Source organism: Leptodactylus fuscus, chromosome 5 (genome assembly GCF_031893055.1).
Source record: "Leptodactylus fuscus isolate aLepFus1 chromosome 5, aLepFus1.hap2, whole genome shotgun sequence".
Lineage (NCBI taxonomy): Eukaryota > Metazoa > Chordata > Amphibia > Anura > Leptodactylidae > Leptodactylus > Leptodactylus fuscus.
The window spans coordinates 139,825,221-139,969,399 of NC_134269.1; the positions used below are offsets into that span (position 1 = coordinate 139,825,221).

Below are 144,179 nucleotides of genomic sequence, written 5' to 3' on the forward strand. Positions count from 1 at the left end.
CACTGTATAAAAGCCTCTTATCTTGATCTATTGGCTCATTTATCTGATGAAATCTTTTAAATGAACCTAGTATGACCTCCATTTCCATTTGACTGTGTGACTCATGTGAAAAAATCCATTTCCATAAACAAGAATCTAAATGACATAATCCTCCAAACTGTATCGAAACTACTCAGAGGCAATACAATGAATCTATGTTGGAAAGGTCATAGAATAAATAATAATGCTTAGACTACAATGTTAGGCTGGGTTCACACCAGCGATTGAACTCCGTTCTGGATATCCATCCCCAAACGCACTTAAAGCAGTGCTTTTCTCTCCGGATTTTTCATCCTTTTTGAGCGGAAACCGAGCAGAAACCTGGTGGACTCCAGTACAGTCTATGGGGTCTGCGGTTAACCACTTTTCTAAGTGGATTAGGTGTCCGTTTGGGGAAACCTGAACGCAGGTGTGAACTTAGCGTCACACAATTAGAATTTGTAACACACATTTTTACTTATTTAGTTGTAAAATTAGTTCATATTTTATTTGTGAATTTGTGAATCCATCAAGCAAGCCCAAACACATGAGATGTAGCGAACATACTGAAATTAGCAGCAAGCTGCATTAGCAAAATGTAGTCAAATACACAGTACACCTTCAGGCTCTGGGCCACACCACTGGAACATCATCAGCACAACAACATGCAGTACTGCACCATGTGAACATAACACCTGGGCCATATGAGAGGAGTGGCTTAGCAGTTATGTCTGTATTTTTCTAATTGGCCCATTCTTTTGATATTTGTCATGTGCCTTTCTGTTTACAATGCTATGTGAAAGAATTGCATGTTAGGGTGCATTCACACTGAGTAAACGCTAGCTTATTCTGAACGTAAAACACGTTCAGAATAAGCGGTGTCTAAAGCAGCTCCATTCATTTCTATGGGAGCCGGCATACGAGCGCTCCCCATAGAAATGAATGGGATGCTTCTTTCACTCCGAGCTGTCCCATTGAAGTTAATGGGGAGTGCCGGCGTGTACGCTCCGGCATGAGCAGAGCTTGCCGTATACGCCGGCACTTCCCATTCACTTCAATGGGACTGCACGGAGTGAAAGAAGCAGCCCATTCATTTCTATGGGGAGCGCTCGTATCCCCGCTCCCATAGAAATGAATGGAGCTGCTTTAGACGCCGCTTATTCTGAACGTGTTTTACGTTCAGAATAAGCTAGCGTTTACTCAGTGTGAATTCACCCTTAATGGAAATAATACTGTCCCCTCCAATCAAACAGCTAAAAAAGAGACAGACAGTAATTCAAATGTTGGTTAATAAACTTATTGATCAAACATAAAGGCGAAAGAACACACTGAAAAAGTAATTCATTGGATTGCCATATTTATACACAAAAAGTTTGGTATTATAATAGACTATTCATTTTATCTTTATTTCACATACTTTTCGCAATTGATGTATCATGTATAAGAAGTAATGTCATTCTAATTACCACCTTGACAGTATGCCAGAGGAACAGACTGTTATCTCCATGTTATAAACTCTGCACCTAACATTTCATCCAAGCATCTGTCACAAATGATTCATGTTTTCCAGAATTTGCTTAAAAAAATCTGCAGAGTTTATGTAACGGACTAACTGTCAAGTTCATCTCTAGGATACAGTTGTCGAAAATTATGAATTCTTTAATCATATAAAGAGAATAATATTCACTTGTAACATATAACAGCAGTATAAACGCTAACTATTCTACATTTGGGAAAACACACAAATAACATAAAAGTACAGTTTGAACCCGTTAGGTTTTATTGAAAGCATTACAACAGCATGTGAATATTTGTGCAAAAAAATGTGTAGAAATAAACCACAGTAAGATATAGATGAAATATCAGGATACCAGATGCCCAATGATGACACCAGTTATTTAGCCAACCATGACTGCTGACTATCTGCCAGAATCACTGTAATAAAAGGTCCTTTGATTTAGTGGCAAGTTGCCCATAGTGGCTGACCTTACATGCCCTGACTCTGATATCATCTTCTACATAGAGGGTTCATAGTATTACTGATGTCATGATGACTACTGTATAGATCAAAGTTGACTGAGTAAAATATTGGGGTACCCTCTGCTCCAGTGGTATATCCACAAGTGGCATGCTTGTTGCAGGCATTTCTGCGACTAAAAATCAATTTAATCCATTTTAATTGTTTTTCTTAGGCTGTTAGAACTTTGATCTCTTGCAAGCTCAATTGTAATACATGGATCAGTTGCAGACACGCTCAGACTGGCCTACAGGTTAACAGGTGATTTCCCCTAAGGGACGCTGAACCAGCTCAACCTGGTATGGCGCAGAGCACACACTGTACATCATATAGCATCTCAATAGGTTATTTGTCAGTATAATATACTAGGTAGACTATTTAAAAATCTACCCAGTTTGTTTTTATGTACTGTCTACACTACACATTGGGTGGCCGAGCTAATATTTAAGTGCAGAGTCAAACCAGCCAGTATTCTTCCTCCCCCGAGTTCCAAATTCTCAATAACACTTGTAAGTCGATGGGTGGTAAGGTAATGGAGGGGGTGTACATCTCACCCAGACTACTAAGGTGGGTGAGATGAGAAAACTCCAGAAAGAATGTTTCTCAGCAGATAACTATTGTCTGCTGAGGGTTATTTCAGAGTTCCAGTTACTGGGCTGGATTTTTAGGAATGGCAGGTAGGTTGGCAGTGGGACCTGTCATTCCACCCCCCTCCAGTCCACACTTTGGGGATGTTCCGGCAGCGACTCAGCTGCAGAGAGTCTGCTCAACAACGGAGCTTAAGAGGTTGCTCCAGCAGCAGTCTTTGCACAGAGCTTGGCTGGAGAGCCAACAGAGAGGTCATATTTTTGGAGCTGTGTCCTGAATGATTCTACTGGCTTTTGATTTCTGTTATTTTAGGTGAGGTAACCTATTCTATGTTTAGTTGGAGTCTAGCCGGGTAGGTATTTATTTTGTATTGTTTCCTTTTGTTGCTGCACTGTATTTTTAAGTGAAAATAAACTCTACCTTTGTTTTGGACCAAAGAAACTGGACTTGTGTGTCTATGCCACCCCACCTAGCAACCCCAGACCCTGACACACTACAGGGGCCCCAATCACCAATCATCTCTCTGCTGCCCCATGAGCACATATCCCTGGCTCGAAAGTTAAGGAGGCTCTAGTCAAGGCAAGAGTCAGGCTCCTCATGAAAAATAAAATTTATGCTGGCGACATTTTAGGAATTTATGACTGGTAATATTTGCATGTAGCTGTATATATATATATATATATTTATTTATTTTATGACACCAGAATTAATTTTATATGTGGACCTGTGGGCCCACGGCATCCCACTCTAACAACAGTTGAAGACATTTCTGCAATAATTCTGCTGCATGTGAATTCACCCTAATAGTATCATAAATTAGAAGCAGGAACCAGAAAGAAGGGAAATGCTGCGGTGAATGCTGTGTTTGCATTTCATCCCATGACTGGTGCAGCAAATAGTAAAAATAACTCACACAAGACCATGATAAGTCAGACTGGTTAAGCTCTTATCTATTTATATTTCACAATGTCAATGAGTCAGACCAATTGTCCCTGAAATGTCAGATTTTCAATATTAAGTATGCATCATCAAACAATACATTGGCATTTTATGACAAACATACAATAGATGACATACAGTGGAAAGCATGTAAAACAAAAAAAAATCACCCTGTATGTACCTTTGTTAGAAAATTAAGCAATTAACAATGAAATACAGTTTTAGTTTGTACATATCAAAGATATTTATACATGTTTTTTGTGATTATCCACTATTCCTTCACATGACATTATATATCCATCCCAAGAACAAGCAATGCAAACTCTTTTGGCTTAGTGTTTGCATTCATTTCGATGGAGAAAAAAAGTCAGGAATATAACAGAAATACAATGTATTGCTGCATTAATATACTTATTCTCATTAATCCATCTTCACAGATAGTTAGGCTGAGTTCATTCGTGGTTTTACAGTCTGGAATTTGAGGCAGAGGCCGCCTCAGATTCCGGACCAAAAAACGGGTAACCGCGACTGGATGCCGATGCACTGCACTCCGGATTAGGCCCAAATAAATGGGCCTAGTCGGGAGGGAGTGTCTTCAGGCAGACGTCCGGCTGCAGAAACCGCCTGAAGAAAGAGCATGTCACTTCTTTTTCCAGGAGCGGCAACAAATCGCTTGCGGAGAAAGAAAACCATTGATTTCAATGGCAGGCGTTCTTTGGTCAGGATTTCGAGGTGGATTCCACCTCAAAATCCTGACCAAAAAACCCCATCTGAACTCATCCTTACTCTTACTGCCAGCTGACATATATCCAGCAAGGTATATAATTACACAATGAGTAAGTAGCAATGTGTCAATGTGGCTGTAAAATACAATTTGTAGCTGGTGGGGGTGAGGTGGGCAATCTGTTTCATAATGATAAGGTCTATCACACCATTCTGGCTACTAAACCCTACATTTTTTTGTCAAGCACATAGTGCAGGAACTAAGTGGACCCCGGTGCCCAGTGGAGACTGGCAAAAGCCTAATTTAATGTACCACTGTATAGTCATTGGATTTCGTATTGTAACCTTAGATTGACACCCATATTGCATACTACACATAGTTCCTCGACTCTAATCATTGTTTGCCTAGAGACACATTTGTTGGGCCTCATTTATCTACAAGGCATACTTTCATCTGTCATCACCTGTTCCTTTCCTAAAATGCTGAGCCTCTACAGTGCCAGAAACACTGAATATAATATATGTTGGGGCTTTCTACTACTCAACTAATTCTCATATTCATTTGCTAAATGAAAAGAACTTATCATAACCGCTGCAGGGAACAAACACATATTTCTGTTGGGAAAATAGAACAGTTATGGAACCATTTGTGCACTTTATTTGTAGGGTTTCAAAACATTATTTACTAGGTACTATTTCAAGGGACTGTGCAGAGTCGAAAAAAACATAGCATAGCATAGCAGCCATATTTTACAGATTCTGGACAATCCCTTTAAAATATAGGACAAATTTAAAGATCTGAATTTATAGATAGAGTATAAGAAAGTAGTTCAGCCTCCAACCACTGAGGGGTTCTGTTAGAGATGTCAAGGAAATCGCTCTAGTGCAGGGGTCTCAAACTCAATTTACGCGGGAGCTGCTGAAGGTAGAGTCTGGGTGAGGCTGGGCAGCATCAGGTTTTCCACAAGCTATGCTCGCCGCAGCAAATTTAGCTCTGCCCAATTTTATGATGTCTCCGCTCATTCTTATTCATTTTCCATGTGCCCCCACACAGTATAATCCTCCTACAGTCACCCATACATTATATGTCCCCACATTATAATGTTCCCTTCCAACTGCCCCACAGTATTAAGTCCCTCTCCTGGTGCCCCAGTTTAAACTGGGGGAAACTAGAGGGGACATGAAACTTGGGCATCTGGAAGGGGACATTAAACAGTGGGTGTAGTTGGAGGGGGGCAATAAATTAATGGCAGCTGAAGTGGGACATTAAACTGGGGGCAACTAGAGGGGGACATTAAACTCGGGAGGCTAGAAGAAGATTAAACCGTAGGGATAGCTGGACGTTGACAATAAACTGGGGACAACTAGAGGAAGACAGGTCCCCTCCAGCTACTCCCACGGTTGATTGCCCCCTCCAGTTATCCCCAGTTTAAGTGACCCCCTTCATCTACCCCCAGTTTCATCTTCCCCCACCATTTCTCCCCCAGTTTGATATCCCCCTTCATTTGCCCCATTTTATGTCCCCCCTCCCCAGTTTCATGTCGTCCCTCCATCTGCCCCAGTTTCATCTGCCCCCTCCATCTTCCCCCAGTTTCATGTTCCCTTCCATCTGCCCCAATTTCATATCCCCCCTTCATCTGCCCCCATTTTCATGTCCCCCCTCTGCCCCATTTTCATGCTCCCCCTCATCTCTGCCCCCAGTTTCATGTTCCCCTTCCATCTGTGGCCCCAGTTTCATGTCCCCCTTCCATCTCTGCCCCTAGGTTACTGACACACACACTCCATCTCACATTCCTCTCAGTACTACATCTCTTCATCTTCCAGCCAACACACTAAGACACGCCTCCCTAGTCACGTGACGTCTGACGTCACACACAGGTCCTTGAGTTTTAAACTTCAGTAGTACTAGCTTTCCACCGATCACCCATCACTTTCTATTGCTGTTATAAGAGCGGGGGAGTGATCGGAGCAAAGTTTAAGTAAAACACTAAAGGACATAGTGGGACATACAGGGAGCTGCCCGGGGGCCGCAAACTATCGTCCCGAGGGCCGCAGTTGGCCCGCGGGACGCAAGTTTGAGACCCCTGCTCTAGTGGAAAAAATTTAATGGTTCAAGCACTGGAAACCAATTTTCATGCAATTCACATGTATATTCATATGGAAATGAGGGGAGAAGTGCTTTGTCCTGAAATCTGGAGCTGAGACCAAAGCCCAGGTAAGCTAATACAAGCCCCAAATCACATTTTAATATGAATAAAATGGTGATTACCAAGAAAATGGGACTCCAAAGTTGACAACAGAAGTATACACTCACCGGCCACTTTATTAGGTACACCTGTCCAACTGCTCGTTAACACTTAATTTCTAATCAGCCAATCACATGGCGGCAACTCAGTGCATTTAGGCATGTAGACATGGTCAAGACAATCTCCTGCAGTTCAAACCGAGCATCAGTATGGGGAAGAAAGGTGCTTTGAGTGCCTTTGAACGTGGCATGGTTGTTGGTGCCAGAAGGGCTGGTCTGAGTATTTCAGAAACTGCTGATCTACTGGGATTTTCACGCACAACCATCTCTAGGGTTTACAGAGAATGGTCCGAAAAAGAAAAAACATCCAGTGAGCGGCAGTTCTGTGGGCGGAAATGCGTTGTTGATGCCAGAGGTCAGAGGAGAATGGCCAGACTGGTTCGAGCTGATAGAAAGGCAACAGTGACTCAAATAGCCACCCGTAACAACCAAGGTAGCCAGAAGAGCATCTCCGAATGCACAGTACGTCGAACTTTGAGGCAGATGGGCTACAGCAGCAGAAGACCACACCGGGTGCCACTCCTTTCAGCTAAGAACAGGAAACTGAGGCTACAATTTGCACAAGCTCATCGAAATTGGACAATTGAAGATTGGAAAAACGTTGCCTGGTCTGATGAGTCTCGATTTCTGCTGCGACATTCGGATGGTAGGGTCAGAATTTGGCGTCAACAACATGAAAGCATGGATCCATCCTGCCTTGTATCAACGGTTCAGGCTGGTGGTGGTGGTGTCATGGTGTGGGGAATATTTTCTTGGCACTCTTTGGGCCCCTTGGTACCAATTGAGCATCGTTGCAACGCCAAAGCCTACCTGAGTATTGTTGCTGACCATGTCCATCCCTTTATGACCACAATGTACCCAACATCTGATGGCTACTTTCAGCAGGATAATGCGCCATGTCATAAAGCTGGAATCATCTCAGACTGGTTTCTTGAACATGACAATGAGTTCACTGTACTCCAATGGCCTCCACAGTCACCAGATCTCAATCCAATAGAGCATCTTTGGGATGTGGTGGAACGGGAGATTCGCATCATGGATGTGCAGCCGACAAATCTGCGGCAACTGTGTGATGCCATCATGTCAATATGGACCAAAATCTCTGAGGAATGCTTCCAGCACCTTGTTTAATCTATGCCATGAAGAATTGAGGCAGTTCTGAAGGCAAAAGGGGGTCCAACCCGTTACTAGCATGGTGTACCTAATAAAGTGGCCGGTGAGTGTATTTGGAGACTGTAGGATCACCTCTAGAAGGATAGCTGTGGATAGGTTTACTTCTGACAGACTCCCTTTAAGAGATCCCTTGACGAAAAAGCAGAAAGGCATTTCTTTGCACGTAGAAGACAGGTAGTGACAATTCTGTGGCAAGGTATAGGAGAGAACGTGCATACAACACAAGTGCAAATGCTAAGGTCTGCTGCGTTGTATTAGTACAACACAGTATGGACTAGATGGTGTGCCTTATCCAGGTATGTTCACACAGAGTTTTTTGCAGGCGGATTTTGACGTGGAGTCCACCTCAAAATCCTCCTACAAAAATGCCTCCCATTCATTTCAATGGGAGTCTTTTTTTTTTTTTTTTTCCTGCTAGCAATTGTTTTTCAGCTAGTGGGAAAAGAAGCAGCATGCCCTATCTTTCCGTGGATTCCGCAGCTGAGTCAGCCACGATGTCCACGGCTTGAGACTCACCCTTGATTAGGCCCATTCATTCGAGCCTAATCAGGAGTTGGATGCCGTTGCACTGCATCAGCATCCCATTGCGGCTACCCACGTGGAACAATCCCACGGCAGAAACCTTTACCACCATGTGAACTTAGCTTTCCACTTCTCTCAGTTCACTTATGCACCTCTTCCATGTCAAGTCTTTCAACTGGGCAAAATGTCTTTGAATGCGTTATACAGGCATGTCTAGCAGTCAATGATATATCACCAAGAGTTACCTTTGAAAGCCTTTTTATAAGGCAGCAGGGGAAGTGTTATTACCCACTCTTATGCAAAGCCTGGTGCCTAATAAGACCACGCCTTGAATCATATACAGATCCCCTGAGATATAAATGCCGTATTTTGCAGTAAGTGTATATATGTATAGTCTCATTCTCATACCTATATAGTACTAGCTGGTACTAGCTAGGTTTTCGTACTGTGTATAAGGTATGTGATATGAAATGTAACTTTGTATCTTGTTTTTGCTGTAATCCAGAGAATACGTGAGACTTTTGTGTTGAAGCAAATTTGTATTTCAGCTACTATACGGTGTTGTGAGAAACTGTACATAGTGTCTTTGGGACAGAGGTATTTGAAGTTAATATACTTCGATATACGACATTCTATGATTTGGTATTTTCTGCCAGTAGTGTGTTGACATTTTTTTGTTTGTAAAAGTTGCCATATTCTGACAGCAGTCACTTTTTTACTTGTCTGTGTCAGGGGATGTGTTTCTTTGCAGGGCCGGGTGTAGTTTGTAGTTGTTGCATTTTCGGGAAATGCTATTGGTTTGATCACTTTTGATTGATATTTGTATGATAATGAAAATAGTGAAAAAACAGCGGTTTTGGACTTTTCAGTATGTTTGCCGCTACGGCGTTAAGCATCCAGGCAAAATATTTGTATAGCTTTGTAGAGCGGGCGATTTCGGACACAGGGATACCTAACATGTATGTGTTTCACCGTATTTAACTACTTTTATATGTGTTCTAGGGAAAGGGGGGTGATTTGAATTTGTAATACTTTTTATTTTTCATTTTATTTTTTTTCCCCTTTTTTTTGTTTTTGTTTTTGCATTTATTAGACTGCCTAGGGTTATTGACATGGGTGGGCGGTGTCGTGGATTGTCAGAGCGTGGGGGTCGGCAAACATGGCTGCTCCGGAGCGTTAAAGAGAGCCTCCTGGAGTATCGTTAAGGTGAGTGGCAAAGTATATGTATATGTGATTGTGTGGGGTTAGGGGTTAGGGGCTAAGCTGTAGAGGGCAATATGAATTTTGGGACTTGGTATGGTCCAAAGTGTGTGAGATTGCAGAGATGGTGGTGTGAGTTTGGGTTTTGTGGGGGTCCTGGCACAAACGTATGTGTGCTATTGTGACGAAAAGTAGCCTATTGCGCAATCGGGTGTATTAACTATGTTTGTGGAAACTTTCAGCCAAATCGGTCGAGCGGGTTTTGCGTGATTGATGAACAAACATACAAACATCCAAACACACAGAACCAAAAACTCACAAACTTTTTTATAATATTAATAGGATAGGATATATCTTTGAGAATGTCTCACCACGTCCTATATCTAAGGCCTGGTTCACATCTGTGCACGGGTTTCCATTCAGGGAGTCCGCTTGGGGAGCCCCTGACTGGAAACCTAATCCACATAAAAAGGCGGTTACCTTAAGAAATCTATGGACCCAATTTACTATAATGGGATCCTTATGGTTTCTGCACGAAAAATGCTTTTCTCTCTGCATTTTTTATGCCGGGAGGGAAATGGAATGACCCAAACGCAGTTGTGAACTGGGCCTAAACTAGACGTATAAATATAAAGTGTCTTCCAAATAAATAAATGTTTTCCAAAATTTCTACCTAGACCTCAGCATTAAAATGAGTCACATCTTAATATATTGTTTCTAAAGTCTTAGGGTGTATTTAATTTACAATGACTTGAATACAGTAATAAGAGGGATTATTATGTCATGAAATTGTAATTTTCCAGTACATCCACTACACTGCTTCGTAGCTAAGCAACATTTTCCTGTCTTTTTTTTTTTTTTTTTTCCAAATCTTTACGATATAATTTATTCTCGGTTTTTCAAACTGTATATCTGTCACTGAACAGCTACTTAGCAGCTTGAGACAAGAGTGGGTGTAAAGCAATGTAGACCCTTACATTCCCTGGAGAGAAGTAACTACTTGTAACCACATCATTCTTTAAGAATCTGTCCCAAACATCTCTCTTGAACAGTACCATCACTATAATCAGACCTTTTAATCATAAAGACCGAGTCATATATGGCTCTGTTCAGTATGTGTCTCCTACAGTGCCTGCGCCATTTCTACAAATACAAGATTTTTAAGAGGTTACTGAGTATTGATCTAGCAGTGAACTAATCTGTCCTCTTGCATGACATAGAACAATTGTTATGGAAATGTTCAAGTCCTGCTGCATTGCTGCTGTAGCATTGGCATTTTGAGATATTCTCAATGTTATAGGACAGCCCATCCTTTAACATTATCTATTTCTCCTTTAACATTATCTATTTCACATCTCCTACCAACCACTTTGTTAGTCTTCTAAATAATGTTGACTAAAAAGCAATGCGATGCAAATATTGTCCTAATAAATGACACATGAAACAGCTATTACGCTAGGTTCACACTAGCGCCCGGAGTCTGTTCTCAGCTTTCCGTCTTCTGCATGCAGAAGACGGAAAGCTGTCAGACCGGGTCCGGCTGTGAGCGCCAGTGAGCATTTTATACTCTCCACTGCGAAACCATTTTTTAAAAATTGGACACAGAGTATTGCATGTCCGACTCTGTGTCCGATTTAAAAAAAACGGTTTCACGGCGGAGATCATAAAACGCTCACCGGCGCTCACGGCCAGACATCTTTCAAACCCATTCAAATGAATGGGATTGAAAGAGTCCTGCAGGTTTCCGTCTCCTGCTCAGTTTTGTGCCGGAAACAGAAACCTGTATGAATGGAGACTGGGCGCAGATGTGAACGAGCCCTTAGGCTGAGGCCCCACATTGTAAAAACGCTGCTTTTTCTGTTGCAGATTTTGTTGCATTTTTTGAGCCAAAGTCAAAAATTGCTACAAAAGGAAAGGGAGATATATAGTAAGTTCTTATACTTCTCCTTTCTACTCAATCCACTCCTGGCTTTGGCTCAAAAATTTGCAGCAAAATCTGCAACAAAAAAAGCAGTGTTTCCGCAATGTGGGACCTCTGCCTTAAAGTGCAATCTCCTTTTCACTATGTTCTCTGATGTTAAAGCCTCTTATTTTCTATCACCATCAGTTAATACAGCTTATACATGAAAACAGATATAGTAGTTCAATATCCCACTGAATTCTGAAAAATTATGACTGTGGTTCTGAAAATGAGGATAGGAATATTTAAGAAACAACTCATTACTTGGTGGCCTACAGCATATATTTCCCCAGAAATTTTCCTTCTTTTGCATTTTGGCTTGGGGGAGCATTGCAGTAGTGTATGTTTGAGAATATAATTATAGCCACAAATTTAAAAAAAAAAACTTATTAAAATCATATCTGCTGGCTGCCATGAATGACTACATAACAGATACCTTTAGGCCAGGTACACATGGAGTTTCCTACTGCTGATCTACTGCTGCAGTTCATTTCACCACGTCAAACACAGTCTGATGTAAATGATAATTGTGGTGGGTCTGCTACTACTTTGAGACTTGATAAATGTGAGAGTTGTAGTGAAAACCTGCAATATTAAGCTACGCTGACATGGCTGTTGGGCGAGACAGCCATGACAAGGCTTTTATGAAAAAAAATGAGAATTACATCACTGAAAGTTTGTGTGAACAGAGCTTAAGGCTCCATTGAAACGACCAAGGTGCAAAACAGCCATGAAAAATGGATGTCTTGTACCCGAAGGGCAGTCATTTTCACAGATCACCCATACATTACATGGTACATTGAATTAAGGCTACATTCACTTGATAGTGATTAATGGCCAATGGACGTCATAAGGCAATGGTTGTAATGGACCATCTCCAATGCACTCCTATTATTGTCTGTTTTCATGGATGCCTCCACACTAGGGTTGAGCCGATCTTGAGATTTCAGGATCGATTTTAAAATCCAATTTCCGATCATTTTCCATCCGATCCCAATCATGAAATTTACTTGATCGCTGATCGGAATCCAATATTTTCTGATCCTGATCACTCAACCCTAGTTTTTTTTATGTTTATCGAGCTGATCTTGAGATTTCAGGATCGATTTTAAAATCCGATTTCCGATCATTTTCCATCCGATCCCCATCACGATCATCAAATTTACTCGATCGATGATCGGAATCAGATCTTTTCCGATCCTGATCACTCAAGCCTACTCCATACACCTCAGTCGTCTGAATGTAGCCTTAGAAATAGCTTCTTTCTTCCTTAGGCAAAGGAGTTTTCTTGCAGCACTGGGGGAGTCCAGTGCTTTTGGAGTCCCCACTGCTGCTTGAAAACTGTCCAGCGACAGCCTCTGTCTTCTTCTCCGCCTTCCTCCTCTTTTCTCACGCTCCTCTTCTCTTCTTCAAAAAGCACCGACTACGCATGTCCATCGGCCTTTTTCCCTAATAAAAAGCATGTCAGCTTTTCTAAATGCCATGGGCAACGGTCAGTAAAAGAAACAGACACATTCAAATCAATGTGTTATTATAATGGCCATATGACAGACAATGCAAAAAGGGCATCAGGTGCTTTCACTGTTACATAAATAAGGACTTTAGTTAAGAGTGTATTGGAGGCATGTTCTGGGGTGGACATCACCACAAGATCTTTCTCTTGACAGGGGAAAACTCCAACTATGTCAGTGTTGCTGGGAGGGGTATTGAGCAAGAGCAATATCTTGCCATCATGCTCAGCTGCCCCAGTATGTACCCCCAATGCACTTTTAACTCATCTGTAAACTGTACAAATAATTAAAATCAAAGAAATTATCCCAACATGTTAACTGGGTTAGAATGTATAAAGTGCTTTTCATAAAAATCACATACAGGATACAAGACCAGCAGCCTACAGCCTCATTCTGCAGGTGGGTGAAGTCCGTGACAATCATGGACAGCACCCCATCCTTCCAAATGGTGGGTGGTATGCTGTCTGTGGTTGATCTACTTTTCATGTTTGTTGGATCTCATCATTTCATAGACTTTCACTGGTTTGTTGCATCCCTGATAAGTAGAGGAAAAAAGGATATGCTTCTGTACTGGGCTTTTTTTGTTGTTTCTTTTGGTGGACAGCGTAAAAGAAATAAAGACGTCTGAGTGAACACAGTGATATTAATATGCACATATGCTGTCCTCAATAAATTTGACTGGCACATATACATGATCTACAGATATGTAAATAAGGCCTAACCTAAGGTTTCACCAGTTTGGGCTTCTTCTGGAATGCAGTTTGGACATCACTTCTTAGTTCAAGTAACCTGCAGTGACAAGTTTCAGCTGTATCTAGTTACACACTTTCAATGTATCACACCCTATAAAAGTCCTATAAGAGCAATAGTTCAATTGACTCCAAAATTTAAAGGGAACAAACAATATATAATAAACATTCAGAAAATATAAATAAATACATAAAATACAAATGCTGCAGTCCCATAGTTGGTTGTTTTAATTGTGAGCTCACTGTCAGTCTGTCTCCTCGAGGCTCCGCTTAGGGTGGCTGAAGTATGGACCACTACCCTTTTAGTGTCTCTGTATGAACAGGCAGTAAATAGTTGTCACTTTTGAAGAACAGAGAAGGAATAAAAACATAACTCTGAAAATCAATTAGAAGAAAAAAGAGCATTTCATAGAGTCATTTTTAGATTAAAAAAAATAAATAAAAATGTCTTCTCCCAAATAAAAAGGTTTTTTTTTTTTTTTTTTGCTATTTGGAGCAACCATTCATTTGCAACAAAGTTCCAAGCAATTTCTTGTGCTCCTGAAGGCTATGCTGCTGCACACTCAGCCTATGACTTCTTGCAAGGCTGCTCATTGAAATTACAAAAGAAGTATGACTCAGACTAAACCTGATGATAATGTTCGGATGACAACATATTGTACAATTAAAGACCTGCTGGTAAATGTTATTAGCTCAGCGGAGAGTCGGCATTCATGTCTGAGATGACATTCCAATCAAAATAATCTTTTATTTTAATCTGCCTGAAAAATAAGAGAAACATACTCATGGCGAATGCTTGTTCTCTGCCTGAAATGAATCATGGTTGCCATGGAAATGCTTTGATTTATAGCAAAATCATTTCTGCATGACTGAAAATTAACTGTTTTTCTGTCAAAGCCATGAAGACTAACATTAAAGATGACTAGAAAAACACAAGGTACTGAAAATGTTAATCTCTTTATACAGTTATGTGGGAGGCTTCTACAGCTTTAAAATTCACTCCGGCTCAATAGCAAAATTCATGTCCCTTATCTGATGCCAAGTCTTTTTTTTACCCAGGGAGGTCCTTTCTCTTGTTTTTCCTTATCTTTTCTTTATGAGTAATGCAATTGGCATTGGCCTGTTATTGGGGAACAAGATTGGATGTGGCAAATATCCTTATTTCTGGTTTAGAAAGGAAAAAAATCAGATAAACTATATATCCATGCGTTAGCATCTCATCTTCTATCCTATAATATTCTCAGACAAGATAGAATAGGAGACCTGACAGATTCATGTTAAATTCATGTAAAGTCAATACAGCTATCAAAGAGATGACGCAATTCAGAAAAAACATAAAAAGCCACAGTCACTGGCTAACGTTTTCAGAGTTTATTATCAAGCTGCTTATCATGGTATAATAGAACACAACCAGTTATAAAGCCTCTGACTTCATGGATCTAGATAGACTACAGGAGTTTGGTTAGGAGCTACATTTTTCTCTTGTACTCTTGATATAAGAAACTCTTGTAGGCTAAGGCCCCACAGGACGTCCAGCAGCAATAAAGCGCTACAGAAAAAAACGCAGCGGCAAAGCATCAAAGTTCTTCCCACAATGCTTTAGACAGAAAGCTCATGGAGTTTTCCTCTGTGGACTTTCTGTTACAATTATATATATGGGGAAACCGTAGGGGTTTCCGTAGGTATAATTGACATACTGTGATTTCCAAAACCGCACCAGTATTGGAAATCGTGGAGTGTCTGCACTGCGGTTTTTACTGCAAAGTAAGCATAAGATTCACTAGAATCCCATCCACTTTGTCATTAATGTAAAATGCTGCGATTTTTCCTACAGCATTTCTGCCCCATGAGGCCCCGGCCTTAAAGGGATTGACCACTTTCAGACCAATATTGACAAACAAATGTACAATATAAAGATATACAATTTCCCAATATACTTTCTGTATCAATTCAATGTTGAATGTGATGACAACAAAATCACACAAAAATCATCAATGGAAATCAAATTTATTAACCAATGGAGGCCTGGATTTGGAGTCACCCCCAAAATTAAAGTGGAAAAACACACTACAGGCTGATCCAACTTTGATGTTATGTCCTTAAAACATGTCAAAATGAGGCTCAGTAGTGTGCGTGGCTTCCACGTGCCTGTATGACCTCCCTACAATGCCTGAGCATGCTCCTGATGAGGTTGCGGATGGTCTCCTGAGGGATCTCCTCCCAAACCTGGACTAAAGCATCTGCCAACTTTGTACAAAACAAAGTATTCATTGATAATATTTCATTCATTCATTCATTCATTCATTCAGATCTAGGATGTGTTATTTGAGTTTTCCCTTTATTTTTTTGAGCAGTGTATATTAGATTACAGATGGATGACAGTGACAGTTGTGTAACAATTTGTTGTGAAATCAACATTTGACTATGGTTTTCTCATACTCCTGAGTTATGACAAATGATGTGATAAAGTGTATCGATCATCTCAGAAACATCTAAGAAGTCATAGTGCAGTGTTAGAAAAATTTTGATTTCGGGGTGGGAGTTGGGACAGGTGCTGAGACCCCACACATCTGCTTAAAATAAACACACACAATGCTCGCCTGTGCCTGGCTCTTGAGCGGGTATGGCCACATAGAAGGTATGTACACCCCTAACCTTGTCTATCTAAGGAGAGCCAAGGCCAGTCATAGCCAAAATGACAGCTTCATACACACAGAAAATGTGCTTAATGTTCAATTTTGAAAGCACTTATTCATTCATGAGCACAGATCACACTAATTCAAGAGTACACGTTTATTACAATATACATTTTCTGAGTCAGAGAGCTGCATTTTCATTTCATTTCATTTTCATTTCAGTGCCAGAAGATGACATAAGGAGTGAGAAGCAAAAGAAAAGAATATGGTACAAAGAGTGGCTGTTGCAGCAGGATACACAGTTGCACAATTTGCTATTGAAAGAGCTATGTCATGCAGAACACAGACTGCTGGAAAGAGTCAACAACTTTTCACAATCAATGACCGAAAAAAATCCAACAAGTCAGATCAAGTCCAAGACAGATTTTAAGGGTTGGAGGCTGTTATTGAACACAATCATTTGCTGAACAAAAAAAGGTCCAATCGACTAGCAAAAACTTCCAAAACCTACTGTTAAGGGGTTGAGAATCACTAGTGTATGGTCTGGTCACTAATAGATTAATACTAGAGATGAGCGAACACCGTTCGATCGAATATCAGGCTGTTTGAAGTATTCGTTCCCAATCGAATACCACGCGGCATACGCAGTAAAAAATTGTATCCCCTCCCAAGGGGTTCTTGTTAAGGTTTCATTAGAGTAAAATTTGGGTTTCTGTCCATCCAACTGGGGAGTAAAGAAGGTTTCCAGGTATTTTCCCACTTTGATAGAGGTTTTTTTGAGTGTAGAAAGTGTGTAGTTGATAGGCTGTGATGGTGGGGTAAAACTGTGACTTGGGCTTGTTAGATGCCCCCAGGCATGCTTCCCCTGCTTTCCCAGTTTCATTTTAGAGGTGTTGTCATCATTTCCTGGGGTGTCATAGTGGACTTGGTGACCCTCCTATAGTCTCCCATAGACTATAATAGGGTTCGATATTCGTTCGTATAGTCGAATATTGAGCGGCTATTCGAAACGAATATCGAATATTTTACTGTTCGCTCATCTCTAATTAATACATTTAAAGCTGGGCTTTGAAATATGACGAAAGTGTATTCGTGTATTCGTCACCAACCAATTTAAAGGGTTTTCCAGGATTTTGTGATACTGATCACCTTGGGATAGGTCATCATTGTTAGATTAGTTGGAGTCCAACATCAGGCACCTCTACTTTCAGCTGATGTGGCAGTTCCAGCGCCAGCAAAAATACTTTTTATAAAGCCTGAAGTAGACAGCTATGTACACTGTGCAGTGGTGAGACAGGTTAGTGGCAGCTGAGCTCAGCTCAGCCACTACAGACAGTGAAACTGCGTCTATCAGGTGATCAGTGTTGGTGCCATGTGTTGGACCCCACCGGTCTGATGTTGATAGGTCATCAATATTACAATTCTTTAAGGGTCATCAATATCAGATTCGTGGCTCACATTATTCTCAGAACCTGTTACACAAAGAATGTAGCAGGAAGCCGACAGTTGTGTTCTCTGCTTAGTGGCTAAATTGAAAAAATATTTTTGTACTGTGTTAGCCAGTGGATATGAAATATAAAAACTTGAGAGTCTTCAGTAGTTGATACCTTTTTCAATGGCTAACTAATAATGATGATGACAGATTACAAGCTTTCGGGATATCTCATATCCCTCCTCAGGTATAGTACCTGAGGAAGGGATCTGAGATATCCCGAAAACATGTAATTGGTCATCATTATTAGTTAGCCATTGAAAAGGGTATCAACTACTGAAGGCTCTCAAGTTTTTATATGGCTAAATTGTGTCATTGCAGTTTAGCTTCCATTCAAGCAAATGGACACTGATTTGCAGTTACCTGGTCTGGCCACTACACAGACAACTGAGCTGATTGCTTCCTACCCTCTGGTAAGCTGAAGTTAGAAGATTTATGATACACAGCCTTCCCCTGTCAGAAAGAGAAAATTAACCATTTTATGACAAAAACAGCATCTGGTTAGCAGCATATAGACAAGTACAGATTCTTTGGGGTAAATTTGAGCACAACAAAATGAGGGCATTATTACTATAGGTGGGGTACTGACAAGATGGGAATGATGGGAAGCTTGTGTACAAACATATTGTGAACAAGTTGTCATGGCAGAATGGGCCCATATAGAGGAGGAAAGGGGAACCTACATGCTGCTTAAAAAAAGGATGGGACGCAGTGGACGGTTATGAGCAGAGGTTGCGCAGGGATGCCCAAGCTGAGCTTTTGCACCAGGGCCGTGTTCCTTTAGTTATGGCCTTGGATATATGAAAAGTTGTTTTCTCATTGTGGGAGCCAGGTAACTAATTCTTTCTCTCCTCTCTTTTGTATCTCTGGGTCAGAGATCAATGCACAGAAGTCTCACAAGCTCCTATACACAAGCCCCCCTAGGGTCATTTATTGACCAAGAGGAGATGCAAAGGAAAGATGGCTATGAAAAGAGGTACTAATTCATCTACTTTCATAGCATATGAGTGTTTTGGGTTTTTTTTTAAAGAAAATGAAAATACTTTTTTAGTATTACTTTAGATCTTACATAAGGTTTTGTAAGTGTAAGCCGATGGCTGGTCAGATAATGGAGGGGGTGTACATCTCACCCAGACTACTCAGGTGGGTGAGATGAGAAAACTCCAAAAAGAATGTTTCTCAGCAGATAACTATTGTCTGCTGAGGAATATTTCAACGTTCCAGTTACTGGACTGGATTTTTAGGAATGGCAGGTAGGTTGGTAGTGGGACCTGTCATTCCACCCCCCTCCAGTCCACACTTTGGGGATGTTCCGGCAGCAACTCAGCTGCAGAGAGTCTGCTCATCAAGGGAGCTTAAGAAGTCAGCTCCAGTAGCAGACTTTAGGCAGAACTTGGCTGGAGAGCCAACAAAGAGGTCATATTTTTGGAGCTGTGTCCTGAATGATTCTACTGGCTATTGATTTCTGTTATTCTAGGTGAGGTAACCTATTCTTATGTTTAGTTAGAGCCTAGCCAGGCAGGTATTTATTTTTGTATTGTTTCCTTTTGTTGCTGCACTGTATTTTTGAGTGAAAATAAAACTCTACCTTTTTTTGGACTAAAGAAACTGGACTTGTGTGTCTATGCCACCCCACCTAGCAACCCCAGACCCTGATATAAAGTACACAGTCCCTGTATTTAAATACCTTTCAGTATTTGGGGATTTTTTTTTTTTTTTTTTATAGAAAAAACCCCCAACAAAGCAGTAGTGAATTTCACATTCCAGCAGTATCCAGTGCTGTAGGCACAATATCTAAGTATATATTGTAAGTCTTTGATCTTCTATATAAATTATACATAGCAAACTAAGAGACACAAATGAAAAATGGACAGGAAAAAAGTTACAGTAAGGAAGATAATTGATTATTGTGCAGATAAGTAGACATGCAAACAGTGAGACAAATGACAAAAATGATATTCTGGTGATGTGGCTTGCTTTGCTTACATGCAGAACAAGACTAGCATTCCAAACATTTAAACCATGCTACGATAGAAGATCTTCCCTGAGGGTAACCCGTGAGATCCTCAAATTACTTCCTGAATCTGCTCTATGACTAATGAAGTTCAGTTTCCAGGTAGCCAAGAGGTTGTTTGATTTATAAAGTCCATTTTGAAATATCCTATAGTGTCATTCTGAATTAAGTAGGCATTTCCATCTCAGTATTTGTGACTACTGTAAAATCTTAGGATATGCTATAAATGCCTTATGGATACAGGTTGCACCTCTGGGACCCAGATGTATCTTAAGAATGGGATCTGATCTATAATTGGAGAGTGGCCACACCAGTGCACTTGTTTCTATTCACTAGTAGAAGAATTATGGAAATAGCCAAAGTTGCCAGATCAGCTATTTTTATAACTTCTACATAAGTGCAACCCCTTCTCTTTAATAAATGTCTGTTATCTATTATCTGGAGAGGGTACAGAGAGCATCCATTGCTCTGGAGCAGTGGTCCCCAACCTTTTTTCCACCAGGGACCAGTTTCAGCAAGACAATTTTTCTATGGTCTGGTGGGGGCGGGATGGGGTGTGGTTGGGGCGGGGTTAAGCATGGGCGTGTATATTAGAATCATGTAATCATGTAAGTGTTCGTGTTGGATGTGTCTATGTTGGATTAAAAGTTAATTTTTAACTTACCTGGTCGAGCGGATCCACCTATCTTTTCTATATGCTTCTCTCATCAAGTGCCAGGATCGTGCACCCAGGAAATCTTAAATGGACTTTACAAGCTAATTGGAGGTGGTGAGCTATATGCTTATTTTTTTTTTTTCTTATTTATATATTAGAATCATGTACATATGAAAATACAAGAGAAAGTGCAAACTGACGGACACTGCAGGTTATGAAGATGGCTACTGTTGACAGACACTGTTATGAAGATGGATACTGATGATGGATATCACTCCTAATGCTGCTATTAACTTCACGACAGCTACATTACATGTCACAGGGACAAGTGACGTGTAATGTAGTTGCCCAAAGTTTGATAGGCGAGTGCGGGGTGGAGCCAAGACCAGCTGCATGTCCTGCATAGTACTAGAATCCCGGACATACAGCAGGTCCTGGCTCAACCCTGCACTTTGCTCACCTTATCCCTATGAGCAACAACCAAGTGTCAGTGTTGTGTAGCTGCTGACTCCTCGCCGCTGGCACGCGGATCGATGCAACATGCCCTGCGGCCCGTAACTGGTCTGCAGAATGGTGGTTGGGGACCCCTGCTCTGGAGGACCAAGCACAGTCATGTATTAGAGACTGACACTGTAATGCTTCATTTCTCCTGTGGTGGTGCTGTGGAGGAACTTGAAGACAGCAGTTCTTCTTAAAGGGATTCAGTCAGCAGGAAAAAAAAAATATCAAACTAATACCAGTACATTGTAGGATTGCTTCTACACTTTCCAAAGATGCCTTTCTTATTCTGCCATGCAGCTTTTCTTTTCATGAAAATCAGGATTTTATTCTTATGCTAAAAAGGGCTAATTTTTAACATAAAAACTGGACAAAATAGGTCTTTCAGGAGAGCTAAGGAGCCATATTTAAATTGGAATAGACAGAATGATAGAGAAGAAAATAGGATCTAGTTTTCATGGATCTTAAAGTATTTCTAAAAATAAGTACTTACAGGACAAATGAAAAAATGACCATATGAACAGAATGAGAGATGCTTATGGGACAAGCTATTCCATTTGGGCTTAGAGCTTCTATGTTTACTTTCAGAGCACAAATCTTTAAAGAGAAGCATGTATTCTACAGACATATAAATAAAGCCTAGGTTGTGAAATATACTGTATACTACAGGGACTGTCTAGTTTAGAAGGCTCATTTTCATATACCATCTTAGAGTATTCTGTACTACAGTAAGTACCCTATTATACGCACAGATACTCAGTGCTATCAACAGCAACTGGTTGTCCTAAGAACATACGTATCCAATAATAGCCATATCCAATAGTTATGCTGATCACTCAATGAAAACGTTTGCTCACTCACCGAGTGCTTGCATGCTTTTGGCATTGGAAAAAAACAAACCTTTTTTGCACCACATTGCTCTGTGTAATAAGAGCTGTGCTGCCACCAAACAGGAAAGTGTATGCTGAGTGGACATTTTTGCATTGGCTTCTGTAATAGGATGATGCAGAATGAGCATTGATTGGCTTATCAGCATTTATTAAAAGTAAACAAAAAAATCTGCATAACAATAGGATCCATAATAGGAGGTTTTTCTGTTCAAAACCTTATCTTTTCGGTGTAGTGGAGAGTATTTACAAAGAGCATGTCTCACTGTGAATGACATGCTCTGTCCTACAATACACAAAAATCCCATTGTGTAATTCTTAGTTTTACCAGTGGTGGCACTGCTAAAAATCAGACATTTACTACCAGGCTTTCTCAGAGATTATAATTGATTATTCAAGGTTTCAGTAGGGAGACCCTTAATGTTGAGGGACTCTTCTCACTAATAGGAATTATCTAAACCATACAATCCATTTAAAGGCCTGTTACCCCTCCCCTCAGGTGACTCCTTAGGTCTCTCTTTTCTTTGCCCAAGTGCGCTATAGCGCTACATTTCCTACTTTCTCCCCTGACCGAGGTTGATTTTTATATTTTTACCCCTTCCTTGTCCCCCCTATATTATATATGTGCTAGTTTTGGATATGTGTTGTTTTTGACATTCACTGACATCCTTTTATCAACTTATACCTGTATTTTGTTTGTTATGCTGTTCACAATGTTTTCTGTTGTTACTATGATTTAATAAATATCTTTGAAACTAAAGGGAGCCTGTTAGAACCCACCATATCATGTTAAGGTCCTCTGAATCAAACTATGTTGTCTCCTTGTACATCGGTGCCTCTGTTGCTCAGATATTGCTGTTTTTGTCAATATAAAAATTAGCTCTTTATTCTTTACACTTTATTAGGTGTTTCAATAAAAGTTAGCCACTTCCGGACCACCCATAGACTATATACATCTGGAAGGTTTTTGTCTACTTCTACAAGGATGTACCAGTAAGTCCAAGCGGAACTCAGCAGCTGCACGATTTTGTGTAACTTCAGCCGAAGCTCCCAGAGAGAAGGCAGGGATGAGCGCTATGGGCACTGCCATGTTTCGCTTCCCTCTGACCTGCGGTCCACCGGGATCAGCGTCCTAAGCTAACACGCAGGAGGCTGAATTCCTCCTGCAACTGGGGCTAAATGTACCAGCCCCTGTCACAGGGGAAATCAGCCTCCCCACAAAAAAAACCCCAAAAAACTGTGATAAGATGTCCCCAAAGGTCTATTGTGACCTTATGGGAACACAAGGTAAAAAAAAAAAAAAAAAAAAAAAAGAGAAAAGTAAAAAAAAAAAAGTAAATAAAATAATTAAAAATTAAATAATACGCCAATAAAACACCGTTGATAAAGGTTATAGCTGCACTCCCGATGACACCATACATAATAAAAATTACTGTAATGGAGAGAAAAAACTATTTTAGAACGTTTTTAGTAGCACTTTGTGTTATTAAAAAAAAATTAAAAGTGAAAAACACACGATTTCTCTCCTATTTTGTTTAGATTTTCCCAGATATATAAAAAAATTAAACACATGCAAAAGTAAAAACAACATAAAAATAATTCCCTATGTGTCACCGAAAAAAGACGCAGAAATTAGTTGAGTAACACATGCATACAAAAAACCTAAACTGTGTCTGGTCCTGGACCAGAAATTGGCCCAGTACTTAAGTGGTTAAAGGGTATCTGAGTTTGCATCAAAAGTTAAGTATGTGTTGGATATGTGTTGGACAGTATGTTCTCTAGGTGTAGAATCCTTCATACATGGGGGCCTATCAGTTTTTTCTGTTTTAATAACCCCATTATGGCTGCAGCACATTTTGTGTTTCTAAGGCAAGGGATGTGTACAATACAATACAGAGCAGCCTGCACCCTTCTCTTATCCATTAAAATTACTACTGGTAGTAATTGGTTTCTTCATATGTAATTCAGACCAACATAGCTGAGAAAAGTCCAACATAATATAGGAGATGCAGGGAGACTGGATTGCAAACAAGGGGATGATGCAGCTAAAAAGATTCCTGACGCAGAAAAAGAAATAGGACCACAGTAAAGAGAGGTGCTTGCAGTCTATGACTAACATCCCATTAGCAATAACACCAGCATCTATTCAGAAATCCAACAAACACGTAGATATAGGTGGCACTACTCAAATAGAGATATACATCTGTACGGGAGACAAAAAAACGCTAAATGTGGTGGTGCTCTAAGTCCAGAACAAAGTACAATATGAAAAAACAAAAAGGAAATGCTTGGCACTCACCAAAAGTTGCGTAAAAAGTTGTAAACTTTATTGAAGAACGTCCATACAAAGTTAAAAGCGGGAGGAGGCACGCTTGAAAAAGTATATTTTGTATACGAAACAGCTGTCGCTTGGTTCTTCAGCGTGCCTCCTCCCGCTTTTAACTTTGTATGGACGTTCTTCAATAAAGTTTACAACTTTTTACGCAACTTTTGGTGAGTGCCAAGCATTTCCTTTTTGTTTTTTGTATTCAGAAATAAATATACTCAGTATGACCTTGGAGAAATGTCTGTGCAGTGTAGAAGCTGATAAAGCTGTGTGAAGAAAGTCCTTCCCCTCCCTCCTGCACTCTTTATGAAAGAGGACCTTTCACCACTTCCAAACCCAACTCTTAACATCAATTAATAGGTACAACTATACCGATTCTGATACAGTTGGATTTTTGTCTCTAGTCCATACTGTTCCAAAACAATCAATGCTGATGTGCTATTTAGTCCTTGTAGTGTCAGAAGGGCAGTGTCAGGTGGGAGCAGGTAAGGGATGTGATTCTGAGCTCTGACACTAGCTGATTCTGATTGCAGCTCAGCAACATGACATCATAGGCCTGTACAGGAGAATTGGCAATTGGCTGCTTCATATAGCTAATCGCTGTGGATGCAGGATCCCCACTGATCTAATATTGATGACCTATTCTAAAGATAAGTCATCAATACTATGCCTCCGGAAAACCCATTTGCAAAGGTATATGTTCTTTACAGAGGTGTAACTTGAAGCTTCTGAGCCCCTGTGCAAAATCTGTAATGGGGCCCCATTCATACATTATATCATTTATAGTAGGATAGTGGTATATTTTATGTGGTGGTTCATAAAGCTATACCTTGCTCTTTCATTTCATTGTAAATATCATACCTGCATGCCTGAAATTTCTTCCTAGTGGCGATCTCCCTGTTTAGTGACTAAGCACCAAGAAAAGCAGTGGAATTGTTTGTCAGCATCATTTAAGCTCTTGGCATTCAAACCTCGTACTTGTTTACACATCATAGTAACTTGAGGCAGATGTGAACACTTTTGTCTTTTCCATCTATTCAGTGTGAGCTTTCTCAAACTGTCTTTTTGAATCAACTGAATATTCAACCTGGTCTGTAAAGTTTCATACACATAGACTTCTAACCTGCTCAGGTATGGCACTGTGGAGTTATTTGGTCCGTATTTTGACGTGAAATCTGCGTCAAAATCCGGGTTTAAAACAACGCCTCAAATTGTATTCAAAGGGAGTCGGTAATTTCCTTTTTCCATGAGCGGTATTTTACCACTCGCGGAAAAAAGGAGCAACCTGACCTATCTTAACGTGGAAACCGCTGCAGCGTCCGCGTCAAGACAATCCCTCTGAATACTTACCTGGCAGGGGAGATACCATGATCACTAAGGTGGTTCTCCCAGGGTGAGGCTCATCCATTGCACTCCGGGTGTGTGACCTCTGCGATTTCCCCAAATGCGGGAAACTCGACTGCATAATTTGTGATAGTGGGGGACTGCATTCGCGCTTTAAAAAAAAAAAAAAAAAAGACAATCCCTCTGGACTAGACCTATTCATTTGGGCCTAGTCCGAAGCGGAAAGGCGCGACTGTCGGAAGCCGCGACAGTCGCAGCTAACCGTGGCAGGTGCATTTTGGTCCGGATTCTGACGGGGCTTCCCGCATTAAAATCCGGACCAAATAACTACGTGTGAACTAGCCCTAAAGCAGCACTGCTTTTCTTGCTCAAGTAGAATGGGTGATGTCATAGCAATCAGAGGATCAACACTCACTATATGGGATTGGGGTGGGGGGGGGCGTATGGAGATAGCAGGGGTCTGAGTGGCAAAAGCAGTGATTCCAGAAAATTGAGGACCCACCACCAGTGCCACAATTGACTCATTGGCACATTAATTAAAATCTAATCAATATTTGATCTGTTAGGGTCTCACACACTGGATCTCTGCAGATTAGCTGCGGGACAACACAATTTCTGGTAATGACTACATCCCACGCCACTACAGTTTGTATGGCGAATCAGTAGCAAGGCTCACTCACCTAGGATAGGCCACCAATATTAGAAAGTGGATAACCCCCATTATTATGGGCAGCAGGCCCCAGCGCTGAAAATGCAATGGGGGCATCCCCACTGCTGCTCGAGAACACGAACTTGCGACGCCTCTATCTTTGTCTGGATCGTCCCCTTCTCTGTCGTCTTCCTCCTGCGTCACCTCCGACGCCTGGGCAGTTGGTTCTGCCAGTGAGACACTAGTAGAGCCGACTGCACATGCCGGCCGGCGGCCATTTTTGGGAGGCCGCTCTTGTAGTTCAATGCAGGAGCGGCCTCCCAAAAATGGCTGCCGGCAGGCATTCGCACTCGGCTCTGCTGGTGTCTCACTGGCAGAGCCAACTGCACAGGTGTCGGAGGTGACGCAGGAGGAAGACGACAGAGAAGGGGAGGATCCAGCTTTGCTGGTGACACGGTTTTGGATGTATTCTAAATTGAAGGCATACTGAACCAGCATGGCTACCACAGCATCTTGCAGCGGCATGCGATTCCATCCAGTTTGCGTTTAGTTGGACCATCATTTATTTTTCAACAGGACAATGACCCCAAACATACCTCCAGGCTGTGTAAGGGCTATTTGACCAAGAAGGAGAGTGATGGGGTGCTAAGCCAAATGACCTGGTCTCCACAGTCACCAAACCTGAACCCAATCGAGATGGTTTGGGGTGAGCTGGACCGCAGAGTGAAGGTAAAAGGGCCAACAAGTGCTAAGCATCTCTGGGAGCTCCTTCAAGACTGTTGAAAGACCATTTCAGGTGACTACCTCTTGAAGCTCATCAAGAGAATACCAAGAGTGTGCAAAGCAGGAATCAAAGCAAAAGGTGGCTACTTTGAAGAACCTAGAATATAAGACATATTTTCAGTTGTCTCACACTTTTTTGTTAAGTATATAATTCCACATGTGCTAATTCATAGTTTTGATGCCTTCAGTGTGAATCTACAATTTTCATAGTCATGAAAATACAGAAAACTCTTTGAATGAGGTGTGTCCAAAGTTTTGGTCTGTACTGTATATATAAAAAAAGCAAAGGTGACATTGACCAGCAAAGCAGCTGTAAAATAACATGGAGGAACAAAAAAAAAGGCAGAAAAACTTTACAATATGTATTCCACTTCTGATACTTTGGAGCTTAAAATAATATGGGATGGCAACCAACCAGGTGTTAACAGACTCCAAAGATGTGACAAACTTTTTCTTGGTATCAATGGTTTTTAGAATGATAGGGCCCTGACTCATTCCATATAACCCCTCTATGTTTCTTTATTGGGGCACTCCCATCCCTTTATGAGGTGGAGGTTGAAATGTTCTTTCTTTGCCAGGGAACGAAAGATTGTGAATGACAATCTGTTTTCCCTTAGCCCAAACAGCAGCACAACTGGGGTATTCCTGCCCCTATAAGCTGTTAGGACAGGTGGAATATTTAATTACCTAACAGCTTTGACCCCTATAAGAGGCCGGAAGACCAACTCCCCTTTGTGTTAGTAACAAGTAAAGTTTGACGTATATTTACAGAAGTAATATGACATAGTACATGTAATAGTACAAATACAGCATAGGGAGGGAGCCTTGTGCTGCTGTTTGGGCTAAGGGAAAACAGATTGTCATTCACAATCTTTCGTTCTCCCTACGCCCAACAGCAGCATAACTGGGGATTTAGCAAGTATCGCTTTACCATAGGGCGGGTGATCCTGGCAAGCTGACGCCAGTACCGAGTGTCCAAATGCTATGGACTCCCTTGTTCGCCACTCAAGTCTATAATGTTTGGCGAAAGTTAGCTGAGAACTCCAAGAAGCTGCTGCACATATCTGCTCCAAAGAAAGAGAACGTCTCTCGGCCCACGATGTTGCTACCGCTCGGGTAGCATGGGGACGGATAAGGTCTGGCACTGGGAGATCCTGAGCACGTAAGGAGCAGATAATGGCTTCTCTAATCCATCTTGATAGAATCCACAAGAAGAAAAAAAGTTACCTGGCGCCCGTATATAAAAAAACCCAGAAGGGGGCTGAAGATAAACAGTTGCAGCTCTTACCCGGACACCAACCAGTGAGGTGGTGGAGGTTAATGAACAAGAAAATGAAAAATAAAAACCCGGGATATCTATAGAGCGCTACTGTGTGACAGTAAAACAGAAGCCAATTGCATGCAAAAATAAAACCAAATAATTGAGTCTTTATTGATTCCAATTGACAGTAGAAAAATAGGCAAAATGTAGGCTACGCGTTTCGACGCCGAACGGGCATCTTCCTCAGGCCACTAAAACAATAGTAGTAGAAAATACACAGATCAGCAGATTGCCAAAACTTAAAAATATTACAAATATAGAAACAGTCTATGGCATGTTCAAAGCAGGAAACAAGTTGTAATGTCACAAACATGTTATATACAAAGTTAAAAACTGAGACAGTAGTCTTATCTTATATTTAGTCAATCAAAGGTTCACATGTAGGGTAAATCTATAATAAGTTATATCAGAGGATGTTACTCACAGATGTCCTGAACTGTCAGAGCACAGGAATCAGCTAACCTGCTGATTCCTATGCTCTGACAGTTCAGGACATCTGTGAGTAACATCCTCTGATATAACTTATTACAGATTTACCCTACATGTGAACCTTTGATTGACTAAATATAAGATAAGACTACTGTCTCAGTTTTTAACTTTGTATATAACATGTTTGTGACATTACAACTTGTTTCCTGCTTTGAACATGCCATAGACTGTTTCTATATTTGTAATATTTTTAAGTTTTGGCAATCTGCTGATCTGTGTTTTTTTTACTACTATTGTTTTAGTGGCCTGAGGAAGACGCCCGTTCGGCGTCGAAACGCGTAGCCTACATTTTGCCTGTTTTTCTACTGTCAATTGGAATCAATAAAGACTCAATTATTTGGTTTTATTTTTGCATGCAATTGGCTTCTGTTTTACTGTCACACAGTAGCGCTCTATAGATATCCCGGGTTTTTATTTTTCATTTTCTTGTCCATCTTGATAGAGTTGGTTTGGATGCTTTGGTACCTTTAGTGTGGCCAAACACGTTGATCAGCAAATTCTCCGATTTCCGAAAGGACGCAGTATGCTCTAGATCAGGGGTCGGCAACCCCTGGCACGCGTGCCAAGACTGGCACGCGAGGCATATTTTGCTGGCATGGCAGCCAGCCTGCAACTTTCATAGAAATTGAGAGAGAGAGCGCGTCCCTTCAGTGCTCTGCTATAGAGCTGAGGACACGCCCCCTTCTCTCCCTGCCCACCAATCAGAGGTGAGCCTCTCACTGCACAGGATAAGGGCTCCCTGGACCTGCTGCTACATGTGAGGAGGAGCTCCTGCCATCTGCAGCCCTGAGGAGAGAGAGGAAGCTCCGGGAGCAAAGTGAAAGTAAAAACACCAGGTACGTGTGTTACTAACTATTCTCATTAATGTCAGGCATTTGGGGTTATTACTTTAGTGTTAGTAACTCCATGTGCCTCACATTAATAGCAGTTAACCCCATCATGTCCCTCACATTAACCCTGTGTGGCTCACATAAGGGTTACTGATGTGTGAGACATATGGAGGTACTAATAAAGGACCTATATAATGAAGATATTCACTTATTACCTCCATATGTCTCACATATCAGTGTCCCTTATGTAAAGCACACAGGGGGTTAATGTGAAGGACATGATGGGGTTAACTGCTATTAATATGAGGCACATTGAGTTAACCTGTAATGCACATGACCAGACTCTATCTACAACTGTGGATAAAAGTACAGACCTATATATTTCAATTGACCCATATATACAGCCATTATTTTTGTGGCTGTGTATCTGGGCCAAATTGAAGAGCTGAAAACTATTGAGCAGGTCCTATATGTGTCCTATACATCCCCTATATCTGTCCTATACATCCCCTATATGTGTCCTATACATCCCCTATATCTGTCCTATACGTCCCCTATATCTGCCCTATACATCCCCTATATCTGCCCTATACATCCCCTATATCTGTCCTATACATCCCCTATATGTGTCCTATACATCCCCTATATCTGCCCTATACATCCCCTATATCTGTCCTATACATCCCCTATATCTGCCCTATACATCCCCTATATCTGTCCTATACGTACCCTATATCTGTCCTATACATCACCTATATCTGTCTGAATTTGCAGCCCTGTCAATTCATTTTTAACATATAGGTCAGTGAAAACCACATCCATGCCATTTGTATGCAGGAGGCGTAAGGCTGAGGCCCCACATTGCAGAAATGCAGCATTTTTGTTGCAGATTTTCATGCGGTTTATTTCAACCAAAGCTAAAAATGGCTACAGAAGGAATGGGAAATATATAGGAAGCTTCTTATACGTTTCCCTTCTGCTTAATCTACTCCTGGCTCAGGCTCAGAAAAACACAGCAAAATATCTAACAAATAAAGCTGTGTTCCAACAACGCGGGGGCCTTAGGCTAAAGCCCCACGTTGCAGAAACAGCTTTTTTTCGTTGCAGATTTTGCAGGTTTTTTTTTTTAGCCGAAGCCAGGAGTAGATTGAGCAGGAGGGAGACATATAAGAAGCTTCCTATATATTTCCCATTCGTTTTCTAGCCATTCTTGGCTTTGACGTAAAAAAAAAAAACGCAGCTAAATCTGCAATAAAAAAGCTGCATTTTTGTAATGTGGGGCCTCAGCCTTAGTGTGATTCTATTGGGTGGTGACACTGTAACTAGATGCAATTAAAGCCAAATCCAGTTCCTGAGCACCAGTGCGGCCACTTTGTTGAAAGTGTGACACCCATTAATTCCTGGCTGGGGTTTTGCTGTTACTGCACCGCCAGGAACTAAAAGTGACAAATTAATCTGCGTTTCACTTAGGGAGCGTTCACACTACCGTCTGTGTCCGTCAGACAATGTCCGCTGCTAATGTCTGTTCAAAATCTTGTGTGGACATTAGCAGCGGACACTAGCTGTGTCTGTGACATTTTGCATTGATTTAAATGGACATTGGGTGCGTTCGTTTACTGTTCGTGGGTGTCCTTAAGTGTCCGTTCCCAAAGATGTCCGACTTTTCAAGCGGACAGAAAAACCTACATGTCGGGTTTTGCTGTCCGCTTGAAAAGTCGGACATCTTTGAGAACGGACACTTAAGGACACCCACAGACAGTAAAAGAACGCACCCGATGTCCATTTAAATCAATGCAAAATGTCACAGACACAGCTAGTGTCCGATGCTAATGTCCGTGCAAGATTTTGAACGGACATTAGCAGCGGACACCGACGGTAGTGTGAACGCTCCCTTACAGAAAACTGAAGTTACTAACGGCCAAGGACTGGATGGAGCATACAGGTACATTGTGTGTCAGAGCTTTACAGGTATGACCTTACACTGCTCCCAGTCACATACATTACCACTAATTGTGGGTTACACATGTACTTACATTGCTTCTAAAGGAAAAGCACATGTGTACCCAGGCAAATAGTGGTAAGCGCATGTGGCTGGGAGCGCAGTATGACAGCACCCCTATGTTGTGGTTTGTGCTATATGACTTTAGTGTAGGTGTCGTCAGCTTTACAATTATTGCTCGGCACTCCGAGGACCTCATCTTTGATTTTTTAATTTAAATCGGCACGCCGAACAAAAAAGGTTGCCTACCCCTGCTCTAGATAAATCTGTAAAGCTCTCACCAGGTCCAACTTGTGCATCCTCTCCTCCCACTCCGAGGTGGGAGAGGGAAAAAAGGCTGGTAAGACAATTGCCTGGTTGATATTTTGAGGAGTGGGTACCTTTGGCAAGAATCCTGGGACGAACCTCAGTTGTACTCTGTCTGGAAAGAAGGTTATGAATGGATCAGAGGCCGCTAAGGCCTGAAGTTCACCGACTCTCTTGGCGGAGGTTATTGCCAACAGGAAAGTTATCTTGTATGCTATGTACTTCAAGTCCACCTCAGATAGGGGCTCGAAGGGGGGCGCACAGAGCCCATGTAAAACTGCGGCCAGGTCCCAACTAGGGACAGGCGGCTGCACTTGAGGACGAAGTCTAGTAGCCACTCTTAAAAATTGCTTAATCAGAGGATCTAGTGCTAACCTGGTCTCCAGGAGAGCGGACAGAGCTGAGACTTGGACTTTCAAGGTAGCAGGTGCTAGCCCCTTCTCCAGGCCATCTTGTAGGAACTCCAAGACTGCATTCCTATTAGGGTCGCGCTGGTTACTTGAACACCAGTTCTGGAAAATTCGGGCGACCCTCTGGTAGCTCTGGTTAGTTGACGCCGCTCTTGAGTGCCCCAAAGTTCTTAGCACTCCCTGGGATAATCCTCTTTCTCCAGCTAAAGGCTGGCTGACCTCCAGGCAGTGAGGTTGAATCTGTTCAGGCCTTGATAGGGCCGACTGTTCCGGATTACCAGATTTTGCACTGGTGGAAGCCTCCAGGTGTTCCTCCGCCCCATGGGAGTGAAGACAGTGAACCATGCCCTTTTTGACCAGAATGGCGTGCTCCTTGCCAAGCTCTGGTCCTGCCTGAGTTTCGTCAATACCTTCTGAATCCTCCATAGAGGAGGGTAAATGCTCTTCCGTTTGAACCTCCCAGGTATTGACAGGGCATACAGCGCCAGACGATTGTCTTCCCGGACTGGGGAGCAGCGTTCCTCTATTGCGGCGCTGTTTGAGGTGGCCATCAGATCCACCTCGGGGAGACCTCATCTTTTGGTAAGATAGTGGAAAGCACCCTGGTTTGGGATGACCTGGTTGAGGTCACCCGTACTCTGGTGAGTTAGTCCCACAGACTGTCTAAGTAACCTGGAATTTGAACCGCCAGCAGCTGGGAGAGTTATGGATCCGAGTAGATGAGGATCCTGGTGGCGCCCCGTAAGGTGGGGAAGGCTCTGATCTTCCTTCCGTGAAGTCTGTAGTAGGCTGTGATCAGGTTGTCCATCCCGATCCTGTTACTCCGCTCCTCCGCCCCCGAAATAGAAGCATCGCTCCTGCCGCTACTGGCTTCATGCAGGGCAGAAGCATAGCAATGTTGCTGGCATCTGTGCTGGCGTCTAACCCTCCCCGGCATCCGCCTCTCTATTACAGCGGATGCCGGGTCTGTATTGGCGGCCCCTTTTCCCCAAAGGGTAAACTACCCCCCCCTCCAGGCTCGCTCCTGTGCACATAGCCCCTCCTCCCTCAGAGCAGCAGATACATCACTTGACTTATGACCAGATAAGTCAAGGGATGTGTCCCAAAAAAATGAATAAAGTAAGATAGTGGACAAACAAAGCAGTTTTGCTGAAGCAATGTATTTAGGAAAAGTCTTACATTCACATTAGCAAACAGTATAGATAGGATCCTTGTGATGGGACAACCCCTTTAAGCCTTACATTTTGGCACACCTTAGAAGTTGCATTCAGTGAAGTTGTCCTGTGTTAGGAGTTGACCTAGTAAAATAATCACCTTATATGGTATCTCTTTTGATAGCGGACCTGTCTTCATGCAATCATTGTGGGTCACTTTTTTTTCCTGGAGACCCCTGGGCTTAGACAGATGGGCCTTGTTATGCCACAATTATCTTTCTACATCTACGGAATACGGGGTCTCCTGCACTCTCAGACTTGGGTGCCCTGTTACACTTACTCCTAATGCCTGGTGTCATTTAGACCGAAAGCACAGCCTAATAAACTGACTGACGGAAAATGACAGGCAGGTGTTTTTTGATTTTTCACCTTCCATGGCCTCCAGGAAATAACGCTGTATTTACTGGACAAGCTCTTTATCTCACTGGATCCATTCTAACCGCCATTTTGTGAATGAGCTGTGTTACGGCCTGGTTCACATCTGCATTTGGTATTCCGTTTGGGGGGTTCTCCTTGCAGGACTTTTTTCTCCACCGATTTTAAGCGGGACTTGGGACGGAGTCTGGTACAGAGACTGAACCGCTAGTGTGAGCCTAGCATCAGACACAGTGGTGTGAATATACCCTTACATTGCACTCCCCTAGGTTCAGTCATGATATCTATTGTTTTGGAAGAATAGAGCTGCAAGCTGCAATATACTTCCTGTTAAATAGGAACTGAATCTGTCTCTGTGCACACAGTCGTATACAGCAGCACCTTTACTAAACTGTACTGACTACGACATAGACAACCATATGTGTAATGTGGCGCTCTCTAACTGCCCGTGCACCCTAGAAGTAGACATTGTATCACACTAGTAGGACCAGCCCACCAAGCGCTAGCAGCTTGTATGTGACAAGGCAGTGACGAGGGCTCTCCTATCAGAGGATCAGCTGGCCGCCCGCCCGCAGCGCAACCTCTGCCTCTTACTACAAGTAACAACTCATCCACATCCAAACAAGGTAGCGATGACGTCAGCGAAACAGCAGCCAATGGCAGCCCCCGTATGCACCGTCAGCCCTTCCTCTCTTCGAAGGCGGTGGCGGTGAGCAGTTCTGCCAGGAGCTATATGTCCTGACATCGGCTTCTCTCGCGAGAATATGCAAATTAGCGTTGCGGGCGCGCGTTGTGTGTGCGCAGCCGGTCGGGGCCTGCAGACGTCTGTGTGTCAGTGAGAGAGGAGTTGGGTGTGGGCCCCGGACTCGGCCAAGACTCGGGGGCTGCTGTGGAGAGCGCCCTCGGAGCCCTCCTGTTGGAAAACCTCGCAGAAGAGTAGAGAAGGAGAGCGGCATCCAGTCAGGAAGGAAAGGACCCGGGGCTGGGAGGGGGGAGGGAATGAAGATGGCGGACGCTAAACAGAAGAGGAATGAGCAGCTCAAGCGCTGGATCGGCTCAGAGACTGACCTAGAGCCGCACGTCATCAAACGGAAGAAGACCAAGGTGAAGTTCGACGATGGCGCCGTGTTCCTGGCCGCCTGCTCCAGCGGTGACAGCGAGGAGGTGCTCAAGTTACTGGACCGGGGGGCTGACATCAACTACGCCAATGTGGACGGGCTCACAGCTCTGCACCAGGTACCCGTCACTGCCTGCCCTGGGGTGCACCACCTCCTCCCCGATACTGCCGGCCCCCCCACAGTGTAGCAGGGACCTGGCCTGGTGTAGGCCCCATACTGAGCCTGCTTATGTCTGGAGGTGTGGGGAATGTATCCTGTGACTTACCTGGGCTGGTGACTTGTCAGCCCTCCTAGAGGTGTGCTGTGTTTACCCTCGTGCTTGTGACTGCCCAGGTCACCGGCTGTCTGATATATGACCTGTAACAGGTACAGCTGTAACAATCTTATGAAAGTCACATTGGTTCCCCATCACTTGTCAGCAGTAAGAGCTGAACAGTTTTCATAGATCAGAGGCTGCATGGCATATTGGTGGCACTATCCTTGTACCCAGTGCCAGCTGCTGAGTGGAGGTCACTGACCATTGTAGATCTGGAGATGCCTGCACAGATCCCTGCTGGAGTCTTTGTCAGCTTCTTGGTGTTGACAGCTCACTAAAAAGAATTGCTAGTAGGTACATGGACATCTCTACTATTATGGGACGCTTTGAGTGTGTTCTTGTACAGGTTTCTTTTCCCCAGTTTCTTAGGTATATTTTTTTTTTTTGTGGGGAAGCTTGGTGATGGCTCACACTGGGTTTATCACCCAGCTTTCCTATAGATATGTATGATAGACTTGTCTTCTCATGCAGTGATATCTTTTCTGCTTCGTATTCAGTCCTGCCATTCAGGAGTATTGATGACAGTCCCTGTGAACACTGTACTGTTTCCTGCTATCACCCTAGAGAAGGAAGAAACTCATGTAACTAAGAAACAGTGAAATAGAATTGTCAGCTCAGCCGAAAGGTTCATATGTGACAATTTTAGACTGCAAGACTAAAAGATCACATAAGCTCACCATGTAGAATTCACATGAGGTAACACTGCCTAACCACAATGAAATGGCCTGAAATGTCTATTAGCAGTTGGTAGAAAGTGTTGGTGGTGGAGTTTCCTTAGTATGATGGCTTTGTGTATGTTTGTGGCCGGCAGATCGGAATCTCTGTGTTGGCCAAATAAGGGCAGGTTAGCAATGGGAGATAACGCATGAGGTGCTCAGCACTGGGCAGGCTCGGGTTGCACCACACAGCTTTGTGTACAGCTGCTTAGCTAGGATTGGACTTGCACAAATGGAAGGAATCTGAGATTTCAGTCAAGGTCAATATAGTGTTTTACTGTACATCTAAATGTGTAGCGTTTAGCTGCAGGGTCTTCTGTGTGTTTACATTCCCAGTAATAGTGCTCTGCAGAAATAGGACTTCACATTTGACATTCTCCTTCCTTTTCCCACTTTATTCTTTTTCAGAATTGGAAAGTGGGTTTTACAGTGTCTGTTCGATCCCTGGATTCCACTGTATAGTAGGCCTATAGTGGCAATCTACAAGTAGTCAGCAGCCACAGTTTTATTGCTGTTTTCAGCACTGAAACTGCAAAAAGAAAAGCCATATTGCTGCTCTGCAGTGCTGTGAGATTTCTTCAAATGACAGTTTCTTTTGGAGAAAGAACTGGGCATGAAATAAGGTTTGCTGCCTCCCTCTGACATGAATAGCGCTCTAAAATCATTGTGTGAAATTGCCATGTGAGAACAGCAAACAGATCTTGGCACACAGATGCTGTGATCTATTTGTTTATCATGGACTCTATAAATATAATAAATGAGACCAAGTTGCAAAAATGGACAGGAATAGGATTTGCTCCATCTTTTGTGCCTTGATCCTACATTGATACATAAAAAATTAATCTGTGTGGATGGGTCTTTATACTGTCCATGGAAAATAAATACAGTCATGAGCATGAGGTGTTAAGCCATGGCGAAATCTGCTCCTCATTTGGCAGTGGATTGTTCCCCAAAAGTAAGCGTCCTGCTCAATCTTGCCACAGAATCAGACTCGAGAATTCCCACTGACTGGGCTCATTCATTTTGGCGGTGAGAAGCCGCGGTGGAATAACAGTGATCTGCATCTGCCACGGGGAAAATGAAGAGGTATTCAAGACAGATGTTGGCCTCAAATTTCTCTTCATTTTCCGTATTAGGCTGGTCTTACACGACCGTAGTTTAAGTCCGCAATTGAGGGTTTTCAATTGTGGACCATTTGCGGACACATTATACTCAGTGCAGCCTCTTACACCACCGGATATTTTATCCGTGTTGTGCCAGGCTGCAACCAAGGTCCGCACTTTTTAGAGCATGTCCGTAATGGCCGCAATTCACGGCACTGCACGGACTCGCCCATAGAACTCTATGGGCGAGTGCGGCAGCTCACGGACATCTGCGGAGTGTAAGTTGATGATCAGCAACTTGTGGACCGCAAAGGCATTACGGTCGTGTAAGACCAGCCTTATTGTACATTTTGCTGCTTACTAACACACGGTCACTTTCTGATTATAATATTATAGTGCAGTTACATGATATTACATAGTTCACTGCTTTTTATGGATTGTAAATTTCCTGAAAAACTGAAGAAACTACTGGAACCGTCACTAACCTTTCCACAGTGAATTCCGAAAGTTGTTGGGAGACCATAGTAAGCAGATGGGGGGTGAACTGTGTGGTGCCAAACTGTGTTTAATAGGTTTACTTACACACACACACACACACACACATATATATATATATATATATATATATATATATATATATATATATATATATATATATGACTAACAATAATCGTCACTTTAACCTTACCAGTCCCTTGTTCACTGGACTCCAGTGATCACATGTCAACCTTCTACATGGCTGGACCCCAGTAAGCAGAGACTGGCAGGGGATTATTGCTGCTTTTTGTTATTTAATGCTATTGTGACTCATTTGTTTGCTAATTATTTATTGGACAGGGGGCAGGTGTAAAGGAGTGTCCCCATGTATATGCAGGGATAATAATACAGGACTTTACATTCTTCCCATGTTAGTGTGGTGTTTCCTCTTAGACATACTGATAGGGAATTCAGATGAATATGGGACAATGTTTGATGGCAATGTCTGTGAAACCTATAAGTAAGTGAAATTAAATAATTTTGTGATGTAATGTATAGGTGGGCAAAGAGGATTTACTTGCCCCTACCAGGAATTTACCCAGAAGAGCAGGCCATGTTTGGGGATAAGCATTCTGGCAGCTGCACACCAATGATATGACAACGCTTTTGCAGCAGGAGTGACTGGCTTGGCTTCCTGTCTTCAGATCATGTCATATGGTTGCCTGTAGCTTTGGCTTTATCCAGCTCCACGCCAAAGAAAAGTTGTCTCAAAATTGATGGAAGCTGTCACTATGGGCAGCCTGCCACATGTCTGTAGCTTGCTGCATGTTTGCTTACGAAGCGCTAAAATGACATTCCTTGCTATTCTATCAAACATGGAGGGCACTGCTATATTAAGCTGCAGCAAAGGGCTAGAGTATTGTATTTGCTTTGCTTTCATCCGGAAGTTTTTCAATTAGAACACAGTTTTGTTTGTGTAGGTTAGATACAGCTATATAGAGTCTTTGTTCTGATTTGACTAATACAGTATGCACTTGTTGTAAAGGCTCTTTACAATACAGTAGTTTTGGGCTATGTTCACACTACAGTGATTTGAGTCCGTTGCTCTCATCCTCCGTAGTATGACCACAGTGGACATTAGCGGTAGGGGAGTACTGGACACGGATAAACCCGCCCTCCCCCCAAATATGTGTCTGTTCCCATTGACTCTAATGTAAACAACATGACAGATGCTGTCTTCCATTATATTTGTTTACTTTTACAACAGAAGAAAAATTCCAGCACGCAGTTCTCTTCTGTCAGAAAAAGTAAAAAATATGACGGAATATCTTGCTTTTTTTCTTTTTGTTTTTAACTTTACATGGGGGTGAGTTCAGTGAATCTTTTGGATGAGAGCCATGGACATTACTTAACGGTACTGTGAGCCTAGTGTTACATTGTTTGTTTCTTGCCAAAATCTTCCTGTGTTTTAATGAAGTTTAAAGGGGTTGTCAAGGATAACCACTTTTTTTGCACGGAGATCTGGTAAGATTTTTTTTTTTTTTAAAAAAAGAGAAATACCAAACATACTCCCCAGTCCCCGATGCTGTGGTGTCTCCCCCAGTGAGCCAGTCCTCCTTCTCGGGAGTCTTGTGTTGCCAGAATTCCCCACCACATGTGATCACTGAGGCCAAACAGTGGCTACAGTAAGGGGGCATTCACACGTAGGAAGTTGGCGCTGATTCTGGCACGATAACTTGCGACTGAATCAGCGCTGAAAAAAAGACTCCCATTGACTTCAATGGGTTCAGTTCACCACGCGGAACCCATTGAACTCAATTGGACAAAAAGCCTCCCATTGATTTCAATGGGTTCCATGTAGAAAATGGAACCCATTGAAGTCAATGGAAGTCTTTTTTTTTTTTTTTTTTTTTTTTTCAAGCGCTGATTCTGTCACGAGTTATCGTGCCAGAATCAGCGCCATCTTCCTCTGTGTGAATGCCCCCTACAGGACATGACACTTTATTTAGGCTGAATGTCCTCAGTCGTCACATATGGTGGGGACTTCTGGCAAAACAAGACTCCTGAGAAGGTCTGGATCAGGGTGGGAGACCCCACAGCATCGGGGACACAGAGCTGCAGAATATGTTGCTATATAAATAAAATGTATCATTATTATATGAGAACAGAAAGCTGCATAACTTTTCAATATACAAATTCAATTGATCTGGCTGGTTTTATATATATATATATATATATATATATATATATATATATATATATATATATATATATATAATCTCCATACATCAACATATCTTGGTGTGTACATTTATTTATTTTTTTTTCACGCAGTAGAGGTAAGGTACTCTTTGCTTTTGGATTGTAGGAGTATGTTCCTATGTTGGTGGCATTTAGAACTGTGGTTTACTAAGGGCTTGTTCACATCTGCGCCCAGGACTCCGTTCTGCAGGTTTCTGTTTCCTGCACAAAACTGGGGCAGGAGACGGAAACCTGCCGGCATCTTTCAAACCCATTCATTTGAATGGGCTTGAAAAATGTCCGGCCGTGAGCGCCGGTGAGTGTTTTATGCTCTCTGCGGCGAAACCGGTTTTTTTAACCGGACACAGAGTCAGACATGCAGTACTCTGTGTCCAGTTTAAAAAAAAAAAAAAAAAACGGTTTTGCTGCCGAGAGCATAAAACGCTCACCAGCGCTCACGGCCGGACTCTGCATGACAGGTTTCCGTCTTCTGCCGGCAGAAGACGGAAACCTAATACGGAGTGCTGAAACGCTGGTGTGAACCCAGCGTAACCTGGTGCATAACTTGCAGGCAGGTCGACTCATAGGGGGTTCTGATAGTCAGGTCACTAACAAAAAACAAAGGAACTTTAGAGTAGTACATTTACATCATTACATTAAAGAGTGTCTGTCACCAGAACCCAGCCTTGCAGGTACGTAGGTTAGGATCACCTGAACTAAACACTTTCCTCTAATGAACTGGTGCCTCTAATGATGGTTTTCCCCTTCTGAGTCTGAGCCTCAATTGGTTGGAGAGATTGCTGTTTTAGTCAATATGCAACTGAGCTCTTTGGGGCAGTAAGGGCGTCTCAGTTGCTCCTAAGAGGCAAGAGACAACACCTTATTGCTCTGTAGAGTTCATTTAAATATTATCAAAAACCACAATCTCTACAACTAAGGCTGGTCTTACACAACCGTAATGCTTTTACGCTCCGCAAGTTGCTGATCAGCAACATAGACTCCGCAGATGCCCGTAAACTGCCGCACTCGCCCATAGAGTTCTATGGGCGAGTCCGTGCAGTGCCGTGAATTACAGCTATTACGGACATGTTCTATAAAGTACGGACATGTTCTATAAAGTGCGGACCTCGGTTGTGGCCCGGCACACCACAGATAAAATATCCGGTGGTGTAAGAGGCCGCATTGAATATAATGTGTCTGCAATTTAAAACCCTCAATTGCGGACCATTTGCGGTCTTAAACTACGGTCGTGTAAGACCAGCCTAACAGGCACAGATTCACAAGGGGTTCTGGTGACACTCCCTTAAAGTGAATCTGTCATCAGTTTCCTAGGAGCATCTATGACTTGTTTTTATTAGAACTGAGGTAGCACACAACCATGTGTGTCCAATTGCAGCGCCCCTGGCCATGAAGCACCCATATGTTCACAGCCTGTTGCTATTAAGTTTTAGTTACTGAATAAGCATTGTCTGATCTAACATTATGGTGCATTTAATAACTGGCAATCCATGGAATAAGTTACAATAACCCATCTGATAAAGCTCTCCCTTGATCTATAGTCTATCCTTTCCTGACTTCTCTTGATGGATACTTACCTATCTTTCATTTGGCATGTAAAGCAGATCTAGAAACAAAAATGGCAGGTGCTTCCTCTGATAGAACCTCTTGATATAGAGGAAATTGCACAATAAAAAATCCAAAATACACTTTTTGCACACTTTTGTACATTGTGTATACACACAACATATAGTCCTTTATTATCACTAGGGTGCTGCAGTCACTAGAAAACCATTCAATCTGGAAACAATGAGGTGAAAAGATGGAAGATTATAGGAAAGACCAGGATACAGAGCTTCTACCTGGATATAGAATAAGGCTACATGTATACAAATGTGCTGGGCCAGTGGTATAACTGCACATGGATGATATGTCTGCCTTTGCGGACCCATTCATTTAATTCAGGAATCCCAGTCTTCAGAGCGAACAACTATAGGACCTGTCTTGAGTTTTGCACCAGGCTCACAGCCTCGTACACTTGTAATAATACATAGACATGTGTATGAGATCATAGAAAATAATGGATCAGTGTGCTACCCGTGAAAAAAAAAATGGCTAACACACTGACAAATACAAGGTCATGGAGCCAAATGTTTCAGTTTACCTCAATCTTTTAGTTAAGCAAACAGGTCAGCCCACTTAATATGAGTGCATAGCAATGAAGAAAGTGCTGGGACACCAAGGGGCTATACATATGGCGGAAAGCGAAGATCAGTTTGAGTCAAAATCAGTTCTGAGTTTCTCTGTGTGAACTTGTCCTAAGGAATGCATAAGCTATGGCACTTCTCCTGTTCTTGTGATTTTATTGATATGAAGTGGTTGCTGGACTTTTTATTATTCGATCTCTATTAGGTACAAATCACCTTGTACAATGCAGTTCAAATCAAAATATTTCTGTGTGTTACTTATTTACTATTAGGGCTAGTTCACATGGGGCTTCTGCATGTGCACATTCCGTCGCGGCTTTCCGCTCCGGATTAGGCCCAAATGAATAGGCCTAGTCTGGAGGGTGCTGTCGCAAGGCGAATCAGCTGCGGAATCTGCCTTAAGAAAGGGCAGCTCACTTTTTTTCCCGCTAGTGGCAACAAACCGCTGGCAGAAAGAAGAATACTAGCGGTCTACATAGACCTCTATTGTGAGGGGGCAGATTTTGAGGCGGATTCCGCGTCAAAATCCGCTCCCTCTTGCCCTGTGTGAACTAGCCCTAAAAGGGCAGTCTGAGTAACTTGGTCTTTTCTGGTGTAATCTTCTGTCACGTCTCTTGGCATGAACAAGTTTTCAGATATCGCTGATGACAACGATTGATCACACCTGAGAGTTTGGCATATCCACTTTTTCATAGATACATGCCCTCTGTTGATATTAGCCTTCTCTGTGGATGGGTCTCTATCACACCAGTAACCTTTACTTTACTCGTCTTCACCTTTCGGTCTTTGGAGAAGTGATTAATCCTTTGGTTACAATATGTTTCCACCATGACATAATGTGTATACTTTGGTTCTAAAACAGTGGGAAATGTCCTTTTGGACAGAATTTTGTTCTCTTGGAAAATCTTTGTAAACTTACTGCTTAGGGTTGTTGTGTGATCTTCTGGTGGATTTGATGGTGAGATACTATTGAGATGACACTGGTAAAATAAGGCTATGCTAGGACAGCTGCTTTTAGCTGTAGTATGTGAAAAATGTCAAGAATTTTGGCTACTTGCCCTGAATCTCCTGTGTGATTGTGCACCTATGTGCATGCGGGGCCTGCAGCCTGTCCATAGTCAAGTAAATTTGCATTGCTTAACCCTTTAATAACAGTCCACCTTTCTGGGGCAGGTGGAGACTAGCTCAGCTGTCAGTGACAGCTGAAGGCTTCACTTAAAGGTCAATAGTAGTTTATAACTATTCTTCAAGTCTGTTCAGAATGAGCTACTTATGTGCCAAAATTCGTCAGGGTCACAGGCCAATGTGTTTCCTTTTTTTTTTCTTTATATAGAATATATATTTGTCTATTTTTCTGGGCAGACCAGTGTAAGTCTGTACTTGGGCTTTTTTAGCTTATTAACAACTGAATACTATAAACCAGAAAAACAAATGCAAAGACTACATGATGCATTATACAATATAACCAGTCCCAAGTTGCTGGAAACTTAATATTCCACCTGTAGGAGACCTTAGGCACCATAGTGGTGGTCAGGTTTGTATACAACAGGCACATGGATCCCAACTGTATGAAGTCCACACACCTTATCAATAGAGGAGCCCAAACTGTAAAGAGGACAGAAATGGGACCTGCTCCATATTCTGTGCCTGTCCTGCTTCCACTGCATGCATCTGTACAATTACAGCCATGTACATGGTACTAGAAACTATTAGGGCCGTTTGCTTTTTATTATGAATCCATAATAAAGTTTAGTATATGACCCAAACATGACTGTGTGCATGAGGCCTTAGCTCATCAGTTTGATTCGGCCCAATGATGCCCCACCAGCAGGTATCTGTAGAGTCTGGTTCTGTTACTATGTGGCAGGTTGTTGGAGCAGCGCTGTGTGATAGAAGTGCAGGACAGTGATGTACAGAATTGGTCATTCTCTCAGAATACGTAGTTCAGCGACTTCTATCCTATGTGTATGTCATTCTAGTATGAACATATGTTTGCTCTGTGTACTGTTTGTGTATTCTAATAGGGCTGCAATTTTCATCTGTCCGTCTAAAAAAGGGGAAAAAAAAGTTTTCTTAGCCTTATTTCACAAGCCTGTGGTTCCTTCCTCCTTGAGCTGATCTTCTGCACCATGCTGTAGTGCTTGTGACCAGGGAAACCATTGCTGTTTAATATCATAGACTTTACCATGGGGATCATATTTCTTGGTTTAGTATAGGTTTGTTCTTATCATGTCTCTGGCAATGATAGTAAGGTTTTTTTTACATCTATGGAGGGAAGTTGTCGGCCTGCCAACTTGTTCCTAATGTTATGGCACGGTTTAATAAATAAGTGGCAGATCCAGATTTGTCATAGTCGGTATACTACTTTCTTATGGGAAGCTTCATGGAAACTGTCATGGCTGCCCATAGCAACCAATCACAGACCGTGTTCTGTTCAGCGAAAAATTGGGGCCGGCCTGATACAATGATAGGCCTGAAGAAGTGTTCTGTTCAGGGATTGGTTGCTATGTGCAGCAGACGCTCTTCATGAACCTCCCACAGTAGTTGTTAAAGGTGGGAGCAGCAGTCATGGCGATTGCTTTCCTTCAATTTCTGAGATTTCTCTAGTTTAGACTGCATTGTATGTAGTAGTTACACGATACAATAAATAGGTTTCCCGGCTGAAGAAGTTTTAACCATGTTAACATGGACTTGGTCAGGTATTGCAGCTCAGCCTCATTCTTAGCACATTTCTATTAGTCTTAATTGAAGGGAAAAAACCCCATTTCTATCTTATAAATTGTATTGGATTTTCTCATGAGGGCTAAACCTGTACTGCAAAGCTTAGTAACATTAGGACAAAATGTTTCCCTTATGTGGTCTAAAGATTAACACTTTGTGGAACTGGTGTAATCATGTTGGGAAACTTCCTGTGTAGAAGACCTAGTACAAACCAGTACAGAGGCCTTTAGTATTTAGATCAAAGAACTACTATTTTAGTGCAGGTTAGGCCTGGTTCACATATGCATTCGGGTTTCCATTGAGGGAGTCCGCTGCTTGCAAGACTTTTCTCTCTGCATTTTCTATGCAGAGAGGGGAGTAGAATCCCTGAACACAGTTGTGAACCGAGCCTTTTAGTAGGGGTGTGGAGTTGGCAGGCTAAACCTCAGATTCATTTATTTTTCCACAGCCGGACTCTCATTCTTGCTCTGACTCCTTCTTAAATGGCTGACAGCAGTAGCGTTCTTCTAATTCATTAAAGAGGACCTTTCATGGATTTGTGCACATGCGGTGTTATATACTGCTGGAAAGCCAACAGTGCGGGGAATTCAGCACACTGTCGGGTTGGCTTTCCCAATCTGTGCCCTGGGTGAAGAGCTATCGGTCCCGGTACCATAGCTCTTCACAGTCAGAAGGGCGTTTCCGACAGTCTGTCAGGAACATCTTTCTCCACAGCCACGCCAATAGCGCTGTACAGTGTGAGCAGGGAGGAACGCCCCCTCCCCTTCTGATAATACTTGTCTATGGATGAGCACTGTGAGCTACGGTATTGGCACAGATAACTCTTCACCCGGGGCACAGATCAGGAAAGCTGACAGTGTGCTAAATTCAGCGCACTGTCTGCTTTCCTGCTGTATATAAAACTGCATGTGCCCAAATCCATGAAAGGCCCTCTTTAAGAATGTGGCCGTCCTTACCAACTTACATTTTCCGTTGAGGGAGAGGAAGGAACATGTCTGTGTAGTTGATATTTCATACCTCCATGTTTCTATAGACTGACACTGACTTCTTCACAAAAAACTGACAGCTGCAGTGACAAGCAGTAAGGATTCTCTAATGTATTAAAGCTAGTGACTGAATTCCTATGAAAGTAAACTTGCAACACACTACAATCAGTTTTGGGCAACATTAACAACCATATGCAGCAGCATACTATAGATATGTAAAGCACCCAATAGCATGAAAATTTCCATCTGTTCTTGCGTAAGTAGTCGCATACAGAAGTATAGCAGGATGTCTTAAGTCCATGGTTAGAAATTTAGTATGGATCCACAGTATTTTATGTGGTTATTTTTCGTGTGTTTGTGTTGAGGTATGTTCACATGGAGGAATTTGGAGTGTATTTTGAGACTTGTGTGGGAGAAAAAAAAAAAACCCTGCTGCAAAAATGCCGAGGGAGAACCTCTGATGTCTGGCTTGGGTTTGCGCATGTGATTAACCTCATACAATGGGACTGGTTAGTACAAGGCCATCCACTGGGGTTTTCTGTTGTGATCAGACATGGATCAACCCCACCAGCAAAACACTCTGTTAAAGTGGTCATTGCTGCCTTCCATGGAAAACAATGAGAGGTAGATTAGGGCCTATTTTTGGAGAAATTTCTGCAAACAATGGACTTTTGTGGTATTCTTTGCTTTTTAAATTTATTTTTAAGCACTGTGCTCTCTAGGTGTATCATGTTTTACATTTAAAGGGATCCTACCACTAAAACACATTTTTTTCTAGTTAACACGTCGGAATAGCCTTTAGAAAGGCTATTCGTCTCCTACCTTTAGAAGTGCTCTCCGCCGCGCCGTTCGTTCAAAATACTGGTTTGTACCGGTATGCTAATGAGTTCTCTCGCAGCGATGGGGGCGTCCCCATTGCAGCTCGAAAACCGACCGCAGCGCCGCCTCTATGGTCTTGCGTATCCTCCCCTTGCTTCTTCAGCGTCCTGTCGCACGCCTGCGCAGTACGCTCTGTTCGGCGAAGATTGCCGAACGTACTGCGTATGCGCGAAATTGCGGTGCCCGCACTATGGCTACGGCTGAAAACGATGCCACATACCAAAGTTTCAAGACCTCGCAATACAGAGTATGTAAGAAACCTAAATGTGCCAAAGTTTGTGCTCTTGCTGACACTATTTTTAGTTTCTACAACTTATTTCCTTCATTCTAACATACTTGTACAATTGTGGTGTTGGGTTGAACATTAGCATAAAGTGAGCTGATGGGATTGAACATATGAAACCTGTCTCTCCTGTTTCTCCACATTTATCTACTGTAGTGAAGAAATGTCAGTTCAACCACTTTGGGTCTGTGAGAAAAATAAAAGCTGCATGGTAACTTCTTCATCCACTGGACACTGTAAAGGAAAAATAATTTATTTAAAAAAAAAATCTCCTCTCGCACTTTAAGCCTGACCTAATGTTTTATCTCTCTAGCTTATAAAGGGCAGTTTGGTTGTCCTGTAGTTGGCTACTACGTACCCCTTACATTTTAATGAATCCTGAAAAACTCAAGTTGCGCTGTGATCGGTAACTCTCCCAGATGTATGGGACTCCCTGGAGTGTATACTTAGTATTCCAAAGCTATATGCTTCCAACTTGGCCCAATACTGATAGAGTTCGCAGGGCTATGGGGGTGCAGTCTGTAAAAAGTTAGACTGTCTTTCGAAATATGTGCGGGTCAGAATTAGGTTATCTGTATGAACAGTCGGCGACCAATGGCAGTCTAAAATCTAATATGTACGGCCAACATCTGAGGTGTACACTGCAGTCACTGCTTCTGTATCTGAGATCGTTGTTGTCCTGGCAGGTCCCTTTTCCAGAATTTACAGTAGCCCCTTCCAGTTATTTGCCTCAATGTCAGCCATACATTATTGGTGAGGTGCAGTTACACAGTGGTGGTTTAGCTAAACATCATCTGGGGGAGAAAGGAAATGCTGCACCCTTAGATGAAAGGATTTCCACACTTCCGTTCTCCAGTATTCAATCACTCTTATCACATGCATGTGTCATCATCACAAAATTATGTAATGGCCTGAGGCAAAAATTGTCACATCAATGAACAACCAGTAAGGATCTCAGACGGTTACCATTATTACATTGCTTGCTCCAGGTGAGGAAGTATCCTTTTCTTCGTAGGAAAGCCACACCAATTTTGCATAGTAATAGCCCCTTAAGTTAAAGGGACTCAATAACTTTTTTTTTTTTTTTTCTTCTCATTATCGCTACAACCTTTTCACAGGATAGGACATCAGTGTCTGGTCAAACAACTGGACGCTGCACCAGTCATGTGTGTGTTCTGCCTGCACCAGAGGCTACTGCTGGGCAAGAGGGAGCGGATTTTGGCGCTGAGTCCTCCTCAAAATCCACCCCCTCACAATAGGGGTCTATGCAGACCGTTAGCGTTCTTTTTTCCGCTAGCGGTTTATTCCTGCTAGTGGAAAAAATAAACGAGCTGCCCTTTCTTCAGGCAGATTCTGTGACTGATTCAGCAGTGGCGTCCGCCTCGCAGCAGCACCCTCCGGGCTAGGGCCTACTCCGGAGCGGGAAGCCGCAGCAGGCTCACTTTGGTCCTATTCTGACGCAGCTTCCCGCGTCAAAATCAGGGCCCAAAATACACGGTCCGTAGCCCTGTGTGAACGGGGCCTTAATCTGTCTGTATACACCAATCCTCCCATTCCCCTAATTGTCTTGGTCACCCTTCTGCACACTCTAATATGGTTGCGTCCTCTTGGTACACTGATGCTTAAAATTGTCCACATTATCTGTGTGGCCATACTAGTGATTTCTATAGAAGCAGAACTATTTTCTTGTCATGAGCATCAAGTTTTTTTTTTTGTTTTTTTTTACATATCTGATAATTTTATTGCCTTGGCAGCCTCTGCCTGGTACTGGTTGCTGAGGGTAAGCTTACTGTCCACCAAAGTCTTTTTCAGTGATGGTCTTACCCAGTAACTTACTAGTAAGTACATAACAATGACATTAAAGGGGCTCTATCAGCAAAATCATTCTGATAGAGCCCCACATATGCGTGAATAGCCTTTAAAAACGAGTTCCTCCCCAGTCTTAGAGCACAGCGCGATAGGCGTTGCTGGGCAGAAGGGCGTCCCTGGCTAAGTGTCAGAAACGCCCTTCTGACTGTAAAGCACTACGGTACCGGGATCGATAGCGCTTTACACCGGGCACAGATCGGGAAAGCCAACAGTGCGCTGAATTCAGCGCATTGTCAGCTTTCCAGCAGTGTATAGAACTGCCTGTGCCCGATCTGATGAAAGGTCCTCTTTAAGCAGTCATATCAATGGAAAAATAATAGTTATGGGGTTTGCAAGGAAGGGAGTCAAAAACAAAAACTGAAAAATTCCTCTGTTGGGAAGTGGTTCAATTCCAGGTTTGTAAAACGTCTTAAAGAGGACCTTTCACCACTTTTGGGCACATGCAGTGTTATATACTGCTGGAAAGCTGGCAGTGCGCTGAGTTCAGCACACTGTCGGCTTTCCCGATCTGTGCCCGGTGTAAAGAGCTTACGGTGCCGGTACCGTAGTGCTCTATGGTCAGAAGGGCGTTTCTGACCATTAGCCAGAGACGTCCTTCTGCCTCGCGGCGCCTATCGCGCTGTGCTGTGGAGCCGGGAGGACCGCCCCCTCCCTCTGCTCACACAGCTCGTCCATAGACGAGTATTATCAGGAGAGGGAGGGGGGAGTTCCTCCCCGCTCCACAGTACAGCGCGATAGGCGCCGCGAGGCAGAAGGACGTTCCTGGCTAACTGTCAGAAACGCCCTTCTGACCATAGAAGAGCTACGGTACCGGACCGTAAGCTCTTTACACCGGGCACAGATCGGGAAAGCCGACAGTGTGCTGAACTCAGCGCACTGTCAGCTTTCCAGCAGTATATAACACTGCATGTGCCCAAAAGTGGTGAAAGGTCCTCTTTAAGGTATATCCATTTACTCTGGAACTCTCACTAGCTGCAAAGCTTCTGTCTTGTTCTACAGATTAAAATGTAAAACAATAATTGAACTTTTTGTAGAAATCATGTCTAACTTTAGTAGTTTGATCTGCTGCGGCATCAGTTAATATGCCAGAGATGGAATTATTCCCATAGGAAACAATGGCAGTCAGTGAAGGGCAGATAGAAATTGATTTTTTCACATATTCCAACACCGTAAAACTCCAAACTCTGCATGTTCTCAAACTCCTAGACGCTGCATACAGAAAGTAGAGAAGAATCTGCTCTAACTCATTCAGATGTGGTGGCAGGATTAAGTACTTTTTAGGGTAGTATTGACCTGTCTTAATGTGAATAAAGCACTTGGAGTGAGATAGAAAGCTTTCTATTTATCTCTTGTGTCCCACGTCTTGGACCTATCTTCCACTCACTGCTCCCCCCTTCCATAGACTTCTTAGCAATGACTCCTTATAAACTTCAGCAGACTAAGCAAGGATTTCAGTGTGTTTCAAAGTCCATTCAGCAGAAAAGGGGTGAAGGAGGAAAAGATGTAAGTGGAGAATACCTTTTTCTTGATAAGAAACTTTGTACTCTATCTTTGCATTCCTTTTATACTGTTGTTTTGTGCAAAGTTTGGGGCTATTTCATTTTGCTGCATATTTCAGGCCATTTCCGCAGCCGTATTTCCCACTACGTTACAACTATCCTTTTTATTTTTTCCCCTAATTTGGTTGGGTAGACTAAGTACACGGATAGGTCGCTTTATCTGTACTCTCCACATTCCCTTTTCTTTTGGCTATAGGGAAGCCCAATCCTTCTATAGTCAGAGCTAAGTTTATAAAGCCTCCATACAATGATGTCATCCATCCAGCCGTCTGTCTGCAACACCCTGGCTCTTGTGGTAGCTGATAATATACCAGTGTGCTTAGTGCTAATGATGGAATTCCTTTTGTGGCAATGTGTCTGGACTTTGCTAGTTTTCCAGCAGTTTGGGATCCTTTTTCATTCCACAGCCGGCTCTCTAATGTCTGTAACCGCAGTCCAGTCTCTAGGAACTTTACACGTGATGTTTAATGCCAGTGACTTTCCATCACAAGCTGGGACAATGTTTCTATAGGGTTATATATATATATTTGGTTTGACTCTATAAATATTTAACTTGCCATTGGTATTGCTCATTGTTTTCTGCTCTCTTGCTGCTTCAGATTTTTATCAAATTTATTTCACATAGTACTACTAAAATCTGCAGCACAAGCTGACCTGTGTGTTTTCTACTTGCAGCATTTCGATTTATGGCTTCCATCCTTAGCTGTTGAAGGCTAGGGGCAACTCCTCAGTAATAACGTCCCCATTTTGGGTGTCTGTTTTACAATGGCAGATTTTTTCTAAACTTGAAATTTATCAGCATTATCTATGGAAGTACCATAAAGGTCCAAAACGACAGCACAAAAACCTCACTAATAATCACTGTTTAAAGCCGATACAAGTTATTTTCTGTCTTTTTATTAATGTTATTTGTATTGTGAAAACACTGGTAAAATGGTGATACAGATAAGGCTATCTAATTAAAATTGATTAACCCTACAAAAAAAACCTACAAAACTCAGCATCCTAAGGTTATGGCTTTTTAAAATATATTTATCTTTTTGCACATCTTGTTTTTGTATAACTTTAATTTTAAGTAGCAGTATGAGCCCTTGTCTTACATGGGAGTGTTTTTTTTTTTTTTTTTGTTTTTTTTCCCCCATACTTTGTAACCTTATAATTTTTAAAGCACTAATGGGCCTTAACAGCAATATTATTGAACAGACAGTCCTGGGTTTTTTTCTAGGTCCCAGGTGTCTGATCGGGTCACTGAGTCATTAGAGAGAGTCCATAAATGCAACATTCCCCCCTTCTATAAAATGGGTGTTAGGGTGCATTCACACTGAGTAAACGCTAGCTTATTCTGAACGTAAAACACGTTCAGAATAAGCGGCGTCTAAAGCAGCTCCATTCATTTCTATGGGAGCGGGGATACGAGCGCTCCCCATAGAAATGAATGGGCTGCTTCTTTCACTCCGTGCAGTCCCATTGAAGTGAATGGGGAGTGCCGGCGTGTACGCTCCGGCATGAGCAGAGCTTGCCGTATACGCCGGCACTCCCCATTCACTTCAATGGGACTGCACGGAGTGAAAGAAGCAGCCCATTCATTTCTATGGGGAGCGCTCGTATCCCCGCTCCCATAGAAATGAATGGAGCTGCTTTAGACGCCGCTTATTCTGAACGTGTTTTACGTTCAGAATAAGCTAGCGTTTACTCAGTGTGAATTCACCCTTATTCTAAGAGCACTTTTCTAAGCAAGTATGGCACTTGACTTGTAGAGTTTATCCAGGCCTAGTGCATAGTGCTTACATTTGTCAGAGTATCTTTCTCCACCACAAACTAGTGAAAAGAATGTTTTATCTGTTTTGAAGTGGAATATTGCCAAATAAGGCACAATTATCTGACCAAGTTTGGTCAAATGAGCTGCTCGTTTGCTTTGTAACATGCAGCAGAAACTCTTTCCTAGCATGTACTCCAAGCTGCATGTGGCCAGCTACATTCAGACTTAGAAAATCACTTAGATATTGTGCTCTAATTCAAACCACATACAGAAACCTTTTTTCCTAAAGTTTTTTTTCTGATTGTATGTGACTGTACATGATTATGAGCCAGCCATTTTACCTGGGTAGGTGGTATGCTGTGAATCCTGTAGGTGGCGCTGCCTCACGTGACTATTACTATGTGGCACCGTCTGCTGTATCCATGTGAAATCAGGCAGGTTAGGCTTGTATTTAGGAGAGGCATAGTTATCCTCTACATCAACAATGCAACACCCCAAAATGCACAGACTCCGGTGTGTTAACTGTTATGTCAACCCCTCCAATAACGCTCCCAGTAGCGCCACCTACTGGATCCACAACACATCTGATTTAAACCATCACCATTTTCCTTGGGCAGCTGATAATTTTAACATCAATTCAGGGAAACTTTTTTTCAGCAGTCACATGGACCATAGTAATCTAGTGTCTCCACAGCTCATAGAGTATGCCTAGAACAATTGACTATGTCGGGTGTCTATTATAGTCCAAAAATGACCTTCTCAAATGCATACCAGACTTCCAGAACTTAGAGTACTTGGCAGGTGACTACAGATGCAGCACAGTACATAACAAGCTGGTCATATGCTGCGCTAAAAATGAGTAGTGTGCAAAATTTCAGTGTGCTCAGTAGTGATAATGAAAATGCTGGCATCAGTTATCACACTTTGCATGATGCATGAAAGTTTATTTTCGCTGGCTTGTTGATGGACGCAGTGTACAATGTGAAGAGAAATGGGGCAAGTACTGTACCTTGTGGTGCCCCCGTACTACAGATCACAGTGTCAGACACACCGTCCTGGGCTCTCACATATTGAGGGCGGTTTGTCAGGTACTCTAGGATCCAATTTTCAATATCAAAAAAAGAAAAGTCCAATATCGCTCACTCTTTCCTGATGAACAAGGTGCACCATCCGAAACGCCTCCGGGACTGAGGATCCAAAAGATTTATATTCCAAATCGTGGTGAAACATAGAAGGATCTGCGACACTTGTTCAGTAAATTTTAAAATCCAATGATTTTATTCATATTTTCTTCTTTAAAAATTCACAAAAAACACTCCATGTAGATAGAAAAAACACATACGAAAGATAGTCGAACAAGACAATATAAAAACCGCTGTCAGTAACGCATAATAATGGCTGACGCGTTTCGAGACCAACCTGGTCTCTTAATCATAGCTCTAGGATCCAGTTGGACAGGTGATGGTCCACACCATCAAGGTTCAGCTGTACCTTGAGCCTGAAAGACAACTTGAATTTCTTCGAAACTTGAGTGGGACTGCTTATCCATCATTCGGACTATCCTGTGTTTTCAACCCTTCATCAATTTTTCTATTCTGTTCACAGCCGTAAACGGGAGTTTAACTATAGTGCTATGGGATGTAAACTTCTTGATTGTTGCACTTCGTGGACAAAGGAACATCAAGATCTCTGGAGATGGACCTTGAGGTTATTGATATTTTGCCACAATTTTGGTCCTCAGATGGTTCTCCTTTTCTGTATTCCGTGCTCCGTGTGGCACATGCAGACACTCCATGCAAAGATTGAGGCAACTCCTCTTCTTTTTGTCTGATTTTAGGTGTAACTTTTAGATTGCCCACACCTGTTACTTGCTACATACTTGAAATAAAGCTGTTTACCTAAAATAACAATCCAATACACTTTCCTTTGAATATTTTAACTTTGGTACATAATTAGATGAAGCCAGGCAATATATATTCAAGCAATGTCATAAGAAAAAGCCAATATTGTATTAAGCTGAACCTTTAGTCCCCTTGTAACTTGCTCAACATTTCTGTAGTGTGGCAGAGCAGAAAAAATACGTCTAAACTTCCAACGCCGAGTCACACGTCTTACTCATAGCTGAAAACTTGGTCATACTACAAATTCTGGAAAGGGACCAAGGGGACCAAAACATCCAGCTTAATATTATTGGTCCTTTTTTTTTGTTTGTTTTTGTTTGCTTCAATATATCCACCTGCCTTCTTTTGATGTAGCAATAAAGTTAAAATAATCCTGAAAGGAGAGTGTGATGGACTTTGTTATATAGAAACATGACCAGACCTACTGTGTGTGTATCTGGTATAGCTGATGTCCCTTGTCATGTTCTTAGATGGTATATACATACAGTATCTGGATCTCCGGAAGGAATATTCTTCAGTGTGACTAACAGCAGTTTTACCTAACTTGCTTCTGTTGACGCTCAGTAAGTTTACAGATTACTGGAATGTTGTCAAGCCAGATTCTTTGTATATACGTCTTTGGTTATAGCAAGCCATTACTATATGAAGATTGTAGAGTATGTCCTGTAATTCATGTGTGCCCTAAATATCTGATGTGGTAAAAAAAATGATTGACATTACTGTGTTCATGTAATGTGGTGAACGTGTAACATATAAACTGCATTTACACAGGCCCTACTGCAGGATCTGTTACGCCCATAGCAACCTGATTCTAGCTATGTTATCATCTCACTTAAAAAGCTATTCTTATCTTTGCCAAACTTGGCAGATATAAAATATGGGGCTTGTTCTTCAGTCCACAACATTGGGAGTTACAAAAAAAACCAGCTCCCACAGTGATAAAATATTTACTGAAACAGAGTCATAGAGCAAGCTACGCTGTTTCTGTAACTCCAGTTTCACCTACGGGAGTTACAAAAACAGTAGTCAAAAGTTAGTTCAGTGGGTTTTGTATCTCTCGACCACTTCAGGGAATGGGTAGACAGGACTAGAGATGAGTGAACACTAAAATGTCCGAGGATCGAAAGCCGCACACTGTTCGGCTGTTCGAACGGATTTCGAACCCCATTATAGTCTATGGGGGGAAATGCTCGTTTCAGGGGTAGGCAACATTCGATACAATTATACTTACCAAGTCCACGAGTGACGGTCGGGCTGCATTCCCCTTGAAGTCTTCTCCCGGCGCAGCGCCCCCGCGGCGTCTTCCGGCTGGAATTCACTCTGCCTAGGCACAGCCGACTGCGCATGCGCGGTTGGCTCTGCCCGGCCAGACGCCTGAGCAGAGCCGACTGTGCATGCGAGGGCATGCCCGTGCATGCGCAGTCTGCTCTGCCTAGGCCGGATGCCTAGGCAGAGTGAATTCCACCCGGAAGAAGACGTGGGGACGCTGCACGGAGAAGACTTCGGAAAGGTAAGAGAAGAACCAGCGTTGATTGGCAGAATGTATAGCATTCTGCCAATCAACGCTGGTTCTGCATCGAACCTTAAACTTCGAACAGCTAGTCGTGTTCGATCGAGTATGAGTATTTTGAATACCGTAGTATTCGATCGAACACCTACTCGATCGAACACTACTCGCTTCATATGTAAAAGTGTTGTGTAACAAGACCACTTTTATTTATTTTAATTTTTTTAGCAGACTTTTCAGTGGGGACACTTTTTAAAAGACCATAGACTGAACTTGTGTGCTGTAAGTCCATCTTGGATAGAGGTCTCAGGAATGGAGGTAGCAGAGTCAATATACTGCTAGCCTTTCTAGCACCAATGAGCATCATGCAAAGACTTACTGATAGGGAATTTAGATTGTGAGCCATATATGGACAGTATATTGAATGTCTGTAAAGCACAGTGAAATATGGTGCTATATAAGTAAGCTAAATAAAATAGGAGGGGGGAAGGGGAGACTGTCAGAAGGGGAGAGTGCATTCTATGTCCTGCTGAGCACCTTGCACGTGTACGGCTAGCTCAGCTCATTCCAAGCCGTACACGCGAGCGCTTCCCATTCTCTTCAATGGGAGCTCTCGTAGAGAAAAAAGCAGCCCATTCATTTCAATGGGGAGCGCTCGTATGCCGGCTCCCATTGAAATGAATGGGATCTGCTTTATACGCGCTGATTCTGAACGTGTTTTAACGTTCAGAATCAGTCAGCGTATCCGTAGTGTGAAGGGGCTCTTTAGTCTCGGTCTGAATCTATATGATCTGCTGATGTAATACTAAGCATAAAATATGCTATGTTGGGCTTTTTAATCATTGACATCAAATGTCTTTTGAGGTTCTACAGTATACATGTTTGACTTCTTTAGGTACTTTGACCTTTTTTTTTTTTTTCTCTCCATATTTTTCAGTGCAGATTTGGGTTGTCGGCTGTTTCTAGGTGCACTTTGAAGAGTATCTTTCACCACCTCTACCAATTCCAATTCTATGCACCCTTCGATAGGCTCAGCTCCACTGATTCTAGTGCATTAGGAATTTTTTTTTCTCTAACCTCCTGAGCAGTTGTCTGCTGTCAGGTGGGGGTCTTGACTACTTGACAGTCGAGAGCATCATTTTGCTGAAACTAACAGAAAAGACTTCTCCAGCTGTTCCTTAGTGGTACCTATTGGAGGATACAAAGAGCTGGAGGAGTTTGAGGTGGTGAAAGGTCCTCTCTAAAGTTATTTGCAGAGTTAGTAATGTTTGGTTGCATCTGAGAAATAACTGTCTTAGAGGTTGACCAAGATCCATGCACACTAGATACTTGGCATGTGCCACTAAAACCATGTACTCTTAAAACTTTCTGGGCAGAAACCAACTCTGCCCCCCTAAAAGTTGTTTGTTTTGCCCCAATGCCGGCACCCCTGCAAGAAGTGCCTCTCATCTTGGAGCAGGAAACCAGAGAAGACACAAATTTGTCCACACCCCACTCCATACCTTAGTTAGGTTTCCTGTGCTAAGATGGGAAGCTTTCTCCTGTATCTTTGTCTACATGTGGGCTAAGGAAGGGGGGCAGGCTAGTACTCTTTGTCCTATTCCTTTAGGGTGGAAGTCTTTTAGTGCCTCCTTCTTTTAGTTTGTTCATACCTGCTGACGCTCCTCTATCTCCAACTGCGGCAAGGTCTGATGGAAAGTCTTTGTGGCTGGCATATCCTCTGGTGTCTGTATTGGATGCATGGGACCAAGACAAGAGTTTGAGGTTTCTTTGTGCCTCTTGGGTTTTTTTGTTATTTTTTGTAATGGTTTTTGTATATCTTCATTTTCAGTTTGCACGCTGGAGGAAGTGCGCTCTTCCTCATTTGAAGTTAAAAGCTACAATCTGTCTCTGAGATGCTCCTTCCTCCTCCTCTGGTCTCACATGAAGCTTCACCCCCCTACATTCCCATCTAGTTACTATGTTATAGCACTTTCAGTGACTGAATCGGTTTCTGACTATATAGGCTGGGTTCTCACGGGGCATCTCCACTGCTGACTTAGCAGGATTGCCTGAATTGTGCTGCAAATATGGGGTCTGTGGCATGGTGCCTTTGGGATTCTTTGTGGGCTTTTACAGTTTAACTATTCTTCTACAATTTTGACAGCGTTTATAAGGTTGAAATTTTTCTGCTCTGACACTAAAGTTGCACCATGCTTTACACTGCAGCTTTGCTTATTCAAATTGCCTGCTTTATGAAGAACATGGCCACATGTTAAATATGCAGTCAGTTAATGGAAAAGTGCATTGAGCCAATGAAAGAGGGTCCCTGCAGCTTAAATGTGAAATCTTCTCCATTCACTTCTAATGGACTGATTTGATCTTTCAGTCCCAGAGAGAGTAGTGCTCACACATGCATGCTACCCCCCCCCCCCCCTTCACACAGGAGACTCAAGGGCCCCCTTTCTTGATTGGGCCCCGTTAATCTTACTATGGATAGGTAAATGATGTAGAAAATCCCTTTGTTGATCAGTAAGATTAACTGTGGTTGTGTAACTACTTTGCTAAAATTGATGCTTTTTTCTTCCCTACTATAAGAATCACAAACATCTGTGAACGGTTTCCAGTTTTATATATTGCTAGGGAACATGGAATGGCTTTGGGTGACACGACTTTACTCTTTTGTCTTTCTGCAGGCTTGCATTGATGATAACCTCGAGATGGTCAAGTTTCTTGTGGAGAATGGAGCCAGTATTAATCAACCAGATAATGAAGGCTGGATACCGCTGCACGCTGCTTCTTCCTGTGGATATGTTGACATAGCAGAGTAAGTTACACTCCAATAACTGTATCAGAATGGGAGCTAAACCATATTACTAAGATGCGCTGCACTTACCGGGGCAGAGGTAATTGTGCAGAATGAGGCCGCTCCACATTCAGATGAAAAATTCACCAGAAATACGACAGCAGATTTTGCACATTCTGAAACTTGCAGTGGATTTCACCCTTCTATACTGAAAGATGTGAATTTTGCAGTAGAAATTGACATGATCTCTTCCTGTGCAGAACTTTTTTGTAGCATGGGGATGAGATTTGTTATAATCCCATCTACTTCACTGCTACTGTATTCCACTGCAGATTATCGGTGTGTAGATTTGCATAGAAAACCTGCAGCATTTCTGGTATAGGCAGATGTGCCATAATACAGAGTTAAAACGAGTGGCCCATCAGTCTGTTTTGTTTACATTATTTTCCTCCAGAAAGGGGACTGTACTACATCAGTGTGTGCCACTATGATATATTTGGTGCATCCTTAGGACTGCAAGGTCTTATTTTACACTTAGTTGGCACCGGGCCACTTTTACTTGTGCTTGGAGGCGCATGTCTAGTGTTAGGTCTTATTGTCTGTCTAAAAGAAGATCCAAGCCTTCTAGTCGAATTCTGAGTCCTCTTGTATTAGACACATTAGGTGGGTGTTCTGAGAGGGAATAGTATCTAGCAGGAATATCTACATGCACATACATGGCAGAACGTCTTTAAAGAAGTCAGCCAAATGTGGTTGCGTTTCAGTCATGGATATAATGACTAATCTGTTTTTTATGGTCATACAGTGAAGGAAAGAAGTATTTGATCCCTTGCTGACTTTGTAAGTTTGCCCACTCACAAAGACATGAACAGTCTATAACTTTAAGGGTAGGTTAATTTTAACAGTGAGGGAATATCAAAAATAAAATCCAGAAAATCACATTTTATAAATTGGCATTTTGCATAGAGAAATAATTTGATCCCCCTACCAACCATTAAAAGTTCTGGCTCCTACAGACCAGTTAGATGTTCCTATTCAACTTGTTTTCCTGCGTTAAAGATGGTTATCCACAGACTCATTGAATCAGTCAGACTCTAACCTCTACAACATGAGCGAGACCAAAGAGCTTTCGAAGTATATAGGAGGCAAGATCATAGACCTGCACAAGGCTGGAATGGGCTACAAAACCATAAATAAGACGCTGGGTGAGAAGGAGACAACTGTTAGTGCAATAGTAAGAAAATGGAAGAAAACAAAATGACTGTCAGTCGACATCGATCTGGGGCTCCAAGCAAAATCTCATCTCGTGGGGAATCCTTGATCATGAGAAAGGTGATAGAGCAGCCTAAAACTTCAAGGGAGGAACTTGTTAACGATTTCAAGGCGGCTGGAACCACAGTCACAAAGAAAATCATTGGTAACGCCTTACGCCATAATGGAGTAAAATCCTGCAGGTCCCGCAAGGTCCCCCTGCTCAAGAAGTTTGCCAAATGAACACCCGGATGATTCTGAGAGTCATTGGGAGAAGGTGCTGTGGTCAGATGAGACAAAAATTGAGCTCTTTGGCATTAACTCAACTTGCCATGTTTGGAGGAAGAGAAATGCTGCCTATGACCCAAAGAACACCGTCCCCACTGGTGAGCATGGAGGTGGAAACTTTATGTTTTGGGGGTGTTTCTCTGCTAAGAGCACAGGACTACTTCACAGCATTAATGGAAGAATGGATGGAGCCATGTACCGTAAAATTTTGAGCGACGACCTTCTTCCCTCCTCCAGGACATTAAAAATGGGTTGTGGCTGGGTCCTCCAGCAGGACAATGCGCCAAAACATACACCCAAAGCAAGAAAGGAGTGGCTGAAAAAGAAGCACATTAAGGTCATGGAATGGCCTAGCCAGTCCCCAAATCTTAATCCCATAGAAAACTTACGGAGGGAGCTGAAGCTCCGAGTTGCCAAGCAACAGCCTCAAAATTTTAATGACTTAGAGATGATCTGCAAACAGGAGTGGACCAAAATTTTTCCTGACGTGTGTAAACCTCATCATCAACTACAAAGAACATCTGACTGCTGTGCGCTCCAACAAGGGTTTGCCAACAAGTATTAAGTCGTTTGCCATTTCCTCTATGCAAAATGCAAATACATTTATAAAATTTATACAATGTGATTTTCTGAATTTTATTTTTGATATTCTCTGTTAAAAATTAACCCACCCTTAAAATTATAGACTGTTCATATCTTTTGTCAGTGGGCAAGCTTACAAAATCAGCAAGGGATCAAATTTTTCCTTCACTGTATTTCTATACAGTCATGTCCCACCTTGGACATTTTATAGTATATGCACAGGATATGCTATAAGCATTTCTTTAGATGCAAATCAGAATTCTTAAACAATACCAATGTGAAAATAAAGGTCTCCTAGTCTATCTAGAGCAGGGGTCCTCAAACTGCAGCCCGCGGGCCACATGCGGCCCGCCAAGCACTTCTGTCTGGCCCCGCCGTCAACGCTGGCAGGCGTGCATTTATAATGAAGCTCCTGGGGAGCTCGGGCCAGGCCATGGAGCGCACTTCACTTTACCTATTGGAGGGCACTGCTCCCGATGTCTGTGCGACCTGCTCTGCCTCCGGCCCACTGTTTAAAAAGTTTGAGGACCCCTGATCTAGAGAGATGGATGCTGATGATTGTGCATGACTTCTTACATTCCCTGGTATAGGAGGCAATGGCACTGCCAAATGGGATCCCCATTCGCTACATAGGTGGGTGTCTTGTATGTATGTATAATTTATTTTTTTTACACATTACACTCTTTGGGATTTAGTTTTATTTTTTGTGATTACACCTTTTTTTTTTTTTCCCCAATTTGTTTTTATTTTCTATAGAAAAAAAAAATGCACCCAAGAAACATGTTTGCTTATTGTCATACAGCTAAGATCTAACTTCAACATATAAAAAACAAAACAAGGAAAAGTGCTGTAAAGAGTTTGTGTGATCCCGCCCTTATATTTCTTAGTAATTCCTAACACATGTCCATGAGAAGAGTTTTTGAACAGATTCTTATTATGGTTTAAGATATTTAGATCTACAATAGTAAAATCTATTTGCTGCTTTTCTGTAAGTGCTTCTGTCTGTCTTGCAGATATTTAATTAGTCAAGGAGCCAATGTGGGGGCAGTGAATAGTGAAGGTGACACTCCATTAGACATTGCTGAGGAAGAGGCCATGGAAGAACTGCTTCAGAATGAAGTTAACCGTCAAGGTACCAGTACCAAGTTTCTAAGCAAGATGTGTAGAGTTTCACTATGTTTATAGACTTACCGAAGCCTCGTGTGCATATGACAAGGCAATGAAATGTGCATAAAAACCTCTAAGAGTGCATTCACACTGAGTAAACGCTAGCTTATTCTGAATGTAAAACACGTTCAGAATAAGCGGCGTTTAAAGCAGCTCCATTCATTTCTATGGGAGCCGGCATACGAGCGCTCCCCATAGAAATGAATGGGCTGCTTCTTTCACTGCGAGCAGTCCCATTGAAGTGAATGGGAAGTGCCGGTGTGTACGGCACGGCATGAGCAGAGCTAGCCGTATACGCCGGCACTCCCCATTCACTTCAATGGGACTGCACGGAGTGAAAGAAGCAGCCCATTCATTTCTATGGGGAGCGCTCGTATGCCGGCTCCCATAGAAATGAATGGAGCTGCTTTATACGCCGCTTATTCTGAACGTGATTTACGTTCAGAATAAGCTTCAGGAAACGTAGTGTGAATGCACCCTTAGATTGTTTATTCTGGACCAAAGTTTGAATGAACGCGATTTACTGCTTTTTGTTCTTGCTTTGCTCTTATTGGGCTTTCTGTGGAGTTGCTGGACTCCTTGAATGCTTAATAAATAACTTGCTTCTTGTAAGACATCGTTCTCCATTCCTAAACATTAACAAAACTAATCTAGACGGGTCTCTCATATATTCTGAAACTGTTTTTCATAGCAACAAATCAGGTTTGGCCTTTTATATTTCCAGGCTTGAAATTGAAACCTTTTTTGTTGTATAAACTGCTTCCTAATTTCCCCATAATGTGGGTGGCAATGAGGAAACGAGGCATAGTCCACCTGCTCTCCATAAATAGGCTATGTATGTAATCATATGATGTCTTTTGACCTGTCAGGGCATGTTCTTAATATAAAATTGCTCTTATGCAGCTTTTCCACAGCATATGGTCTCAACCAAATGGTTTTGAACAGTATTAAATCTAAACCACCTCTTTCATTTGAAGTGATATGCTTTAACCTCCTCCTAGTGAAGGCTGTAGGCAGTCAGAATTTTATTGCCCATGTCTATACCTGAGATCTGGAATAAGTACAATATAACTGGAGCTCTAAGCACTGTTAGACCAGACTATGATAGGTGTTAATTGTTGGATGTTGGCTGTTAACGTCCATTTGCCTAGGCCATCCCTGATCCCTTATGAAAGATGTAGTGTTGGACTTTGGCTTTCTTTGACATGTTAGCTGCTCCAATAGACTGCCATGTATCTCACCAGGACTGGGCATTTAGTCACAAAATAACTGAAATTGAAAGTTCACTCAGGGCTCGTTCACATCTGCGCCCGGACTCCGTTCATACAGGTTTCCGTTTCCTGCACAAAACAGAGCAGGAGACGGAAAGCTGCAGAACTCTTTCATAGGGAGCGTTCACACTACCGTCGGTGTCCGACATGTAGTGTCCGCTCCTAATGTCCGCTCAAAATCTGTCACGGACACTAGGAGCGGACACTAGCTGTGTCCGCTCCACCTGTCATTTAGTTCAATGGGCATCGGGTGCGTTCTTTTGCACTCCGTGCCCATCCTTTCCTGTCCGCAGGAGAAGATGTCCGACTTCTCAAGCGGACAGAGGAACCCTGCATGCAGGGTTTTTCTGTCCACTTGAGAAGTCGGACATTTTCACCTGCAGACAGGAAAGGACGGGCACGGAGTGCAAAAGAACGCACCCGATGCCCATTGAACTAAATGACAGGTGGAGCGGACACAGCTAGTGTCCGTGACAGATTTGGAGCGGACACTACATGTCGGACACCGACGGTAGTGTGAACGCCCCCATACCCATTGAAAGACGTCCGGCCATGAGCGCCGGTGAGCGTTTTATGCTCTCTGCCGCGAAACCGATTTTTTTTTTTTACACTGGACACAGAGTCGGACATGCAGTACTCTGTGTCCGGTTTTAAAAAAAAAAAAAAAACGGTTTCGCGGCGGAGAGCATAAAACACTCACCAGCGCTCACGGCCGGACCCAGTCTGACAGCTTTTAGTCTTCTGCATGCAGAAGACGGAAACCTTAAAACAGAGTCCGGGCGCTAGTGTGAACCCAGCGTCAACTACTCGTTGTGAACTTGCTCATATCAGTTATTTAGCATCCATGCCATACTGCCTCATGCTGCCATTGGCTAAGTATATGTCACTCGATCAGGATTGGTGCTGATATGTAAACTGAAAGAAAATTCAATGGCATATAAATTGGGGGCATGGCTTGTGAAAAGTGAGTATCCCAAAATAACTTTTAATTAATCGTAGTTGAGGTAAAATGTTTTGTCATGATCTAGATCGTAATCGCCTAGCCTTACATCTTACCTTCTGTCATCTCTGGCTATTTGCTTTTGTGGGAAAATCCATTTACATTTTCTTTATAGAGTGTACATCATGTTTAACTTGACTCCTTTGCTCCTTCAGTCATGGATTTCTCAACAGCGAATAAATCCCAAAGGATCTGCGGTGACATCAGAGTAGATTTAATGTTTGTGTTTCTGGAACATCTATTACAAGGTCATAAAACACTAGAGGAAATGTGTTCAGTATGCTGTGCAATATGACGAAACTGAAAAGACGTTAAGCAGAACTTAACACTCCTCTTTTCCTTTTATGTCTAGATTGGGGTGAGCTGGTCACATGCCAGTCCTTACTTGTCATGTATGTTCGTAACTACGTCTCCATATTATAACAATACTGGAGCATCCTTTCTGATAACTTTTAGAAGAGTTCTAATATTCCTTTTATTCCTCCTAGAAATTTGTCACTTAAATGGCAGATGGGAGTTACCGGTTGAGAGGAGATCTCTGTACACCGCAACAATGCTTACTAACAGGGTCTTATTGTGTAGGGGCACAGCACATTGGCAAAGGGAATGATACTGCCCTGTTGTCACTGTTGTTGGGAATGGCAGTGTGTAAAAAAAAAATCATATATATATATATATATATATATATATATATGTGTGTGTGTGTGTATATATTGTATAATTTTATTTCAGGAGAAATAGGAGGCGTGACTCAGCAGATTTATGAGAAAAGATGCTCTGAGAAAATAAATGTATTTTGTGACGATTTGTATTCTGTTTAATGTATTGAACGTTTTGTTGGGGTGTTTTTGTCTCTTGAGCAGGTATTGATGTTGAAGCTGCTAGGAAAGAGGAAGAGCGGATTATGCTTAGAGATGCAAGACAGTGGCTGAACAGTGGGCAGATAAATGATGTGCGGCATACGAAATCTGGTGGCACAGCTCTGCATGTAGCAGCAGCAAAAGGTTACACTGAAGTTTTAAAGTAAGCATTCATAGTAATTCACTATTAGTGGTGGTGGCTTTTATTTTCATATGTATTTTGAAAGCACATTCATGTTAAAATAAATTTTATTTTTATATCGGGGATTAACGGTGTAGTACCATATATTATATTACATTAATGTATGTAGAAAACACTTTCATTTAATCCCCTGGCCAGAGTCATATGCTAGTGCAAGGTTTTTGGTTTTTTTTTATATAGTGACTTTTTTTTTTTTTTTTTTTTTTTTTTTTTTTATAATTTGATTACAGGTAGCCTCCAATGAGGAAAGTCAGTGTGTGCCATACGTGCAAATGTGTTTAAAATTCTAGAGCTGTAATTTTGGGCTTGGATGAATGATATTGGAAGTCTGTAGGAAAATGTCTGATTTAGCCAAAACGTTTATTTATTTTATTTTTTTGCTATTCTGTCTCCTGTGGCGTCAAACAATAGAAATTGTGTTTCTTAGCTGTGTGAGTAATGGCTTCTAATTTGTTTGCAGGCTTTTAATTCAAGCGGGTTATGATATTAATGTTAAAGATTATGATGGTTGGACGCCACTTCATGCTGCAGCTCACTGGGGTAAAGAAGAAGCTTGTAGGATCCTTGTAGAACATCTTTGTGATATGGATACGGTCAACAAAGTGGTAGGTAATTCATATGAACAGGAATGCTACTGTAATATCTATGTTTCTACTCTTAACAGTAGAATTCTTTACTAGTCCAATGTACACCAGAAAGTGTTTTGTTTTACTGACGCACTGAATTGGTGTATGGAATGGGGTTGTCTGTGAACCCAAATATATTTGGCATAGCAGTGTCACCTGTAGGAAAGACCTACAGTTATGTTCTTTCTTGTGGAAATCTGCTTATCAACATTTACTTAAAGAAAGGCTCAGTAATATGTTTGGTTTTTTTTTTGTCCCTCCATTTGAATGAGCTATCGTGTATCAAATTTATCAGACAACCACCTCTGTACTCGCAGCTGGCACTATTAATAGTATGACAAGTGAGCACAGCAGTTCACGCTGGCACAGAGAGGTAGGACCTGACAGTCAAACACACACCAATCTAAAAATAACTCATTTTGAATTATAATTTTTTGCAGGGTCAAACTGCGTTTGATGTCGCTGATGAAGATATTTTAGGATATTTGGAAGAACTTCAGAAGAAACAAAATCTGGTTGGTGTAATGCTAACTTCAGTTTTTTGTTATTATCATATTTTCCTGTTGCTGTCCTGCTCTTTTAAGGTGGTTCTACATGTTACATGAATGTACTGGGACTGACAGGCCATCTAATGTGTGTAGGTCTTTCCCTTTGTATTTCTGATCATACTGTTCTCACAGATGCAGCATAGACCTGCTCATAGAAGTAAGCTATTTGCCTGCAAAACCATTGGAAGTGCTGATAGGCCCATGGTTTGGGGCCCGTGGTCATAGAAACACATGTATTTAGAAAAAGTCTTAAATCCACATAAACTAGCAGTATAGATAGGATCCTTGTTATGGAACAACCCCTTTAAGGGGGACTTACTCACTCATCCTCCTGATCTCTGCAGTATATGGCGATTGGCCCCTCTTCCGTTCCGGCGCTTATACCCTATCCACAGAACAGGGGAGAAGTGCTTATAACAGGACAGCCCCTTTAAGATAGCTGTCATTTGATGATTCAGTTGAAAAACCTCTTCTGTCAGCTATGCCTGTAGCTATTTGGTTTGTTAGGATTATAGGCATGGAAAAAGATCAGCTGATCTTTGGTTAGACTTTTTTGCACTCAGTACCATGAATGATAAGAGAAAGTGGTTGTTTGGGTAATGGATGTAAAGCTCGTTTTCTGTGATGTTTCTCCAAGGATAAATCTTGGCATTAACTTCTTGATTTATGAAAAAAATATTTCAATAGAATATCTTCTATTAATATTCCCTTCCAGCTGCTTAGTGAAAAGCAAGAGAAATCTCCTTTAATTGAGTCATCGACTACAGAGAACAATCAGTCCCTGAAATCACTGAAGAAGTAAGTATTTTCAGAAATTAGTGTTAGGAATGCCTGAATTCCTTGAACGTCTTGACAGTCTAAACTAAAATATTTATACATGTAGCATAGTTGGTTTTATGTCTTTAAAGAAATATGCTGTGAACTAAGGCAGACATTTATTCTGTCATTTGTTAAAAAAAGAAAGTTATTATCGCCGTGGTTAAAGATCCTTTTGCCAAGCTAAGATGGGAAAGAAATGGTGTTTTTAAAAATCTAAGTGTACCCTTATAGCTTTTAAAACCGCAATTGATGTATAATTTTCACCAGACAACATTTTGTGTTAAGATCAGAACATGGGCCCTTTCACATGGCCATATTTGTCAGTGTCAGACCTTTTTCTTGGGCCAAACCTGATTCCTTTTGAACTGAGCATGGACGATACTGTTATACTGAATTTATAATGTTATGCGCTTCAGAATTTCAGTGGCGTTACTCACTTGAAGGTCAGTCGAGTTTCGGTAGTTCTGAAACTTTACTGCATTATATATCAGTAAGTTCAGCTCACAAGGGTTGCAGTCAGACCCACAATAAAGCCGGCACATGGACTGTATGTTTCTGCCAGACTATGGCTGTGTAAATCAGCTGTAATTGAATGTTATTCTGTGTCCTGTTAAAGGCAGTCTTGTCCGTTAGATTCATGCTGCCCTAAGCACAGGCATCACAGTTTCCTGCATTGCAAGAGCTAAGTTTTACCCTGAAATTTTGCACACAGATTTTCAGAGAACCTGATTTTTGAGATGAGCTGACAAGTGGAGATGTGCTTAACCACTTCAGTACCAGGCCAATTTGTGGTCCAGGACCAGACACATTTTAGGTTTATTTTGCATGTGCGGTTTTGAGGGCTGTAACATTTTTCCCGTATGTCTCAGTCAACTAATTTTTGCGTCTTTTTTCGGGGACACATAGGGCTTTATTTTTATGTCATCTTTATTTTCGAATGTGTTTTAATTTTTTTTTATATCTGAGAAAATATAAACAAAATAGGAGGGAAATTGTGTCTGGTTTTCAATTTTTTTTTTTTAATTTAATAATACAAAGTGTCACTGAAAAACTTTATAATATAGTTTTTCCTCTCCGTTACGGTAATTTTTATTTTGTATGGTGTCATCGGGGTAGGGCTATAACCTTTAATAACGGCGTTTTATTAGCGTCTTATTTATTTTTTATTTTATTTACATTTTTTTAAACTTTTTTTTACTATATATTTATTTTTATTTATTTATTTTTTTTTTCAGATTGTGTCCCCATAAGGTGATAAGAGACCTTTGGGGACATCTGATCACTTTTTTTTTTGTACTTGAGGCTGATTTCTCCTATAACTGGGGCTGCTACATTTAACCTCAGATACAGGAGAAATCCAACCTCCTGCATGCTGTATACACAGCTTACTGAGCTGATCTGGCTCCTGTAGGACCCAGCAGCTCTTGTAAGAAGCTGCTCCCGGTGGATCACGTGTCCGCTGGGTCAGAGGGCAGCTGAATTATGGCTGCGTCCATAGCTGTGTACACAGCGCTCATTGAGCGCTGTATACACAGCGATCGAGAAGGCAGGGGAGGTAATAAATCTGCCCTGTCTTCTCTCTGGGAGCTCCGGCTGAAGTTACAGCCGGCTCCTAGTGAAAGCAGCTACACGATCTCCGTGCAGCTGCAGTGTTCTGATGGACGTACAGGTACGTCCTGGCAGAACTAGGCAACCACTTCCCGGACGTATATAGTCTATGGGCGGTCCGGAAGTGGTTAAAGAGGTTGTCCAGGCTAAAATTTTATTTTACAATTGGACTGCAGGAAAGGGTGGGGGGTGAAGTAAATAATCATACTCGCTTATCCCGGGTACTTCAATGTCCTCCCAGTGCGGTCCTGGCCTGCTGCTTAGCGGTGGTCTCTGCTGATTAGCCCCATTTTTCTGAGGCTGATCAGTGAGTAAAAGCAGAGACGGGGTGCAAATGGAATGGACAACCTCAAATTCCCCTTCACTTCCAATGTGTTAGGAGCCCCTTAACTTTTTAATCAAGTGTAGCTGAGAACTGTTTTGGTCACTTCACTTAGCTGTCAAAGGGGGTTTAAATTCTACCTCACTACCTTTTTAATTCTATTTTTTAATGCATACCATTATATAGTTACATTGGTGTAACAATAAACTTTTTTCCCCTCCAATTTTTTTTTCTTTAAGCAAAGAGACCTTAATTATTGAGCATGAGAAGACCATTTCAAGCATCGAAGCACTAGAGCAAGAAAAGGTGGACGAGGAAGATGAAGGAAAGAAAGATGAATCCAGTTGTTCCAGTGAGGAAGAAGAGGAGGAAGACTCTGAATCTGAGGCAGAAACTGGTAAGCAAATGTGAACATATGTGAAATATTGATGACATTGTATTCGATTTAAACATTATGTATTATGATCCCTTTATATATTTATACACGTACTAGGGTGCAAAAGTTTGTATTTATTAAGCAGTTTGTTTTAAAAATGACATTCTGTTATCCAGAGGGCCTTAATGTAAAAGTACAATGCATGCATTGCCATAATTTATAGGATCTGTGGCCTACATGGCAACATGTACATCAAATCCCAGTGGCACCCAGTGCATGATAGTGAAACTTAGTGTATGATATTGAGTTAGGATGCATGAGCTTGCTACAGTACTGAACTAACAGTTATTTCAGTACAGTAGTGATTGGCCATTTGGGAGCTCGTGCATCATAACTCATTCCAATGCACTGTTCCGCATGGCTGTGCTCAGTCTGGAAAATCTGCTATCCACACTCACAGAATTTCTTGGGTGAAACAACGTCATATGAATAAGCCCTTAGCCTTCATGTACACGCAACAGCTTGTGCAGGCTGAGGAATATACTCTCATGACTACCAAGTGCCTTCCGTTCCTCATTGACTTCAAATGGGGGGGGGGGGGAGGGTCCGTTCCCTCCCTCCCACCCATTAGAAGAGCCTCGACCTTGTGCGTTTGGTCTTAGTGAAATTATATGATATAGACTCTTGCAGTGTTTAAATCCATCATGCTTGATGCTTCTCTATTCTGATGACAGAGCTGTAACATCTGCAGTATTTTTCGAATTTAATTCAGGATATTTTTGATTTCTGCTTTAAGACATTTAGTTTTCAGTTGATGCAGTATTAAGGCATTACTTGTATATAATATGGTGTAGTGAATGTTGTGGTACTCTGAGTTAGTGTATTGTGCCTCCTTTTCAACCTGTTCGTTTTTAAATGTTTATTCTACTGTTTCTCTATTTTCTTTACATTTGTAGATAAAACCAAACAATCTGCAAATAGTACAAACAACAGATCTCAAATGTCGAATGTACCTGCTCCTGCTTCAACTGTACCATCTGGGCAAGTCACACCTACATCACCGGTAAAGAAGGTAAAGTATCTTTTTACAAGTATATGTTGTTTCTTAGGATACATTTCTGACTGACATAAATGACCCACAACCACTACATAAAATATGGTTAAATGACTTCTTGCTTGACCAGAGGACTACTGCTGTAGTTGAAAGCAAAGGCAAATCTGTAAGAGTCAGATAATATGAAAGCGACTCGGTCACCGGACCCAAATCTTCTATTAATGTCTGTCTCTAAAGGTTGCTCTACAGCTTAATTTTTGCCATTCAGCAGACAGCTGTTCCTGACATTCTCCTATGTGCACATACTCTGTTTTACCAAGTATTAAGTGTGTTAATTAGGACAGAGCTTTTTCCTTGAAATCAAAGGATCATACTGTTAAAATTCAACATGCCTTATCCTAATTCTTCATCTGCTGTATGGTTTCCGTAAAGCAACTGACCCTTGTGCGTGTTGTGGGGATGAGTTCATGTACGGCAGCTACTAACTCGCCTACTCTACAATGATCTTTGCGCTTTGAGTCCCTGTGAGAAAAGCACATTACAAATGTGACCTCTTATCTCACTGGCCTTAAGCTAGCAATACACTTTTTCTGTATGTCTGCCAAACATGCTAGTATTGCTTGGACTGGATGAGCATCTAAATGTGTATGAGGTCCTCTCAACTCTCCCTCAACAAATGTTGATCCTATTTGGCAGATAAGTCGCTGCCAGAAGTGTCTGCTAGTGGTTTCTCCCTGTTCAAACATATGCATACCTTTCTGAGCGTACCAAGTGTTTAGGAAAGGCATGCAAGATACTATAGCAGGCAGCTTTCTAAAGTGTGTGACCAGCTTTAGAAACCTCATACAAACCATGGGACTTAAAAACCCCTTTAAAAAATGAAATCTGAGTTTAGCGTTTCTTATATTAGGCACCTAAAGATCCAGTTAGTTTTGGCAGATAGTAGTATACTAGGCATCAAACCCTTTTAAACTTGGTTTGATAATGTTACTTACTGTCTAGCTTGGAGCCAGGTCTACAGGAAAGACTTTTTTTTTTTTTTTGCAGTGTTTGCATGTTGTGACTGCATGTAGTTGTATGAGCTTGCCTGGATGGCTGAAGCTGCATCAAATGTATTTGTTGCACACAGTTGTCGCAATTCCTTGTACAGTAATAGCATAGAAAATTGGAATCCACTATTGCATTAATGTCAATGACATGCACCCTTGTGATCCTAGTCTTACTGTTGCCGCCCTAGTCTGTTTCTTTCTTTGGTTAGGTTTCAACCTCCACATTGTATTTTTTTTTTTTTATCCTTATTTTGCTGCATATTAAGGCACACTTCACATTGTATTGCTCTGACAGGCGTTTACCTGGCACATACATGTTAAACAGATCCACACAGAGACCTAAAGAGTATGTTTGGCTAATATTTATTGTAGGACCCCTTTTTCGTTTTTTTTTTTTTTTTTTTTTACCTGTATGGGGGAATGATTGGCAGACCGCACCGTTCCATAAACTAGCATCCAATGCTATTTTCTTTTAACCCTTTATCTATAAGTGGTGGATGCCACATTTGGGCGTCTTACAGCCATCCATTTAACTTACATTATGAGCCAGTATAAGTATTGGCATGTTTTGGACATGCAGAATAGTTGTAAGGTTTGCCGTATGTTAATTCCAAAATTGACGTATAGGAAGTAACTTAAAGCATACCCAACCTTCAAGAGACTTTCTTTACATCAGTAGTACGGTTTGTGAACGTAAAAACACTAGATCTGACAATTTAGAGTTGCTTTTTAGGCTGAGTGTAATAGAAGAGTTGCAATTTTACAATATACTTCAATACAATAGTATAATAAAAAGTTATACAATTTTCCAATATAATTTCTGTATCAATTCCTCACGGTTTTCTAGAACTGTCCATGGTTATGTGATTGTTTCGCAGGCGCACAACTCATTGCAAGACGGATGTCTGATTAGAGAGGTAACCGTAATGAACCTGTGTGACCATCACATGACCATGAATGGCCTTTCAGTATACAAACAATAACATATATGTGCTGAAACTTGACAAGCCCTTTTAACCTTCAGATGCTGGGGACAACAATCCGTTTCCAAGACAGCCAGGAGCCTTTTGAAAGCTCCCAGGCCTGTCATAACTATGCATCTATCAAAGAAGTTCCTGAATCTACCACCTGCTTCAAGCATATTCAGCTGTCACCACCATGTTACAGAACATATTACAGTGATAACCTGCCTCTGTTGTGTGTGTCACTTCTGTAGATTTTCAGAGAAACAACATTGAAGTCTATTCAAATGAAGCAGTTGATGCACTGAGACCCCTACCTGTCTCCTGACCCCTCTCCTGTCTGCACCACCATTTGCAGTTGGAGACATCTCCCATCTTTCTTGGGCAGCAAAGTAGTGCTCCATGAGCTAAAGCCCTGCTCTGTCACCAACTACTTCATTTGCGTATGACTTCAAATATCTGCATCTTCAAATCGCCAAAAGTGACATACATAAAGCTATGTTTATCACTGTAATGTGCTATAGAACGCTGTTCTTGTGGGCTCTTTTTTTTTTTTCTCCCCCCCCCCCCCATTTAAAAAGAAAAAAACAAACAAACAAACAACTATATCAAGCTGCTGTTGCAAAAGGGATATTAAATGATAGCCTTACAAAGTACAGCGAGCTCTTCTTAACTCTGTTGGAATATCCGGCGCCAGAATGGAGATCTATAGCAGGTAGGAACTGGCATAGATTTCCATTCTATCTCGCGATTGTAAACTATTAAGAAATCTAGCAGAAGCATCCCCTCCTCGGCTTGCCCTGCACTTTCCACTTTTGAGAATCCAGCGAACGAGGTGTGTATTTGGGCTTGAGGCTCACATTTGGCCCAAGAAAGGTCCCTTGTGCCAAATGTGTACCTCAGTATCATCTGTAAACTGGCATACAGCGAATGCTCAATTCCCCCTAATGTACCTTCATACAGCTCTGGCTTTTGAAGAGTGGGGCGTGAAAAAGCAAAAATTCAAAATTGTGAAATGGCTCTGATGGGGAAGAGGTTAAAAGGAGCTGTGGTGAAGTAAAACCTAAACCCCTGAAAACATACCACTCTGAATGGAAAAAATAAAACATTATGGCTCTTGGAAGGTAAAACCGAAACTCCTAAACACAAATTGGCTGGTCCTTAAAGGGGTTGTTGGATAACATTTTTTGGTGTCTGTTTCTATTTCTTCTGCTCAAGCTTTGACATATGTTCTGTTTCTTTAGGTGACTGCTGCTGCTTCACTAATAACCTGTACACAAACAGTATGCAACAGCCCCCAGGGAAACAGTCAGAAAACCCCTTCAAAATAGATTGATCTCCAGGGGTCCTAGCAAACAGTTTATTTTCTGTGGAAAGCTGTGGCCAGACAACTGCTGCAGGGGGATAGAAGCGGTACATGGAGGCCATGCAGCTGGGTAGCCATCAGTGTAATAGGGACTGATGTATGCTACAACATCAGCTCCTCGTACAGTGTGGCTCCTTGTTCTGGCACTTGATAGCAGTCCTTTACAGGAAACCCTCTGTAAAATGTGTGCCCTAATACGACATATAAACGGGTTTTCTTAATGAACTATGAGGAACTTTTTTTTTCTTTTTATGCTGGATCTAAATATGACCTCAATCTTTTTTCTTTTTTATTTTTTTTTATTATCAAAAGTTAAAGGTGGTATCTAGTTTTGATCAGTGGGGGTCCAGGGTGTTGCCTACACACACGCACAAACGCACGCACACACCCTCCCCTCTATTTTATGATACTCTATGACTCGCTAAACCAAGACATCAGCTTCTGTAACTATATAAATCAGAAAGATAAACTAGTTTTCATTTTCTCATGCTATGCTTTCCTTCTCATTCTATCTTGCTTATCTTGGGTTCAGTATGATTTCATTGCACCTTTCATGCCAGTGGTGGATTCCGCACAACCTAATTCATGGAGACAGGGCTTGCGCAAAACTGGCATTGTCCTTGTGCCAAGTAAAGGTGACAAAACTCTGGTGAGGAAATAGTGTGCGTATTTGGCTGTGGTTACAGGCTGTATCTTAATCAGATTTACATCACTGTGCATGGTCTTAAACTTACAAATGTTAATCCTGTATCTGCGTTATATGCTGTATTCTATGACTTTTGTCTAACTTTTATAGTGAATCTATTTGGTTTCAACAATGGGTGTTTTTTTCCCCCCATCATTTTATTACTATTAACATGTTTTCCTGTGTGCTTTTTGTTTTCAGTGATATTTTAACCCCATTGAGATTCACACTTGGGTTATTTAATCAAATGTCTCCTCCCCCCAAGACTATGACGTACAATCCTTCTATCATTGAAGCTCAAGCTGCATAACTTGATCAAATGCCTTTGGAAATTTCACAAATGATTGCTTTGGTGTTGGGATTTTTTGAGTAACAGTATATACATAGGAGTAAGTCATGGGTTCAATGCTTGTACTTACAGTTACCTACTCCCGCAACCAAAATCTCTCCTAAGGAAGAAGAAAGGAAGGATGAATCTCCAGCTTCCTGGCGACTAGGACTGCGCAAGACTGGGAGTTATGGTGCATTATCTGAGATTACTGCATCCAAGGAAGGTCAAAAGGAGAGGGACTTCACCGGGGTCATGCGTTCAGCTTCAAGTCCTAGACTTTCTTCTACCCTAGACAATAAAGAAAAGGTATGGTCTATCTGGAGACGAATGTTTAGGTATAATGCTTTTTCTGATCTGCTTTTGAAGACTTTATTGACAAATGGGTTCAAAAGTTCGTCGGGCTCAAAAGTTGTCATGTCTTTTGGTCAGCTGGATCAAGAGTTTGAGGTTTCCTTACATTGTTGTACACAATTGCGATAGTTGTGTTTTTTGGGTTTGTAACTTTGTTCTTTAACGGGCAAATATTCAATACCCTGCGATTCTGTTACCAAGTGTATATATAGCAGGGATATGAAAGCAGTGTAAAGAATGAAGGGGCCAATACACTAATTTGAGTCCTTCACATTAATGTTTTATGTATGCTATAGCTCCATAGGTGTAGGGCTAAGGCAAGGGATAGTCTGCCGACTGGTATACAGCAGTGTACACTTCACATAGGTATTGTGCAATCTTCACCCCACTACAGAAAGGGTCAGAGACAAATGGTTAGACTCCGCTGTAGAGTTACAGCGGAGACCCGGTTGCTATGGCATTGGGCAGCACGGTGGCTCAGTGGTTAGCACTGTAGCCTTGCAGCACTGGAGTTCTAGGTTCAAATCCTGCCAAGGGCAACATCTGCAAGGTGTTTGTATGTTCTCCCCGTGTTTGCGTGGGTTTCCTCCAGGTACTCCGGTTTCCTCCCACACACCAAAGACATACTGATAGGGACTGTAAATTGTGAGCCCTATATGGGACAGTGACTGATAATATCTGTAAAGAGCTGCAGAATATGATGGCGCTATATAAGTAAGCGTAATAAATAATAATAATATGGCGGCCGCTCTGTAGCAGAGCGGCCGCCATTATTCTTACAGACCCAGCATCTGCTGTAATAGAACGGCGGATGCCGGGGAGGGTTTTAGCCACTGACACAGGTGCCAGGGCCGCAGCATCGCTTCACTCCTGCCGCTGCAGGAGTCCAGCAGGAGCGTGGCGATGCTTCACTTCCGCTCCTCCGGGAACCCCTATAGTCCACGTTCAGACTATAACACGCACCCTAATATTCTTCCAAAATTTGAGGGGAAAAAAAAGTGCGTCTTGCAGTCCAAAACATACGGTACATCTGTATGTGGTAAGACTTTTATACCTGTGTTCATAGCTGTAGAACAGCACTTTCAGACATGTGATATATAATGAATGCAATGACATGTACAACTGTGGTTATATAGGTATGAGGTTATCAAAAATATATTGGGGTTTTGCAGAATAATGCACGAATATTGGGTTCTCTGTGTCATATGCAATAGAATAACGTTAAAAATAAAATTCATGCCATAAATAAGACCAGTTTTTCTTAATATTGAAGGCTTTTTTATGTCTGCTACTGTAAGATTTATAGAAAAAGTGGGTGTTTTATGCTAGTCCTTTTTGTTTTTAATCTTTTTGCTTGTTTTTAGGAGAAAGATGCTAGAGGAACCAGGCTAGCATATGTTGCTCCAACGATACCAAGGCGGCTTGCTAGTACTTCTGACATAGAAGAAAAAGAGAATAGGTAATTTATAGCTTTTATTTTCTAACTAATTATCAAAATTTTAGCAGTTCTTCTAAATCTATGAATATACAGTAAATACCTTTTGCTTTGGGTCCCAACCCATAGTTTGTTTTCCCCATGTTTGCTTGAGCTTCTTCCCACAATCCAAAGAAACATACTGATAGGGAATGTAGATTGTGAGCTCTATATGGGACAATCACTGACTGTGTAAAATGCTGCAGAATATGATGGTGCTATAAAAGTAAAGAAAAAACTTTAGCGATTGATGACCTATTCTTAGGATAGGTTGTCAGTCTTGGATTGTTGAGCGGATTGTATATCTGACATCAACTGTTGTTGGGAACTGAGGCAGGTTGAGCTACAGAATGTACAGAGCTGGAAGTAGGGAACTCCTGTGTTGAGACTTTCTGGCTCTTTCCGCTCCTATTCAATTGTCAAACCACCTAACCTTGTTTTAGACTGACACTGTGTTCTATAGAGATCACTTCTTAGTAGTCATCTCTTTATCAGACAGGATTACAGTGATGGGTTACATCTATTTCTAAATAATAGGTTCCATTATAGGGACCATAGACTGCAGCAATTTGCTGAATATAGGCGGGTCATTGACACCAACAACACACAGAAGCTAGTGGGAAATGTATTGGAAGCTCTTATACTTCTTTCTAATTCCCAATCCAAGCTTGGCTTTGGCTTAAAAAAAAAAAAAACTGCAACAAAAGAAGCTGCGTTTCCGCAATGTGGGGCCTCAGTATTAATGTGTGTTTCCTATAGTAGCAAGTTCACATGAACAAAAGGCCAGAGTCTACCATGTTTCAAGTGGAGTGTGCATGCATGACAGCTGCACAATTCAAATTGGGGGAGGGAGTCAGGGCTCCAGGTCTTGTGATTTGATAGGCCATTCTATAGACAATACCATATCAGCAGAACTTGAACCCTATTGGTAAGTCTTTGACATTGATTTATGTTATTAGAAACTACAGTACTGATGTGCGCAGAATCTAACTTGTTGATATCCACGTAAGGAAATGAGTCATAAAATACATTTTTTGTGTTATATTAGTGTCACAGAATTTCAATGCCATTCTGGTTGTGTGTTTATTCACAGAGAATCTTCTTTTGGGCTGTCACGCCTTGGTGGATCCTATACAAGAAGAAGATGGGAGGACGATGTGAAGAAAAACAGTTCTGTCAATGAAATTTTAAATACCAGCTATCAAAGAAGGTATGTAGAAGTAGATGTGGTAACAAAACCCTTTTCTAAAGTAAAATTAGCAGACTCATTCCGTAGTAAATGTAGAAAACTGCATACTATTGCATGAAGGTCCAAGTAGAACTAAACTATTGTTTACAAACATGAGCGTTTAAACTATTTTTTTCCCTCGTTTTTCCCCATAAGGAGTTCAGTACAGGTTCAAAAACAATGGCCAGATGTGTATTTAAAAACAAAAATAAACTAGCATCTTAAATGGAATGAAACCATTTATGTGGTTAACTCTTTCCCTACCTCTCACCTTTTCAATGAAGCAACGGGGTGGTGCTGAGGCACCTCCAGAGACTTATAACAGAAATTACTAGTGTATCTGTGTAGATGGATGGAAATGTCTGAGATGAGAAGACCTTTTGAATTGTTAATTTCTCTTCCCTTGTTGAAATAATGTGCATTAAGGTTTATGGGTCAGTCTAAGGTTGAGGGCTGTTGTGTTAATAGCTACATGCATAACGCCTTGTAAGTTGCATTGATGACCGCAATTGATTAAATTGCTGTAAATATGCAGAATTAATAGCTTGGCTTTAGCCACAGTAGTTAGTAAGGGGTGAAATAACACACAAGCCAACCCAGTTACACCTTTTATGGGAATTTAATCTATTTCTTTAACTCTGTGTGGAATTGTAACTTCTGGTATTTTTTTCAATCAGTGGCTCCTTTGGTAGAAGACAAGACGATCTCATAAGTTCCAGTGTTCCAAGTACTACATCTGGGTCTACACCAACTATTACCTCTTCTGGGCTAACACGAAGTCTGTCTAACACTATTAGTACTTCAAGGAGTACCATAGGTTCTTCAGGCTTATCAAGCAGGTACTCATTTATTAATTTCCTCATAATCATCTGGTTGTTTTAAATATCTCAAATTTATATATTAAATCAAAGTACAACATTGCTTTAAAGGAAGTCTCACCTCTCCCAGCCTCTGTAAACCACTGGTATATTAATGTCAGTGAGCGCTACATCAAAATCCCCAGTATGCTGCTTTTGTGATGCATGCGCGGGATTTTGGTGTGGTGCATCATTAGCCTTGACATCATTGAGTGCCTGGCCAAAATCCTGTGCATGCTCAGTATGCTCCTGCAGTACTGTAGTAGTACAGGCAGGCGCATACTGAGCATGGGAAGGTTTTCGGCGTAGTGCTCAGTGATGTCAGGGCTGATCCTGGAGGTGGGTAAAGGTTCTCTTTAAGCCATAACTCCAGGCAATCTTCATAATTACAGACTTCAATAAAGAAACACAGCAATGCTATTTTTCAACTAAGTCTTCAAACCAAACATATAGACATATATATCATATGCATCAAATGCAATACATATTTTATCTAAAGTCTCTTAATCTACCTTAATAGGTATAGCCATATCAACTGTGGTATATTGTGTATGCTTCAGTCCACACCTTGCTATATTGCAGATAATCTGTTCTCCTTAATATACGACTCATCCATATGGCATCACTGATTATAGCGCACATCCATTGTATGCTATATCCTAAGTGTTTCTGAATCAGTCACAATTTTTCCTGCAAATACCCATACACAAATGACCATAGTCTATCTGTCATAGGCCCGGTGCCTGGGGTAAAAAGCCCAACTAGTATTAAACCAATACCCACCAACCTCACCCAAGAGATTGATGAAGCTATCCATGTAGAAGGTATAGGGAGATACCCTAGTAAGGGCAGTGAAATGAACAAACCACTGCTTCACAACCAATGCCTAGCAAGATAGCTATCGGGACCAGCTCAATTGCCTAAAATGCTTTACATAGATCCCTAACTGACATATACTGCTTGGAACCAACTGAGGCAGAAAAGTATATTCTATTGATACAGGAGCTACCGTCGATGGAGTGTGCTCCCACCCCACTGCTCAGTCAATTCACCCACCAACTCTAGACACAAAAGTCACTAGTACTGTGAATAAAAGTGCTCATTATAGATAGATACCCCTTGGGTAGCTTGTGCGGTAGCTCTCTCCTGATTAGGCCCATTCATTCAGTCCTAATCAGGAGTAGGATACCACATGAAGAACTCACACAGTGGAAAAGGTTTCCACTGTGTAAACGGGCGCTTAGGCGGAATCCTCCTGATGGAAGGCCAACTTTTTAGAATATAACCGCATGGCCCCTTGTGTGCATTCACTTTGAGAAATTCCATAATTGGAAGAAAAACAAAGGTTATATAAGATGTCTTCACCACATGTTCAGTGAAGCACCTAGCCGTGTTTGTCTCCTTCTGCATCACATCCAATATTGTCTATGTCAATCTTGCGACCCCAATACAGGGAGAAGAGTCTGCAACCCTGATGTCTTCACACATGGCAGATCTGTTGTATAAATTTCTGCAACTATAAATTAGCTATAAACACTTAAGTTTGTTTTGGCAGCAAGGAATTTTGCAACATTCAATCAGAAAAATGACAGAAATTTTTGTAACAAATCTGCCACTTGTGAAATTTTTCCTAACACCACAGAAAATAACAAAATGGCTTAATCAAATGACATCACTTAGGCTGGGTTCACACCAGCGTTCGATCTCAGTTTTCAGGTTTCCAGCTTCTGCATGCAGAAGACAGAAACCTGTCACGCCGAGTCCAGCTGTGAGTGCCGGTGAGCGTTTTATGCGCTTCGCGGCCAAACGTGTTTTGTTTTTTTTGTTTTTTTCTTTCTTTTTTAAACCGGACACAGAGTACTGCATGTCCGACTCTGTGTCTGGTTTAAAAAAACCTGTTTCGCTGCGGAGCGCATAAAACGCTCACCGGCGCTTACGGCCGGAGACTTTTCAAGCCCATTCAAATGAATGGGCTTGAAACATGTTGGCAGGTTTCCGTCTCCTTCCCCTGTTTTGTGCAGGAAACGGAAACCTGCAGAACGGAGTCCCGGGTGCAGATGTGAACGAGCCCTTAATAGACTACGGCTATTGTCTGAAGCTTCATGTCTCAGGCCTATTCTGCATACATTCTGCACGTAATACTGGTAATATCTAGACTAGTCTGCTCCATTTGTATCTCTTTTCCTCTTGCATTTGGACCAGTTTTGGGGAGTAGTATCTGGAGTGGAGCAGAGGGCTCTCAGTATTACCAGTATTATATGCAGAGTGCGTGCAGGAGATGGGAAGGTCATATTCAGCCAATGGCTCTAGAGAAGGAAGTGATATGGATTTGGCAACTCCTATGCGGTGGAGCTTGCAACCCCCTCATTCTTTAAAAAAAAAATTAAAAATCTGTGCAATTCCATGCACTGCGACTGCTAAATGCTGTGCCAGGTTAACAATTAATGTGATGCCATACTTGTGGCCTGAGTCAGACCCCACCAGTTGAATACTGATCTATATTAAAGAGAGCCATCCATTTCTTTCTTTTTTAAACCAGATAAGCTCTTTAATGGGATGTTTCGATACCTACTTTAACCCATGCAGAGCCTTAAAATAACAAACTCTACATACTCTGTGCTCCATTTGACAGGGCTCCAGCAGAGATACTGTTCATTTCCCTGCTCTTTGTTGTCATTCTGCCTGCATGTGAGCTATACAGCCAGTCAGTGAGCTTAGCTCTGTGCTACTGATTGGCTGCATCAATCACATGTGACCCAATGGGCAGGAACATCGGGCACTTGAGCAGAGAGGTAAGTAATACAGTGTGTGTTATTTTTAGTCTCTGCAGGGGTTAAAATAGGAGCTGGATCACCCGCTTTTTTAAAATTCTGATTTTGCAGTATTTTTAAGTTTAGGATTTTTGTTGAAAATCTTCAAGAAATTGTCTTAGCCTGGAGATCCCTTGCCATTCTTCTGTGACTATCACTGTGCCTTCTTATGGCATACTCTTTGTATAAGCACACTTTTTTAATTGCTTGCAAATGTGATTGTGCTTTATAGTATTGGCTTTCATTGTGTGTTTGCTCTTTCCTTTGTGTGTTGCTACTTGCAATGTTTTAGTACCTCAAACCGTTTGTGGGCAGACGATAGCTCTGAAAAAGACAAGGATACTGTCCCTACAGCAGTCACCATTCCAGTTGCACCAACTGTTGTAAACCCCACCACTACTTACACATCTATGACCACGACTTCCACTGGCACTGTTCCTTCCACAGCGGAGGTCAGGGAAAGACGCAGGTGTGTACATTTGTTGCATGAGTCTGTCTTCTCTTGTCTCGCCATATTGTTTGTTCTCTCTACAGATTTGTGTAGTGATCGTATAGTTATAAATAATTGCCCAATGTGATGTGTAATGAAAGCTTGTCATAACGGTAAAATGGTTTTTGCTGCATTTTTTTTTTTATCCCTTTAATTATGCTTTTGCTCACTATTTTGCTCCTTATGTCATGATCTCAATTTAAGTAACCTCTCTTCCAGTGGGGGAATAGTAACATCATTTCATGCTGCGCTTCACATGGTATTGACACATACTATTAGGACCTTAGAAGTTGTGGTCAGATTGTGGCCCCTGGGGTGTTCAGTCCATTATAACTATATTTGCTAAAGGGCAGTAAAATAGGCTAATAAAGTATGTAACAAAATGTTCATCCAACACCCCCCTACGCAATAGTATAATAGGCCATGCATGCACTATTAATGGACTGTATGGAAATTGCAAATGGCATGTCATTTATTTTTTTTTATTCGTCATCTATTAATGCGAATTTTGTAATGAATATTCGTTCCTTATGTGTCTTATTTCCAGGTCATATCTCACTCCAGTTCGGGATGAAGAGTCGGAGTCCCAAAGAAAAGCAAGGTCAAGACAAGCAAGACAGTCCAGAAGATCTACCCAGGTATTCCATCCTATTATCAGGAGCTATATATAGCATATAGCTCCTATGCCCAATACTTTTTAAATAATAAAATCAATATTGCTACTCTGCACAGATGAATTATACTAAGATGAATATATGCACTACCTTGTTTAGGAGGATGATATGTAGTTTTAAGTACGTTGTACGCAGAAGAATCTGGCATGGGTTGTAAAACGCCATGCAGTGTGAAAATGTGATGTAGTTGTTGGGCGAGTCTAGCAGGTGAAGAGTTAGCTGCCTTGTGTTGCAGCTTTTCTGTGTATTGGGGTGGAGGGTTATTACTACTTCTTGCTCATTCTAAATCTGCCTGTTTAAGTATATTGTTAAGTTTTAGACTGAAATAATGCGTTTTAAACCCACCTAAACTCTGATTAACTTTATATCTTGTGTCTTGCAGGGTGTAACATTAACAGACCTCCAGGAAGCAGAGAAAACAATTGGCAGAAGTCGCCCTACTCAAACAAAAGATCAGGAAAGCGAAGAAAAAGAGAAACAAGATAAAGAAAAACAAGAGGAAAAGAAGGAAGCAGAGATTAAAAATGATGATTATCGTTATAGGTTCTCCCGCACTATGGAAGAGGTACTTGTTACGCAAAATGGGATATAAGCTTTTACATGACTTTCCCTAGAACTAGTCTACTTATGATGTATTGATAGCTTGCACAAGTTACTAACATTCTAAACTTCCAAGGCTTCAAAGTATAGTCTGGCACAGACCCAGCCATGATTTCCTAAGTATGGCTGGGTTGTACTTGTTTCCATTCACTGTCCCTGTTTGCTTTTGTGTTTTTGCAAGTGAAGATAACCTGGCCACAGTAAGGAAGTCATGGCTGGGTTTTTGATCATGGCCAGACTATAGAAAATTCTTTGCATTCATGATGCAACCTATCAAGGCAAAAGACTGTCACCAATAAGGTGGTTAGAAAAAAAAAATCTAGACACTTCAGCAAAATGTTCATCTATTTATATTTGCAAAAATGTTTAAAGAGGACCTTATATGTCCTTGGGCACATGCTGTTTTATATACCGCTATAAGGGCTCATTCACACTACGTAAACGCCAGCTTATTAACGTAAAACACGTTCAGAATCAGCGGCGTATAAAGCAGTTCCATTGGGGCCGACATACGAGCGCTCCCCATAGAAATGAATGGGCTGCTTTTTTCACTACGAGCACTCCCATTGAAGTGAATGGGAAGTGCCCACGTGTACGGCTAGCTCTGCTCCTTCAGAGCCGTACAAGCGGGCACTTCCCATTCACTTCAATGGGAGTGCTCGTAGTGAAAAAAGCAGCCCATTCATTTCTATGGGGAGCGCTCATATGCCGGCTCCCATAGAAATGAATGGAACTGCTTTATACGCCGCTGATTCTGAACGTGTTTTACGTTCAGAATAAGCTGGCGTTTACGTAGTGTGAATGAGCCCTAAGGCCGGCAGTGCGCTGAATTCAGTGCACTGCCGGCTTTCCCATTATGTGCCCCGAAGCTGGAGATATCCTTGCCATTATAACGGCAACGATCTCAGCCCACTGTCAGAATGGTGTTTCTAAAAGTCTAGCTGGGCTATGAGGGACGCCTCTCCTGACAGTATGGCTATGTTCATGGGAAAAGCCATTTAAGTAGAAGGTCAGTATAGAAGCATTGGGGGTTGGTGAGGGGAATATTGCAAAAATCACCCAGTTTTCTGCTATTTGTTAATAAATTGTACCTGGCTCAAAAAAGGTCTTTAAGCCGGTGCCCAAGACAATGTGGTTGTAATGGTTGAGATGCTGCGAAACCCCTGGTGGCTACTATGAGCTACAGTAGCTGCACTGTAGATGAAAAGCAAATCTCAACTTCATGCTAAATCTGATACCCACTGGACACAAGTAACTTGTTCTGCAAGTTCTAAAAAAGAACCTGTCTGGGCATTAAATTACCTACATGTTCTTCTGGCCCAGTGGTTAGGTGTCCCAAATAGTGCTATCCTAATGCTGTACATAACTGATATAAAGAAATAACCTTTATACTTGTCATGTTCCTGTACTCCCTGTTCCTGGCCAGCTCTTTACTAAAGCTGGGTTAGTATACTTTGGTTTAAGTGCACATATTCTGGACCAAGGACCAATTCAAGGTGTACTTCTGGATTCATTGAAAAACTGGGTAGGCAGTGGGGGGAGCACAAAAGGTCAGTCAGGAAAGACTAACGTACAAAGGTTAGGTTTTTTGAGTCCACAGACTGCACGTGACTATTGAGACCCCTAACTCATAATAGACCTGCAGATTTTAAACGCTCAGCATGTCATTTACCCCTTCCGGTTTCGCCCATGTCTTTCAATTTGCACTGTATAGGTTGAAACCTACAGTTAAGCCACAGCAAAATCACCCAAACTTGAGTGTTTTTGCCCCAGCATCTTGTAGGGAAGCTTACTGCTGAATTTCCTTGTATGCCCTATGTGACCCAGGCCTTAAAGGGGTTGTACTAAGTTTTGATGTTATTCCTCATCAGTAGTAGTAGGTAATACTAAAAGGGGTTAATAAGTACAGTCCTATACCTTTAGCATTGTTTGAGTGATTTTTGGGTGTCCTTGGGAGATGCTGGCATCCTCCACATTTGTTTACGAGGTGTAACTTCCTGCTGTGTAGCTTCCTGCTGTGTAGCTTCCTGTGTACCTTCCACACTATTTCCTTCTCACTCCGTTACACTCCCCTCTCTGTCTACCTAGCTAAGCTATCCTGCCCACTACTAGCCCCTTCCCAGTCTCCCTAGCTAAGCTATCCTGTCCACTACTAGCTTCTCCCCCATCCCCCTAGCTAAGCTATTCTGCCCACTACTAGCAGAGAGGGTTTACTAAGCACTGTATACAAACAACTATAAAGAAAATAAAATGCTGCAGACTTCATCCCTTGTAGTTGATTTAAGGATCACATCCCAGTTTACCTTTTTTTCTACTTTGCTAGAAAAACAGCAGTGTTTTGTGCTTTTAATCAGCCGTGACATTGTATAAAACATGCTTTGATTTATTCCCAATTTTTCAGAGGTATAAGCCATCATCGACAAGTACTACTGCTGTATCATCGTCCACGCCATCACTGTCATCATCCACAGGTTCCTTATATTCCTCAAGTTTGTTAAACCGGCCAAGCAGCCTCACTGGACTCTCTTCGTCTTACTCAAACTTATCAAGGTTTTCATCAAGAGAGCCAGAAAAAGGTAAAACGCAAGGATGTGCAATAATCATTTGAAACATGCGTAACAGAAGTATTGTCATTTTCAACCCTTAAAGGTGTTGCTCCACCACATTGATGGCAAATCCACCATCTGAGAACCGCACGTGTCTCTAGAAGGGAATAGGAACAGCATAGAGAACAGTCAGCTGCGCTGTTTCCATAACTTGACATGAAGAGACAGCAAGGCTCACTTTTTCTACTATGTTGTGGTAATCACTTTTTTTTTTGTAAGCTATTGAAACCACATAACTTGGTGAGTTCAGCTATTTCTATAAACCTGAACACAGCTGTTATTGGAAGGAACTGGCTGCACTTGGGTCTGGAGAAACCAGGGTAGTTTTTTTTTTTTTTTTTTTTTTTTTTAATTCTTAGTGATTGGTGCATGTTCCAGACGTGACACTCACATTTATCAGTCATTGATAGAAGTTGTTTGCTTAGGAGGACTTTTCATGCGCTCATGAATATGCGGTTTCATATATTACTAGAAAGTAGCTAGTGCTCTGAATCCATAGCCTGTTCCTTACCGTCCAGTGATGTCACTGAGCTGTGAGGAACATCCTTCTGACAGTGGGTAGATATTGGTGCCAAAATTGACAGCACCAATATCTCCAGCCCCAGGGACACATACTGGGAAACCTGACAGTGTGCTGAATTCAGCTCACTGTCTGCTTTCTGGCATCATATAAAACCGCATATTTTTGAGGACATGAGAGGAAATGCTTCACCAAATATATTTTCTGTACATGATTAAGTGCTGCCATCTTGCCTGACTACCTTTTCTGTTTTTAATAGCAATTTAGTGGTATGTTTTTAAAACAGTCCCTTGGCCATAGGTTGGATCTGACTCATTGATGTCTATAGGAGAGTTTTCTAGACATATTGTCCAGGGTCGGGGAATAGGTATTGTGTGACAGATATTGGATGCAATGGTCTGTCATTGGTGTTATCTATAGAGGTGTAATCATGTAAGTGAGGAGACTGCTACACAAAAAAATCTTTCCTCAAAACTGGCAAATGTCCAGTCTGTTAGTAGCCAAGACGAAAATGGAAGGATTCGTACAACTTTTAATTATAGATAATGACCTGGAAGGTTTAAAAAAAAAAAAAAAAATCTTAAAATGGGGCAACTTAAACAAAAAAATCCAAACCATAGTTTGAAGAGTTCTTTGCCTGGTAACTCATCACGTTTAATATACGTGTGGTCAATTTTAATTCTGGCACATGGGACATCCTGAGATGCTGCAGCATTGTTATAGGTTTATTTTGTGGAAGAATCAAGCCTGGCATTTGAATAGTTTTAATAATTCTCCCAAATATTTCTCATTAAGGGCTCATTCACATCTGCGCCCGTACTCCGTTCTGCAGGTCTCCGTTTCCAGCACAAAACAGGGGCAGGAGACGGAAACCTGCCGGCATGTTTCAAGCCCATTAATTTGAATGGGTTTGAAAAGTCTCCGGCCGTGAGCGACGGTGAGCGTTTTATGCGCTCGGCAGCTAAACCGTTTTTTTTTTGTTGTTTTTTTTTTTTAAACCGACATAGTCGGACATGCAGTTCTCTGTGTCCGTGTACTTCTACATGCAGAAGACTGAAACCTGAGAACGGAGATCAAACGCTGGTGTGAACCCAGCGTTATCTTCCTATCGTGGTAGACGTACAGATACGGATTTAGTAATTTGGCAAGTCAGGAAATGTGATGGGTTCTTATTTAATGCATTGTTGTACTTCGATTCTTTATCCTTACAAATGAGATGTATTTTTTGTTAGATGAGAAAAAAGAAGATGAAAGAGATTCAGAGGACAAATCTCAGTCCAAATCTATAAGAGAAAGACGGCGGCCAAGGGAGAAAAGGCGATCTACAGGGGTCTCTTTTTGGACTCAAGATGTAAGTATCATAAGTAGGAATAGTAGTTGTGAACTGAATTGTACATATAGTGGTAATATGGATTACAGCCTAGAGTAGAAAGTCCTGTAGCTGTGATGACATTCAAGAAAATATAAATGAAGATCTACCAAAGTACAACTATATTAGGTTCTATATTGATAAGTAATTTTTCTGAGCCATTTCCTCTCTGGACCCTAAATGAATTTTCCAGGCTTATCAATTGATGACATGTCCTCAACAAATTGGTGAGGGTCTAATACCCAGGATCCCACACTGATCAGCTGTGTGAAGAGTCTGTATCCTCCACTTTATGTGCATCAGTCTTGATTTTGAAGGAGCGAAGGGTGGATCTCCCTAGTTTCATCCTGGTAAATAGCAAATTCCCTAGAAGGGAGACACCAAGTGGCAGCAACTTTGGAGGTCTTTTTCATGCAGAAAACAGTCAGTGACCATTTAAAGACGCATGCTACTTATGGTTATTTACAGAGTGATGAAAATGAACAAGACCATCAATCCGACACAGATGACAGCACGAATAAGAGGGACAGTAGGGTATGTATTCTTTTAAGATCTATCTATTAGAGATGAGCGAACAGTGTTCTATCGAACTCATGTTCGATCGGATATTAGGCTGTTCGGCATGTTCGAATCGAATCGAACACCGCGTGGTAAAGTGCGCCATTACTCGATTCCCCTCCCACCTTCCCTGGCGCCTTTTTTGCTCCAATAACAGCGCTGGGTAGGTGGGACAGGAACTACGACACCGGTGACGTTGAAAAAAGTAGGCAAAACCCATTGGCTGCCGAAAACATGTGACCTCTAATTTAAAAGAACAGCGACGCCCAGCTTCGCGTCATTCTGAGCTTGCAATTCACCGAGGACGGAGGTTTCCGTCCAGCTAGCTAGGGCTTAGATTCTGGGTAGGCAGGGACAGGCTAGGATAGGAAGGAGAAGACAACCAACAGCTCTTGTAAGAGCTAAATTCCAGGGAGAAGCTTGTCAGTGTAACGTGGCACTGACGGGCTCAATCGCCGCAACCCAGCTTTCCCAGGATCCTGAATGGAATACACTGTCAGTGTATTCCCGTATACCCGATATATACCCCGATACCCGTTCCAACGGTGTGCCCCCCCACCTTCACCCCAGAAATACCCTGCAAGTCCCCTAGCAATAGAATTGGGGCTATATACACCCACAATTTTTACTACTGGTATACAGTGCCATTGTCTGACTGGGAATTCAAAGAATATATTGGGAATACAAATACCCTCATTTCTTGCTACTGCCATATAGTGCCAGTTTCTGACTGGTAATTCAAAGAATATATTGGGGTTACGTGCACCCACAATTTTTACTACTGGTATACAGTGCCATTGTCTGACTGGGAATTCAAAGAATATATTGGGAATACAAATACCCTCATTTCTTGCTACTGCCATATAGTGCCAGTGTCTGACTGGGAATTCAAAGAATATATTGGGGTTACGTGCACCCACAATTTTTACTACTGGTATACAGTGCCATTGTCTGACTGGGAATTCAAAGAGTATATTGGGAATACAAATACCCTCATTTCTTGCTACTGCCATATAGTGCCAGTTTCTGACTGGGAATTCAAAGAATATATTGGGGTTACGTGCACCCACAATTTTTACTACTGGTATACAGTGCCATTGTCTGACTGGGAATTCAAAGAATATATTGGGGTTATAAATACCCTCATTTCTTGCTACTGCCATATAGTGCCAGTTTCTGACTGGTAATTCAAAGAATATATTGGGGTTACGTGCACCCACAATTTTTACTACTGGTATACAGTGCCATTGTCTGACTGGGAATTCAAAGAGTATATTGGGAATACAAATACCCTCATTTCTTGCTACTGCCATATAGTGCCAGTGTCTGACTGGGAATTCAAAGAATATATTGGGGTTACGTGCACCCACAATTTTTACTACTGGTATACAGTGCCATTGTCTGACTGGGAATTCAAAGAGTATATTGGGAATACAAATACCCTCATTTCTTGCTACTGCCATATAGTGCCAGTTTCTGACTGGGAATTCAAAGAATATATTGGGGTTACGTGCACCCACAATTTTTACTACTGGTATACAGTGCCATTGTCTGACTGGGAATTCAAAGAATATATTGGGGTTATAAATACCCTCATTTCTTGCTACTGCCATATAGTGCCAGTTTCTGACTGGTAATTCAAAGAATATATTGGGGTTACGTGCACCCACAATTTTTACTACTGGTATACAGTGCCATTGTCTGACTGGGAATTCAAAGAGTATATTGGGAATACAAATACCCTCATTTCTTGCTACTGCCATATAGTGCCAGTGTCTGACTGGGAATTCAAAGAATATATTGGGGTTACGTGCACCCACAATTTTTACTACTGGTATACAGTGCCATTGTCTGACTGGGAATTCAAAGAGTATATTGGGAATACAAATACCCTCATTTCTTGCTACTGCCATATAGTGCCAGTTTCTGACTGGGAATTCAAAGAATATATTGGGGTTACGTGCACCCACAATTTTTACTACTGGTATACAGTGCCATTGTCTGACTGGGAATTCAAAGAGTATATTGGGAATACAAATACCCTCATTTCTTGCTACTGCCATATAGTGCCAGTTTCTGACTGGGAATTCAAAGAATATATTGGGGTTACGTGCACCCACAATTTTTACTACTGGTATACAGTGCCATTGTCTGACTGGGAATTCAAAGAATATATTGGGGTTATAAATACCCTCATTTCTTGCTACTGCCATATAGTGCCAGTTTCTGACTGGGAATTCAAAGAATATATTGGGGTTACGTGCACCCACAATTTTTACTACTGGTATACAGTGCCATTGTCTGACTGGGAATTCAAAGAGTATATTGGGAATACAAATACCCTCATTTCTTGCTACTGCCATATAGTGCCAGTGTCTGACTGGGAATTCAAAGAATATATTGGGGTTACGTGCACCCACAATTTTTACTACTGGTATACAGTGCCATTGTCTGACTGGGAATTCAAAGAGTATATTGGGAATACAAATACCCTCATTTCTTGCTACTGCCATATAGTGCCAGTTTCTGACTGGGAATTCAAAGAATATATTGGGGTTACGTGCACCCACAATTTTTACTACTGGTATACAGTGCCATTGTCTGACTGGGAATTCAAAGAGTATATTGGGAATACAAATACCCTCATTTCTTGCTACTGCCATATAGTGCCAGTTTCTGACTGGGAATTCAAAGAATATATTGGGGTTACGTGCACCCACAATTTTTACTACTGGTATACAGTGCCATTGTCTGACTGGGAATTCAAAGAATATATTGGGGTTATAAATACCCTCATTTCTTGCTACTGCCATATAGTGCCAGTTTCTGACTGGGAATTCAAAGAATATATTGGGGTTACATGCACCCACAATTTTTACTACTGGTATACAGTGCCATTGTCTGACTGGGAATTCAAAGAATATATTGGGGTTATAAATACCCTCATTTCTTGCTACTGCCATATAGTGCCAGTTTCTGACTGGTAATTCAAAGAATATATTGGGGTTACGTGCACCCACAATTTTTACTACTGGTATACAGTGCCATTGTCTGACTGGGAATTCAAAGAATATATTGGGAATACAAATACCCTCATTTCTTGCTACTGCCATATAGTGCCAGTGTCTGACTGGGAATTCAAAGAATATATTGGGGTTACGTGCACCCACAATTTTTACTACTGGTATACAGTGCCATTGTCTGACTGGGAATTCAAAGAGTATATTGGGAATACAAATACCCTCATTTCTTGCTACTGCCATATAGTGCCAGTTTCTGACTGGGAATTCAAAGAATATATTGGGGTTACGTGCACCCACAATTTTTACTACTGGTATACAGTGCCATTGTCTGACTGGGAATTCAAAGAATATATTGGGGTTATAAATACCCTCATTTCTTGCTACTGCCATATAGTGCCAGTTTCTGACTGGTAATTCAAAGAATATATTGGGGTTACGTGCACCCACAATTTTTACTACTGGTATACAGTGCCATTGTCTGACTGGGAATTCAAAGAGTATATTGGGAATACAAATACCCTCATTTCTTGCTACTGCCATATAGTGCCAGTTTCTGACTGGGAATTCAAAGAATATATTGGGGTTACGTGCACCCACAATTTTTACTACTGGTATACAGTGCCAATTTCTAACTAGGAATTCAAAATGCGCAAGGCTCCCGGAAAGGGACGTGGACGAGGCCGTGGGCGAGGTCGGGGGAATGGTTCTGGGGAGCAAGGTAGCAGTGAAGCCACAGGGCGTCCCGTGCCTACTCCTGTGGGGCAGCAAGCATTGCGCCACTCCACAGTGCCAGGGTTGCTTGCCACATTAACTAAACTGCAGGGTACAAACCTTAGTAGGCCCGAGAACCAGGAACAGGTCTTGCAATGGCTGTCAGAGAACGCTTACAGCACATTGTCCAGCAGCCAGTCAGACTCTGCCTCCTCTCCTCCTATTACCCAACAGTCTTGTCTTCCTTCCTCCCAAAATTCCGAAGCTTTACAGAACAATAACCCAAACTGTCCCTGCTCCCCAGAGCTGTTCTCCGCTCCTTTCATTGTCCCTCAACCTGCCTCTCCACGTCACGATTCCACGAACCTAACAGAGGAGCATCTGTATCCAGATGCTCAAACACTAGAGTCTCCTCCATCTCCGTTCGATTTGGTGGTGGATGACCAGCAACCCACCCTCATCGACGATGATGTGACGCAGTTGCCGTCAGGGCATCCAGTTGACCGGCGCATTGTGCGGGAGGAGGAGATGAGACAGGAGTTGGAAGAGGAAGTGGTGGATGATGAGGACACTGACCCGACCTGGACAGGGGGGATGTCAAGCGGGGAAAGTAGTGTGGATGTTGAGGCAGGTGCAGCACCAAAAAGGGTAGCTAGAGGCAGAGGCAGAGGTCAGCAGCTTAGGCGAAGCCAGGCCACACCCGGAATCTCCCAAGATGTTCCAGTTCGTACCCAGCCCCGAAAAACTCCCACCTCGAGGGCACGTTTCTCGAAGGTGTGGAGTTTTTTCAAGGAATGCGCCGAGGACAGATATAGTGTTGTCTGCACAATTTGCCTCTCGAAATTGATTAGGGGCTCTGAGAAGAGCAACCTGTCCACCACTTCAATGCGCCGTCATTTGGAATCCAAGCACTGGAATCAGTGGCAGGCAGCAACGGCAGGACAAAGGCCGACTGCCGTTCACGCCACTGCCACTGCCTCTGCCTCTGCCTCTGCCACTGCCACTGCTGACTGTGCTGGCGATGCACTCCAGAGGACGAGCCAGGACACCACTTCATCTGCCTCCGCCACTTTGTTGACTTCTACCTCATCCTCCCCTGGTCCTGTCTTATCTCCTTCTCCTGCACCATCAAAGGCACCATCAGGCGTTTCTTTACAACAACCCACCATCTCTCAGACATTGGAGCGGCGGCAGAAATACACTGCTAACCACCCACACGCGCAAGCCTTGAACGCCAACATCGCTAAACTGCTGGCCCAGGAGATGTTGGCGTTCCGGCTTGTTGAAACTCCCGCCTTCCTGGACCTGATGGCAACTGCGGCACCTCGCTATGCCGTCCCTAGCCGTCACTACTTCTCCCGGTGTGCCGTCCCCGCCTTGCACCAGCACGTGTCACTCAACATCAGGCGGGCCCTTAGTTCCGCGCTTTGCACAAAGGTCCACTTGACCACCGACGCGTGGACAAGTGCATGCGGACAGGGACGCTACATTTCACTGACGGCACACTGGGTGAATGTAGTTGAGGCTGGGACTGCTTCCCAAACTGGCCCGGTGTACCTCGTCTCCCCGCCTAACATTCCTGGCAGGGACACGAGAAGAACACCCCCCTCCTCCTCCTCCTCTACCGCCTCCTCCTCCGCCACCGCCTCCTCCTCCGCCACCGCCTCCTCCTCCGCTGTTAGATTGACCCCAGCTACGAGTTGGAAACGTTGCAGCACTGGCGTTGGTAGACGTCAGCAGGCTGTGCTGAAGCTGATCAGCTTGGGGGACAGACAGCACACTGCCTCCGAGGTGAGGGATGCCCTCCTCGATGAGACGGCAATATGGTTTGAGCCGCTGCACCTGGGCCCAGGCATGGTCGTTTGTGATAACGGCCGGAACCTGGTAGCAGCTCTGGAGCTTGCCGGACTCCAACATGTTCCATGCCTGGCCCACGTCTTCAACCTAGTGGTGCAACGTTTCCTAAAGAGCTACCCCAATGTTCCAGAGCTACTGGTGAAAGTGCGGCGCATGTGCGCCCACTTTCGCAAGTCGACAGTAGCCGCTGCTAGCTTAAAATCTCTCCAGCAACGCCTGCATGTGCCACAACACCGGCTTTTGTGCGACGTCCCCACACGCTGGAACTCAACGTTTCAGATGTTGAATAGAGTGGTTGAGCAGCAGAGACCTTTGATGGAATACCAGCTACAAAACCCTAGGGTGCCACAAAGTCAGCTGCCTCAGTTTCACATCCATGAGTGGCCATGGATGAGAGACCTTTGTGACATCCTACGGGTCTTTGAGGAGTCCACAAGGAGGGTGAGCTCTGAGGATGCGATGGTGAGCCTTACAATCCCGCTCTTGTGTGTTCTGAGAGAATCCCTGATTGACATCAGGGATAACTCAGATCACACAGAGGAGTTAGGGATAGCATCCGATCCGTCACAGCTGGAGAGTAGGTCCACACATCTGTCCGCTTCACTGCGTTTAATGGAGGAGGAGGAGGAGGAGGAGGAGGAAGAAGAGTTGTCCGATGATGTGATGGTGATACAGGAGGCTTCCGGGCAACTTCGAATCGTCCCATTGTTGCAGCGCGGATGGGTAGACATGGAGGATGAGGAGGAAATGGAGATTGAACTTTCCGGTGGGGCCAGAGGAGTCATGCCAACTAACACTGTGGCAGACATGGCTGAGTTCATGTTGGGGTGCTTTACAACCGACAAGCGTATTGTCAAAATCATGGAGGACAACCAGTACTGGATCTTTGCTATCCTTGACCCCCGGTATAAAAACAACATCTCGTCTTTTATTCCGGTAGAGGGGAGGGCCAATCGCATCAATGCTTGCCACAGGCAATTGGTGCAGAATATGATGGAGATGTTTCCAGCATGTGACGTTGGCGGCAGGGAGGGCAGTTCCTCCAGTAGGCAACCAAGTTCTCACCGGTCCACACAAACGAGGGGCACACTGTCTAAGGTCTGGGACACCTTGATGGCACCCCCTCGCCAAAGTGCCGCCACGGAGGGTCCTAGTGTCACCAGGCGTGAGAAGTATAGGCGCATGTTGCGGGAATACCTTTCCGACCACAGCCCTGTCCTCTCCGACCCCTCTGCGCCCTACACGTATTGGGTGTCGAAGTTGGACCTGTGGCTTGAACTTGCCCTATATGCCTTGGAGGTGCTGTCCTGTCCTGCCGCCAGCGTCCTATCTGAGAGGGTGTTCAGTGCAGCCGGTGGCATCATCACTGACAAGCGCACCCGTCTGTCAGCTGAGAGTGCCGACCGGCTCACTTTGATAAAAATGAACCACCACTGGGTAGAGCCGTCATTTTTGTGCCCACCTGTGTAAAGCACCCCAACATGAAACTCCATGTCTGTACTCAACCTCTCCAATTCCTCCGCATCCTCATACTCATCCACCATAAGCGTTGCACAATTCTGCTAATACTAGGCTCCCTCCACCCTGATTTCCCCCAACTCTGCTGGTTAGAGGCTCCCTCCACCATGAATTTGCCCAAACTGGGCTGTTTAGAGGCTCCCTCCACCATGAATTGGTCCAAACTGGGGTGGTTAGAGGCTCCCTCCACCATGAATTGGTCCAAACTGGGGTGGTTAGAGGCTCCCTCCACCATTAATTGGTCCAAACTGGGCTGGTTAGAGGCTCCCTCCACAATTAATTGGTCCAAACTGGGCTAATTAGAGGCTCCCTCCACCATGAATTGGTCCAAACTGGGTTTTTTAGAGGCTCCCTCCACCATTAATTGGTCCAAACTGGGCTGGTTAGAGGCTCCCTCCACAATTAATTGGTCCAAACTGGGCTAATTAGAGGCTCCCTCCACCATGAATTGGTCCAAACTGGGTTTTTTAGAGGCTCCCTCCACCATGAATTTGCCCAAACTGGGCTGTTTAGAGGCTCCCTCCACCATGAATTGGTCCAAACTGGGCTGGTTAGAGGCTCCCTCCACCATGAATTTCCCAAAACTTGGCTGTTTAGAGGCTCCCTCCACCATGAATTTGCCCAAACTGGGCTGTTTAGAGGCTCCCTCCACCATTAATTGGTCCAAACTGGGCTGGTTAGAGGCTCCCTCCACCATGAATTTGCCCAAACTGGGGTGGTTAGAGGCTCCCTCCACCATTAATTGGTCCAAACTGGGCTGGTTAGAGGCTCCCTCCACCATGAATTTCCCAAAACTTGGCTGTTTAGAGGCTCCCTCCACCATTAATTGGTCCAAACTGGGCTGGTTAGAGGCTCCCTCCACCATGAATTTGCCCAAACTGGGCTGTTTAGAGGCTCCCTCCACCATTAATTGGTCCAAACTGGGCTGGTTAGAGGCTCCCTCCACCATGAATTTGCCCAAACTGGGCTGTTTAGAGGCTCCCTCCACCATGAATTGGTCCAAACTGGGGTGGTTAGAGGCTCCCTCCACCATGAATTGGTCCAAACTGGGGTGGTTAGAGGCTCCCTCCACCATTAATTGGTCCAAACTGGGCTGGTTAGAGGCTCCCTCCACAATTAATTGGTCCAAACTGGGCTAATTAGAGGCTCCCTCCACCATGAATTGGTCCAAACTGGGTTTTTTAGAGGCTCCCTCCACCATTAATTGGTCCAAACTGGGCTGGTTAGAGGCTCCCTCCACAATTAATTGGTCCAAACTGGGCTAATTAGAGGCTCCCTCCACCATGAATTGGTCCAAACTGGGTTTTTTAGAGGCTCCCTCCACCATGAATTTGCCCAAACTGGGCTGTTTAGAGGCTCCCTCCACCATGAATTGGTCCAAACTGGGCTGGTTAGAGGCTCCCTCCACCATGAATTTCCCAAAACTTGGCTGTTTAGAGGCTCCCTCCACCATTAATTGGTCCAAACTGGGCTGGTTAGAGGCTCCCTCCACCATTAATTGGTCCAAACTGGGCTGGTTAGAGGCTCCCTCCACAATTAATTGGTCCAAACTGGGCTAATTAGAGGCTCCCTCCACCATGAATTGGTCCAAACTGGGTTTTTTAGAGGCTCCCTCCACCATTAATTGGTCCAAACTGGGCTGGTTAGAGGCTCCCTCCACAATTAATTGGTCCAAACTGGGCTAATTAGAGGCTCCCTCCACCATGAATTGGTCCAAACTGGGTTTTTTAGAGGCTCCCTCCACCATGAATTTGCCCAAACTGGGCTGTTTAGAGGCTCCCTCCACCATGAATTGGTCCAAACTGGGCTGGTTAGAGGCTCCCTCCACCATGAATTTCCCAAAACTTGGCTGTTTAGAGGCTCCCTCCACCATTAATTGGTCCAAACTGGGCTGGTTAGAGGCTCCCTCCACCATGAATTTCCCAAAACTTGGCTGTTTAGAGGCTCCCTCCACCATTAATTGGTCCAAACTGGGCTGGTTAGAGGCTCCCTCCACCATGAATTTGCCCAAACTGGGGTGGTTAGAGGCTCCCTCCACCATTAATTGGTCCAAACTGGGCTGGTTAGAGGCTCCCTCCACCATGAATTTCCCAAAACTTGGCTGTTTAGAGGCTCCCTCCACCATTAATTGGTCCAAACTGGGCTGGTTAGAGGCTCCCTCCACAATTAATTGGTCCAAACTGGGCTAATTAGAGGCTCCCTCCACCATGAATTGGTCCAAACTGGGTTTTTTAGAGGCTCCCTCCACCATGAATTTGCCCAAACTGGGCTGTTTAGTGGCTCCCTCCACCATGAATTGGTCCAAACTGGGCTGGTTAGAGGCTCCCTCCACCATGAATTTCCCAAAACTTGGCTGTTTAGAGGCTCCCTCCACCATTAATTGGTCCAAACTGGGCTGGTTAGAGGCTCCCTCCACCATTAATTGGTCCAAACTGGGCTGGTTAGAGGCTCCCTCCACCATGAATTTGCCCAAACTGGGCTGGTTAGAGGCTCCCTCCACCATGAATTTCCCAAAACTTGGCTGTTTAGAGGCTCCCTCCACCATTAATTGGTCCAAACTGGGCTGGTTAGAGGCTCCCTCCACCATGAATTTGCCCAAACTGGGGTGGTTAGAGGCTCCCTCCACCATTAATTGGTCCAAACTGGGCTGGTTAGAGGCTCCCTCCACAATTAATTGGTCCAAACTGGGCTAATTAGAGGCTCCCTCCACCATGAATTGGTCCAAACTGGGTTTTTTAGAGGCTCCCTCCACCATGAATTTGCCCAAACTGGGCTGTTTAGAGGCTCCCTCCACCATGAATTGGTCCAAACTGGGCTGGTTAGAGGCTCCCTCCACCATGAATTTCCCAAAACTTGGCTGTTTAGAGGCTCCCTCCACCATTAATTGGTCCAAACTGGGCTGGTTAGAGGCTCCCTCCACCATTAATTGGTCCAAACTGGGCTGGTTAGAGGCTCCCTCCACCATTAATTGGTCCAAACTGGGCTGGTTAGAGGCTCCCTCCACCATTAATTGGTCCAAACTGGGCTGTTTAGAGGCTCCCTCCACCATTAATTGGTCCAAACTGGGCTGGTTAGAGGCTCCCTCCACCATGAATTTGCCCAAACTGGGCTGTTTAGAGGCTCCCTCCACCATGAATTGGTCCAAACTGGGCTGGTTAGAGGCTCCCTCCACCATGAATTTCCCAAAACTTGGCTGTTTAGAGGCTCCCTCCACCATTAATTGGTCCAAACTGGGCTGGTTAGAGGCTCCCTCCACCATGAATTGGTCCAAACTGGGTTTTTTAGAGGCTCCCTCCACCATGAATTTGCCCAAACTGGGCTGGTTAGAGGCTCCCTCCACCATGAATTGGTCCAAACTGGGGTTTTTAGAGGCTCCCTCCACCATGAATTTGCCCAAACTGGGGTGTTTAGAGGCTCCCTCCACCATGAATTTGCCCAAACTGGGGTTTTTAGAGGCTCCCTCCACCATGAATTTGCCCAAACTGGGGTTTTTAGAGGCTCCCTCCACCATGAATTTGCCCAAACTCTGCTGGTTAGAGGCTCAATCCACCCTGATTTTCAAAACAAATGTTGGTGCCAACCTCAACTTACTACAAGGGCCAAATTCACTGCTGGTGACAAGCTCTCCTCACTGCAAGTGCCAAATACACATGTTTCAAGGTGTTTTCCTACTGTCAGAGAGGTGGTATTGAGTGTGTAAAGTGTGTAGTTGTTAGGCTGTGATGTTGGGGTAATAGAGGGTCTTTGGTGTGTTAGATGCCCCCAGACATGCTTCCCCTGCTGTCCCAGTGTCATTCCAGAGGTGTTGGCATCATTTCCTGGGGTGTCATAGTGGACTTGGTGACCCTCCAGACACGGATTTGGGTTTCCCCCTTAACGAGTATCTGTTCCCCATAGACTATAATGGGGTTCGAAACCCGTTCGAACACACGAACATTGAGCGGCTGTTCGAATCGAATTTCGAACCTCGAACATTTTAGTGTTCGCTCATCTCTACTATCTATATCATTTTTTGTGTGTTTTGATAGCTTTATGCTTCATAATGAACCCAGTAACTACCCTCAGAATTACACTTTGTATGTGGTGATTCTGTAATGATTCGGCCTCCACTTCTAATTTATATCCACAATAGTTGGGGGTTCTCGCCAGTTGTCACTCTCACTAATGCATACTTGTTACTTGTCCATATAAATTGCTAGAAGTGAAATACAGGAGGTTTCCTAAAGGTTTTATAGTGAAATTATTCAGCGTTCCCACCCTCCTGCATGTGCCTCACTTAATAGCCAATGACAGTAGAGCTCTGCTTTATGTAACCCTTCAGTTTCCTCATTTTTGGCTAAACACTTACAAAGAGGCATTTCCTAATATGTATGCTTGTAATGAAGCTTGCATAAACCTAGCCAAACATGCTTACAGGACAGGATGTTTGAGGTTTTTTGATGGTCCTTCTTTCTGCAGTATCTTATGTAAATAGGATTAACACAAACTTAACAGGTTCCTTTCAGCAGTGTATTCCTGATGGTGTGTAAAGCATACCACTGAATCTGGCAGCGGCTCAAGAATTCTAACAAGCAGACAAAAGGTCACTAGTCAGCCACGTTGATCCAAGAGAAACCAGAGACAAACCTGTATTGCCAAGAAGTTTTATGGGAACTTGACAAACCAGTTAAATGATTTAAATGTTACAGGCTTTGACTACCATTTAACTATGTTTTGATCTTCCCTTGTCTGGTTGTGTCTTGCTGTAGGGCTGTAATATATGTATGCTGAGATTTGGAAGGGACACTAAATGTAGAAAAGCTGAGAAATATATTGGGAAATGTTTCCTTGTGTCCTAATTGTTCAGCCATGTCTGTTCCTCCTCCTTGTTGCCCGCCGGCTGGTCAGTCAGGTGTATGAAGAGACAGTAGTTTCTTCTGTACTTACCAAGCACTGTGCCATACATTTGTTAGGTGGCTGTGCTTGGTACTGCAGTTCATCCCGTTTACTTGAATGGGACTGAGCTATGTTTAGACAATATGACATGTTCCGTTAGGACCCATTCAGTTGAAATGAAAGCGCTGCTCAACTCCTTTAGGCCCAGTTTTGTCAAATCATTCTCCAACCAAAGATGATGCATATCAGCAGATTGACCCCTTTGTTCTCTACAAGACTGACAAACAATATGTCCGCAGTTTTTTCCGGTTTTGATTATTAAGTTTAGAATTCTTTTAAGAAATTAGTTAAAATATGGGGTGTACCAACCCAGCTCATATCATACTGTACCCTATGCATTCATATATTTAAGGTTTCTATCTGCTAATGCTTTACCTCTGAACTGTCAAGAATATATTCCATTTACTGATTTTATAATTATTTTTTCCCCTTTTCTCACCTTCTATAGACTGATAACTCATCACGGTAAGTGATTGCACTTTATACAATAATTGGTTTTGGCTATTGTTTGCATGTTATATCTTTTGAATGGCATTTATTTTTACTCTATCATGAAAATAAATCTTAATGTTATATTAAATATTTACCTTCCTTTCAGTAATCATGGAAAAATGCTCAATTTTTTTTTCTAATTTCATTCAACCTCTCGAGAGCAGTGCAGTATTGGCGAGCCAGCAGCTGGCCCTATGTAGAAAGTGATTTGGCAATAGTAAGACACTGCTGGTAATTTCTAATCTCCCCTACTTTTTGTACATTTTAGGCTATGTTCATACTGCATCTATGGTAAATGTCAAAGTTATGCATAGGAACCCATTTACCCAACAGATTTCAGTTTCTTTTTGGCATCAGTGAGACTGTTGTAAGTGGTCAGGCAGCATGTGCACTACTCTATTCATTTCATTGAGAGAGCTGAAGATGGCTAAAGTACATCTCAAAAGTTCCCCATTTTTATCATTGAAGTTCTGATTGGTTGGACTCCAAACAGATCTTCAAGTTACCCCTTGTCCTAAGGATAGGAGATAAATTCTTTTGGTGGGAAAACCCCTTTAGCGCATTATATAGTAGCACCTTAATATGTGAGTTTCCGAGTACACGAGTATGTTTCTGTCAATGGCACATAGTGCTGCTTTAAAATAGCATTTTTTGCTGTGGTTCATGCAACAGTTTTGCAGCAGCCTGTATTCTGCCTTTGACTGTTATTGCATCTCCAAGAGTTTGCTTCTTCATATGTGTCTTAAGTATCCAGTGTTGATATGTGCTTGATCTTCCTATATATTGTTACAATTGGCTTTTGTTGGTTTTTAGGTATACAACAGGAAGTACGGGTGTTTTATCCACTGACCGGTATGAATCCAATATTGGATCGTCCAGCTACTTAGACAGAATTAAACCTGGTCATAGTAGATTAGACAAAGATGACTCCACAGACTTTAAAAAGGTGAGTAGGGCTTCTGTAAGGATTCTTAAAATATAAAACCAGAGTAAGCTTTATTTGGCAGACACGTCTTAACTAACTTGAGCACTTAAGAAGTTCATATTTAGGCTTTATTGTAACTTCACACTACAATTTCACTCTGTATGTAAGAAACTTTTTTTCTGTTGTTTTACAGTTATATGAACAGATTATGGCAGAAAATGAGAAATTAAAGGCGCAGCTGCACGACACCAACTTGGAGCTGACAGAACTTAAGTTACAACTTGAAAAGGCAACACAGGTTTGGACTAAGGTTAAAAAAAATTACCTTGTCATAGATTATATAAGATCTTTTGATACCTTTTGGGATATGTATTTTTGAGTTGTATGTATCATATAGTTTAAAAAAAACACACACAGTTCATTTAATTGCTCGAGCTAAATCCCCTCTGACTTCTATTCCTTATCATTCTTATGCCCATATCAAAATGAAATGAACTTTTCATTTTTTTTTTCTTTTCAAAAACATTACTTTTTAAAATAAGTGCAGATTAAAAGAACTACATGTTCGTTCTGCTATCAGTCTTTAATGTTTCTGTTCTTTTTTTGTTTTATAAAACTGTACCTGCCATATCCTCTTCCTAACACATTCCTCTAACTTCTCAGATGCTTCATTCGCTATTGACCACAGTATCTGAGGGGCTAAATGTCTGTGATCGGCGTTCCCTCCAATCCTGCCCACTGTATAAGCTAAATAACACAGCTAGCACTCATGGCATACTGTCCCTTTACACCTTTGCCTTACATGTATGGTAGTTGTCACTAAAGAATTAATTCAACATGACACTTCTAACCATTGTAAAAAAGTAAATAGATTTTGCTTAAAGAATTAAGTACAAATTCGATTTGTTTGTAGTTTGTAAAGTAACCCAAGTTTTTTTTGTTACAGAGGCAGGAAAGATTTGCAGACAGATCACTTTTAGAAATCGAAAAAAGGGTAAGTGTTCCTTTTGGTTAGGTTTTGTGTCTTTAGGCTAAAGCCCCAGGCTGTGAAAACACTAAGTTTTTGATGCAGCAATAAGTATAATTTCACCCAATACAAAGAAATATGGAGGGTCTAGCAGTTGTTTATCTCCAGTTGATCTGCACCGAAAAATTAAAATAAGAAGCAAAATTGTGATTCATTGAGTGATAGTAATTAGAGATGAGCGAGTGCTATTCGAAACGGCCTTTTCGAATAGCACGCACGCATAGGAATGAATGGAAGCAGCCGGCATGCAGACTTTGCCGGCTGCTTAACCCTCTGCTTTGTCCATTCATTCCTATGGGTGCGTGCTATTCGAAATGGGTGTCTCAAATAGCACTCACTCATCTCTAATAGTAATACATTTTATTTATACAGCGCCAACCTATTCCACTGCACTTTACAATTTGTAGGGTTCAAGTACAGACCAGATACGTTACAGAGACAGTCAGTTCACACAATGGGATTGGGAGGGCCCTTCTTACAATCTGTGAAGTAAAGTACAGGTTATGCAGTTTCCAAAGGGGAACATTATATAATCTGAACTTCTTTTGTATATAGAAAACCTCTCATGTTCCTGCACTGTGCTCTTTGCACAGGTCACAGAGCATGCTTGCAATGCTCTCTGAAGTCAACAGTCTATAGGTTCATGTGGATGCTCTACCACAGATCTGTAAATGTTGTAAGCGGCACATTAGGCAAGATAGAAATGATGATTAGCTTGTATGGAAAATGTGTTTTTCAAAATGTACACTTACAAATTAAAAGCAGACTAGAAAATTGTCACTTTTTTTTTAATTGGTAACATAAAATAGAATATATTTCCTTGAACCCGATAAAGACCCATAGTGGTGGCAAAGCTTTACCACTGTTTGATGCACTAAACTGGGACAAGGCTTCAATCATGCTTAAAGTGATTTCTAAAGTCAGACTGTACTGACCTAGTTCACTATGAATGTCCAAGTTTGCAATTTCTATTGTGTCTAGCAGCTGCACAGCAACTTCACCCAGGCAAAAGGACAACTGAATCTGTTTTTTGTAATATGTGCTGTTTAATATTCCCTGGACATTGCCTGTGTTGTCAGAAGAATGTGTTACAAGTGCATGGCACTTCATTATTTTCTCTTTATTAGTAAATTGTGAACTACAGCCGGTTTAATATCGGTGTTTTTACATTAGGAAAGAAGAGCTCTGGAGAGACGAATATCTGAAATGGAAGAAGAACTTAAAGTAAGTGCCATATTCAAAGGACAAATTTTAAGCTATCTGTTCTTTTCTAGGAACATGTGTGAGAACATGTTTCGTTTTCTAAGTCCTGCAAAGGTTTGGCAGGAAACACTTTATTGACCAAGAAAGGGAAAAAATAAAGTGTTTCCTGCCAAAAAAAAAAAAAAAAAAATTATATATATATATATATATATATATATATATATATATATATATATATATATATATAATGACTAGTCTAAAACATGGATATTTCTTAATACTCTTTCCATAGAGTGAACATATGAATTTTTATTTAATAGTCTGTTGTACGTGGCAGACCTGATGGATTTTTCTACACCTCTGGCTGCGAGGGAGAGCCATTGATACCTTGCGGTCACACCATGTGGAACACCAGTGACGCCGGGTTCACACCAGCGCCCGAACTCCGTTTTCAGGTTTCCGCGGCGAAACAGTTTACCGGACACAAAGTACTGCATGTCTGACTCTGTTTCACCACGGAGCGTATAAAACGCTCACCGGCGCTCACGGCCGGACACTTTTCAAATCCATTCAAATGAATGGGATTGAAACATGTTGGCAGGTTTCCGTCTCCTGCCCGTTTTGTGCGGGAAACAGAAAACTGCAGAACAGAGTCCTGGGCGCAGATGTGAACGAGCCCTAAGCTTACAAAGCCCCCTTCCACTTGGGAGAGCATTAGCTGTATGTTACAACTAAATCCCACTACAGATCTACTTTGTACATGAACAGTACTGTTTGAGAGTTCAGTTCTGCCAGTGCTCTGTGTGGGGTGTGAAGGGGTGAAAGCTAAAGTTTTGGGTTTTTTTTAATAGTGAACAAAACCACTTTCCCTGAGGTATATTTTTGATACATGATGCCAATATAGTATGCTTAAACCCAGATGATGTGAGGCAGTGTGGGGGTATAAGTGTTTTTAGAAAGTAATGCTATTTGTTGTTGTATCTTGAAACGTGACACACTTCTTGTGAATACACGTGGCTCTGGGACATTTTTTCTATAAGTGGCCCCCGTGCCTTCAAACAGCATTCTTCCTTTTTTTTAGTAGCCTACATAGGAGATCCCAAAGCAGGTTATTCCACAATGCAATAATTAAAAGATATGCAAAATCTTTTACTACAATAAATGAGTCAAAACTGTTGCATAGCTAAAATTGCAGCTGTGCGTCTATAAATTCATAATACACTATGTATTATGAGTCATACACAGTACAAATTACATGGTTATCTATGTAATTGAATGCAAGATTCCAGTATATACAATAATCAATCATATACCATAGCTAATAAAACTCACAGGCTGAGACCCCACACAATCTTTTCATTTTTAGCTGTAGATTTTGCTGCAGTTTTTTTGAGCCAAAGCCAGGAATCGCTACCAAAGGAGTGGGAAATGCTTAGGAAGTGCTTATACGTCTACATTCTGCACAGTCCACTACTGGCTTACGCTAAAAAAGCACCACAATTTTGATAAGCCTCACTCAGAAATCTGTTTTGAGACTGTTTGTGTGGCTATCTCAGGGCATCATGTACAGTATGTCCTTTTAACCAATGTGTAGGTATCTTCTTTACACCAGTCACTATGCAAACATCTACTCTGCGCTGGGTGTAATGTGCCCTGCGGTATGTATATAATGTGATAGGGCAATCCTTTGCACACTCATAAGCCTATACTTATTTAGGCTGTAACTTAGATGAATTCCCCCCAGATATCCACATTATTTAACAGAACTCATGAGCAGTTTCTATATCTCTGTAAAACATCCCTCGACTGATGAAGCTATCAAAATGGTATAGGTTAAAGGGGGCATCCTAGTTGATCTTGTACACTTATCTTGAAATTTTTGTAATATCTTCCCTTTCATCTTTACATATTTTACAGCAATCATGTTCACCTCTGTCATGTCTGTTCTGATCCTTGCAGAACCTCCATCAAGTAAAACAGATCCAATCTTTGAGACAGTTAAATGAACGACTGGTGGCTGAGAATAGAGCTTTGACCAGAGTTGTTGGCAAGCTCTCCGAGTCCTGTAGACAGCTACAGTCTGTGGACTTGTAGTCTCCTCACCCTTGGCCAGCCAGGCAGGTGCCCTGTGTTGAGCAATTGCCTTGCAATATATTACTAGTGCATAAGTGTGCCTGGGGATTTGCTTGTTAATTACAGTGTGGCTTTCTGCATGCAGTGCTTAATGTTTGACATACTGATCCCCAGCACAAATCTTTACCCCAGCACTATTGTTTTTCGTCTGCCTGAGGAAAATTAGGCTGTGCGTACATCTGTATTGACGACTCCATTAGGAGTCTCTGTTTGCAAGTTTTGTCATATGTAAAAATGACAGTGGCAAATCCTGACAGACCCCTTATAAGTCAGGTCTGTTTTGTGCCATTAGTGTCTGTAGTGTGTCACATTCGGCATAGTCGAAGCCACAGCACTTATGTAGAGAGAGTAAACATAGTAGATATGTCATTGTGATTTTTATGGTAGTCACGTTGCATTTTTTTAAAATTTTTCTCCCCATTTTGTGCCCCTCTGGGTTCTTTTAGCCACTCAGCCTGGATGCATTAAATTGAAAGATGTTGCTTTATTCATTGTTATTTTAGCAATAGCAACTTTTATTTAAAGAGAACCTTTCATGTCCTCGGGCACATGCGGTTTTATATACCACTAGAAAGCAGACAGTGTGCTGAATTCAGCACATTGTCAGTTTTCCCATTTTGTGCCCTCGGGTGAAGAGCTATCGGTGCAATTACCGATAGCTCCTCACTGTCAGAAGGGGGTTCCTGAACAGTATAACTGGGAACGCCCCTCCTAACAGTCTGTATGCAGTGCTGTATTGCGACGTGGCATTCCTTACCGCCCAGTCATGATGCTGAGAGGTGAGCATCTCCCCCCTCCTCCTGACAGTACAGTCATGGCTGGGCGGTAAGGAACACCCTCACATTACAGCGCTTCAAACACTGTCAGGAGGGGTATTCCCAGTTAGACTGTCAGGAAAGTCCTTCTGACAGTGAAGATCTCTCTGTTAATGCACCGATAGCTCTTCACCCAGGGGCACATAACTGGAGAACTAACAGTGTGTTGAATTCGGCGAGCTGTTGGCTTTATAGCGAGGACATGAAAGGTCCTCTTTAAATGCACTATAGCGGTCAACAACCTGTAAATATATAGCTTATGGGGGAAAAAAAAACACCTATAAACTGCGTTCATCGTTCACATATATGTAAATGCTTCTGGATGATGTTAGACTTGACTGCAGACAAAATGCAAACATTTTTCTGGACTACCTGATCCACTTAAGTTTCATAAATGGCATGTAACTGCTAAATTAATATTTCTAGCAGCATTAGAGAAAGATGGGTACAAACTTCCTCTGCCCTCATTCATTGCTATAAAGTTGAGTTTGCATTGGGCTTTGTTTGTGGTGTTCTTTGTTGTGTGGTTGCTTAAAGTAAAGGAGAATATCACAATTTTTACTTATGGATTTTTATAAAAACATTTTTCCAGTAGTGTAGGGGTCCGTTCCCAAATCTCCCGCTGTCATTCACAATAAATATGAAAAGTGCAGTGCGTGTAGTTATTTCTTATCAAATTCGCAAACATCTTTGTTTCAGACTTTGTAAATATACAGTGTGAAGTATACACAGCATTCTCTAAATGAGCTTTCATATTTTTTTTAATAAAATAGAACCCATAGATCCCCTTTCTCAGTTTTAAAAATAAGATGTAGGTTTACCAGCACTATACTGGTGACTTATCCTTCACATCTCCCTGTAGATCAGCTGAACGCTGCAGCCTCTTCACTGCACAAACCACCAGCCGTGCCATATGTTGTATAGCAGTTGTGTTTTGGTATTACAGCTCAGCCCCATTCATTTTATCCACTTAAGCAGATAGTAAGTGGGATTGCCAGGCGTGGAATCACTGCCAATCCATTTTGACGTCCTATTCTAAGTGATAGGTCCTCAGTATTTTAGTTGTGGGACCCCCTTCCCCTTTAAGATTTTATTTTTATCATAAGAGATTCTAAATAATATTTTAGTGTGTAAAATGTCAGTTTTGATCTTTGTTGATAACTTAAGCTGATCTATGGTCTATGACCAGCCCTAGATTGTCCAAAGTATGTTCTGTTTCGGTGGTTCCTAAACTCTCCAAATGTGGAACCCACATTTGGATGAAAATTTTGTTCTAGACCCAAGCCTAACCCCCCACCACCACCACCACCACCACCACCTTCATGACCCCATACTGCACTTTGCCCCATTTGCAAAATAAAAGCCCTTGTTAAATCTTCTGCTTTATTCTGCCTCAACTCCAGCAGTCATGGCATGTTTTACATTCTGAACGGCCCGTTGCCCCTCTCCCTTGTCCCGATGTAAATCTGCTCAAGATTCTCATTCTCACTAAACTCTTCAGTAATGTGCACACACACATCCAAACACTCCCAGTTCCCCCCAGCCTCCGCACTTCTCTGCTTGCATTCATCCTTGTACTCTTACAGGTCTGCCCACTTAATGCTGCATGGTGCTCTGCTCCAGATATGGTTGTTGACAGTCATGTGACCAAATTGATCATTGGCTAGATATGGACCGCAGTGTAATTATTACACACAATACCCCAGCAGTCTTTACACAAATTCCCAGGGAAGTCTCTGTCCACAGTTTGGGAATCTTCTGTATTTAATCTAAATTGCCAAAATATTAGAGTAGCTGTATGTTTTTGTCCAAGCAAGGTTATGTGAAGCATGAACTACTTGGCTTGATACAAGCTCCATTTTTAATAATGGCTTTGGATTTCTTTTCTCTGTATTAACACACGTCGATTGTGCACATTTTAGGCCTTGTACAAACTTTGCTATTGTTCATGATATGGCCTTCACATTGCTTCCTCTGACATGTCCTACAGATTAATCATATCAGTAGTCAAGCAGCGCAGACATTATCACATATCTTGTATAAAAGTAAAGCTGATCATAGACCACAGAATTGGGTTTGGGACATTGTTGGATCCTTGATTTTAGCTGTTGGACATCCTCTGACATAATGTCATTGTATCTCTAAGAAATAAGTGGGATAAGTTTTGTGTCTAGCAAACGTGGGCTCCACACAACTGCTGACCAAAATGTGTAAGCCCTGGAGAGCTTTTTACTGTACTGTCACCCCCGCAGTTCTGGAAAGTTTACCCCGAGCAGGAAACATTGAGGGAGACTGCAGAGGAAGCAGTCCCCTTTAAACCATGATAATTTTGGAGCTGCACTCTTTGTCTTGTTTTAAATTGTTGAAAGTAAGCCCAAGATTGTGTTTGTAGCTTACCTTCATCTTGAGGGATCTCTTATTAAAGTGGAGTTGCACTTTTGGGGCCCAAAGTGCAAAGGAGATATAGCAAACTTATCTCCTGACTTCCTTTGTAACGGTATGGCACTTGATATTGCCACATCTATAGCAGCACCTAAATTAAAATTAGTATGTTTGTTCTATGAGATAAATGCCATAAAATTCAGATGCCAGCATTGATGATCCGTTCCCGCCTCTCAAAAACATAGTCTTAAAAACTCTTATGTGACCACAAAATACAAGGTCTCATAAAGCTACACTGACACAAAATAGAAAAAGTTATGAAAGCCGAAATGCAGAGAGAGATGAAATGTTACTAGTTTAAGGCTAAAACTCTCTAAATTATTACCTCTGGTGCCTTATGTACATATTCTGCCAGATATATTAACTTCAGCCATAAATTCAAAATCACTTAAAGAAACAACATTTTCAGGAGTGTTTTTTGCAATCTTAAAATTTATTTTGCAAAGAAATGTTACTACAAGTGCCACTCTTGTATGTTTAGAAAGCTCTCCAGGGCACCTACCAAGCAGCAGTTTTTATAAAGGTATCCTATGCTCTCTGGAGGAACATCCAGCAAAATCACAAGACCCCTAAATAGGCTTACATTCAAGTATTGCTACCATAGAAGATTTAATGTCAATTTCCAGGCACACATTTATAGTCTCTAATGTTTTTCCTTGCAGATGTTACCCGACCTGAAAGCAGACAACCAGCGACTAAAAGATGAAAATGGAGCCTTAATCCGAGTTATAAGCAAGCTTTCCAAATAAATGGTTTATATGGCGGCAGCAGCAATTTACCGGCATTGCACACACGTTACTCCAGTGGACCAGAGCGTGGCAGTCACTGGATATGCGGGGGAAACTACTTGGCGACTGCAACTTTCAAATATCCTGCCAAACTCCCTCATTTATTTTTTTTTATTTTTGATTTTTTTCCTTTTTGATTTTTTTTTTTTCTTAATTTTGTACAAAAATGTTTGTTTTGTATTAAAGTGTGGCTGCTGAGGAGAGAAAATGACTATGAATTCTTGTTTACAGTTACATCGTGCAAGGAAAGTGTTCAAGGCCAGATGCCTCCTGTATTTAACCAGTAAGCCTTAGTTGTACATAAGCCTTTTGCAATCCAAAAGCTTTCTGCTATTACAAAAGACAGTTACTACACAGTTTATGTTGTGCCACACATGAGATCCTTCCTTTTCACTTTTTTTTTTTTTATAAACTTTGAGGTTTTAACTGAGTGTGCCAGCAGTTTTCTATATGCACTGTTTATAGGCTGCTTCTTGCAGATATTGCTAGTGGCTTTCTCAAGCCTGAACTGGCAAGGCATGGCGGAACATGTATTTCAGCAAATGACAGTCCAAAAATTGATTTATTGGTTTACAAGCACCAAGAACTGCAGCACCAAGGCACCATTTCTTTTTTGTATGGCTTATATTTGACTACTCCTATACTAGACGGGGGCAGTTGAATTCCTCATTTGTCTAATATCCATTTTCTCAGTGGAAAACTAGTAATCTGTTGCCCCTCTCTCCATGGCTTTTTATAAGAAGGCTTCAATGAGCTTTTCAGTACTGTAGCTTTCACTCATTTTAGCAGGTACTGAGTGCGTGTGTATATATTTGTGTGCTTGTGTATATATAACTATATATAGATATGCTACTCTATATCTATATATACATATATATGGAGAATCCTTATTGTGTTTCCATACCACTGTGTGGCATGCTCAACTTGGCCTCTCTGCAACGTCTGTTACTCCAGGTTAAAGATTGTTCTTGAATAGTGATCTTAATAAAGTTCGGTCATTTTACGGTATCTTGTCTGTTTTACAGAGGTGTGACTTCAATTATAGCTGTAAAAAAAGAAGAAAAAAAAAAGAAAAAAAATCTGATTTAGTTATTTTCTTTTTAAGTCACAACTATTAAACGTATATTATTATTTCACTACATTTCATGTTTCTTTGAGTACTGTCAGTATCATTTGTGCTATCCAGAGTGAAGTCACTATGCTTGTATTCCTAACATGCACTCTGTTGTGTAAATGCACTGTTGCCATGTCAGAAGGCATGTAATTTAATACCACCGTCATATCTATCCGTTTTCTACATTTCAGTGGCCTTTTTTGCAGAAAGTAACCAATATTATAAATATGTATGTGTATACGGCTAAGTGAGTTGATGATGCTTTCTTGTTATTTTTATTTTTGTTAGCTTTTATATTTTCACTGACCCATGAACAGTGTAATACTGGCACATGAATCTAATCCACTGAAAGCTTGGTAATGAAAACAAGACTGTAAATTGTAAAGCTTGCAGCAGCTATTGTATTGTTGACTATAATGTATACTATATTAAATGTGAATTTGTACCCCTATAATTTGCGAAACAAAAAAAGGTCATTGTGATCTACTGCCTATATTTTGTGGGTTTGTTTTCTTTTGGGTATCCAAACTTGATGTCCTCCTGTTCGTTTCTATGTTTTATGCAGATACATAGCCTCTCTCTTACTGCCAAGCTCAGGATTCTTGACTTTTAAAGGTACAAAGATAGTTGTGGGGTTTTGTTATATTCATTTAATATGTATGTCGGGTGTTAGGAGTTTTGCATCTTGAGGATGCAGAACCGAAAACAACTGTTCAGCTGATGGGGCTGCCGGGAGATGCGAGGTTAATTATTATGGACTGTACTTGGTAAAGCTTGGGTGTCTGTGAAGAATGATGAAATATATTTCTAATTTAGTATTTTATATTTAGGTTATTTATTCTTTATCTGAAACAGATTGGCTACTGTGCTACATTGATTTTATTGGTAGTACTGAGCAGGCTCTGTATCTGCATGAAACTAGTAACAGGCTTAATCTTTTGGAGAAAAGTGTATTTTGACATATACAAATAAAAATGAATTAAAGTATTTTCACTGTGTGCATCAACATGTTAGATTTATTGTTACCGAACTGTATATGCATAAAACCACCGCCTGGATTTCGAAGGGCTTAAGTCTTCAATTTCCTTTTATGTATTTTTTTTTTTTCTAATAATTTTCTGTAGTCTTTAGTACTCCTGTGATCAACTGAGCTGCTGAACATCAGACGGATATTATATGGCCTACTGATTGAGTAAATCCTATTCATCCTTCAGTATCACCTGCAGAACAGTTCACATCCATTTTGGGTGCTTAGATTTTTTCACTTTTTTTTTTTTTTTTTAAGAGGACATTTCATGACTTTGGGCACAGGCAGTTCTATATACTGCTGGAAAGCAGACAGTGCACTGAATTCAGCGCACTTTCGGCTTTCTTGATCTGTTCCCCGGGTAAAGAGCTAGCGGTCCCGGTACCATAGCTCTTTACAGTCAGAAAGGTGTTCCTGACAATCTATCAGGAACGTCCTTCTCCACAGCACTGCCTATGGACGAGCACTGTGAGCAGAGGGAGGGGGCGTTCCCATCGAATTCCATCCCCACAGTGTGGTGAAATATGCACACTGGACACCTTGCAATTTGCAAAACCGGTGGAAATTGCAGCATGACAATTATACATACAGAAATGCTGGTGGTTTACCTAGAAGTATCATCGAAGCAGAAAGTCTGCAGAGGAAACCTCTGTGAACTTTCTGTGAAAAGCACTACTGGATACAATGCCGTCACAGTTTTATTACGCAGCACTTTTTTTTGCTGCAGGACACTATGTGGGGCCTGAAGAACAGAAATCCATTGCACCATTAACTACCAATTTACATCTCATGGAAGGTGCAGTAACAGAATTCAAGAGAAGCTGCCATCTTCTGCCTGGTCTGATGATGATGATGATGATTATTATTATTGAAAAGTAACCCCACACATGAATGGTCTCAGGATGTTTCACTATTGGCATGATAGAGGATTCATATTAGAGCTCACATTTTCTTCACTGGACAATCATGGCTTAATTTTAGATAGTTGTAAATTAAAGTCTTAAGGTTAGTTCATCCACTTTTGTATATGAATCATGCGAACAGGAAAGTAGATTGGGAACTACTTCTTGTCAACACAATCCCTGCGGAGATCTGGCAGCAAGCACACAGACCCCATTTTAGTCTATGGGGTCTGAGTGCTTTTACTGCACAGCGCTTTGCATTTGGTATTCTGTTCGGGGGGTCTCCATGTGGACTCTCCCCAGACAATCCAAATGCTGATGTGAACGAGGGCTTATTCGAATCAGCAAGTCATGGCCCAGGTTAGAAGTAGCTGCCAGCGAGTCCTGACAAGCAGAGACTTGTGGAAATCGTGCAGCAGTGCTACTTTGTGTGGTGTCCAAGAAGTCCAAAAGAAGTGACTGTGACCAACAGAGACTATACGACAGCTGAGCCACATTTTCGGTAGCTTCACAGTTATAGAAAAAGTACAGCTAACGCTAGGTTCACACTAGCGTTCGGGTCTCCGTTCTGTGGTTTTGATGGAAACCTGTCAGATTGGGTACGGTGGTGAGCGTTTTATGCTCTCCGCTGCAAAACCGTTCAGAGTACTGCATGTCCGATTTGAAAAAAAAAAAAAAAAAAGCTTTCGCGGCGGAGAGCATAAAATACTCCCCGCCGCTCACGGCCGAACATCTTTCAAACCCATTCAAATGAATGGGTATGAAAGAGTCCTGCAGGTTTCCGTCTCCTGCTCAGTTTTGTGCAGGAAATGGAAACCTGCATGAACGGAGACCGGGCGCAGATGTGAACGAGCCCTAAATGTGCTTTCCTGTTTCCTTAGCTACTATTCATTAGTTTCAGTTATGGAAGCAGTGCAGCTCTATGCTGTTTCCTTAAGTCCCACACTTCTTGGTTAGGACTTGCAACCAGCTGTTCCTATCTCTTCAATGGTTTTCTGAGATGGAAATAACACTTTAAGGCTGGACTCCATGTGACATAAATGCGGCGGCAAAAACTGGTGTTTTGTAGTCTCTGCAATGCCACTCCTATCTACACCATGCAAAAAAAAAAATATATTCTCAGCAGAAGTTCTGCGAGCTCCAAAACAGTTGCGGTTTTGGAAATCGCAGCATGTCAATTACACCTACAGAAATGCAAGCGGTTTCCATATACAGTTAGGGCCAGAAATATTTGGACAGTGACACAATTTTCGCGAGTTGGGCTCTGCATGCCACCACATTGGTTTTGAAATGAAACCTCTACAACAGAATTCAAGTGCAGATTGTAACGTTTAATTTGAAGGGTTGAACAAAAATATCTGATAGAAAATGTAGGAATTGTACACATTTCTTTACAAACACTCCACATTTTAGGAGCTCAAAAGTAATTGGACAAATAAACATAACCCAAACAAAATATTTTTATTTTCAATATTTTGTTGCGAATCCTTTGGAGGCAATCACTGCCTTAAGTCTGGAACCCATGGACATCACCAAACGCTGGCTTTCCTCCTTCTTAATGCTTTGCCAGGCCTTTACAGCCGCAGCCTTCAGGTCTTGCTTGTTTGTGGGTCTTTCCGTCTTAAGTCTGGATTTGAGCAAGTGAAATGCATGCTCAATTGGGTTAAGATCTGGTGATTGACTTGGCCATTGCAGAATGTTCCACTTTTTTGCACTCATGAACTCCTGGGTAGCTTTGGCTGTATGCTTGGGGTCATTGTCCATCTGTACTATGAAGTGCCGTCCGATCAACTTGGCAGCATTTGGCTGAATCTGGGCTGAAAGTATATCCCGGTACACTTCAGAATTCATCCGGCTACTCTTGTCTGCTGTTATGTCATCAATAAACACAAGTGACCCAGTGCCATTGAAAGCCATGCATGCCCATGCCATCACGTTGCCTCCACCATGTTTTACAGAGGATGTGGTGTGCCTTGGATCATGTGCCGTTCCCTTTCTTCTCCAAACTTTTTTCTTCCCATCATTCTGGTACAGGTTGATCTTTGTCTCATCTGTCCATAGAATACTTTTCCAGAACTGAGCTGGCTTCTTGAGGTGTTTTTCAGCAAATTTAACTCTGGCCTGTCTATTTTTGGAATTGATGAATGGTTTGCATCTAGATGTGAACCCTTTGTATTTACTTTCATGGAGTCTTCTCTTTACTGTTGACTTAGAGACAGATACACCTACTTCACTGAGAGTGTTCTGGACTTCAGTTGATGTTGTGAACGGGTTCTTCTTGACCAAAGAAAGTATGCGGCGATCATCCACCACTGTTGTCATCCGTGGACGCCCAAGCCTTTTTGAGTTCCCAAGATCACCAGTCAATTCCTTTTTTCTTAGAATGTACCCGACTGTTGATTTTGCTACTCCAAGCATGTCTGCTATCTCTCTGATGGATTTTTTCTTTTTTTTTCAGCCTCAGGATGTTCTGCTTCACCTCAATCGAGAGTTCCTTTGAGCGCATGTTGTCTGGTCACAGCAACAGCTTCCAAATGCAAAACCACACACCTGGAATCAACCCCAGACCTTTTAACTACTTCATTGATTACAGGTTTACGAGGGAGACGCCTTCAGAGTTGATTGCAGCCCTTAGAGTCCATTGTCCAATTACTTTTGGTCCCTTGAAAAAGAGGAGGCTATGCATTACAGAGCTATGATTCCGAAACCCTTTCTCCGATTTGGATGTGGAAACTCTCATATTGCAGCTGGGAGTGTGCACTTTCAGCCCATATTATATATATAATTGTATTTCTGAACATGTTTTAGTAAACAGCTAAAATAACAAAACTTGTGTCACTGTCCAAATATTTCTGGCCCTAACTGTAGGTGTAATAGAAGCAGAGAGTCACCTGCAGACTTTAGGTGAAATGCGCTGTGGGAAATACCCCACTGTGTCCCTGTGCTTTCACTGTAACCCGCTTTTCATCAAAGAAAAAAAAACAAACCAGTAACTGTATTAAAGGTTATGATTAGAGCTGGGGAGTCAGCAGGAAAACAAAGCTCAAAAACCATTTAAAACTGTTTATACAATTATTAGTATTGTACAATTAGATACATGGTTTGACGTAGGAGTTGTTGGTTTGGCCTACCGGCTCAACAGTGCTGGTTCTGAATTGACTTTTTTCATTTACACCTTAGTCTTTCTGTGTGGCATGGTCATAGTGGATGATGCATTTTAAGTGAAAACTAGTGTTATTCCCTGTCCCTGCAGAATCTACATTTGAGCTAGCACAGTTTGACCAGCCTCCATTCCCAAATGAACCTATAGTAAACTTCTGTCAATCCTACAGCAGACAGAAGCTCATAGATATACTTCCAATGCTGAACTACAATCTTGCCACAGAAAACCAATAATGAGTCTTCTCACTATGGCCTACTGTGTTACACAGTAGACAGCCAGCGGTAATGCCTCCGATCAGTCCCTGGACTGATCGGAGGCATTAACCCCTCCGGTGCTGTGGTCAAAGGCGCTGGTGGTGCCATTTTCCCAGCAGGCGCATGGGTGCCTCCATTTTGCCGGTGATCGCCGGCGCCTGGAGCAAGCTCCAGGGCCGACGTCACATTTCCATGACAGCTGGAGCCTTGTAAAGGCTCCCTGGCTTATCTGCAGTGATTTCCTTTTGCAGGCTGGTCTATGCAGCCTGCAAAAGAAATGATGATTTATTGCAATGCATTAGCATTGTAATGCATTGCATTAGTGATCAGACCCCCTGGGGTTCAACACCCCTAGGGGGTCTAATAAATGCAAAAAAAAATAAAGTAAAAAAAAAAAATTAAGTATTAAAAATGAAAATCACCCCCCTTTCCCTAGAACACATACAAAAGTAGTTAAATACTAGTTAGTAGTTAAATACTAGTAGTTAAATACATATTAGGTGTCCCTATGTCCGAAATCGCCTGCTCTACAAATCTATAAAAATATTTTTCCTGTACGGTAAACGCTGTAGCGGGAACAATAGTTAAAAGTGCCAAACTGCAGTTTTTTTTCACTGTTTTAATTCTGATAAAAATTTGAATAAAAAGTGATCAAAGCAATAGTATTTCCCCGAAAATGGTAGAACTAAAAAGTACACCCGGCCCCGCAAAAAAAGACGCCCTATGCATCCCCGTACACTGAAGGTATAAAAAAGTTACGGCTGTCAAAATATGGCGACTTTTAGAAAAAAAAAAAAAATTTAACACAGTTTTGGATTTTTTTTTTAAGGGGTTAAAATGTAAATAAAACCATATAAATTTGGTATCCCTGGAATCGTAACGAAACACAATGTAGGGGACATGTCGTTTTGGCTGCACAGTGAACGCCGTAAAACCAAAGCCCGTAAGAAAGTCGCAGAAATGCATTTTTTTTGTTCAAATTCACCCCATTCTGAATTTTTTTTCCAGCTTCTCAGTACAATATACAGAATAATTAATGGTGGCATCATGAAGAAATGTCCCGCAAAGATTAAGACCTCATATGGCTCTGGGAGCGGAGAAATAAAGTTATGGGGTTTAGAAGGAGGGGAGTCAAAAACGAAAATCAAAAAATGCCATTGGCGGGAAGGGGTTAATAAGGGACTCTGGTCAGCCTGCAGATTAGGATCATCAGTGGTTTCCAATTGTGAAGTGGTGCCTCTGTTGATGAGAGATATTAGGTCCCAGAGGATGCCATGGCAGCCAGAAGGCCAATCAACAGCCTTTCCTTATTGAACATAGACAGTGTACTGCAGTATTGAAGTATTGCAGTACATTGTACTGGAGATCAAGAGATTCCAGGTTCAAGGTCTCCTTGTAAGGCATAAAACCTCTTTTACAAATTTTAAAAATAATGCAAACTAAAATGAACCTATCACAATGCTGCACTATCCAAAAATAACATTTCTGTTTTGCTGAACACCATTAAAGGAAAAAAAAAAAAAAAAGCCATAATGCCCAAGTGTGTTGGTTACCGCGCCCTCCCCCAAGTAATAAAACGTGATCAAAAGCTTTACATACTATTAAAAATGTTAGCAATTAGAACTGAAAAAAAAACCCTCAATGTACTGTCAACAAATGTGTGACCCCCCCCAAAAAAAATTTAAATAAATAAATAAATATGGATGTCAGATCAGAATAGTTCCCTCAAGCAAATTGCTTTTTTTTTTTTTTTTCTTTCAACCTGTTTTATACAGCAATAGATGTGAAACTTAATAAAACCAATATAAGGCTGGAAACGCCGCAGGAAAAATCACAGCGTTATACAGTAACAGCAAAGTGGATGGGATTTATGCCAATCCCATGCCCACTTTACGTTTAAATCCACAGCGCGAACACGCTGCGGTTTACAAAACCGGTGCGATTTCGGAAATCGCAGAATGTTAATTATATCTACGGAAACACTGGCAGCTTTCTGGTAGCAGAAAGTCCGTGGAGGAAAACTCGGCGAACTTTCTGTTCAAAGCATTGCAGGAAGAACCGCAATTGCGTTACCGGTTCTTCCTGCAGCGCTTTAGTGCGGTGTTTCCATCCTGTGGGGCCTTCCCTTATATATGGTACAGTCGTAATGACTAATTGGACAAAGTTGCCATGTCATTCTTAATGGAAAATGAGTGGCATAAAACCAAAATGCGAAAAATTATAAAAGTTGTGAAAGCTATAACTTGTTGCACAAATAATAATCACTCATATGGCTTTGTTGACAGTTAAAATAGTTATGATTTTTTTGTAGGGACGGTGAATATGAAAAAAATAAATTGCCAAGTATTAGTCCCCAAATTACCCTGCATCTTTAGGGTTAAGGAACACCTATATGATGGACTGTCACACTTCAGCAGACCATGCGCAGTCTCTGGGTCAGTAAAAATGGCTCTGATGAGACTCGAGTTGAAATGAATTGACGGTTACAGGACCCGCTTCATATTTTCCGGCTCTTCAATTTGACTACGGCTGTGTTTGGGCCCTTTTGAAATACATATGTCCGTACTTTGATCTGCAATTGTGGATTGGTACGTTCATGTGCATGAGACCGAAGTCCTGGAATCTCCTATATAATCCTAATCTTTATATTTCACTTGCTATACGTAATAGCATAATACACTGCAATTTTTTTTTTAAGACACAATTCTGATTCTAAGGCTAGGTTCACACTTGCGTTGGGTTCTCCATCATTTGGATCTGCCAGGGGACCTGAACGACTAACAGCCTGTCCATTTAAATGGTGGTTACAGCGGGGTCCGTAGAGTTTCCGCCATATTTATAGTGAAACAGGCGATTTTCGGCAGATTCTGCAACAGTCTTTCTTGCGGAGAGTCTGACGCAGATGTGAACCTAGCCCAAGTACAATGCTGAGTGTACATGAATACCTAGTTATACATACGTAGCAGCTATCCACTTTGGGACAGTAGCTCCTACAGGTATTCTCTACTACTCAAGGTGTTCTGTAGTTATGAAGTTTCATTTCACTGGGTGGCTTTTGCTTAATATTTTTTTTTTTTAAACGTCCGCATGGGTATTTCTGTGCTTCCCTCCAGTAGATGGTGCTACACAATTCAGTAATGGACTGGAGATTTGCTACCACTAGAGAGCTGTATTCTGATGCACAGCATTTTCACACAAGTAATGTAGCAAAGTTGTAGTTTTCTTATGTAACCTAATGTAATCCCATAATTTAATGGAGTTTGGGTGCTGTAAGATATAACTAGTCCCATATACTGCAATGCTAAGCTCTTTCTGCTTTGTCCAGAGCTGCATCCCATTATCACATGATATACTAAGTAAACCAGCTCTGAGAAGAGCAGCTGCATACATAGCTGCTTCTAATTTTTCTGGTTGGCCTTGGAAACGCAAAGGTTTATCTAAAATTTTTGTGGTCCGACATTTGACCTAACAGCTCAGCTCTGTTTAGCTGTCATCTTAACTCCTGCACAGCTCTTTGTTAACTGGAGACTGGCAAAATTCTGAATTTAGCTCAAGTCTGGAGATGAAAATGTGTAAAGGACAAGGAGTTTCTTTTCTTTTTAACTCCAGAGAGTTTATGCAGATCCAAACTGAAAAGGAAAGTTTTCACCTCAACCCGATCTTGGGGATCTGAAATTAGATACATAAAGTGTGAGCTTCCATACTAGATTTCCAAAATATATATATCAAAGCAGAAGCTGCACTTTATATCTTACAATGTGTGTCATTCTCGTGATTGCAGTTGCATTGTATTTCAAAGACCTTATCACGAACACCATCACTAGAGGTCATGTGAGGTGTGGCTGTAGCTGAGGATGAGCACAAAACCAGCTGGTCTATCTAAATAATAATAATTCCCACCACCCCCGTTCCACGTTAAATTAATAGCAGTAATGATTAGAGATGAGCGAACACTAAAATGTTCGAGGTTCGAAATTCGATTCGAACAGCCGCTCAATGTTCGTGTGTTCGAACGGGTTTCGAACCCCATTATAGTCTATGGGGAACAGATACTCGTTAAGGGGGAAACCCAAATCCGTGTCTGGAGGGTCACCAAGTCCACTATGACACCCCAGGAAATGATGCCAACACCTCTGGAATGACACTGGGACAGCAGGGGAAGCATGTCTGGGGGCATCTAACACACCAAAGACCCTCTATTACCCCAACATCACAGCCTAACAACTACACACTTTACACACTCAATACCACCTCTCTGACAGTAGGAAAACACCTTGAAACATGTGTATTTGGCACTTGCAGTGAGGAGAGCTTGTCACCAGCAGTGAATTTGGCCCTTGTAGTAAGTTGAGGTTGGCACCAACATTTGTTTTGAAAATCAGGGTGGATTGAGCCTCTAACCAGCAGAGTTTGGGCAAATTCATGGTGGAGGGAGCCTCTAAACACCCCAGTTTGGGCAAATTCATGGTGGAGGGAGCCTCTAAAAACCCCAGTTTGGACCAATTCATGGTGGAGGGAGCCTCTAACCAGCCCAGTTTGGGCAAATTCATGGTGGAGGGAGCCTCTAAAAAACCCAGTTTGGACCAATTCATGGTGGAGGGAGCCTCTAACCAGCCCAGTTTGGGCAAATTCATGGTGGAGGGAGCCTCTAACCAGCCCAGTTTGGACCAATTAATGGTGGAGGGAGCCTCTAACCAGCCCAGTTTGGACCAATTAATGGTGGAGGGAGCCTCTAACCAGCCCAGTTTGGACCAATTAATGGTGGAGGGAGCCTCTAACCAGCCCAGTTTGGACCAATTCATGGTGGAGGGAGCCTCTAAACAGCCAAGTTTGGACCAATTCATGGTGGAGGGAGCCTCTAAAAACCCCAGTTTGGACCAATTCATGGTGGAGGGAGCCTCTAACCAGCCCAGTTTGGACCAATTAATGGTGGAGGGAGCCTCTAACCAGCCCAGTTTGGACCAATTAATGGTGGAGGGAGCCTCTAAACAGCCAAGTTTTGGGAAATTCATGGTGGAGGGAGCCTCTAACCAGCCCAGTTTGGACCAATTCATGGTGGAGGGAGCCTCTAAACAGCCCAGTTTGGGCAAATTCATGGTGGAGGGAGCCTCTAAAAACCCCAGTTTGGACCAATTCATGGTGGAGGGAGCCTCTAACCAGCCCAGTTTGGACCAATTAATGGTGGAGGGAGCCTCTAACCAGCCCAGTTTGGACCAATTAATGGTGGAGGGAGCCTCTAAACAGCCAAGTTTTGGGAAATTCATGGTGGAGGGAGCCTCTAACCAGCCCAGTTTGGACCAATTCATGGTGGAGGGAGCCTCTAAACAGCCCAGTTTGGGCAAATTCATGGTGGAGGGAGCCTCTAAAAAACCCAGTTTGGACCAATTCATGGTGGAGGGAGCCTCTAACCAGCCCAGTTTGGACCAATTAATGGTGGAGGGAGCCTCTAAACAGCCAAGTTTGGACCAATTCATGGTGGAGGGAGCCTCTAAAAACCCCAGTTTGGACCAATTCATGGTGGAGGGAGCCTCTAACCAGCCCAGTTTGGGCAAATTCATGGTGGAGGGAGCCTCTAAACAGCCCAGTTTGGGCAAATTCATGGTGGAGGGAGCCTCTAAAAACCCCAGTTTGGACCAATTCATGGTGGAGGGAGCCTCTAACCAGCCCAGTTTGGACCAATTAATGGTGGAGGGAGCCTCTAACCAGCCCAGTTTGGACCAATTAATGGTGGAGGGAGCCTCTAAACAGCCAAGTTTTGGGAAATTCATGGTGGAGGGAGCCTCTAACCAGCCCAGTTTGGACCAATTCATGGTGGAGGGAGCCTCTAAACAGCCCAGTTTGGGCAAATTCATGGTGGAGGGAGCCTCTAAAAAACCCAGTTTGGACCAATTCATGGTGGAGGGAGCCTCTAACCAGCCCAGTTTGGACCAATTAATGGTGGAGGGAGCCTCTAAACAGCCAAGTTTGGACCAATTCATGGTGGAGGGAGCCTCTAAAAACCCCAGTTTGGACCAATTCATGGTGGAGGGAGCCTCTAACCAGCCCAGTTTGGGCAAATTCATGGTGGAGGGAGCCTCTAAACAGCCCAGTTTGGGCAAATTCATGGTGGAGGGAGCCTCTAACCAGCCCAGTTTGGACCAATTCATGGTGGAGGGAGCCTCTAACCAGCCCAGTTTGGACCAATTAATGGTGGAGGGAGCCGCTAAACAGCCCAGTTTGGGCAAATTCATGGTGGAGGGAGCCTCTAAACAGCCCAGTTTGGACCAATTCATGGTGGAGGGAGCCTCTAAAAAACCCAGTTTGGGCAAATTCATGGTGGAGGGAGCCTCTAACCAGCAGAGTTGTGGGAAAGCAGGGTGGAGGGAGCCTCTAACCAGCAGAGTTGGTGGAAATCAGGGTGGAGGGAGCCTCTAACCAGCAGAGTTGGGGGAAATCATGTTGGAGGGAGCCTAGTATTAGCAGAATTGTGCAACGCTTATGGTGGATGAGTATGAGGATGCGGAGGAATTGGAGAGGTTGAGTACAGACATGGAGTTTCATGTTGGGGTGCTTTACACAGGTGGGCACAAAAATGAAGGCTCTATCCAGTGGTGGTTCATTTTTTATCAAAGTGAGCCGGTCGGCACTCTCAGCTGACAGACGGGTGCGCTTGTCAGTGATGATGCCACCGGCTGCACTGAACACCCTCTCAGATAGGACGCTGGCGGCAGGACAGGACAGCACCTCCAAGGCATATAGGGCAAGTTCAAGCCACAGGTCCAACTTCGACACCCAATACGTGTAGGGCGCAGAGGGGTCGGAGAGGACAGGGCTGTGGTCGGAAAGGTATTCCCGCAACATGCGCCTATACTTCTCACGCCTGGTGACACTAGGACCCTCCGTGGCGGCACTTTGGCGAGGGGGTGCCATCAAGGTGTCCCAGACCTTAGACAGTGTGCCCCTCGTTTGTGTGGACCGGTGAGAACTTGGTTGCCTACTGGAGGAACTGCCCTCCCTGCCGCCAACGTCACATGCTGGAAACATCTCCATCATATTCTGCACCAATTGCCTGTGGCAAGCATTGATGCGATTGGCCCTCCCCTCTACCGGAATAAAAGACGAGATGTTGTTTTTATACCGGGGGTCAAGGATAGCAAAGATCCAGTACTGGTTGTCCTCCATAATTTTGACAATACGCTTGTCGGTTGTAAAGCACCCCAACATGAACTCAGCCATGTCTGCCACAGTGTTAGTTGGCATGACTCCTCTGGCCCCACCGGAAAGTTCAATCTCCATTTCCTCCTCATCCTCCATGTCTACCCATCCGCGCTGCAACAATGGGACGATTCGAAGTTGCCCGGAAGCCTCCTGTATCACCATCACATCATCGGACAACTCTTCTTCCTCCTCCTCCTCCTCCTCCTCCTCCTCCATTAAACGCAGTGAAGCGGACAGATGTGTGGACCTACTCTCCAGCTGTGACGGATCGGATGCTATCCCTAACTCCTCTGTGTGATCTGAGTTATCCCTGATGTCAATCAGGGATTCTCTCAGAACACACAAGAGCTGGATTGTAAGGCTCACCATCGCATCCTCAGAGCTCACCCTCCTTGTGGACTCCTCAAAGACCCGTAGGATGTCACAAAGGTCTCTCATCCATGGCCACTCATGAATGTGAAACTGAGGCAGCTGACTTTGTGGCACCCTAGGGTTTTGTAGCTGGTATTCCATCAAAGGTCTCTGCTGCTCAACCACTCTATTCAACATCTGAAACGTTGAGTTCCAGCGTGTGGGGACGTCGCACAAAAGCCGGTGTTGTGGCACATGCAGGCGTTGCTGAAGAGATTTTAAGCTAGCAGCGGCTACTGTCGACTTGCGAAAGTGGGCGCACATGCGCCGCACTTTCACCAGTAGCTCTGGAACATTGGGGTAGCTCTTTAGGAAACGTTGCACCACTAGGTTGAAGACGTGGGCCAGGCATGGAACATGTTGGAGTCCGGCAAGCTCCAGAGCTGCTACCAGGTTCCGGCCGTTATCACAAACGACCATGCCTGGGCCCAGGTGCAGCGGCTCAAACCATATTGCCGTCTCATCGAGGAGGGCATCCCTCACCTCGGAGGCAGTGTGCTGTCTGTCCCCCAAGCTGATCAGCTTCAGCACAGCCTGCTGACGTCTACCAACGCCAGTGCTGCAACGTTTCCAACTCGTAGCTGGGGTCAATCTAACAGCGGAGGAGGAGGCGGTGGCGGAGGAGGAGGCGGTGGCGGAGGAGGAGGCGGTAGAGGAGGAGGAGGAGGGGGGTGTTCTTCTCGTGTCCCTGCCAGGAATGTTAGGCGGGGGGACGAGGTACACCGGGCCAGTTTGGGAAGCAGTCCCAGCCTCAACTACATTCACCCAGTGTGCCGTCAGTGAAATGTAGCGTCCCTGTCCGCATGCACTTGTCCACGCGTCGGTGGTCAAGTGGACCTTTGTGCAAAGCGCGGAACTAAGGGCCCGCCTGATGTTGAGTGACACGTGCTGGTGCAAGGCGGGGACGGCACACCGGGAGAAGTAGTGACGGCTAGGGACGGCATAGCGAGGTGCCGCAGTTGCCATCAGGTCCAGGAAGGCGGGAGTTTCAACAAGCCGGAACGCCAACATCTCCTGGGCCAGCAGTTTAGCGATGTTGGCGTTCAAGGCTTGCGCGTGTGGGTGGTTAGCAGTGTATTTCTGCCGCCGCTCCAATGTCTGAGAGATGGTGGGTTGTTGTAAAGAAACGCCTGATGGTGCCTTTGATGGTGCAGGAGAAGGAGATAAGACAGGACCAGGGGAGGATGAGGTAGAAGTCAACAAAGTGGCGGAGGCAGATGAAGTGGTGTCCTGGCTCGTCCTCTGGAGTGCATCGCCAGCACAGTCAGCAGTGGCAGTGGCAGAGGCAGTGGCAGAGGCAGTGGCAGTGGCGTGAACGGCAGGCGGCCTTTGTCCTGCCGTTGCTGCCTGCCACTGATTCCAGTGCTTGGATTCCAAATGACGGCGCATTGAAGTGGTGGACAGGTTGCTCTTCTCAGAGCCCCTAATCAATTTCGAGAGGCAAATTGTGCAGACAACACTATATCTGTCCTCGGCGCATTCCTTGAAAAAACTCCACACCTTCGAGAAACGTGCCCTCGAGGTGGGAGTTTTTCGGGGCTGGGTACGAACTGGAACATCTTGGGAGATTCCGGGTGTGGCCTGGCTTCGCCTAAGCTGCTGACCTCTGCCTCTGCCTCTAGCTACCCTTTTTGGTGCTGCACCTGCCTCAACATCCACACTACTTTCCCCGCTTGACATCCCCCCTGTCCAGGTCGGGTCAGTGTCCTCATCATCCACCACTTCCTCTTCCAACTCCTGTCTCATCTCCTCCTCCCGCACAATGCGCCGGTCAACTGGATGCCCTGACGGCAACTGCGTCACATCATCGTCGATGAGGGTGGGTTGCTGGTCATCCACCAACAAATCGAACGGAGATGGAGGAGACTCTAGTGTTTGAGCATCTGGACACAGATGCTCCTCTGTTAGGTTCGTGGAATCGTGACGTGGAGAGGCAGGTTGAGGGACAATGAAAGGAGCGGAGAACAGCTCTGGGGAGCAGGGACAGTTTGGGTTATTGTTCCGTAAAGCTTCGGAATTTTGGGAGGAAGGAAGACAAGACTGTTGGGTAATAGGAGGAGAGGAGGCAGAGTCTGACTGGCTGCTGGACAATGTGCTGTAAGCGTTCTCTGACAGCCATTGCAAGACCTGTTCCTGGTTCTCGGGCCTACTAAGGTTTGTACCCTGCAGTTTAGTTAATGTGGCAAGCAACCCTGGCACTGTGGAGTGGCGCAATGCTTGCTGCCCCACAGGAGTAGGCACGGGACGCCCTGTGGCTTCACTGCTACCTTGCTCCCCAGAACCATTCCCCCGACCTCGCCCACGGCCTCGTCCACGTCCCTTTCCGGGAGCCTTGCGCATTTTGAATTCCTAGTTAGAAATTGGCACTGTATACCAGTAGTAAAAATTGTGGGTGCACGTAACCCCAATATATTCTTTGAATTCCCAGTCAGAAACTGGCACTATATGGCAGTAGCAAGAAATGAGGGTATTTATAACCCCAATATATTCTTTGAATTCCCAGTCAGACAATGGCACTGTATACCAGTAGTAAAAATTGTGGGTGCACGTAACCCCAATATATTCTTTGAATTCCCAGTCAGAAACTGGCACTATATGGCAGTAGCAAGAAATGAGGGTATTTGTATTCCCAATATACTCTTTGAATTCCCAGTCAGACAATGGCACTGTATACCAGTAGTAAAAATTGTGGGTGCACGTAACCCCAATATATTCTTTGAATTCCCAGTCAGAAACTGGCACTATATGGCAGTAGCAAGAAATGAGGGTATTTGTATTCCCAATATACTCTTTGAATTCCCAGTCAGACAATGGCACTGTATACCAGTAGTAAAAATTGTGGGTGCACGTAACCCCAATATATTCTTTGAATTCCCAGTCAGAAACTGGCACTATATGGCAGTAGCAAGAAATGAGGGTATTTGTATTCCCAATATATTCTTTGAATTCCCAGTCAGACAATGGCACTGTATACCAGTAGTAAAAATTGTGGGTGCACGTAACCCCAATATATTCTTTGAATTCCCAGTCAGAAACTGGCACTATATGGCAGTAGCAAGAAATGAGGGTATTTGTATTCCCAATATACTCTTTGAATTCCCAGTCAGACAATGGCACTGTATACCAGTAGTAAAAATTGTGGGTGCACGTAACCCCAATATATTCTTTGAATTCCCAGTCAGAAACTGGCACTATATGGCAGTAGCAAGAAATGAGGGTATTTGTATTCCCAATATACTCTTTGAATTCCCAGTCAGACAATGGCACTGTATACCAGTAGTAAAAATTGTGGGTGCACGTAACCCCAATATATTCTTTGAATTCCCAGTCAGAAACTGGCACTATATGGCAGTAGCAAGAAATGAGGGTATTTGTATTCCCAATATACTCTTTGAATTCCCAGTCAGACAATGGCACTGTATACCAGTAGTAAAAATTGTGGGTGCACGTAACCCCAATATATTCTTTGAATTCCCAGTCAGAAACTGGCACTATATGGCAGTAGCAAGAAATGAGGGTATTTGTATTCCCAATATATTCTTTGAATTCCCAGTCAGACAATGGCACTGTATACCAGTAGTAAAAATTGTGGGTGCACGTAACCCCAATATATTCTTTGAATTCCCAGTCAGAAACTGGCACTATATGGCAGTAGCAAGAAATGAGGGTATTTGTATTCCCAATATACTCTTTGAATTCCCAGTCAGACAATGGCACTGTATACCAGTAGTAAAAATTGTGGGTGCACGTAACCCCAATATATTCTTTGAATTCCCAGTCAGAAACTGGCACTATATGGCAGTAGCAAGAAATGAGGGTATTTGTATTCCAAATATACTCTTTGAATTCCCAGTCAGACAATGGCACTGTATACCAGTAGTAAAAATTGTGGGTGCACGTAACCCCAATATATTCTTTGAATTCCCAGTCAGAAACTGGCACTATATGGCAGTAGCAAGAAATGAGGGTATTTGTATTCCCAATATACTCTTTGAATTCCCAGTCAGACAATGGCACTGTATACCAGTAGTAAAAATTGTGGGTGCACGTAACCCCAATATATTCTTTGAATTCCCAGTCAGAAACTGGCACTATATGGCAGTAGCAAGAAATGAGGGTATTTGTATTCCCAATATACTCTTTGAATTCCCAGTCAGACAATGGCACTGTATACCAGTAGTAAAAATTGTGGGTGCACGTAACCCCAATATATTCTTTGAATTCCCAGTCAGAAACTGGCACTATATGGCAGTAGCAAGAAATGAGGGTATTTGTATTCCCAATATATTCTTTGAATTCCCAGTCAGACAATGGCACTGTATACCAGTAGTAAAAATTGTGGGTGCACGTAACCCCAATATATTCTTTGAATTCCCAGTCAGAAACTGGCACTATATGGCAGTAGCAAGAAATGAGGGTATTTGTATTCCCAATATACTCTTTGAATTCCCAGTCAGACAATGGCACTGTATACCAGTAGTAAAAATTGTGGGTGCACGTAACCCCAATATATTCTTTGAATTCCCAGTCAGAAACTGGCACTATATGGCAGTAGCAAGAAATGAGGGTATTTGTATTCCCAATATACTCTTTGAATTCCCAGTCAGACAATGGCACTGTATACCAGTAGTAAAAATTGTGGGTGCACGTAACCCCAATATATTCTTTGAATTCCCAGTCAGAAACTGGCACTATATGGCAGTAGCAAGAAATGAGGGTATTTGTATTCCCAATATACTCTTTGAATTCCCAGTCAGACAATGGCACTGTATACCAGTAGTAAAAATTGTGGGTGCACGTAACCCCAATATATTCTTTGAATTACCAGTCAGAAACTGGCACTATATGGCAGTAGCAAGAAATGAGGGTATTTATAACCCCAATATATTCTTTGAATTCCCAGTCAGACAATGGCACTGTATACCAGTAGTAAAAATTGTGGGTGCACGTAACCCCAATATATTCTTTGAATTACCAGTCAGAAACTGGCACTATATGGCAGTAGCAAGAAATGAGGGTATTTGTATTCCCAATATACTCTTTGAATTCCCAGTCAGACAATGGCACTGTATACCAGTAGTAAAAATTGTGGGTGCACGTAACCCCAATATATTCTTTGAATTCCCAGTCAGAAACTGGCACTATATGGCAGTAGCAAGAAATGAGGGTATTTGTATTCCCAATAAACTCTTTGAATTCCCAGTCAGACAATGGCACTGTATACCAGTAGTAAAAATTGTGGGTGCACGTAACCCCAATATATTCTTTGAATTACCAGTCAGAAACTGGCACTATATGGCAGTAGCAAGAAATGAGGGTATTTGTATTCCCAATATACTCTTTGAATTCCCAGTCAGACAATGGCACTGTATACCAGTAGTAAAAATTGTGGGTGCACGTAACCCCAATATATTCTTTGAATTACCAGTCAGAAACTGGCACTATATGGCAGTAGCAAGAAATGAGGGTATTTATAACCCCAATATATTCTTTGAATTCCCAGTCAGACAATGGCACTGTATACCAGTAGTAAAAATTGTGGGTGCACGTAACCCCAATATATTCTTTGAATTCCCAGTCAGACACTGGCACTATATGGCAGTAGCAAGAAATGAGGGTATTTGTATTCCCAATATATTCTTTGAATTCCCAGTCAGACAATGGCACTGTATACCAGTAGTAAAAATTGTGGGTGTATATAGCCCCAATTCTATTGCTAGGGGACTTGCAGGGTATTTCTGGGGTGAAGGTGGGGGGGCACACCGTTGGAACGGGTATCGGGGTATATATCGGGTATACGGGAATACACTGACAGTGTATTCCATTCAGGATCCTGGGAAAGCTGGGTTGCGGCGATTGAGCCCGTCAGTGCCACGTTACACTGACAAGCTTCTCCCTGGAATTTAGCTCTTATAAGAGCTGTTGGTTGTCTTCTCCTTCCTATCCTAGCCTGTCCCTGCCTACCCAGAATCTAAGCCCTAGCTAGCTGGACGGAAACCTCCGTCCTCGGTGAATTGCAAGCTCAGAATGACGCGAAGCTGGGCGTCGCTGTTCTTTTAAATTAGAGGTCACATGTTTTCGGCAGCCAATGGGTTTTGCCTACTTTTTTCAACGTCACCGGTGTCGTAGTTCCTGTCCCACCTACCCTGCGCTGTTATTGGAGCAAAAAAGGCGCCAGGGAAGGTGGGAGGGGAATCGAGTAATGGCGCACTTTACCACGCGGTGTTCGATTCGATTCGAACATGCCGAACAGCCTAATATCCGATCGAACATGAGTTCGATAGAACACTGTTCGCTCATCTCTAGTAATGATTAACAATAGAGATGAACGTCTAACACACTCAGATAACGCATTTTCACCCATTAAACGACACCATATAAAATCCCACTTGTTGGCAGCTTTCAGATTGGTATAATAGCGGGTGGTTTTTGTATTTTTTGCACCCACAGCACAAATGAAATACTTGGATTTCCGGTAGGACAGGGTTAGGGAACCTTCGGCGCTCCAGCTTTTGAAAAACTACAACTCCCAGCATGCATACTTGCTCTGCTGTTCTTGGAACTCTCATGGAAGTGAATGGAGCATGTTGGGAGTTGTAGTTTCAAAGCAGCTAGAAAGCCAAAGGTTCCCTACCCCTGCAATAGGACATCAGGGCCTAGGGCAAAGCTGTCTGCGCATGCACGCCTGCCACAAGAAAATGGCCGCTTACACAGTATTGTAGCAGTCGGTTGCCTGAGGCCTAGAAGTTTGAAGACACCACCGAAAGAAGACGCAAAGAGAGCCCGTTCCTGAAGACAATGGAGGCGGCGCTGGAGAGTTCTCTCGCAGCATTGGGGACCGCCCCCAGTGCTGCAAGAGAACTTATTTGCATACCGACGAAAACCAGGATTTATACCGAATGGTGGCACAAAGAAGACATCTAAAGGTAGGAGAAAAATAGTCTTAAGCTCTGGGGTGTTTTTTTGTTTGTTTGTTTGGTTTTTTTTACTGCTAAAGGCATCACTTTCACCTACAACAGCATTGGTTATTCTGTATTGGACCCCTTAGTATTAATATATAAGAAACGCTTAGGCCCATGCTTTAGTTTATTAGAGTCTTGTTTCTTCCTTGTTTTCCAGCCAGTATTAAGGCCAGTAACTTCAGACCAAATTGGCTTTTATTTCATTCTCTGGCTGAATCTCTTCCTGCTTTTTCCCCCCCAGTGAAACGGTCTTCTGTGTAAGGAGTAAATTTATTACTTCATGGCGACTTGCAATTTAGGTTTTATTTGTCCATCTCAAAACAGTGAAAAATATTCAAAATCTCCTGATAGTGAAAGGGTTAAACTAGCATTGTTCAAGTTCAACCGGGGGCTCTGAACAACAGAGCCGGACCGCTAAAACAGAGGTTAAGCACGAACACCGGCTGGAAGTGCTGGTGTTAGCACTGCAGCCTTCAAGCACTGTAGTCCTGGGTTTGAATCCTGCCTAGGACAACGGCTGCAAGGAGTTTGTATGTTTTCCCCATGTTTGCGTGGATTTCCTCCCATACTCCAAAGACGTACTGATAGGGAAAAATGTACATTGTGAGCTCTATATGGGGCTCAAAATCTACATTTTAAAAAAGAAAATATGCATCATATGCTGCCAATAATGTGCAGATTTGCCTTCGGAAATTGTGTAATTTGTTGTCGGTCATCGGCCATGCATCAGCATAACCATATCAAAAATGGATTTGAGCAACCCCAAAAGATCAACCATTTTAATTTGTTTAGTAATGGTTCTGTGGTGAGTTTTTTTGTTTTTTCACTTGTTTCCTGGCATTGCTATTACACCGAAAGAAACATTCAATAACACAAAGAAGCAAAAACAAAGATACCTTTTCTGTGACTGACAGAGGAAAACGATTGCTTGTGCACCCCCAGCAGTCTGCTTATGGCATTGAAATGCAGCTGCCTAGAAAATGTCCCACTGGCTATAGGATTAAAAGGATTTTTTCCTCTTGCTTTGCCAGGTCTATGACTCACGCTTTCAGTTTTCTGAATCTTTCTTAATCCTTTTTATCATTATATAAACCACACAATGCTAATTTAAGTTTACATGGAACTGCTGGTATTCAGATGGAGACAACTAGAAAGTACACAGAAGCTGCCGTCTGGAAAACTTTTGTGAAACTTAGTGGTTGGCCAGTATTGAGAGACAATTTTCCAGAATACTTTCTATATTAATTCTTCACGTTTTCTAGATTTTTTCTTGCTGTCATTCACTACTATGGCCATGTGATATACAGTCCATGCTCATGGTATTGCACACAGGTACAAATCTCGTTACCAGGCAGATGTCTGATTACTGTGCTGTGACTATAATGAGCTCTGCGCTTGTGTCCATCACATGACCATGGACTGATTTTTATCCACTAGGACCCCTGCTCTTCTCTCTCTATACAGCCCCCATTGGACAAACCATTACTAGATTTGATTTCTGGTACCTTTATGCTGATGACATTCAACTATATACCTCAATCCATGACATCACCCTTGCTCTAGTACAGACCAACAGTGACTGTCTCAAATATCATGTCTTTTCATTATCTTAAACTGAACTACTACTGTTTCCATCATCTAACAGACCTAACCCTGATATCTATATTTCATTCTTTGGCCTCACTATAATTCCTAGGCATTATTGCCTCAGGTCATGTTTGACTCAGAATTTTCCTTCACTGCCCATATCCAACCACTCGAATGCTCTTGTCATCTTCACCTCAAAAACATCTCCAGAATCTGCCCTTTCCTTACCACAGAAACATTAGAGACACTTATTGTCGCCCTAATTTACTCTCGTCTTGACTACTGTAACTTCTTACTAATTGTTCTTCCCCTTACTAAACTCTCCCTCCAAAATCTATTCTGAATGCAGCGGCCAGGTTCATCTATCAGTCTAAATGCTACAGTGATTCTGGTCTTTTCCAGTCACTGCATTGGCTGCCTATTCAATACTTATCACCCTCATCCACAAGGCTCTCCATATTGCTGCACCTCTCTATATTTCCTCCCTCATCTCTGACTATCACGCAACCTCTGCTATTCGTTCACTCATTGACCTAAGAATCATCTTTTATTATCCGAACCTCCCACTCCCGTATACAAGACTTCTCCCGAGTTGCACTACTTCTCTGGAATGCTCTACCCCAGACAATCAGATTAACTCCCAACTTCTACAGCTTCAAGCGCAAACTAAAGACACATCTTTTCAGACATGCCTATCACAATTATTAATGTAAACCCTTCTGTAGTCAGAATCCCTAAAACTAACCCTCTTCTGTTCACACTCCCACATAACCTCACAGGTATGATGCCATATTGGACAGTAACCTTATATGTGCAGGCACCATATGCACAATACAAGACATTGACTGGTGACTGCCCATACAACTTTATTAATGTGTATAGAGAGAGTCCTCTATCACAAAAACAGCTGGACCACTGCATAAGGAATGCTACCTCTATGCCGCCCTGATACCTCTTGCGTCATCCCCTCTACCTCATAGATTTTAAGCTCTTGCACGTAGGGCCCTCAGTCCCATTGTGTGACTTAAAGAGGTTGGCCACTTTCAGACCAATATTGACAAACAAATGTACAATAAAAAGCTGTACAATTTCCCAATATACTTTCTGTATCAATTCCTCACAGTTTTCTAGATCTCTCCTTGCTGTCATTCATTCTGTTACTTCTAGTGGATAAAACTCTGATCATGGTCATGTGATTTACGGTCCATGGTCATGTGATTTACGGTCCATGGTCATGTGATGAGCACACAGGTGCACAGCTGATTACCAGGCAGATGTCTGATTACTGTGCTGGGACTATAACGAGTGGCACCTGTGTGCTCATCACATGACCATGGACCGTAAATCACATGACCATGGTCAGAGTTTCATCCTCTAGAAGTAACAGAATGAATGACAGCAAGCAGAGATCTAGAAAACTGTGAGGAATTGATACAGAAAGTATATTGGGAAATTTTATATCTTTTTATTGGACATTTGTTTGTCAATATTGGTCTGAAAGTGGCCAACCTCTTTAACTATTACTGTGTAATGTCTCTTTTTGTCTGTAGTTGAACCCTATAATTTGTAAAGTGCTGCGGAATGCATTGGCGCTATATCAATAAAATGTATTATTATTATTATCATCATCATCTTTATCATCATTTTCTTGAGAATCTGGAAAATGACTGGTTTCAGCTGCACCGTTGAAAGAGGAATACTCTACAGATGGCCATGAGGTCACTACCAGGTCACATTCTCTTATTTATGCCTGACTGGGTTGGTTAAAGACAACTGATCATAAAGCAATGAAACCTGCCTTGGCATTTTTACCCCTGCAAACATGCTTCATGCTTGTGATAGATTCTCTCAGCCCTTATAAACAGATGGTAGGACATGCACATAGACTTTTATAACTTATGAAATAATCAGTGTATGGACATGTGTATTGTCACAGCATTTCATACATAAGTAAGAAATTATATCTTCAGCTGCACCCTATGTATGGAGCAGCATGCAAAGGAACATGGAAGTTGGAGCTTGGTGTGGAGAGGAGATATCTGAGAGCTGCCAGGAGAGATATGGTAGATACTAAGGTTTCCTATAGTTGACAGGAAGTCAGCCACACAGAGCAAGACTAGGCCAAAAAGAGAAAGATGATGTAACATATGCAAAAATAAATATGAAAAACAAAGATACATGCTCAATATATTGCACATTCAATAAAAACAAATCTACTTTATACAAAAATAATCCAAATAGCATACAAAAGCCACACTGTAGGAAAGACTGGAAAAAAAAAAACCCGATTTAGGACAAAATACAAAGTTGAAACATAGATGTTTCCCAGGCCTTTTTAAGTGCAAGGGAGCTCCTACACTCTTCTATTCAATGATATTCTCTTGAAGTACCAGGTAATGTAAACTGGGTTGTGTCCCGGTCGGTGGGAGGAATGTCCCAGTATCCATCGGAGTGGATGCAGATAAGATAAGATAATCCTTTAATAGTCCCACAGTGGGGAAATTTCAGTATATTACAGCTGCATAGTAATACAGATACATGATAATACACAGTAATATATTACAGAAGTAGACACACATATGCTGAGAAAGATATACTAGGAGTCCATAGCAGCTAAGGAACAGAGAAGAAAGGAGGAGGACGTTCATAGTCATTTAGTTCTCTGTGCGGAGTGATCTTCGCTTGTCTCATCTGATGTAGATTATACAGCCTGATCGCGGTTGGAAGGAAGGACTTGCGATAGCGCTCCTTCTCACACTTGGGGTGAAGCAGACGGTCTCTTACAGTGCTGCCAAGTGCCATCAAGTTCTCATACATGGGGTGGGATTTATTCTCCCACGTGGAGGTCACCACGGACAGTATCCTTCTGTCACCCACCACCTGTACTGGGTCCAGGGGGCTCCCCAGGACAGAGCTGGCCCTTCTGATCAACCTGTCAAGTCTATTTCTGTCCCTGGTTGATATACTGCTCCCCCAACAGGCTACACCGAAAAAGATAGCTGAAGCAACCACCGAGTTGAAAAAGGCCCTAAGAAGTGACCCCTGTACTCCGAAGGCCCTCAGCCTCCTGAGCAGGTAGAGTCTGCTGTGGCCCTTCCTGTGCAGCGCCTCCAGGTGATCAGCCCAGTCTAGTTTATTATTGAGGAGCACACCCAGATACTTATAGGTCCTGACTATCTCAATGCATGTCCCCTGGATCTCCACCGGGGTCATAGCACTCCTCCGTTTCCCAAAGTCCACCACCATCTCCTTGGTCTTCCCAGCATTAATCCTGAGATGGTTCTGCTGGCACCATTCAACAAAATCCTGGTTTGTCTCTGTATTCCCTATCGTCGCCATCAGTGATAAGGCCTACTATAGCAGAGTCATCAGAGTACTTCTGTAAGTAACAGCTGGATGAGTTGTGCCTAAAGTCAGCAGTGTACAGTGTGAAGCGGAATGGGGCAAGAACTGTACCTTGTGGTGCCCCCGTACTACAGATCACAGTGTCAGACACACAGTCCCGGGCTCTCACATACTGAGGGCGGTTTGTCAGGTAGTCTAGGATCCAGGTGATGGTCCACTCCACCAAGGTTCAGCTTCTCCCTCAGTAGCTCTGGCTGAATGGTGTTGAAAGCACTGGAGAAATCAAAGAACATTATTCTCACAGTGTTCCCGGGTTTCTCTAGGTGAGAGAGAGCTTTGTGAAGAAGGTGGATGATGGCGTCATCTACCCCAATGCCCGGCCGATAGGCAAACTGGAGGGGTTCCAGAGCGGAGCACACTAGAGGGCGTAGGTGTGTCAGGACCAGTCTCTCTAGGACCTTCATCAGGTGTTGTCAGTGCTACAGGCCTGTAGTCATTGTAGTCCATTGGGTTGGGTTTCTTTGGGACTGGTACCACACAAGATGTTTTCCACAGTTGAGGTACCACTCCTAGCTTTAGACTCATATTGTACATGTGCGTAATAATACCACACAGCTGGTCTCTGCACATTTTAAGAACTCTTGTGCTTATCCCATCGGGTCCTCCGGCCTTGTCTGCTTTAATCCTCCTGATTTGATGAGTTAAATACAATGGTAAAGTGGGAGCTGTGCACAGATGATAGCTCCTGCTTCGCCACTAGCTCCTGTGTGCGCCGATCCCAGGAGCTGTTGGCACAATGTAATGACGTCACTCACATCGCGTCTACAGCTCCCTGAACAGACTTCACAGAGTGGCAGGGGAGCGAGGAGAGGTGAGTATCAGTGTTTTATTATATTAAACTGTGGGCAGACGAAGTTTGGACACTAAATGGGGGACAGATGAAAAGGATGACATTAAACTGGGAGCAGATGAAGGGGGACTTAGGGGGAGATGGATGGGGGCATTAAACAGTGCAGGTCGCAGGACTGGAACATTATACTGGGGGCAAAGGGAGCAGGACATTAAACCATGGGGGTAGCTGAAGGGGGACATGTCTGCCTCTAGTTGCCTCTTTTCAGACCCCAGAGTATAATAATCAAAGACCCAAGGGGGGGATACAAATATATAAAACACTGTCACTTACCTATCCCCGGCTCCGCTGCAATCCTTGGTGGTGTCGGCCATCTTCAATGACACACAACTAGGCCCGAAGCCTGTCTGTCGCCCGGAAAGGTAAGTAACACTGTTTTTTATGTTCTCTTACCTCTCCCGAGCCTCCAATCATTATACTCGGGGGTCTGAAAAGACATAAAAATAATATAAATAATAGTGTTTGCGGGGCCTGTGGCATCACTTACCGTTCCCGGCCCCTGCCAGGATTGGTAAGTAGATAGGACCCGTTACCGGCTGGAGTAACTCCAGCCGGTAACAGCCTATTAAGACAAAAAAAAACCCACAAGAGTAGTGGCTGTCGCCGGGCCCCTAATGTCCCGGGCCCTGTGGCAGCTGCTACCGCTGCTACCCCGGTAGTTACGCCACTGCGAAGCATTTAGATATAATAACAGAAAAGATAGATCATTTGGTGTATATAGTACTTTGTAGCTGTATTATCTGTATTAGGCATGTATAAGCAATATGTTTTGTGACACTGCTATCTGCTTGAGCTAGTTCTTTAACAAATTCAGGCATGCCTTGGATCAAATTGTATGTGCAGTCACCGTTTTTCTTTACATCCGGTCACAATATTAGTACTCCTTTTACGTATATGGTGACGGTTGTGACTGGCAAGTGTGTTTTACAATATAATGCATCTAGTCCATTCATCACAGGGATTATTAATTTTCTCCTGCTGTTCGCTTTGGTGTGCTAATGATTTTTTTTGGCAGTACCCTTTACGTGGACGAGTGGTCTCACTCCATATCATATTTGACTTAAAGGGGTTGTCCCGTCACAAGGATCCTATCTATACTGCTTGTAAATGTGAATGTAAGACTTTTCCTAAATACATTGCTTCAGCAAAACTGCTTTGTTTGGCCACTATCTCACTTTATTCATTTTTTTGTGGCCACAGCCCTGACCTGAGTCAAGTGATGTGTCTGCCTGCTCTCAGGGGGGAGGGAGGAGGGGCTAAGTACACGGGAGTGAGCCTGGAGGGGGGGGGGGTAGTTTACCCTTTGGGGGACAGGCGAAGCCAGCAACATCGCTATGCTTCTGCCCTGCATGAAGACAGCAGCGGCAGAAGTGATGCTGCTATTCCGGGGAGGGGGGCGGAGGAGCGGAATAACAGCATCGCTTCTGCCGCTGCTGTCTTCATGCAGGGCAGGCACATAGCGATGTTGCTGGCTTCACCTGTGTCGGCATCTAACTCCCCGGCATCCGCTGTAATAGGCGGATGCTGGGGACTGTTAGACACCGGCACAGGCACATCGCTATGCTTCTGCCCTGCATGAAGACAGCAGCGGCAGAAGCGATGCTGTTCCACTCCGGGGTCACATATGCAAAGCCAAGCGGCGAGATGCCGCCGGCCCTGCGTGCAAGCTCATACACCAGTCTAGCCTTCACAATGCTAATACAGACCCGCAGGGTGTCGGGTCTGTATTCGCATTGTGAAGGGTAGACTGGTGTATGAGCACGCACGCAGGGTCGGCGGCATCTCGCCGCTTGGCTTTGCATATGTGACCCCGCCCACCAATGACGAAACAAAGCCGGAAGACAGAAGATTTTAGAAGAACGAAGACAGGTAAGTATGCGACGTGGGACAACCCCTTTAAACACTCAAAAAACAGACACACAAAAGTAATCATTTGTTGGAATTAAATTAAACTATATATGTGTTACTGTATTAGAGAAGAAGGGTAAGTTCATTGGGAAACACTACATTTGAAAGGAGGCTCTAGTCTGGACACAAGATGAGGTACGCATGAGCATTGAGATATATAGGTTGGCAGCTCCATGGTTAGCACTGCAGCCTTGCAGTGCTGGAGTCCTGGGTTTGAATCCTGCCAAGGACAACATACATCTGCAAGGAGTTTCTATGTTCTTCCTGTGTTTGCGTGGATTTCCTCCCACACTCCAAGAAATACTGATAGGGGAAAAAATATGCCAGTTGCAAGTCCTGCCATGAGAGTCAATACATGTGGTCCCAGGACATCCTGCACATATCGCTGAACTATCAGTGTTCCTCCTATTTCTACTACGGGTGACTGACTTTCCTTTACAATGGCTCTACAGAACATCATACAAGTAGTTAGGGCAGTGTGTCACTCCACAGCAAAGGCAGGGTTGAAGTACTCACCATGAGGCCTTCATTCTTTAACCTGAATATTGTATGACCCCAAACAAAGCCTGGGTTTATCACTAAAGATAAAGTCCACAACAGTCCAGGTTTCTTATTCATGACACCACTACAAACAAAAGCAACAGTGGCTAGCTGTCAATGGCAAGGCATGTAATGGACATCGTGATACCAAGTTTCTTTCTAAGCACATGGAAATGTCCCTAGTATATTACCCCCTCTACTGGTCCCCACACAGTATATTGTCCCTTTTGAGACCATTACACATAATATTACCCTCTTCTTTTTGGCCCTCACACAGTATATTGACCCCTTTTTCGGCACCCACACAGATTGAACCTAAATTTTCAAAAAGTTTTGGGCTTGGGTCGGACATGAAACTTCTGATGGTTTGTCACCAACAAAGCACTATTATACTCTGGGATCACCTCAGGCTGTAGAGTATAATAATAATATGAAGTTCAGGGAAGGTGAGAAAGAATAAACACTTATACATACCTTGCCTCACCTCAGCTGGGCTGCTGGGCATCTTTGCGGCCCTAGTGGTACCCGATATCTTCTTCAAGTCACTATTTGACATCATGCACACCTGGGGTCACCACTAAACCCTATGTGACTACTGCATCCCAATAACAGGCCTCAGCAGAGATCACGGGGTGCATGACTCAGGCGTAGGAGAGGTGAATACATATGTTTGTTGTTTTTACTCACCTCTTCTGGTGCCACATGAGTTCTGCTGATACCTATTATTCCAACAGGTAGCAGTCAATGTTGTACTCATTGAGCCACACTCCTGGTGCATCTGGCCTCCACTTCTGACTCCAAGGTGCAGGTGCTCTAGAATGCTGCAGTGCCTTCTGGAGGAAGAATTGGAATCTGGACAGGAGCAGGGATCAATGAGTAAAATATTGACCTGTTTGAATAAACCAATAGTTAGCGGCTGATTAAAAAAATACTGCCCCTTAGCCTCAGGCTGTTGCCTCAGGTCGCTTCATGGCAGGTGTGGCCCTGTATGTAGCGTGAAATGTGTTCCTCTATTACCTCTCCTGGAAGTGTATGAATACTTTACCTGTTTCTCAAATACCGTTTGTGAGTAGAGTGCGTTCCTATACAATACAACCACGTCAATGTTGCATATTTCTGGTGCTTTGCACTAACTACATGCCTCAGTACTTGTTGCCATGAGGTTGATAGATTAAGCATTGTCGCGTAAAATACAATAAGATTGTGTCTGCAGGAAAAATATAAGGAAGCAGGTGACCATTTTGGAAATGTGAAAACTACCAAGGCTGTAGAACTGGATGGATAACATTCATGAGTTTGTTTGGGAACAAAAGCTGTGGTGCAATCTCTTCCTCTATCTCTTGTGTCTTACAGTTGTGTAAGTTTCTAAGTCAGCTGCACAGTTACAGTTCTTAATCTGTGTTTCTCATTTCCCAACCTGGGTTTCGTGGGATCAAGGGATTACCCAGAACACAGCAGTATGGTCTTTCATTCTAAGGCTATATTCACATGGCTGGGGATGATCCCAGATTTGCACCCTGTGTGCGATTCATTTTTTTTTTTTTTCATTAACCTATTGACTTCTAAGGGCAAGTCATGGACCTTAGAGTTCGATCCATGAAAAAATAGTGGATACAATGCTTTTTCATGGATAGGTACCTGCAGCCTTCTACATCCATATATCAGATGATTTATAAAGAGGGATAAACCCCATAATATTGCTTTGTTTCAATGTTAGTTAATTAGTAGATTTCACAATTAAAAATTGTGAAAATTGTAACAGCAATAGCAAAGTAAATGGGGGTGATTGGGGTTTCTCTTTAAATCCATTGATATGTAGCATACAAATCGTGTTTAGGGAATGCCTTGCCCCTGGAGAATTCTAATATAATAATTCTAATGTAACAAAAGCTACAGATTAAGATACATAGAATTACTGAAGATTTTTTTTTTTTTTTAAGTTCCCTCACTGGAAAGTTTTACTAATGCATCATTTTAACATTGAGTGTTATTTTTAGTTATTTTGCAGCAGTAATATTTATTATATTGTTTTATGTTCTTCCCTTTCAAAAGTTCATAATTACTCAGGATTCATGTTTTTATTTCATATGTGATATCAATGTTTATTGTATTATGCAGTATCACCTATTTAACAGGTAACCTTATGTCGGTTACAGATTGCCGGGGTCACATGTAGTGGATGAGTTAACAATAATCCAGAAATTGGGTAGTTTATGCAGCTGTAGGAATCACCACAGGTTTGCCATTGCATAGGTTGAAAGCCATGGAGTATACGCCATGTACAAACTAACATGCTGCGGGTTGAAAACTTGCAGCGCAGATCATCTTGTACTGTGTTGTTTAGTCACAGCATGTAGCCTAAGGGCAAAGTGCTCTAGAAACCATGTGAACTTCAAATGATACACCTTCTTATGCTTGAAATACTTCTCAAATGAGCCTAGGAGCTCAGTGAGTCTATTCCTGCTAGACTTGTGGGAACTCAATTGTTTATCTATACTGAAATATTCATAGCTACCTAAAAGGGTGCTGATTAGAGATGAGCGAGTACTGTTCGGATCAGCTGATCCGAACAGCACGCACGCATTGAAATGAATAGACGCAGCCGGCACGTGGAGGGTTAAGTGGACGGCTGGCGTCAAAGCGGAAGTACCAGGTGCTTCCATTCATTTCAATGCGTGCGGGCTGATCTGAACAGTACTCGCTCATCTCTAGTGCTGATCTCTTGTATATGTTCATATACAGTGTGTGCAGTAAGGCTAGGTTCACATCCAAACTGGACCCCCCAAACAGGAAACCTAATCCGATTTAAAAAGCGATTACCTGTGGACCCTATAGACTATATTGGGATACGCGTGGTTTCTGCTCGGTTTCTGCAACGCTTTTCTCTCTGTATTTTTCGGAAAGGGGAATGAATTTCCCATACAGAGAGCCAACGCTGGTGTGAAACCAGCCTAAGATATGTCTTCGTTTAACCATCAGTTATATATTATAGAAACATAGTTACATATAGTTAAAGGGGTTTTCCAGGCAAAAAAATTATTTTACAAAAAAAGTACTATAGTAGTGCTATTAACGAGTTAATATATGCCAGCAAATACCTTTAGGGCCCCTTCACACAGAGGATACGCTGGCTGATTTAGAACGTGTAAACGTTCCGAATCAGCAGCGTTTAAAGCAGGTCCCATACATACATGCGCTCCCCATAGAAATGAATGGGCTGCTTTTTCCCATTCATTTCTATGGGGAGCGCGCGTATGCCGGCTCCCACAGAAAGCAATGGGACCTGCTTTAAACGCTGCTGATTCGGAATCAGCCAGCGTATCCTCCGTGTGAAGGGGCCCTTAGCAGTGTTTTGAGTGATTTCTGGGGTTCTCAGTGAGCTTATAGCATCCTCTGTGCTTGTTACATCCCTAACTTCCTCTTCTGTTTTCCTACATGTTCCAGGATACCTCACTTCTTCTCCCTCTCTCACTATCTGACCCCTCCCTTTTTTCCACACTCCCCCTCCCTGTTTCCTTAGCTAGCCCGCACACTGCAGCCTCAGCAGCCATAATTATTATACTAGCTGTCCCTAACCACACCTCCCTCTGATTCTCTCTGTCCCACTCCCTTTTTCCCTAGCTAGTTGGCTCACGCATACGCAATAGCTTGTTGCGAGTGCGTCGCTGAGGACGCAACCAGGACGCTGAAGAAAGGAGGGCTGGAGACAAAAGCAATGTAGTGGGTGGAAGAGACGGGATGGGAGGGCTGGAGACAGGAGTAGTGTAGTGAGGGGAGGGAACGGGAAGTGAGGAGACGGCAGAAGAGTGGAGGAGAGATAGGGGGGAAATAGTATGTGACCCCCATCTCCAGAAGCATCCCCTCTAAAGTAAAAACTAAAGCAAATCCTTGACTAGAATAGAGACATCCTAGCACATTTTACCACAAAATTTGCAGCACAATGGGGGTTATTTATAAATAGTGCATTTTTTGCGCTTTTTCCACATACGTCATTATTTTTTCTTATCAGTATGTGTGTCAAATTTATTAAAAAGGCTCACTTGCGTCATAAATCTCGGGCAAATTTCATAACATGGAATAGTGATTCCAATACTGTCTGACATGACAGGATTTTTTATGCTACCCATGTACTGAGGCACATTTGGCCACAATGAGCTCCTTTTGGCAAGTAATCATTGAAAGCCTAACAGGTTGAAAATTAAGAAACTACATAAATATAAAAAATAGCAGTAGGAGATACACTCTAATGAAGGCTACATGCCTTATAGGAGTTGTCCAATTTTAACTTGTTAATGCCTGTATAATGAAAAGTTATGTTTTCCAGTTTTCCAATATCAATTCTGTATCAATTCCTCACGTTTTTCTAAACCTCTGCTTGCTGTCATTCTTTACTTTCAGTGGATAAAAATCAGTCCATGGTCATGCAATGGATACACTGGTACACCAGGCTTTACAAGACAGATTTTGGATTATTGAACTGTGACTGTAATGAGCTGTGCACTGTCCATGACATGACCATGTCTGTATATCACATGACCATGGACTGTATATCACACAATATTTTCCTAAGAGGCCCAGCTTAATGCTCTACAGTGGCCCCCCACAATATAATATGCTATCCAGAGCCTCCTTGTATAAAATGCTCCACACAGTGGCTCCTCACGGTATAATATGGTCCACAGTAGCCTCTACACAGTACAATATGCTTCACAGTGGCCCCACATAATAT

At 42.6% G+C, this 144,179-nt stretch overlaps 1 protein-coding gene and 1 non-coding gene across 8 annotated transcripts; both read left to right on the plus strand.

Annotated features, from left to right (window-relative positions):
* Window positions 1-25,555: 25,555 nt before the first annotated feature.
* LOC142205542 (U1 spliceosomal RNA) lies at window positions 25,556-25,713 on the plus strand. The gene has a single exon (XR_012716528.1). It is a non-coding gene; the product is annotated as a U1 spliceosomal RNA (small nuclear RNA).
* Window positions 25,714-34,700: 8,987 nt separating this feature from the next.
* Window positions 34,701-112,231, plus strand: PPP1R12A (protein phosphatase 1 regulatory subunit 12A). 7 transcript variants are annotated; one of them, XM_075274324.1, is made up of 27 exons: window positions 34,702-35,169; window positions 58,248-58,378; window positions 61,492-61,610; window positions 64,780-64,939; window positions 65,439-65,583; window positions 66,045-66,119; window positions 66,868-66,950; window positions 69,141-69,298; window positions 70,234-70,349; window positions 74,241-74,357; window positions 74,815-75,030; window positions 76,440-76,534; window positions 77,643-77,759; window positions 78,455-78,616; window positions 81,737-81,913; window positions 82,482-82,572; window positions 82,991-83,173; window positions 85,610-85,784; window positions 87,567-87,685; window positions 88,172-88,237; window positions 100,754-100,770; window positions 101,611-101,743; window positions 101,916-102,020; window positions 102,669-102,716; window positions 103,923-103,973; window positions 105,912-106,069; window positions 110,005-110,076. In XM_075274324.1, exons 1-26 carry the CDS (start codon window positions 34,933-34,935, stop codon window positions 106,044-106,046), a joined length of 3,231 nt encoding a protein of 1,076 aa, XP_075130425.1. In that variant the 5' UTR covers window positions 34,702-34,932; the 3' UTR covers window positions 106,047-106,069; window positions 110,005-110,076. The 7 variants fall into 7 exon arrangements, with proteins under 7 accessions (XP_075130424.1, XP_075130425.1, XP_075130421.1 ...); XM_075274320.1 differs by lacking the exon at window positions 74,241-74,357 and having other exon boundaries at window positions 74,848-75,030; window positions 101,916-102,032; XM_075274318.1 differs by lacking the exon at window positions 74,241-74,357 and having other exon boundaries at window positions 34,703-35,169; window positions 101,916-102,032.
* The last annotated feature ends 31,948 nt before the right edge of the window (window positions 112,232-144,179 follow it).

Coding starts and splice junctions, on each gene's coding strand:
- PPP1R12A (XM_075274324.1), top strand. CDS start 34,933: ATGAAGATGGCGGACGCTAAACAGAAGAGGAATGAGCAGCTCAAGCGC. Junction 35,170..58,247: donor GGCTCACAGCTCTGCACCAG/GTACCCGTCACT, acceptor GTCTTTCTGCAG/GCTTGCATTGATGATAACCT. Junction 78,617..81,736: donor TCTTCAGGCTTATCAAGCAG/GTACTCATTTAT, acceptor GCAATGTTTTAG/TACCTCAAACCGTTTGTGGG.